Here is a 144,179-nt window from a genome sequence, read left to right on the forward strand (position 1 = left end):
TCCTGCCATTCCTTCTGGCCTGCCAAGTTTCAGTAGACAGATCCGTCACGAGTCTTATTGGTCTCCCTTTATATGTTAGAGCATGTTTATCCCTAGCTGCTTTCAGAATTCTCCCTTTATCCTTGTATTTTGCCAGTTTCACTATGATATGTAGTGCAGATCGATTCAAGTTACATCTGAAGGGAGTTCTCTGTGTCTCTTGGATTTCAGTGCCTTTTTCCTTTCCCAGTTCAGGGAAGTTCTCAGCTATGATGTCTTCAAGTAACATATGGGAATTTCTAGTTACCTCTGTATTAGTGATTTCTAGCACATTCTATTACCAAACCATGCTTTGTTTGATTTCCTTCCTCTCAAATCATTACATTCCTTTGAAATTTCCCTTATGGCCATAATAAATATGGTGAATGTTTATAACTGTACCCTCTGTGCCTAAAGTGAATGTGTCCTTTACAGTGTATGATATGGATATATATGGATATGGATATAGATATAGATATAGATATAGATATAGATATAGATATAGATATAGATATAGATAGAGAGAGATAGCTGTGGGACTCAGATGGTTTGCTATCAAGATCTCTGTTTTATGGATGTTCTATCTGCTTTGACTTACTGAGAGAGGGTTAAACTTTCCTGTCTCCTTGCATATTTGATTGTTCTTGCAGTTCTGTCCTCCTTTGCTTTCTCAGTTGTTCAGCTATGGCCCATGGGAGACGGGAGTTCAGAAAGGAAGGAGAGAGCACTCAGAAGAGATGACAGGGAACTGGGTTAGGAGGCCCAGAAATCAGAAGGCCAGCCAAGTTTCCAGAAAGGAACTGTAGTTGTGATGGCGCGTGGTGGTGCACCAGGTGGGAAGTGGCTTTTTAAAAATGAGGTCAAATGGGGTGTCTATATTTCTCTACCAGGGCTGAGGGCAGCTGGTTGGTCGAGAGAGAGTATAAAGGTTCTGGGTTGCTAAGGCAACACCCAGACAGGTGAGGGCTTGGAAGAAGGATCTTCCTCTGCTCCACCTGCTCCTGAGAGTCCACTTAACCTGCTGTTTGTGTCCTGCTCACCAAGTGATTTACTGACCTGCTAACCTACTAACCTGTCTGAACCCTCCTCCCTCCCCTCTTGTACTTGATCTGATCCTGGTACTGTCTCTGACCTCCTCTTCTCCTGACACTCCCCGTTCCTAAACCCACCCCATTTTTATACTCCTCCTGCATCCCCAATTACCACCCTTCCCCCTTTCCAACCCTTCTCCACTCCTCCCTTGCCCACCTACACCCCATCCCCCATGTCCACCTCCTGTCAAGAATCGGGGCTTCCTGAGTTACCATAATTTGATATTTGAGCCCTTTTGGTCATTGGGTGAATTGAGCCCCTCAACCTTCCATGCTGTTCACTGCTATTTCAAGCAGTAACACCACAGTACCTCTTTTAGGTAGGAGTGAGGCAGAATTTGTTTTCATGACCCTGGCTTAAGTTTTATATCATTCAGTGTTGCCAGAGAGAGCACTAGAGGTTTCTCACCATGTTGAACAGTTGTGTTCCTCTTAATTCAGAGAATTTTGAAAGTGAATCTGGTGACAGTATTACTCTTCCATAAAGAAAAGTCATTCATTGGAGCGGTTTGGTTTGAAAGATTTTACACCTTCTTCACTTTTTCATTGTCATCCAGTCACAGATCCATTGTCTTGAAACCAAGATAGTTGCTCTGAAATACTGACACCATCCTCAATTCTCTTCACCTTTATTTCTTTATGTGTCTGGCTTTTCTGGCCCAAACTGGATCGACTGTTTTTAATGATACAGGGACTGACTGTGGGGTATGTTCTATTGACAATGCTTCTTTGTGACACGTTGTCCAGTATTTGTTTGGAAAGCCTTGTACACGTTTTGTTTCTATCTTACTTGCAAATCAGGGAAAGGAAAAATCTACAAATAACTTGAAAGGTGCTATTTTCGTAAACATTTGAGAAGTTTCAGAAGTAAATTGCCTCTATTTCCTGCAGGATATCCATTGTACACTTTAGCTTTGAAGAAAAACAAATCTTTATGTCTTAGAATATTCGATTTACATGTTATCAACTGAGTGATCCTCTTCTTGGGAAGAAGTCACTAAAGAGAATGTTTTGCTCAGGTTCACCTCTCCCTTAATAAAGTTGATACCAACGGAGTGAAATCAAAGTTTGAAAAACAGACGCTCATTCAATTTCATGAAACTATGGGTGTAATGCCTGAGGCTGGGAGATTGGCAATTCCTGTTTCAAAAGATACAACAAAGACCCCTGTGTTTTTTCTATTAAAATTCAGGTCCTGCTTTACAAAGAAGGAAAGATAAATATGAGAATGTGTACATTCAGGGATCTACATCTAAGATCTGCAGATAATCCTCTTCCATTACAGGTAGACACACAAATGCAGCCACACAAATGTGTGCTCATCCAAGGCCACAGATGTATTGTAGAAGACAAATGCATAGAGGAGAACAGAAGATCCCTTTGCAATAACTCAAAATCACTTTGACATAGAGGGCAATCCGTTGGAAATTTGAAGAGGACACTGAACCATTAGAAACCAGCTGTGGTTATTATATATTTAGAGATGGTGTCTAATCTGCCCCTTGGTCTGAATGCTTTCCCTGCCCATCCTGTCCACTCCACTTTGTCCTTCCTAATGTCCCCTAATACACTTGTCACAGTTGTGTTTCTGTGTCAGCATCTGCTTCCAGGAAGTTCGACACTCATTCCCCATCAAGTGTATACTTTGGTGTTCCTGAATATGCAGTTAACCAACACATAGTATGTACAGGATTGGTGGAAGAAGACAGATCATTCTTTGGGGTTGTATTGCCTGGAAGGAACCTATAGTTCCATCTGAGGAGTTGGATACGTCCTTTAGGGAGCTCTGGTGGTGGTGGTGAATTCTGTACATAGCTACTCATGAGCACACGGCATGCATACTAGTAGATGGGGTTTGTGCTGATGAGCAGGGCAGGTATCTGTCTCCAGGAAAGGGTCTATTTTGATGGTGAGGAATGGATTCAGGAGACCAGTAAGGAGGCCCTGCATTAATTCAGCTCTTGTCCCCTTGTGCACCTTACCAGCTGCCCCCAGTAGCAGCAATCCAGGTGGCCTCCAAGGGGGCAAATGGCGCAACTTTTGTGGTGAGTCACATGATGTCCCACAAAGCTTCCCCTGTTGCATTATTGAGGGATGGGGAGGGCAGAGGTCCATGGTCTGAGATAGGTTCCTTCGACACCACCCAGGAGAGTGGTGTGTAAGCCTATGGCTCCTTCTACATCGTCAAATCCAATCCACTTTGCCCCAGGGACCCTGAACCCTGTGAGCCCTTCTCCTCCCAGCTTAGGGAAGCAGACGGCCATCCAGCAGGTTTTGGATCATGGCTGGGCCACCAAAGGTAAATGTCTGGCTGTCCACATGCTGCCAGCATTGCTATAGCAAATGTCAACGTGAGCAACTGCTGTACAGAGGATTCTCCTCCATTGTGATCGGAGCCTGGGACAAAACATGACAGGAGAAAGGGAGAGACAGGAGTGCCCTGTGCTCCTGGACAGGGCTGCATGCACATAGTAGATAGCCTGAAGCCTGGGGAGAGGTGGAGAAAGAGGCAGGCAGGGAGAGAGACACTGGATGAGTGATAGGGGATTTGGGCAAGTTCTAGACAGTGAAAGGAAGAAACAGAGAGAGAATTAGTTAGAAATAGAGACAAAGAGTAAGTAAAAGGAGGAAAGTAGAGACCTGGTCCAGGAATGTGGATGGGGTGAGATGGGCTAGGGGAGAGGGGATGTATGAAGTGGCTCTGAGTGCTGGGGCAGAAATGGCTGATATCATGGGCATCAGAGTTCCGTGACTCCAAGACTCTAACATCCCTGGGGCCAAGCTTTGCAGAAGCCATTGCATTTGAAAAGATGGGTATCCCTCATTTCTCCTGGAATTGTGACGCTCAGCCTCATGTTCTGTCATGGAGAGGGATGTCTTGAGGCAGAGTGTGCTGCTCTTTGGCAGGTAAACTCCAGAGCCTGCCCTGTGGGGAGGTGACCCGGAGCCATCTCCCTCACTGCCCCAGGCCCTGTTGGATTTCCCTCCTGGCCCCCACCAGCTGGTCTTCCTCATGTTCTGAACCGGGGCATCAGTCATTGTATTGCCCCCAGGTCCTGCAGTCTGGACCTGGCAGAATTGGACTGATAATATTGATAAAAGTTATTTGACAATAAGGTCCATATTCTCCCTCTGGAACTAGCAATGTGCTAGTTCTTGGAACCCACAAGATCATGGGTTGCTATCCTCCAGTCCTCTGCCAAACTGAGGATGCCAGATGGTAGGTGAACCCTTTAAAACCATCGTCTTCTCTTACATCAAATTCAAAGACATTTTCTTCTCCCAGCTTTCTTTTAATTCTGAAGAGATGGCAATTAGTAATTGAAGGCATAATGGTCCTATAGGAATTTGCCCTATATGACCAATGGACATTATTTCATCCATCTGTATCCATAAAGCACATTTCATTGGAAATATTAGCCAAGGATACATACAGTAAATTCATAACAGATGTGTAGATCCCTGTAAGTTGTATTCTGACCTTGTCACATATGTGTCATCAAAGATATTATTAGTGACTTTTTAGATAAGCTCTCAACATCAAGATGGTGATGTTAGACACTCTGGAATAAATGGAATTTCACAGATTCTAAATTAGGAATGCTTTTTTCATTTATAATGTTTCTTTCTTTGTTTTTTTGAGAGACCCTGAACAGGGAAGGTGGGGAGAGAGCAGGAGACACCAAATCTGAGGCAGGCTCCAGGTTCTGAGCTGTCAGGACAGAGCCTGGCACAGGGCTCAAACTCATGGACTGCAAGATCATGACCTGAGTGGAAGTTGGACGCTTAACTGACTAAGCCACCCAAGCGCCCCAGGAATGATAGTTTATTAAGAAGGAAGACATTAAAGATAGCATAAATGAATGTCGACTTTTAATTGAAGTATTGTTCACACATTTGTTGTATTAGTTTCAGGCATACATTGTAGTCATTCCATATGTCTATAAATTATGTTGTACTTAAGCACAAGTGTAGCAATCATGTGGAAGCATGCAACAGTATTATTACAGGATTGACTCTATTCCATTGGCTATCCCTTGTATCCCTAGGACTCATTCATTCCATAGCTGAAAGCAGTTATTTCTCTCTCAAAGGTGTCAATACTTTATTTAACCTAAACACTTCGGTGGTAAACACAATTACCTCTTGTTCAGCATGTGTAAATTGGCGGTCTATTTTCTTGTGAACATTGCTTAAAGAATTACAAATGATGTCATTACGTTAATAAATTCGGTTTCATTCTTCACTCACAAGAAGGGGGAAGGAAAAGATTTCTTTGTGTCCTAGGCCCTGTCACTAAGACACTTCCCAGTGTGGAGAACAGGCTTAGTTGCCCAGAGCACCTTTAGTCCCTCAGCTGAGCCACCAGGGCTTTCAACATTGCAGGAATTCCCATGGTGGCCAGCAGAGAGAGCTCGAGCACCACACACCCTGAGGGCGGTTTCTTCTGCCTGGGCAGTGATGGCCAGCAGAGGGCGCACCATCGGCTTTTCTGACCCAGGAAACCTCAGAGCAGGAAGGGCTTCTATTTATTCCAGAGAACTCAGGGCCTCTGCTGCTGCCTCAGGACAGAGAGCAGAGCTGCCTTTCCAGCGCGTTCTGCCGCCCACCCCAGGGGAGACCTGGGGAGCTTTGCAGCAACTTGGCATCTCCTGAGTCACCGGAGAGAAGCTGCCTTGTTGTACTGAGTGCTGAGGAGGGGGTGCTGGGTGGCTTCCCTGGGCAAGCTGGTTGCTGAGCAGCACAGGCCCTTGCATTTTCTGGGCTGTCCCCATGTTTCATTCCTCCCCTTCCCAGACAGCATTTAAACAAGACATATTTTACTAAAGGACTCAGGAATTGCGGGGTCCCACGACATCACCTCATAGATGCAGTCGATGGTTTGTTCCAGATTCAGGCTCGTTTCCGGGAAGAAACCCTGACAGAAATTCAGAAGAACGGGAGCTGCATTCAGTTAGGACGTGAATACATGAAATGCTCATCTCAAGACCTTCTAGAAGAATGATCTGGGAACCACTTTCCGAGTCCTGCTGGAACCAGAGACCGAGGTAAGGGCACAAACTGTCCCCCACATCATACATGCTTTTTAAAAAATTTCATGGTTATTTTTCCAACCTAGTGAAGTGATTGAAAATTACAGAAAACCTGGTAGGTACCTGTCATTAACCTTATGTTATCTTTCAATATAAATTCCAGTGAGTAAAAACACAGTGTAATATTAGTTTCAGGTGTACAATATAGAGCAACACTTCAACAGGTCACCCGGTGCTCATCCCAGGTGCATTCTTAATCCCCAGCAGCTGTTTCACCCATTCCCCATCTCGCTGTGGAAGACCTCAGTTTGTTTCCCAGTCAAGAGTCTGTTTGTCACTGTCTCCCCACCCCCCACCTTGTTTTGTTTCATTTCCACGTGTTAGTCAAATCATCTGGTATTTGTCTTTCTCTGACAGGCTTATTTCACCCAGCATAACATTCTCTCGCTCCATCCACCTCGTGGCAAATGACAAGATTTCCTGTTTTTACGGCTAAATAATATTACATTCCATACACTACATCTCAATTTATTCATCAGTTGATGGATGCTCGGGCAGTTTCCGTAATTTGGCTGTTGCAGAAAATGCTGCTGTAAACATCAGGGTGCATGTATCCCTTTGAAGAATTATTTTTGTATTCTTTGTGGAAATACCTCGTAGTGAAATTGCTGGATTGTAAGGTACTTGTATTTGCAGGGGGTTTTGGGGTTTTTTTCTTTTGGTGTTTTTTTTTTTTTTTTTTTTTTTTACGAATCTCCATGATGTTTCCCAGAGTGGCTGCAACAGTTTGCATTCCTACCCACAGTGCAAGAGGGTTTCTCTTTCCCCACATCCCTGGCAACACCTGCTGTTTCAACATTCATTGATTTTAGTCATTCTGACAGATGTGATGTGTTATCTCATTGTACTTTTGAATTGTATTTTCCTGAAGATCAGTGTTGTTGAGCATCTTTTCATGTCTCTCTTGGCCATGTATATGTCTTCCTTGGGAAATGTCCATTCGTGTCTTCTGCCCATTGTTAATCGGATTTCTCCTTTTTTGGATGCTGTATAACTTTATATGTTTTGGACACGAACCCTTTGTCAGATGTCGTTTGCAAATATCATTCTGTAAGTGTTTTAGTTTTGTTGATTATTTTCTTGGTGACAGAAGCTTTTTATTTTTAAGAAGTCCCCTTACTTTTGCTTGTGTTTCCCTTACCTCAGGAGATATATCTACAAAGATGTTTGTACAGCCAATGTCAAATAAGATACTGCCTATGTTAGTTATCCTCTGGGATTTTTATGGTTTCAGGTTTCACACATAGGTCTTTATCCATGTTGGATTTATTTTTGTGTATGTTGTAAGAAAGTGGTCCGTTGTTTTTGTTTTGTTTTGCAGGTTGCTGTCTAGTTTTTCCAAAACCATATGTTGAGGGGACTTTTTTAAGTTTGATTATTTATTTTTGAGAGAGAGAGAGCATGCAGAAGAGGGGCAGAGAGAAATAGAGAGAGAGAATCCCATGCACGCTCTGTACTGCCCTGATATCATAACCTGAGCTGAATTCACAATCACACGCTTTGTTGACTGAGTCACCCGTGTGTCCCAAGACTATCTTTTTTTCCACTGGATATTCTTTCCTGCTGTGTTGAGAATTAATGGACCATCTATGTGTGAGTTCATTTCTGCGTTTCCATTCTATTGATCTCTGCGTCTGTATTTTTGTTGTTGTTGTTTTGCCAGTACCATACTGTTCTGTTCAGTACAGCTTTGTAATATAACCTAAGGTCTGGAATTGTGATGTCTCCAGCTTTGCTTTTCTTCAATTTTGTTTTTGATGTTTGGGGTCTTTGTCATTCCATACAAATTTTGGGATTATTTCTTCTAGTTCTGTGACAAATGTTTTGTTTGTGGGATAGGGATTTCATTACATGTGTAGATTGTTTTGTGGAGTGTAGACCTTTTAACAGTATTTTGTTCTTCCTATCCATGAACATGAAATGTATTTCCTTTTCTTTGTGTCCTCTTCCATTTCTTTCATCAGTATTTCATAGCCTTTAGAGTAAAGGTCTTTCACCTCCTTGGTTAGGTTTATTCCAGGTATCTTGGGGTATTTGGTGCACCTGTCAATGGGATTGATCCCTTTTCTCTTTCTGTTAATTCATTATTCATCTATAGAAATGCAGATTTATGTAAATTGATTTCTGTATATTGTGATTTGTCGAATTCATGTATCAGTTCTAGCAATTTTTATGGGAGTCTTTCATGTTTCTTATAGAGAGCATCATGTCAGTTCCAAATAGTGAAAGTTCTACTTCTTCCTTGCTGATTTGGATGCCTCTTATTTCTTTTTGTTGTCTGATTGCTGTGGCTAGGACTTCTAGTACTATGTGGAATAACAGTGGTGAGAGGGATCATCCCTGTCTTGTCCCTGATCTTGGAGGAAAAACTTTCAATTTTTCCCCATTGGGGATGAGATTAGCTGTGGGTTTTTCCTAGATGACCTTTATTATGTGTACGTAGGTTGAGTCTCAATGTACTATGCTGAGGGGTTTTATCATGAATGGACGTGGAATTTTGTGAAATGGTTTTCCTGCATCTGTTGAAAGCATCAAATTTTTCTTATCCTTTCTTCCATTACTGTGGTGCATCATGTTGATTGATCTGTGAATATGGAACTACCCTTGCAGCCCAGGAATATATCTCACTTGATTATTGTAAATGATTCTATTAATGTATTGTTGACTTTAATTTGAAGGTATTTTAATGAGAATTTGTGCATACATACTCATCAGGCTATTGGTCTGACGTTTTATTGAAAAAATTTTAGCATATTTAAAATGTTTATTTATTTACGTGGAGCGATAGAATACATAAAAGTGAGGGAGGGGCAGAGAGACCGGGAGAGAGAAAATCCTGGCCATGCTCCACACTGTCAGCGCAGGGTCCAACATAGGATTCGAACCCACACACCGCATGATAATTACTTAATCCGAAATTAAGAGTTGGACAGTAAACCGACTGAGCCACGCAGGCACCACTGCAGTTTTTGGTTTTAGTGGATGCTTTCTCTCATTCTGGTATCAGGGTAATGATGGCCCCATAAGATCAATTTGTAAGTTTTCCTTCTTTTTTTATTTTTTTCATAATTTGAGAAAAATAGATATTACCTCTTCCTTAAATGTTTGGTAGAATTCATCAGTGAAGCCATCTGGCCCTGAACTCTTGTGTTGGAGGGAGAGGGCTTTTTGCTACTGTTTTGATTACTTTGTTTTAAGATTTTGTGTATCTTCCTGTTTCAATTTTGGTAGTTTGCGTGTTTCTAGAAATTTGTCCTTTTTTCTCAGAGTGTCCAATTTGTTGCATATGGTTTTTCATAATATTATCTTCTAACTGTATTTTTGTGGTGTTGACTGTAATTTCTCCTTTCTTATTTGTGATTTTATGTGAGTCGTTTATCTCTTCTTTGTGAAAAGTCTGCCTAGGTGGTTTTCATATTGATTGCTGTTTTCCAAAAACCAACCCCTGGTTTCATTTATTTGGTCTAGTGTCTTTTTGGTTTCTTTATTCCGTATTTCTGTATTAATCTCTATTATTTCCTTCCTTCGGCTGTTCTTTTTCTCATTCCTTTAGTTGTAAGTTAGAATTGTTTGAGATTTTTCTTGCTCTTTAAGTTAGGCTTGAATTGCTATATACTTCCATCGTAGACTACTTTTGCCACATTCCAAAGGGTTTTACCAGTGTATTTTCATTTTCATTTGTTTCAGTGTATTTTCTCAGTGATTTCCTGTTTAGCCCATTCATTTAGTAGTATGTTATTTAACCTCCCTTTATTTTTGGCCTCCCCCCCACATTCTTTTTGTGGTTGACTTCAAAAACAACAGGTTTTGAAGGTTTGCTAGCTTTGCAGTCAGAAATGATGCTTGGTGTGATCTCTGTCTTTGGGTACCTCTTGAAGCCTGATTTGTGACCTAGAATGTGATCAATTCTGGAGAATGCCCCATGTGCACTTGAAAAGAATGTGTACTCTGCCATTTTAGTATGGAGTGTTCTGAATATATCTGTTAAACCCATCTGGTCCAGTATGTCATTCAAAGCCATTGTTTCCTTGTTGATTTTCTGTTTACAGTTTCTGTCCATTGATGTGAGTGATGTGTTAAATTCCTCTACTATTGTTATATTATTATAAATCAGTTCCCTTATGGTTGTTGTTAAATGTTTTATATACTTGGTGATTGAATGTTGGGTGCATCAAAATATACAATCATTGGATCTTCTTGTTTGGTTGTCCCCTTTGGTATGAGATCGTGTCCGTCTTCATCTCTTGTTACAGCTTTATTTATTTTTTTAATTTAAGTCTTAGTTGACATACAGTGCATTCTTGGATTCGGGAGTAGATTCGGTGATTCATCCCTTACATACAACACCCAGTGCTCATCACAAATGCTCCCCTTAATACTCGTCCCCCATCTAGCCCAGCGCCAACCCATCTCCCTCCATCAACCTTCAGTTTTTTCCTCTAACATTAAGAGACTCATGTGGTTTGTTACCACTCTTCTCTTTTCCTGCCCCCTTCCCATGTTTTCATCTGTTTTGTTTCTTACATTCCACATGAATGAAATCATGTATTTGTCTTTCTCTGATTGACATATTTCACTTAACACATTCTAGCTCCATCCACATCGTTGCAAATGGCAGGATGTCATTCTTTTTGAAGCTGAGTTATATTTCATTGTATATACATATGTATGCATGTATGTATGAACATACACATATGTATATATGTACATATGCGTATACATACTTATACACACACAACACACACACACAACACACAACTTCTTTATACTTTCATCAGTTGTTGTATACTTGGGCTTTCTCCATACTTTGGCTACTGTTGATAATGCTGCTATAAATATTGAGTCATGCAATTTCACTAATAGGTATTTACCCAAATGGCACCAAAATAGAGTCTTGGTTTTTTTTTTTTTCAACGTTTATTTATTTTTGGGACAGAGAGAGACAGAGCATGAACGGGGGAGGGGCAGAGAGAGAGGGAGACAGAGAATCGGAAACAGGCTCCAGGCTCTGAGCCATCAGCCCAGAGCCCGACGCGGGGCTCGAACTCACGGACCGCGAGATCGTGACCTGGCTGAAGTCGGACGCTTAACCGACTGCGCCACCCAGGCGCCCCGAGTCTTGGTTTTAAAGTTTATTTTGCCTGCTATAAGTATTGCTGCTGGCTTTCTTTTGACATCATTGGCATGATAAATGTTTCTTCATTCCCTCACTTTAAATCTGCAGGTGACTTAAGTCCAAATAAGGGTTTGTAGGCAGCATCTAGATAGGTCTTGTTTGTTGTTTGTTTGTGTTCTTTTTTTTTTCTTTTGTCCATTCTGACACCCTATCCAATGTCTTTTGATTGGAGCATTTAGTTGATTTACATTCAGAGTAATTATTGATAGGTATGTATTTAGTGCCATTCTACTAATTGTTTTGCCATTGTTTCTTGATGTATTCTGTGATCCTTTCTTGTCTGTAACACTTTTGGTCTTATATTTCCACTCAAAGAGTCTGATTTAAAAAAATTTTTTTAATGTTTATTTCTGAGACAGAGACAGAACACGAGTCGGGGAGGGGTGGAGAGAAAGGGTGACTCAGAATCAGAAGCAGGCTCCAGGCTCTGAGGTGTCAGCACAGTGCCCGATGCGGCGTTCGAACTCATAAACCATGAGATCATGATCTGAGCCGAAGTCGGTCTCTCAACCAACTGAGCCACCCAGGTGCCCCAAAGAGTCCGATTTAAATATTCTTTGCTTTTCACTGGTAGTACATTTCTTTACTTATTTTTAATATTTCTTCTTTTTAAAATTTAAGCCCAAGTTAGTTACGTTATAGTGGAATACAGTCTCAGGAGTAGAATTTAGTGATCCATCAAGTACTAAATATACCCAGTACTCATCTCAAGTAACCCCCCTAAATGCCTATCACCCATTTAGCCCATACCCCTATTCAGTTACCCTCAAGGAACCCTGAGTTTCTTCTCTGTATTTAAGAGTCTCCACGTTGTTGCAAATAGCAAGATTTCATTGTTTTTGATCACCGAGTAATATTCCATTGTATGAATATACCACATCTTCTTTATCCATTCATCTGTCAATGGTCATTTGGGCTCTTTGCATAATTTAGCTATTGTTGATAATGCTACTATAAACATTGGAGTGCATGTGCCACTTCGAGTCAGCATTAGTGTATCCTTTGGATAAATACCTAGTAGTGCAATTGCTGGGTCCTAGTGTAGTTCTATTTTTAGTTTTTTGACGAATCTTCATACTACTTCCCAGAGTGGCTACACCACTTTGCATTCCCACCAGCATTGCAAAACCGTTCCCTTTCTCTGCACCCTTGCCAACATCTGTCGTTTCCTGAGATGTTAATTTTAGCCATTCTGATAGGTGTGAGGGGATATCTCACTATGGTTTTGATTTGTATTTCAGTGATGACAAGTGAGATTGAGCATCTTTTCATGTGTGACCATTCTGGATGTCGTTTGTGTTAATGTGTCTCTTCATGTCTTTTGCCCATTTCTTCAATGGGTTATTTGTTTTTTGGGTGTTGAGTGTGATAAGTTCCTTTTAGATTTTGGATACTAACACTTTATCTGATATGTCACCTGCAAATATCTTCTCCCATCTCATTCAGTTCTCTTTTAGTTTTCCTGATAGTGTCCTCTGCTGTGCAGAAGCTTTTTATCTTGATGTCCCAATAGTTCATTTTGGTTATTATTGCCCTTGCTTCAGAGACATGACAAGCAAGAAGTTGCTGTGGCCAGGATCAAGGAGGTAGATTGCCTCTTTTCTCCTCTAGGATTTTGATGGTCCCTTTCTTACATTTAGATCTTTCATCCATTTTGAGGGGTGTGTGAGTGAGTGTGTGTGTGTGTGTGTGTGTGTGTGTGTGTGTGTGTCTGGTTTATGAACATAGTCCAGGTTCATTCTTCTCACTGTCCAGTTTTCCCAGTACCATTTGCTGAAGAGACTATTTTTTTTTCCATTGGATATTCTTTCCTGCGTTATCAAAGATTACTCGGCCATATGTTTGAGAGTCCATGTCTGTGTTCCCTATTCCATTCCATTGTTGTCTGTGTCCGTTTTTGTGCCTGTACCATACTGTCTTGATGATTGTGGATTTCTAATACACCATAAAGTCCAGAATTGTAATGTCGCCACCTTTGTTTTCTTTTTCAACATGACTTTGGCTATTTAGGGTCTTTTCTGGCTCCTTACAAATTTTAGGGTTGTTTGTTCTAGCTCTGTGAAGAATGTTGTTGTTATTTTGATAGGGATTGCATTGAATGTGTCGATTGCTTTGGGTAGTACTGACATTTTAACATTATTTGTTCTTCTAATCCATGAGCATGGAAAGTTTTTGCCTTTCTTTGTGTTTCTTCAATTTCTCTCATAGACGTTGTATGGTTTGCTCCTTTATTTTTTTTTAATGTTTGTTTATTTTTGAGAGAAAGAGAGACCACATGAGCAGGCGAGGGGCAGAGAGACAGAGAGGGAGACACAGACTCTGAAGCAGGCTCCAGGCTCCGAGCTGTCAGCACAGAGCCTGTCGCAGGACTCGAACCCACAAATGCGGGATCATGACCTGACCTGAAGTCAGTGTTTAACCAACTGAGCCACCTAGGCGCCCCTCTACTGTTTTAAGTGTACTGATCTTTTACCTCTTTGGTTAGGTTTATCCCTGGGTATTTTATGGTTTTAAAGCAGTTTTAAATGAGACCAGTTCCTTGATTTCTCTTTCTGCTAATTCATTATTAGTGTATAGAAATGAAACCAACTTCTGTATATTGATTTTATATCCGGAGACTTTCCTGAATTCCTGTATCACTCCTAGCAGTTTTTCGGTGGAGTCTTTTGGATCTTCCATGGAATGTATCACGCCTGTGAAGAGGGAAGGTTTGACTCTTACTTGCCAATTTGGACACCTTGTATTTCTTTTTGTTGTCTGATTGCTGAGGCTAGGACTTCCAACAGTATGTTGAATAACAGTGGTGAGAGTGGACATCCCAGTCGTGTTCCTGACCTTAGGGGGAAGGCTCTCAGTTTTTCCTCGTTGAAGATGATATTAGCTGTGGGACTTTTGTATCTGGACATACTGATATTGAGGCAAGATCTTTCTATCCCTCCTTTCGTGAGTGCTTTCTTTTCATCAAGAAAGGATGCTGCATTTTGTCAAATGCTTTTACTGCATCTATTGAGAAGATCATGTGGTTGTTATCCTTTCTTTTATCAATGTGATGTATCACATCAGTTGATTTGCAGATATTGAATCGGTGGTGTATCCCAGGAATAAATCCAATTCATTGTGGTGAATAATTATCTGTATGTATTGTTGGATCCAGTTTGCTAATTTTTGTTGAGAATTTTTACATTCAGGTTCATCAGGGAAATTGGTCTATAGTTTTCCTTTTTGGTGGGGTCTTTGTCCAGTTTGGACTCAAGGCCGTGCTGGCCTCATAGAATGAGTTTGGAAGTGTTCTTTCCATTTCTCTGGCTATGACCTCATCTTGTTCTTTCATTTGGGATGCATTCCTCTTGTCTTGGAATTTTGGCTGAGTATTTGCTTCTCTGTGTTACAAAAGCTCATTGTGTTACCTGCCTGTGAGATGAATGGCTTTATGAAGAGGAGGTCATCTAGTGTCCAGGGCCTGGCACATCAGGGAGTGTCTGTGGTGTGTGTTGCATGCACTGTTTTGTGTTCTTGCTGCACTATTCTTCAGGCCAGTTCTATGGGCAATGTATGGTCCTTGGCCAGAATGTGCTGAGATTTATCTAGGTCTGCTCCGATCCGCTCGTTAAATGAGATTTGAAACGACTGCCACTCGAAGTGAAGCCCTGCGGAACTGTCTAGTCAAGAGAGGTGGTGTGGTCACAGGCTTCCACCAGTCTTCTGGGGAACCAGAAGGGGACACCTCCATTAGGACTGAAGCAAGCCTGATTGACCTAGAAGGCCAGTCTCACCAGAGCACAAGAATGTGGGATTGGTGTAAGCAGCTTAGGCAGCCAGTGTGGAGATGGAACTGTTTCCAGCAGATGGCTCTGTGTTTATGCTGTGGGGAAGAGGAGGAAAATGGCGCCACCCAGCTCCTCTGTCCTAGCTCCTTTGTCCCCTTGTTTTGAATACTGCCTCTCAGGGATGCTCTCCATGATCAGTGTATAATCTCCCCACTGTGTGCACCAGGCAATGTACAGACCACTGTTTCCATTCCATCTGCCTGTAAGTAGTTTGCTGCCTTCTCTCAAGGTGTAGGCCAGTGACCTCATGGCTGTATCCCAGCCAAGCCTGCTAAATTTTGAAACTCCACATTCTCGGGGTGTCTGGATGGCTTGGTTAAGTGTCTTACTCTTGGTCCTGGCTCAGATCATGACCTCGTTGTCGTGGAATTCTCTCTCTCCCTCTATTCCTGCCCCTCCCTTGCATGTGCTCTCTTTCTGTCTCTCTCTAAATAAATAAATTTAAAACAAATTTAGTGGCATGGAATACCTTATTTAGGCAGGATTTCCTCCCTGAGGGGAATGGCAGGGGTCTATCAGTTAAATTTCCAGCACTGACTAGGAAATTCTTTGCTGACTAGTTAAAGGTTACATTCCTGCAGGAATGAAATTAGGTTTAGTGACATGGGGCCTTAACATAAGTAACTCCATGGTGGGCCTGTGATTTTTCTTAATGTTCCAAAACCAAATTTTTACACATCCATTTTTTTATTAAAATATAGCCCTAAGGGGCACTCGGGTGGCTCAGTCGGTTGAGCGTCCGACTTCGGCTTAAGTCATGATCTCACGGTCCGTGAGTTCCAGCCCCGCTTCGGGCTCTGTGCTCATGGCTCAGATCCCGGAGCCTGTTTCAAATTCTGTGTCCCCCTTTCTCTCTGACCCTTCTCCGTTCATGCTCTGTCTCTCTGTCTCAAAAATAAATAAACGTTAAAAAATTTTTTTTAATATAGCCCTAAATAATATTTTAGCCATCTACTACCGGCCCGATGATCATATCTTGTAAAACTGTGACCATCTCCTAATCACAGATGAAAATCAACTCTGGGCTCTAAGCTCTTTGTGGCTCTAAGTTTCTTTGATCTATGTTACTAAGATCTTTGTGATCTAGGTTACTGCTGGTCTTTTGAAGTCTTTGACCCAGGGACCCCCAGCAGGTTGCTGAGCCATCACTTAGGCACAGAAGCATCCTTTCCAAGTCACCTCCCCCTAAAGTGTTCTTTCCATCTTGTACTTCTGGGTCTTACCCTTTTGTAGATCATATGCTGTGATGGACATCCCCTCATGCAAACCTGTCAAAGTGGACCAGAGAAAACTGCTTGCCTGTGACTGCCACTTCATGGTCACATCTTTTCCTCCTGAAATCCTTTGAACTCCGTGTCGTTCTTCCAGTCTCTGAATATCTCTTTGATTTGGAATAATTTTATTCTCTTATACTGCTGCTAAAAATATGCGTGAAAATATTAAAGCAAGGATTATTTACAATAATTGAGCCAGTCACAGTTATCCATCTGGCCGTGTGTACATTTTTTTTTTGACAAAGTTCAGGCATGATGTGAAGTACATCCTGTAAAATCTGAGTATCATTCCTTATCTAGGATAACCACCTTTATGGAAAGCCATTCAATGACATGCTCGTTCAAGATCAGAAAAACACTTAATTTACATACCACATAATACAGTGGTATATACATACATTATTATCTTAAAATATGTAAAGTAGATTTTTCTATGAATCGTATATCAGTATTCAGTTTTCTGTAACATTAATGCTATTATTTAAATTACACAATAGTAAGAACAACAAGAATAGGTACATGGCCATCACTAGTAACTAATACTAGAACTAGTCATATATTATGTGTTGAAAACACAAAACCATGATTACTAATAATCTGTTCATTCGTGATGGGTTTCTAGTTTCCAAGAAAATTGGGAAGATATTATTGAGTCTCCACATACATCAGACTGTCTGCTCACTATTGATGTCATATGAATTGGTACATGATCACAATCAGTATCCCGAAGAGATATGGTAGTATTAACTAAAGTTTATATTTGTATTCAGATTGGTTCGGTTTTAACCTCTTCTGTCCCAGACTCATCCCAGCTGGCACATTACAGTCATCCTGTCTCTTTAGGCTCCACTTGACCATGACGATGTTTAGATTTTTCCATATTTTTCATAATCTGCAAAGTTTTGAGGGTACATCTGTAGAATGTATTTTGTAGAATGATCCCTGGTTGGGATATGTCTACCGTTTGTTCAAATGCTTAGGCCAGAGTTACCGTGTTTTGTAGAAGATCCAGAGGCATAATGCCATCCATAATTATCACTTCACATAAAGGTTGTTTACTCTGAAGCCTGGGGTCTTTTGTGGTCCCATACAAATTTTAGGACTGTTCTAGTTCTGTGAAAAATGTTATTGGTATTTTGGTGGAAATTGCATTAATTGTGTCAATTGCTTTGGGAAGTATAGACATTTTCGCTATATTTGTACCTCTGATCCATGAGTATCCATTTCTTTGTGTCATCTTGAATTTCTTTCACCACTGTTTTATAGTTTTCAGAGTATAGGTTGCTCACCACTCTGGTTAGATTTATTCATAGATACCTTATTATTTGGTGTACAACTGTAAATGGGACTGTTTTCTTAATTTCTCTTTCTACTGCTTCATTATTGTTGTTTAGAAATGCAACAGATTTCTGTATAATGATTTTGTATCCTGTGACATTGCTGAATTCATTCATCAGTTCTAGCAATTATTGGGTGGACTCTTTAGGGTTTTTTATATATAGTGTCATGTACTCTGCAAAGTGTGAAAGTTTCACTTCTTCCAGATTTGGATTTGTTTTTATTTTATTTTATTTTATTTTATTTTGTTTTGTTTTGTTTCTTTCCTTTCGTTTCATTTCCTTTATCTGCTGGCTGTGGCTTGGACTTCCAGTACTATGTTTATTAAAAGTGGTAAGAGTAAACATCCTTCTCTTCTTTCTGACCTTACAGGAAAAGCTCTCAGATTTTCCCCATTAAGGTTGATTTTCACTGCAGGGTTTTCATAGATAACTGTTATTACATTGATGTATGTTCCCTGTAAACCTATATTAGGGGGTTATAATCATGAATGGATGTTGTAGTGTGTCAAATACTTTTTTCTGCATGTATTGAAATGACCGTATTGTTCTTTTCTTTAAACGTTTATTAATTTTGAGAGGGAGCGTGAGGAGGGGAGGGGCAGAAAGAGAGTGGGAGACACAGAATTCGATGGAGGCTCTTGGCTCTGAGCTTTCAGCACGAAGTCCAATGCGGGACTTGAACTCACAAATCATGAGGTCATGACCTGAGCTGATGTCAGACTGTTAAAAGATTGAGCCACCCAGGTGCCCAGATCGTATGGTTCTTATCCCTTCTCCTGTTGATGTATTGTATTGCATTGATGGTTTGCGAATATTGAACCACACTTGCACGTTGGGAATAAATCCCATTTAATTTTGCCCTTTACTGTTATATAGTGTCCTCTTCTGTCTCTTGTTATGTACTTTTTTTTAAGTGTATTTTTTCTGATACAAGTATTGCTACTCCAGCTTCTGTTTTTTCATCCATTCTTACACCCTACATCTCTAGATTGGAGCATTCATTCCATTTACCTTCAAAGAAATGATTGATATGTATGTATGTATTGCCATTTTATTACCTGTTTTCTTGTGGTTTCTAATGATTTTCTCCGATCCTTTCTTGTCTGTCTTTCATGTTTTGCTTATTTTCTTTGGTGATACATTTGATTTCTTTATCTTTATTCTTAGCATATTTATGACTGGTTTTAGTATATGGTTACTGTTAGGTGTTTATATAACCTCTTCTGCATTTAGCAGTTTGTATTAAGTTGATGGTCATTTACCTTTGAACCCATTATTTTCTCCTCCCCAGGCTTTTGGTAGATGTTATTAAATTTCAAATCCATTTCTCTGAGTTCCTTAACTGATTTTTTACAGAAATATTCATGTTTTACTTGATTTGTGTCTTTTACCTTTATACTGTCACTTTTGCTCTCTCCTTTCCACTCAAAGAGTCCCTCTTAATATTTCTTGCAGGATTGGTTTAGTGGTACAAACATCTTTAGTTTTTGTTTGGGAAAGTCTGTGTCTCCTTCCATTCTGAAGGATAGCCTTGCTGGATAGAATATTGTTGGCTGCTGATTTTTCCATTCAGCACTTTGAATATGTGATGTCACTAGCTTCTGGCTTGCCAAGTTTCTGTTCAGAAATCTGGTAGCTAGCCTTATGGGTCTTCCCTTCTAAGTGAAGGTCTCTTTTGTCTTGCTCCTCTTCAGAGTTTTTCTTTATTGTCATTGTAATTTTCAAGTTTGCTTACAATATGTCTGGGTGTTGGCCTGATTTTGTTGATTTTGATGGGAGTTCTCTAGTCTCTGGGATGTGGATGTTTGTTTCCCTCCCCCAATTAGGGAAGTTTTCAGCTATTATTTCCTCAAATAAATCTTCTGCTCCCTTTTCTCTTTCTTCTGGGACTCCTACAATATGAATATTATTACGTTTGCTGTAGTCACTGAGTTCCCTTAGTCTCATCTCATGTTGCAGAATTATTTTCTCTCTCTTTGGTTCAGTGTGATTAATTTCCATTACTCAGTCTTCGAGGTCACTGGTTTGTTCCTCTGCTTCTTCCATCCCTCTATTCGTTCCAGCAAGCATGTTTCTCCTTTATTGTGTCCTCAGTGTCTACTGTGTTATATCTTATCTCTATGTCAGGGGTCTCATTCTTCTACTCATTTTGCAACTCCAATGAGTATCCTTATGATCATTGCTTTAAATTCTGTATCAGGTATATTACTTATATCTCTTTGGCTTAGATCTCTGGCTGTGGCTTTGACTAGATCTTTCATTGTGGATAAACATCTCAGTGTGTCCAGTATGTCTTCCCTCTGGCTCTATTTCTCTGTGTTAAGAAAGTCAGCTGTGCCTTCTGATCTTGAAATTAATGACTGTATGAAGAAGAGGTCCTGGAGTCCTCAGTAGTGCACGTCTCCATTTATAGGACCTGGACCTTCAGGAGGATATCATATGGGTATTGTTCACGGCCTGCTGTTGTGTCTGGGTTTCTTTTCCTTTCAGTGCAGGTGGCTGCACTGATTGCATGCCTGTTGTGGACTGTGCTTGTTCTCAGTGGTATTAGTGGGACCCAGGCAGGCCAGCTGTGGGGTCGTATGCCCACTGGGTAACTTGGGAGCAGGGCAGGAGTGTTAGCAAAATTGCACAAGGCTACCAGTCCTATGCCAGATTTCCCAATATCCTTTGGTGGCTGGGGGCTGTGGACCAGCGGTGGAAGCTAGAGGCTTGAGGATATGCACAGAGCATGTCTGTGCCTGGGGACATGTGGCTGGGTGAGACAGATGAGGGTGCCTGGATGTGCACAGTTGGGTGAGGTGCAGATGTGCACAGTGTACTGTGGCAGCTATGCATGCTTGTCGGACAGGGTGCCATTGTGGTTTTAAGAATGTTTGCCCTGAGATCGGGAGGCTTGGTGTGGTGAGTCCCCCAGTGAACCCCTGGGACTGGCGCACTGCTAACAGGTTAGGTAGCAAGTGTCGGTGCAGCCTCACCCACTGGTGGGTGCTTCTATCCTTATTCTGGGAGGCTGGGGGAGAAGAATGGTGCCTGTGAGCTCCCTCATTGTTGAAGTCCTCCAACACACTCAGGAATCAGCATGAATACATCTGTCTCCTGTTGCCTCGGCATTGTGTAAAATGCCACGTTTACATTGCCTCTCTACACAGGCAGGGACCTGGCTAACACTCATCCTCCTGGATCACCCAGTGCTGGGTCAGCTGACCTCCAAAGCTCCAGGATCTAAACTCAAGGAAATACAGCCGCTCTGGGTTTTAATGCCAAATGTTAAGGAGATTAGTCTTCTCTGTGTGAGCTCCCTGGTGTGAGGGCTCACTTTCTCTGCCCTCTCTGCAGGCAGCCAGCCTCCACCTTTCTGACATTCCTAACCTTTCTGATGCAGCTTCTCTCTACTTCGGTGTGGAGTTTGTTCTGCCAGTCTTTGGATCGCTCTCTGGTTCATGGACTTGGATGTGGATGTTATGTAGTTGAACACATGGGACAGGGTGAGCTCAGGGTCCTCTTACTCTGCTATTATTAAGTTTTTAAATGTCTTATTATTTTGTATTTTTGAGACATGGGCAGGCAGACTCATATCACCCATGTGCTTCAGGATTTGAAAGGAACTTTCCAACATGTGCTTCTAGTATTTTATGTTTTGAAACTCTCTTTAATGAAGGATAATTTACATATAACAAATAGCCTCAAGTTAAAGGGTATAATTTGGTGAGACATGAGGGTACAGGACCATGGGTACAGGACCATGAAATCATATGGTTTCTCCCTAAACCTTCCATCACGATCCCTTGGTGTCTAACGTCATGTTGTTTTTGAAGTAAGGACTACTTTTTTTTTTTTCAGATATTGCCCAGGTGTCTGAAAGCCTGCATTGGGGTACCTCCTTTTCCAATAGTCCATATTCCCATAAGTATTGCAGTCGGTCTACTTTGGACTTTTGCTTCTATTGTATCTCTCTGTATGTTCACATACTTTTGTTGCACCACTTTAATGATGAGGCCTTCATCATCACTTTAATTTTCACTAAATGGTATGAGCTGCAGTTCCACTTATGACAAAGTTCAGGCTTTCTGTGTTAGGTATTCAAGAGCAAGCCAGATATCCTGAGCACTTGAGCTGAGAATGTCACTCTGTCTTTTTGCCAGCCCTCTTCCCATCCCTTGAAGACAAGAATCTCCTTTTGTTCACACAGAAATGTGGGTGAAGTCAGTAGAAAACACTGCCTTCTCTCCTCTTTCCTTTATCTCTCAAACTCCTCTTCACTATCTTCTGCCTTTCCCTTTCTCTGACTCAATCTCCCAGGCCCACTGCTCCACTCCAGCCATGATCAGGGTGTCCTCCAGCTGCTGGCCTCTGCCCTGTCCATCCCTCAGTGAGAAATCTGGAGTAGGATTATGGAGTTCACAGGACTGATCAAGAAATATGTGATCCTCAGAGCCCTCCGGCACAAGGTTGCTGTCTGTGGAGACATGGCATCCTGGGTGAGGATCTGACTCTATGTGTAGCCTCCTCACTCATCTCCCACAGTCACTGCTGGTTCCTGATCCTTACCCACCACTACAAATCAGCCATATTCTAGGGTCAGGAACCTGTCTATCTGACCCGAAGCACCAGGAGTCAGTGAGTATTTCTAAAATAAATGAGCACAATGACTCCATGCATCTAGATATAGGAAGTTACCATCACCCCAGAAAACTCTCTCGGGCTCCTCTGCACAAAGGGTGATCTTGCTACTATCCTCCATCACCTCAATTTCTGCTAGTTTGTTACCTGTGTGTATAGGAACCGCACTGTGTGCATTCGATGGGGAGTGAGAGTAGGTCCTCCTAGAAGCAAACACTGAAACAGAGACAGAACAGTGAAAGTACTATTAAGGGATACTAAGAAAAACAAAGTGGAGAGCACCGGGTGGGCAGAGAAAGCATGCAGGCAGATCTGACACATTTTTAAGATATATAATCACCATACTCTGTCACCTCACACAGTCCTCTTCAAATTTCAAAATAGTTGTCGTATAAGGCAGTGAGATTTATGAGATTTGGGGTTATTTCCCTATGGTCTTATGTTTTCCTACATGCATTCCCTCTTCGGTACTTAATCTGTGGCCTCAGATGAACACTTGAGAGTGTGGATGCATCTGCGAGTCTACATGTAATGGAATATGATTGTCTTCAGATCTCAGATGTAGAACTCTGATATACACATTCTCGTAATTATCGTTTTCTTTCTTTGCCTGGTAGGGCCTGAATTTTAATAGAAAAAGCATGTCTTTGTCTTATTGTTTAAAATGGTGATTCCCAATCCCTTGGCTGAGGTGTTAACAGTCTTAGTTTAATGAACTTCCGTGACCATCTGGTTTTTTTTCCTGAAGTATCAAAATGAACTTCTTATTTCACTTGTAGGCAGGTTCTACAGAATGGAGTCAAAGTAAAACAATAAAATGCATATTCAGTGCATGTGAAATAGGTACATATTCTACATACATTCATGCAAAAACTTTAGTTAAAAAATTAAAAGTCTGATCTAAAATGAAATCAGTCGGGGCGCCTGGGTGGCGCAGGCGGTTAAGCATCCGACTTCAGCCAGGTCACGATCTCGCGGTCTGTGAGTTCGAGCCCCGCGTCGGGCTCTGGGCTGATGGCTCAGAGCCTGGAGCCTGTTTCCGATTCTGTGTCTCCCTCTCTCTCTGCCCCTCCCCCGTTCATGCTCTGTCTCTCTCTGTCCCAAAAATAAATAAACGTTGAAAAAAAAATTTAAAAAAAAAAAAATAAAATAAAATGAAATCATTCTGTGATTGCCTAGTAGAAATGCTTAGCTCCTACTATGTAAATATCATGAATCTATATGAACTATTAAAATTTGACAGTCAGTAGACAACTGTGTCCTACATTTATGTTTATTAAAAACTGACATAAACAAACAAAGCCTGTACAAAAAATATTCCAAATCACGTATCACTTTGAAATAGTAATCTTGAGAGACATTATTGCCTAGGACCCCCTCTTCCTCTACCCCAACCACGTCCTCTTCCTCTTCCTCAGCCTCAGCCTCTTCCTGCAACAGCTTCCCTTTTCTTGGATTTCACCTTCGGTTCAACATCCACAAGTAGTGTATCCAGAGGTAAGCTGTCTGGCAGTATAAAATATCAAATGTTATTTCCTCGAATACTCAGTGTTTCCAGTTATACTGGTTCTCTATCCTTCAAAGTCATTTTCACTGCTTTAAGATGTGTATTCATGCTGACATCTACATCTGCGATTGTTCCATGGACCTGTGTTCCATTCTTTAATTCACTGGTTACGGTTTCATGACTCAATTTCATCAAAAATCTTATGAGCTTCATCCTAGTGGTGCCGGCACTCTTTCGCAACCACCCAAGTCCAAAAAGCCTAGGAGTATGACCGTGACCATCTGTTTTTGATGATCATTTGTGTGGAGATATCTTAATTGAAACTGTGAGAAGGATGAGTGGACATTTCACAGACATTTTGCAGATGCATTCTGTGTTCAATGTCTTCTTTTTATTATGCCCTTAGAAACAAATATTACCTCTGTTTCACAGATAACACAGCTCAGGCTCTGTGTAGGTCCCAGTGAGAATTGGTATTCTGGCTGAGACAGCAGGAACACAGGTAAATCCTCGGGATATTGTGAGAAAAGTTTAAGGAGATAGATGCAAAGCTGTAGTCAGGGTGATGCCAGGGGTCCAGCAGGGGTGGCATCTGGCCAGCCCTGAACTGTAGGTTGACCGAGGCTGAAGGCTAATGCAGGCTCTCAGCTGATCTAGATCCTGTCTTCACTTTTAGTCTCACTGAGGGATGTGAACTTAGGCAGACAAGGATTTCCTTAAGACCAAGCTAAATTTCCTATATGTCCAGGGCACTTTCTCACCCATAAATATCCAGAACCTTCAGACAACATGGGGAGACAACAACCTTTTTAGATGATCACCTAGGTGCACTTTGACAAAAATGACATTTCGGAGATGAACCCTGCACTGTGCACTGAGACTGATCCCACATAGCAGCTCCATGTGGAACTCATGCTCACTGCTCAGGCTGTGGTCAGGAATGGCCTGAAACTGCATCTCACTGACCCCAAGACCCTCCCCTTTTCACCTCCTCAAACTCTGCTTACTGTCCTCAATTTCCCTTCTATTCCTGTGTGATTCAAGTTTCCTCCATTCCTTCACTGGTGCTTCCAGGTGGTGAACACAAGGTCTGTGTTATATAATGCATGTGCCCCATTTCACACAGGACACCTGAGGCACCTACACTTAGGGGTGCATCTCATCCTTCACAGAACTCAAAACATGTGTAAAGTGTGCACAACTACTCACGATACATCTGCCTTTGTGTAAAAATCCTCTTTCTTTTTGACAAGAGAAACCTATAGCTGACCTCATTACATGGAAATGACACAGCACATTGTACATACATCCTGAGAAGCTTGAGATATGTTACACTGTCCTCAGGCAGGTTTGCAATTGAATTGCCAAGCCCTCACAACCATCTCTACGACATTCCCACCAAGTCTTTCCTGAAAAAAATGAATATGCTTTACAAGTCCCTCATCCACTTCAGGTCATCTTACCAAATGGAGGAGGTGGGGGGGGGGGGTCAAAGCCCATGACTGGTGATGAAGGATGGTCCATAGGGTAGGACATGCAAAGCGGTCGTGGGTAAGGACCAGGCTCTCTTGTATACATAATGGCCCACAGAACATAAATTAAAGGTATAACGTTTACGAGGCTGTGTCATCCCCCTCTTTCTGAATAGTAGGATTAGCATTCTCATTTTTTCAGTAGAGCATTTAGGTGCTGAGCCTTAGGAGAGAAGTTTGGAATTCAGTTTTGAGAGTAGACAGCCATCCAAGGAAGCCTTGTAATTGGCTCTTAGTTTTAGGTTGTGAGAGATTGTGGATGCCTTCAGTCTGCCTGGGTCCAGATGTGGGCCTTGTTCTGAGAACAGGTGAGCTAAATACCTAACCTGAGTTTGAGCAAACTGCAGTTTTTCTTTGGATACTTTATGGGCTTAAGTTGTAAAACAAAAAGTTTTCCCAGGGGGGTGCTGTCTTCGTGTGAAGAGGCATGAGCAGGGAAGCAGAGAAACAAATCATCTACACATTGTAACAAAGTAGAGCCTGCAGAACACTTTCCATCATCCAAATCAGCCTTTAAGGTTTGTGGGAAACATGAAGCACTCTGTGAAATCCAGGGAGGTTGCAGTCCAGATGTATTGTCATTCATTCCCTGCAAGTGAAGGCAAAAAGATACCGGCTATCCTTATAAACTGGAATGCTAAAAACTACACCACATAGGTCAAGTACATTGAAAACTTTGCTTTCAATGGGAGTCGATTGTAGGTAGAGTGTGAAGTTTGGGAAGAAGGGGATGTCGAGGGATTACAGTGCTATTTATTTCTCGGAGGTCTTGGACAAAATAATATCCTCAGCAGTTGGGTTTTCTCACAGGTATAATAGAGGTGTTATATATGGACTACTGCAGGGGATTATGAGGCCATGAGCCTTGTAACATTCTATTATGGTGTTGATGCATTGGAGGCCTTCTTAAATTATAGGATATTGATTAATTCTAGGGAGAAGTTTTGCAGGATCGATTTGAATCCTGACGGGGGGTACACGGTGGATTCTGTAAGATCAGTTGAAGATTTTGCCCATAATGAGGATGGGAGCTGATCCAATAGGAATAAATGATCAGTACCTCCAGACTCAGCTATAGTACAAGCACAGACACGGCACAGAAAAGGTGCCAAAGGATCCTGTTATCCCTTTTTGCTATTTTGGTTACTGTTGTCAAATTCTAGAATTATTTTTCCCTTTTGGGCAAAAGAAATTCCAGCATGGTATTTTTCTAAGAAATCTCAGTCCAGGTAATCAAAACGGGTCGAAGAACTAAGGAGAATAGGGTGTATATCTCTCAAAGGGCCTTGATCAAAGGGAATAGGTTCAGAGGTAGGAACGTGTTGAAATCTAATAGATCCCCCCTAATTGAGCTGTTTTTGTACCCCGAGGCTAAGGCTGCTTTATAGCACTCGGGTTAGTTGCAGCTTCAGTAAAGACAGAGATACATTCATTCCCAATCTGGAGAGTAGTTTTGCCAAAGAGATTAAGACGGAGGCTTGGGAAGGGCTCCGTGGTTCCTTGGAATCCCATCTTTGGGAATTGGGAGGACATTGAAAAGGTTGGAAAGAGGGCTGCAGGGCCTTGAAGCTCTTACATTTATAACCATCGTTTTTCAATGTCCTAGTTCTTGCGGTCACAGCAGGAACTAGACTTCTAGTTTCGGGGGGTCTTTATTTGCTGGAGTTGAGCATTGAAAATTTAATAGTCTTTCCACTAGATGACTCATCTTGGATCTGAGCAAAGTGATTTTCCAGGTTAATTAAACCTGGAGTGGACATAGTTTCCCATTCTATTCTTGGTCCTTTTAACTAAAAGGGAAACTTTTAGACTAGCACATTAATAAACATAGATCTAAAGGAGGAGCAGAGTTAATTAAATACAATTTAGAGTCAAAGGTGATAACTGTGAACAGATTCATGAGGCTTTTTTGGTAGAAGACTGAACTTTCAACCTTCAGGCTTAGGAAAAGCCGTTAAAATTGTTCAGTGGAGGGGCATCTGGGTGGCTCAGTCGGTTAAGCTCTTTATCTTGTTGAGGTCCCAATGGTTCATTTTTGCTTTTATTTCCCTTGCCTCCAGAGACATGTCAAGTTAGTAGTTGCTGTGGCCAAGGTCAAAGAGGTTTTTGCCAGCTTTCTCCTCTAGGATTGTGATGGCTTCCTGCGTTACGTTTAGGTCTTCCATCCGTTCTGAGTTTGCTTTTGTGTATGGTGTAAGGAAGTGGTCCAGTTTCATCTTTTGCATGTCGCTCTCCAGTTTTCCCAGCACCATTTGCTGGAGAGACTTTTTTCCATTGGATCTTCTTTCCTGCTTTGTCAAAGATTAGTTGGCCATACGTTTGTGTGTCCATTTCTGGGTTCTCTATTTGTTTCTGTTGATCTATGTATCTGCTTTTGTGCCAGTACCATACTGTGTTGATGATTACAGCTCTGTGATACATCCTTAGGTCCGGACTTGTGGTACCTCCATTCTCCTTTCTTTGTCAGGATTGCTTCGGCTATTTGGGGTCTTTTCTGGTTCCATATAAATTTTAGGGATTTTGTTGTAGCTCTATGAAGAATGCTGGAGTTATTTTGATAGGGATCACATTGAATATGTAGATTTCTTTGGGTAGTGTCAACACTTTAACAATATTTGTTCTTCCAATCCGTGAGCATGGAATATTTTTCCATTTTTTGGTGTCTTCTCCAATTTCTTTCATAAGCTTTCTATAGTTTTCAGTGTATGGATTTTTCACCCCTGTGGTTAGGTTTATCCCTAGATATTTTATGGTTTTTGATGCAATTGTAAACGGAATCAATTTCTTGATTCTCTTTCTGCTGCTTCTTTACTGGTGTATAGGAATCCAACCGATTTCTGTACATTGATTTTATATTCTGCGACTTTGCTGAATTCATGGATCAGTTCTAGCAGTGTTTTTGGTGGAATCTTTTGGATTTTCCACAAAGAGTATCTTATCAACTGCAAAGACTGAAATTTTGACTTCCTCCTTGCCAATTTGGCTGCCTTTTATTTCTGTGTTGTCTGATTGCTGAGGCTAGGATTTCCAACACTACGCTGAATAAGAGTGGTGAGCATGGACATCCTTGTCAGGTTCCTGACCTTAAGGGGAAAGGTCTCAGTTTTTCCGCATTGAGTGTGATATTAGAAGTGGGTCTTTTGTATCTAGCTTTCATGATCTTGAGGTATGATCCTTCTATGCCTCCTTTCTTGAGGGTTTTTATCAAGAGAGGATGCTGTATTTTGTCAGATTCATTCTCTGCATCTATTGAGAGGATCAAGTGGTTCTTTTTCTTTCTTTTATTAATGTTATGTATCATATAGGTTGATTTGCAGATATTGAACCAGCCTTGCATCCCAGGCATAAATCCCACTTTGTCGTTGTGAATAATTCTTTTAATGTATTGTTGGATATGCTTGGCTAGTATCTTGTTGAGAATTTTTGCATCCATGTTAATCAGGGAAATTGGTCTGTAGTTCTTTTAAGTGGGGTCTTTGTCTGGTTTTGGAATCAAGGTAATGCTGGCCTCAGAGAATGAGTTTGGTAGCTTGTCCTCCATTTCTATTTTTTGGGAAAGCTTCAAAAGATTAGGTGTTAACTCTTTTTTAAATGTTTGGTAGAGTTCCCCTGAAAAGCCATCCGGCGGCCCTGGACTCTTGGTTTGGGGAGATTTTTTTATTAATAATCCACTTTCTTTACTGGTGATGGGTCTATTCAAATGTTCTATTTCTTCCTGTTTCACTTTTGGTAGCTTATATGTTTCTGGGAATTTCTCCATTTCTTCTAGATTTCCCAATTAAATGGCATATAATTACTCATCATATTCTCTTAAGATTGTTTTTTTTTTATTATTTCTGCAGTGTTGTGATCTCTTCTCTTTCATTCTTAACTGTATTTGGGTCCTTTCCTTTTTTTGTTGTCATCAATCTGGCTAGGTTTTTATCAATTTTGTTGCTTCTTTCAAGGAACCAGCTCCTGGCTTTACTGATCGGTTCTGTTTTCTTGACTTTGGTATCATTGGTTTCTGCTTAAATCTTTATTTTTTCCCTTCTTCTACCTGTTTTGGGCTTTATTTTCTGTTCTTTCTCCAACTCTTTAATGTGTAAGGTTAGGTTGTGTATTTGAGGCCTTCCTTCTTTAGGAAGGCCTGGATTTCTATATACTTCCCTCTTATGACAGTCTTTGCTGCATCCCAGAGGTTTCAGGCTGTTGTATTATCATTTTCATTGGCTTCCGTGTACGTTTTAATTTCCTCCTTAATTTCTTGGTTAGCCCATTCACTCTTTAGTAGGATGTTCTTTACTCTCAAAGTTTTTGTGGGGTTTCCAACTTTTATCTTACGGTTGATTTTGAGATTCATAACATTGTGATCTGAAACTTTGCATGGTATGATCTTGATCCTTTTATACTTGTTGAGGGCTGATTTGTGACCCAGTAAAGTAATCCATTCTGGAGAATGTTCCATGTACGCTGAAGAAGAATGTGTATTCTTCTCCTTTAGGAAGAAATGTTCTGAATATGTCTGTTAAGTCCATCTGGTCCAGTGTGTCATTCAAAGCCATTGTTTCCTTGTTGATTTTCTACTTAGATGATCTGTCCATTGTTGTAACTGGGGAGTTGAAGTCCCCTACTATTATGGTATTATTATCAAAAACTGTCTTTGTGTTTGTGATTAATTGATTTATATATTTGGGTGCTCTCACGTTGGGGGTTTAAATGTTTACATTTGTTAGCTCTTCTTCGTGGGTAGTCCTCTTAATTATGATATAATGCCCTTCTTCATCTCTTTGCACAGTCTTTATTTTAAAATCTAGTTTGTCTGATATCAGTATCGCTACTCGCTGTTTCTTTTGGTGACCATCAGCATGATAGGTCCCTTTACTTTCTATCTGAAGGTGTTCTCAATCCCCTTACTTTCAATCTGAAGGTGTCTTTAGGTCTAAAATGGGTCTCTTGTAAACAGCCTATACAGAGATTTTATTTTCTTACCTGTTCTCTTACCCTACATCTTTTGATTGGAGCATTTAGTCCATTGACATTTAGAGTGAGTACTGAAAGATATAAATTTATTGCATTGGGTTGCCTGTAGAGTTGGAGTTTCTGGTGGTGGTCTCTGGTCCTTTCTAGTCTTTGTTGCTTTTGGTCTTTCTGTTTCATCTTTTCTCCCCTCAGAGAGCCCCCCTTAACATTTCTTGCAAGGCTGGTTTAGTGGTCACAAACTCCTTTAGTTTTTGTTTGTCTGGAAAACCCTTTATTTCTCCCTTATCTTGAATGACAGCCTTGCTGGAGAAAGAATTCTTGGCTGCATATTTTTCCGATTCAGCACGGTGAATATATTCTGCCACTCTTTTCTGGCCTGCCAAGTTTCTGTTTACAGGTCTGCTGTCAACCTGACCTGTCTTCCCTTGTAGATTAAGGACTTTTTTTCCCTTGCTGCTTTCATATTTCTTTCCTTTCCTGAATTTGACTATGATATGCCTTTTTGATGGTCGGTTTTTGTTGACTCTAATGGGAGTTCTCTATGCTCCTTGGATGGTGATGTCTGTGTCCGTCCCAGATTAGAAAAGTTTTCCCCTACAATTTGCTCCCATAAACCTTCTGCCCCTTTTTCTCTCTTTTCATCTTCTGGGACTCCTATGATTCAGATGTTATCCCTTTTTTTCTTTTTTAAGACTGATTTCTCTACTTCTTGCAGTATGCTCTTTTGCCTTTGTTTCCCTATTTTTTCATGCTTAATTATTATCCATAATTTTGTCTTCTGTAATGCTGATTCACTACTCCGCTTTGTCCACTTTTTCCACCATGGCATCCATTCAAGATTGCATCTCGGTTATAGTAGTTTTAATTTCATCCTAACTAGATTTTACTTCCTTTATCTCCACAGGAAGGGAAATGGATTCTATGCTTTTCTCAGCCTGTGCTAGTATTCTTATTATTGTGGTTCTAAATTCTAGTTCAGACATTCTTACCATATCTTTGTTGAATAAGCCCCTGGCTGCCATTTCTTCCTGTTATTTCTTTTAGTTTGAATTCCTTCACTTTGTCATTTTGGAGGAAGTAAAAACATTAATTAAATAAAAATTAAGTTAAAAAATTAAAAACACAAAAAAATCAAGTAAAGGTAGCTATATCCTACGTGTGTTTCAGTCTGGTGGTTGAAAGAAGTTTGATAGAATAGAGGAATAAAGGAAATAAGTGAAAAAATTTAAAAATTTAAAAAAGTAAGAAAAAGTTTAAAAATTTAAAACAAATATATACAACAGAATAGAATAAAATTAAATGAAAAAATTAAATAGATTAAAAATATTTACCAAAAATTTTTTTAAAACATGGTAAAACTAATTTTTTAAAAAAGGAAAATAAAAATATTTTTTTCCTTTCTGTATGCAAGAAAAAGAAAAGAAAGATGGAAAAGGGAAAAAAAATCGAACACATGAACCAGCAGACAGAATGAAATCTGTATCAAGTTACATCCAGTTTCCCCTAGAACTCAAACTATGAAGCACTCTATAATCCATACTCTAAGCAGGCAGAGAGGTTTGTGGTCATCTTCTAGGGCATGAGCTTAGAGGGCACAGCTGGGCAGGGCTTGATATAATGGCTCCATTTTCCACTAGGTGGTGCTGCTTTGCTTACTGGGCTGGATTGTTGTGGCATGTGAGCACGTGCATGCACATGCATGAGACAGGTGAAACTGGCATCACCCAGCTTCCTAGTTTCTGGCACAGGAACCCTATGCTCTCACCCACCCACAGTCAGGTACTCCTCCTTTGTCTCTGGCTTCCATCCACTCCCCGCTTCTACACTGTCCATGTCCAAGCGGTCAGCCTGCCAGGTGGCAACTTTCTCTGTCGAATTTTATCTCAGATGGGGTTGTTTCCAAACCCCTCACTTCTGAGAACTCTGCTGCTTGGACCCACTCCGACCATCTGGGGAAGGGTCTCACTGAGCAATGGCTGGATGCTAGCTTACCCCAGAAAATGTTCATGCGATCCTTGTAGTGGCAAAGGTTCAGAGATTATGGCAAATTACAACACGTAGCTGGCACCAGGTTTCACTCCACTCTGGCATCTTTGTTCCAATACCAGGAAATATGGCTGCTCTCCAGGGTCCGCTAGGACCTTTGCCTGTGGGGAGGCTGTATGCCCTCTACCAAATGCCCTCCAAGCAGGGGAACCACTTCTCCACATGTGGCCCACAGACCCCTCGGGCCTTGCTCTCTGCTATTGGGGATTCACCCATCCCACCAGAGCACCGCCAGGTATTGAGCTCTGGAATTTCCAACTCTGTGCTCCCCTGTTTATAGAGTCCTAATGGTACTGAAACCCTCTCCTTTCTCCCCATCAATGGGGAGCAGATTTCTGTTTGGGGAACAGATTTCTTGTTCTGTCCCTTATGGGTGTTTCCACTCTTTCTCTCCAGCACCTTTCAGGGGAGTGTTTTCCTGTTCTTTCCCAGGGCACCACACTCTCCCCCAGTTTCTCTGTCCTCTCTCCCTCAAAACAGCTCCTTACCATCCGCGGCTTCTCTCTCCCCCACATAACCTCTCTGCACCACGTACCTGCCAAGTCCTGTGGCTCAAATAATGCACATTGTTGTGTTAATCCTCAGATCAATTTCCTAAGTTTGCAAAAATGGTTTGGTGCTGATCTTGCTGCATTTCAAGGATGAGAGAAGCTGAGACCTTCCATGCTACTCTGCCATCTTGGCCCCACCCCGAGAAGTTTCTGTTTCTCTAAATCTAGTTCAGGATGTTACCAGTGGGAGAGTTTTATGCAATATTTGGCCTAGCCCTCAGCAACAAGCATGTGAGCCAACTGATAAAAATCTGAGAAACCAGGTTGGTAAGTTGGAATGAATATGTTAAATTGTTCAGCAAATGTATCATGGTCTTCAGTCACTTTAGGGTATGCTCTAACTCTGGCTTGAAATTCAGCTTTAGTCTTATGCACATAAAATACTTGGGGTCTGTTTATTTTGATGAATTCCCAATAGCTTATTTTTGCTTTTGATTCCTTTGCCTTACGAGATGTATCTAGAAAATTGTTGCTGTAACTGATGTCAGAGAAATGACTGCCTGTGTTTTCTTCTAGGATTTGTATGGATTTAGGTCTTTAATCAATCTTGAGTTTATTTTTGTGTATGGTGTTAGAAAGTAGTCCAGTTTAATTATTTCATATGTAGCTGTGTAGTTTCCCCAGCAGAAGTTATTAAAAAGGCTTTCTTTTCCCTATTGTATATCCTTGTCTCCTTAGTCAGATTGGCCATCTACCTGTGGGTTTATTTCTGGGTTCACTATTCTGTTCCATTGATCTATGTGTCTGTTTTTTATCTAGTACCATCCTGCTTTGATTACTACAGCTTTTTTTTTTTTCTTTTTCTTTTTTTTTTTTTAATTTTTTTTTTCCAACGTTTTTTATTTATTTTTGGGACAGAGAGAGACAGAGCATGAACAGGGGAGGGGCAGAGAGAGAGGGAGACACAGAATCGGAAACAGGCTCCAGGCTCCGAGCCATCAGCCCAGAGCCTGACGCGGGGCTCGAACTCACGGAGCGTGAGATCGTGACCTGGCTGAAGTCGGACGCTCAACCGACTGCGCCACCCAGGCGCCCCGATTACTACAGCTTTATAGTATATCTTCAAATCTGGATTGTGCTATCTCCAGCTTTCTTCTTCTTTCTCATTATTGCTTTGGCTACTTGGGGTTTTCTGTGGTTCCATACATATTTTAGGATTATTCTAGTTTTGCACAAAAATCCTTTTGCTATTTTGATAGGGGTTGCATTGAATCTGTACATTGCTTTGGGTAATATGGACGTCCCAACAATGCTCATTATTCCAATCCATGAGCAGGGAATATCATTCCATTTGTGTTATCTGTGATTTCATCAGTGTTTTATAGTTTTCAGAATGCATGTCTTTCACCTCTCATAAAGACCTTTTGCACTACAAAGGATACCATCATCAAAACAAAACACAACCTACTGAACGGGAGAAGGTATTTGCAAATGATATTGTGATAGGAGTTAATATCTAAAATATAAAAAGAACTCCTACAATTCAACACCAAAAAACAACCCAATTAAGAAATGGACAGAGGACCTGAAAAGACACTTTTCCAAAGAAGTCATACTGATGGTCAACAGACACATGAAAAGATCAGATGCTCAATATCATTCATCAACAGGGAAATGCAAATCAAAACTGCATGGATACCACCTCAAGCCTGTTAGAATGGCTAAAATCAATAACACAGAAAACAAGTGTTGGTGAGGATGTGGAGAAAGGAGAACCTCATGCACTGTTGTTGGGAATTTAAGTTGTTACAGCCGCTGGGGAAAACAGTATGGTATTTACAAGCAAAATTAATAACACAAATACCACATGACCCAATAGTACCCCTCTTGATCTTTACTCAAGGAAAAGTAAAACACTAACTAGAAAAGATACACACCGTTATGTTTATTGCAGCACTATTTACAATAGCCAAGATATGGAAGCAACCTCAGTGCCCATTAGTAGACAAAAGGATAAGGGAAAATGGCATACATACATGATGGAATAACATGCAGCTTTAAAAAGCATGAGATCATGCCATCTGAGACAACATCGAAGGACCCGTAGGGCATTATACGGAGTGAAATAAGTCATGCTTAGAAAGACAAATACCACATGATTCCACTCATATATAGAATCTAAAATAATGAATAAGAAAATAAGCAGAATCAGAACTATAAATACAAAGAATAAAATGGTTGCCAGATGGCTGGGGGGTCCAAAATGGAAGAAGGGGAGAAGGAGATACAGGCCTCCATTTGTGAATGGAGTAAGTCATGGGAATAAAAAGCAGAGCATAAGGAATACTTATTATGATATTAATATAATATGTAATATAATATATAATAATGTGATACTGTAATAGTGATGTAATGAGATAGGTGGTAGCTATGAGGTAGAGTCCCTCCCTAAGGAATGTGGTAGAGGACTTCTCAGAACAAAGGAAGGCAATATGGCCCCATGAACTCCCACACACATATGCATAGCTCTGACATAACTTTGTAACTTGGACTGGGTCCAATCAGACTATATGTGTCAGCACATATGGGAGACAAGTAGAAATTGCATAAAAGGCTACACCCCACTGTATTCGGGGTTCAGTTTTTCGAGTATGAACCCACTGAGTCTGGGCAAGCACGACGCAAAAAATTGCTTCCAGGACAAAGAAAGCCTCAGTGTCCTGTCTCTGTGCGAGAATCCTGCTATATTTCTTGGGGGCTTGCTTGCAGGACTCGGGGATGGTGTGTTTCCACCTCCTTTATCACTGGGGTATGAACCTTGAATCACCAGGAGAAGTGACCTCGCCTGGTGCCAGCAGACCACTTGATTCTTAGGAGACTAGCCCCTCCCGACCCACTGGGGCAAGGACCCCAGATGCACAACAGAACCTGGTGAGGCCCAGGAATCAGCTCAGGGAGTGCGAATGGTCAGACTGGTAAAAACCCAGGTTCGTTTGGTAGACCTGCCCCTAAGAGTCAAGGGGAGCCTGATCACATCCCAGAGATGCCTGAGTAGTTCCTTAACGAATAAGGAATGAAGCCACAACTCTAAGGCCCTGGGCACCGGGCAACAGGCTGGAGTCACTCTATGACTGTGTGTGAATGAGATGGACAGTGGAAAGTTTCCGACCTGATGAGGCAGCTAAAGCGAGTGCTGAATCCCAATCCGTGGTTCTCTGGTGACCAATATGGCTTAAGGCGGTGTCAGAATTCCTCGGGAGTCTTATCTGGGTCAGGACTTGATATTGGACCTGCCAATGCTAAGAGGTGCCTGAAATACCTTCTGGAGAATGGAGATTCCTGGTCTCCTGAGGCAGGCATTCAGTCAGTACTATCTTAAAGTTCAATCTATATTGTTAAAGGGAGGGTAAATGGTCAAAATTTCCTTATGTAAGCGTTGTAAGTTAGGTGCCAATCTTCTGGCCCATAAAGGGGCTGATAAAAGCAAGTTCTTGCAGACTTGCCCTCTGAGGGCTCTTCTCAGGAAAAGCCACCTGTGAGACCCTCATGCCCTCCTTATCCAGGATTGTCAGAGATGAAAAATCTTCCCCTCGAAAGGAAGACACATTCAATGTGTCTGTTGACTAAAATGCTTCATGGTGAATTTGATCCCATGAAGGTTCCATTTTCGTTGGAGTATCCTAAGCAAATAAAAAGACCTGAGAAAAGGTGCAGACAACCCTGATCAATATATAGAAGTGTTCCAAACCTATCCCAGGGTGTGGGGGAAGAAAAAGACACAGGCCATCCCTAGTAAAGAGGACTCTAACACTCTTTCACTGTTTTTCCTAATAGATTCCAGTTACTGTAACTGCATGTGGGGGCCTCTCGCTCATTCATTTCCTGGGTCAATGACTATGGTGATTAGAGCCAACTGTCTCTAGTTAGTCTACCTCAGATTGGAGGCTTTCAGGAATATTCCCAAGCCGCTGCCAAAACTCCTTTTAATCGGTGGAAGTTCTCGGTCTTCTCTAGCCCTACACGGACTGCCTAATTCCACTTGTTGGTGGAAAAAACCCTGACATCTGCTCATCTGTTCAAGTTGACAGACTTGAGGACCAGGAGACCTCTCTCTCTGCCCTCTAGGCTTTTATCTGCCTCAGGCTTTTAGGCAGAACCTTGCCTCTTCTGCCTTCCCCCCCTCCTCCTGTGTCTGCACCACCTTCGGTGAGGCCTGCATAACTGGCTCCTATACCATCCTCAGTGCCTCAGGCACCATTGGTTTCGCCTCCCACCTTCTAATGTCAGGGAGTGAAGAGCATTCCCTTAGGCCACCCAATTCAGATCTTCCCACCAGTGTCCCAGGTAAAAACTGACAATAGGGAACAATTGAGTGTCTTTTAAATGGATGCAAGAGAAACTTAATTAGGTATATAAGTGTAAGTTTGTTGGCTTAATTAAAAGTAGAGTTATGAGCATTAAATAGAAAACTTTAGGTTTAAAAAAGGTCAAATACGCTCATGTTATCTGTGTTGCAATTTGTTAGAAAAAAGGTAACTTAAAATGATGGTTAATTCTTTCTCAAAATTTTCATGGATAATTGTGAAGATAGCTTCCAAAGTATTTGGTAACCTGAAATGTATCAGTTTTGCTAGGATGAAAAATTGAAATTGAATTCATTGGACATCTAGGTCTTTTCCAAATGAGATAAAGTGCTAAAGTGTTGACAATAGTCTTTGGATTCCAAGGCCAGATAAATATATGGGCCAACCTTCGGGTAGGCCTCAGGAAGCCTCTCAGGCAGCCCCCTTCTGCAAGGACATCTGGGCTTTGGATATTACATGGTGATATTCCACATTCCAGGCTGAGTAATCTTGCTCCTCTTCTGGACACCAAGTGTAGGGTTAGCATTCGAGATAGGGTTAGGGTTCAGTTGAGGGATCTGGTTAGGGTTAGGTCCTAGGAGAGCCCAGGGGCTGAACCCACAGCAGTGCACTTGTCTCCCTGAAGGGCTGAGTGGAGGGCACAAGGGAGGGTGCCAGTCAAGATTAGTCTTTGGGTTCCAAGGCCACACAACTCTATGGGCCACTGGTCGGGTAGGCCTCAGTAATCCTCTCGGGCTGCTGCAGCTGGGCCTTGGTAATGACATGGTGATGTTCCAGGTTCTATGCTGAATGATCCAGCGTGGATTTATGACACCAGGCATGTGGTGTTGTCAGACTTTGGTATTGGGTCCCCATGGGGAGAGAACCTTAGCTAGGGTTAGGATTTGGTCCAGGGATGTTGCCAGGGCCAAAGTGACTCCAGTCTCGTGATCTCCCTCGAGGGATGAAGTGAGGGCCCATGCGATGGTGCGGGTCAAGTGTAGGGTTAGGATTGGAGATGGGGTTAGGTTTCGGTTGAGGGTTCTGTGTAGGGTTAGGGTGGGGTTACGATTAAGTCCCAAGAGGCTCCTGATCCTGAATCCTCAGCAGTGCAGTTTTCTCCCCAAAGGGCTGAGTGGAGGGTACAAGGGAGGGTGCCAGTGAAGATTAGCCTTTGGGTTTGAAGGCCACACAACTCTATGGGCCATGGTCGGGTCGGCCTCAGGAATCCTCTGGGGCATCTGCAGACGTGCATTGGAACGATATGGTGATGTTCCAAGTTTTATGCCGAGTGATCTTGCACCGCTTCTGGACCCCAGGAGTGTGGGGTTGTCAGACTTTGGTATTGGGTCTGCCTGGGGAGAGAGCCTTAGCTATGGTTAGGGTTCCATCCAGGGACATCGCCATGGCTGAAGCGACACCAGGCTCGTGATGTCCCTTCAGGGCTTAAGTGAGGTCCCATGTGACATTGTGGGTCAAGTGTAGGGTTAAGTTTTGAGATAGTGTTAGGGTTCGGTTGAGGGTTCTGATTAGGGTTAAGTTTAGTGTTAGGTCCTATGAGACTCCAGACGCTGAACCCACAGCAGTGCATTTGTCTCCCTGAAGGGCTGAGTGGAGAGTACATGGAGTGTGCCAGTCAGGATTAGTTTTTGGGTTCCACGAACCGACAACTATATGGGCCACTGGTTGGGTAGGCCTCAGGAATCCTCTCGGGCATCTGCAGCCGGGCCTTGGAAACGACATGGTGATGTTCAGGTTCATGCCGAGTAATCCTGCACTGGACCACAAGGGGTGTGGTGTTGTCAGACATTGGTAGTTGTTCCCCATGGGAAGAGAACCTTATCTAGCATTAGGGTTTGGTCCAGGGACCTCACCAAGGCCATTGCAACTTCAGTCTCGTGATATCCCTTGAGGCCTCAAGTGAGGGCCCATGTGATGGTGCGGGTCTAGTTTAGGATTAGGTTTTGAGATAGGGTTATGATTCGGTTGAGGATTCTGGTTAGGGTTATGGTTAGGGTTAGGGTTAAGGTTAAGGTTAGTATTAGGGTTAGGGTGAGGTCCCAGGAGGCTCCAGGCGCTAAACCCACAGCAGTGCAGTTGTCTTCCCGAAGGGCTGAGTGGAGGACAAATATGAGGGTATGGGTCAGGATTAGTCTTTGGTTTCCAGGCACACAAATCTATGGGCCAATTTTCGGGCAGGACTCAGGACCCTCTCAGGCAGCTGAAGCCAGGCCTTGGAAAGAACATGGTGAAGTTCCAGGCTCTATGCCGAGTGATCCTGCAGCTCTTTGTGACCCCAGGCATGTAGTGTTGTCAGACTTGGTATTGGTTCACCATGGGGAGAGAACCTTAGCTAGGTTTAGGTTTCGGTCCAGGGACGTCACCAAGGCCGAAGGGAACACAGTCTCGAGGTCTGAAGTGAGGGCCCATGTGACGGTGCAGGTCTAGTTTAGGGATGTTTTCGAGATAATGTTAGGGTTTTGTTGAGGGTTCTGGTTAGGGTTAGGGTTATGTTCCAGGAGGCTCCAGGCACTGAACGCACAGCAGTGTAGTTTTCTCCCAGAAGGGCTGAGTGGAGAAAATGATGTAGGGTGCCAGTCACTATTAGCCTTTGGTTTCCAAGGCAAGACATCTCTATGGGCAATTGTCGGGTAGGGTCAGGAATCCTCTCGGGCAGCTTCAGCTGGGCCTTGGAAAGGACATGGTGTTGTTCGAGGTTCTATGCCAACTGATCCTGCACCTTTTCATGATCCCAGGAGCGTGGTGTTGTCAGCCCTTGGTATTGGGTCCCCATGGGGAGACATCTTTACCTAGGATTAGGGTTCCTTACAGGTATGTCCCCAGGGCTGAAGCGACTCCAGTCTCGTGATCTCATTGTGGGCTGAAGTGAGGGCCCATGCAAAGGTGCGGGTCAAGTGTAGGGTTAGTTTTCGAGATGGGGTTAGGTTTCTGTTGAGGGTTCTCTTTAATGTTAGGGTAGGTTTACAGTTAAGACCCAGAAGGCTCTAGGTGCTGAAACCACAGGAGTGCAGTTGTCTCCCCGAAGGTTTGAGTTGAGGGCACAACAGAGTGTGCCCTTCAGGATTAGTCTTGGATCCCCAGACCAGACAACTCTATTGGCCAGTGGTTTTGTAGGTTTTAGGTATCCTCAAGGGCAGGTGCAGATGGTCCTTGGAAACACATGATTATGTTCCAGGTTCTATGCTGAGTGATCCTGCACCTCTTCTGGATCCCAGGCCCATGGTGTTGTCAGACTTTATTATTGGGACCCATGGGGAGAGAGCTTTACCTAGGGATAGGGTTCGGTCCAGGGATGTCGCCAGGGCTGAATTGACTCCTGTCTCGTGGTCTCCCTAGAGGTATGAAATGAGGGCCCATGCGATGGTGCGGGTCAAATGTAGGGTTATGGTTCCATATTGGGTTAAGTTTCGGTTGAGTGTTCTAGTTAGGATTAAGATTAAGGTTAGGGTTAGGTCCCAGGAGGCTCCAGGCATTTAACCCACAGCAGTGCAGTTGTCTCCCTGAAAGACTGAGTGGAGGGTACAAGGGAGGGTTCTTTTCAGGATTAATGTTTGTTTTCCAATGCCACACAACTCTATGGTCCACTAGTCCGGTAGGCCTCAGGAATTCTTTCAGGCAGCTGCAGACGCACCTTGGAAACATGGTGATGTTCCAGGTCTATGCTGAGTAATCCTGCACCGCTTCATGACCCCAGGCGTGTGGTGTTGTCAGACTTTGGGAATGGGTCCCCATGGGGAGAGTACCTTAAGTAGGGTTAGGGTTCGGTCCAGGGACATCGCCATGGCCCAAGAGACTCCAGTCTCATAATGTCCCTCGAAGGCTGAAGTGAGGGCCCATTTGATGGTGCAGGTCAAGTGGAGAGTTATAGTTCAACATGGGGTTTGGTTTCGGTTGAGGGTTCTGCTTAGGGGTAAGTTAGGGTTAAGGTTACGTCCCAGGAGACTCCATACGGTGAACCCATAGCAGTGCAGTTTTTTCCCCCAACTCGAGTGGAGGGCACAAGGGAGGCTGCCGGTCAGGATTATTCTTTGTGTTCCAAGGCCAGACAACTCTTTGGGTCACTGTTCAGGTAGGCCTGAGGAATCCTCTCAGGCAGCTGCAGCCGGGCCTTTAAAATGACATGGTGATGTTCCAGGTTTTATGCTGAGTGATCTTGCATCGCTTCTGGCCACCAGGCACGTAGTGTTGTCAGACATTGGTATTGGGTCCCAATGGGGAGAGAGACTTACCTAGGATTAGAGTTCAGTCCAGGGAAGTCCCCAGGGCCAAAGCGACTCCAGTTTCGTGATCTTCCTCGAGGGCTGTATTGAGTGCCCATATGAGGGTCCCGGTCAAGTATAGGGTTTGGGTTAGAGATAGGTTTAGATGTAGTGTTAGGGTTAGGGTTAGGTCCCAGCAGGTTCCAGGCACGGACCCTACAGCCAAGCAGTTGTATCCCCAAAGGGCTTAGTGGAGTACACAAGTGAGGGTCCACATCAGAATTAGGCTTTGGGTTCCAAAGCTAGAAAAATGTATGAGCCACCCTTCGGGTAAGCCTAAGGATTTGTCTCGTGCAGCTGCAGTCGTGCTTTGGAAATGACATGGTGATGTTCCACGTTCCATGCCGAGTATTTCTGCACCGATTCTCGAACCCGTGTGCGTGCTGGTGTCAGACTTTGGAATTGGGTCCTCCTGGGCAGAGAGTCTTAGCTACGTTTAGTGTTCGGTCCAGGGAAGTCGCCAGGGATGAAGTGACACCAGTGTTGTGAATTCCTTGGAGGGCTGAAGTGAGGGTACATGGGTTGCTGTGGGTCTGGTGTGGAATTAATGTGCTACATACGGTTCAGTGTAAGGTGAAGGTTATGGTTAGGGTTACATTTAGGGTTTGGATAGGTACCAGGAGACTCCAGGCACCTAACCCATAGCAGAGCATTTGTCTCCCTGAAGGGCTGAGTGCAGTGTAGAAGAAAGGGTGCCAGTCAGCATTAGTCTTTTTTGTCCAAGGCCAAACAAATGTATGGGCCACCCTTCAGGTAGGCCTCAGGAATCCTCTCGTGCACCTGCTGTCGTGCTTTTCAAATGACATGGTGAATATCCACATTCCATGCCGAATATTTCTGCACCAATTCTCGAACCCATGTGTGTGCTGTTGTCAGACTTTGGAATGGGGTCCCCATGGGGATAGACACTTAGATAGGGTTAGGGTTTGGTCCAGGGAAGTCCCAGGGCTGATGAGACCCCAGTTTCGTGATCTTCCTCGAGGTCTAAATTGAGGGCCCATGAGAGGATGCGGGACAAGTATAGGATTAGAGACAGGTTTAGGTGTTGCGTGAGGTTTATGGTTACATTTAAGTTTAGGGTTAGGGTTAGGTACCAGCAGGTTCCAGGCACTGACCTCACAGCAGACTTGTTGTCTCCCCAAAGGGCTTAGTGGAGTACACAAGGGAGGGTGATGGTCACGGTTAGTCTTTGGGTTCCAAGGCTAGACAAATGTATGGCCACCCTTCAGGTGGGCCTCAGGATTCGTCTCGTGCAGTTTCAGTCGCTCTTGGCAAATGCAATGGTGATGTTCCACATTTCATGCCGAGTATTTCTGCACCGATTCTCGAACTCGTGTGCGTGCTGTTGTCAGACTTTTGGAATTGGGTCCCCATGGGGAGAGAGCCTTAGCTATGGTTAGGCTTCGGGCCAGGGATGAAGCAACACCAGTGTTTTGAATTCCATGCAGGGCTGAAGTGAGGGTACATGGTGGCTGCGGGTCTAGTATAGAGTTAGTGTTCTAGTTAGGGTTAGATGTATGGTAAGTGTTATGGTTAGCATTACGGCTACGGTTAGGGTTAGGTCCCAGGTGTCTCCAGGCTCTGAACAACACCAGAGCAGTTGTCTACCCAAAGGGGTGAGTGGAGTTTACAAGGGAGGGTGCCGGTCAGGAATAGTCTTTGGGTTCCAAGGCCAGAACAATGGATGGGCCACCCTTCTTGTAGGACTCAGGAATCCTCTCATGCAGCTGCAGTCGTGCTTTTCAAATGACATGATGTTCCACATTCCATTCCAAGTATGCGCCGATTTTCAAACCCGTGTGCGTGCTGTTGTCAGACTTCGGAATTGGTCCCCAGGGGGAGAGAGCCTTAGCTAGGGTTAGGGTTCGGTCCACGAAGGTCACCAGGGATGAAGTGACTCCAGTTTTGTGATCTTCCTCGAGGCCTGAATTGAGCGCCCATAAGAGGGTGAGGGTAAAGTATAGGGTTAGGGTTGGAGACAGGTTTAGATGTAGCGTGAGGTTTATGGTTAGGTTTATGTTTAGGGTTAGGTTTAGGTTTAGGTCCCAGCAGGTTCCAGGCACTGACCTCACAGCAGAGTTGTTGTCTCCCCTAAGGGCTTAGTGGAATACACAAGGAAGGGTGCCAGTCAGGGTTAGTCTTTGGGTTCCATGGCTAGATGAAATTTGGGCCACCATTCATTTAGGCCTCAGTATTCATCTCGTGCAGCTGCAGTCGCGCTTTGCAAATGCCATGGTGATTTCCACATTCCATGCTGAGTATTTCTCCGCCGACTCTCAAACCCGTGTGCATGCTGTTGTCTGACTTTGGAATTTGTTCCACTTGGGGAGAGAGCCTTAGATAGGGTTAGGGTTCAGTCCAGGGAAGTCACCAAGTCTGAAGCGACTCGTTTCGTGATCTTACTCGAGGCCTGAATTGAAGACCCTCGCATGGGTCTTCATGCGACACATGTGTGTCAAGTGTAGGGTTAGGTTTAGAGATAGGGCTAGGTGTAGGTTGAGGGTTATGCTTAGGGTACCGTTAGGGTCAGGTTTGGGTCCCAGGAAGCTCCAGGCACTGAACACACACAGGGCACTTCTCTCCCTGAATGGCTCAGTGGAGTACACAACGGAGGGTGCCGGTCAGTATCAGTTTGTAGGATCCAAGGCCAGAGAGATGTATGGGCCATCCTTGGAAATGGCCTCAGGAATCCCGTTGTGCAGGTGCAATCGCGCTTTGCAAATGACATGGCGATGTTCCATGTTCCTTGCCAAGTATTTTTGCTCCAATTCTTGAACCCGTTTGTGTGCTGTTAGACTTTGGAATTGGGTCTCCATGGGGATAGACACTTAGCTAGGGTCAGGTTTCGGTCCAGGGCATTCGCCAAGGCTGAAGCAAAACCAGTGTTTTGAATTCCATGGAGGACTGAAGTGAGGGCCCATGGGCGGCTGTAGATCTTGTTTAGAGTTAGTGTGCTAGATAGGGTTAGGTGTAGGGTGAGGGTTATAGTTAGGTTTACAGTTAAAGTCAGGTTTAGGTCCCAGGGGGCTCTAGGCACTGAAACCACAACAGTGCTGTTGTCTCCACGAAGGGCTGAGGTGGTGTCCCCAACGGAGGGTGTCAGTCAGGGTAAGTCTTTGGGTTCCAAGGCCAGACACATGTACGGGCCAGACAAATGTATGGACCACCCTTAGGGTAGGGCTCAGCAGTCCTCTAATGCAGCTGCAGTCACGCTTTGCAAATGACATGGTGATGTTCAACATTCCATGCCAAGTTATTTCTTCATCGATTATCTAACCTGTGTGTGTGCTGTTGTCTGACATTGGAATTGGGTCCCCATGGGGAGAACGCCTTAGCTAGGGTTAGGGTTCGTTCCAGGGAAGTCGCCAGGGCCAAAGTGACACCAGTGTTGTGAATTAAATGGAGGGCTGAAGTGAGGGAACATGTGCAGTTGTGGGTCTGGTGTAGAGCAAGTGGGCTACATAGGTTTCAGTGTAGGGTGAGAGTTATGGTTAGGGTTACAATTGGGCTTAGGGTTAGGTCCCAGGAGGGTCCAGGTTCTGAACTCAAACCAGAGCAGTTGTCTCCCCAAAGGGCTTAGTGAAGTTTACAAGGGAGGGTGCCGGTCAGGATTAGTCTTTGGGTTCCAGGGCCAGAAAAATGTATGGGCCACATTTTTTTAGGACTCTCTCGTGCAGCAGCTCCTCTCGTGCAGCTGCAATCGCACTTTGCAAATGACATGGTGGTGTTCCATTTTCCATGCTGAGTATTTCTGCACCAATTCTCAAAACTATGTCCGTGCTGTTATCAGACTTTGGAATTGGGTCCCCCCGGGGAGAGAGCCTTAGCTAGGGTTAGGGTTTGGTCCCGGGATGTCGCCAGGGCTGAAGGGACTCCAGTTTTATGATCTTCCTGGAGGGCTGAATTCAGGGCCTATGTGAGGGTGCGGGTCAAGTATAGGGTTAGGGTTCATGATAGGGTTTGGTTTCGGTTGAGGGTTATGGTTAGGGTTAAGGTTCGGGTTAGGGTTAGGTCCCAGGAGGCTCCAGCCTCTGAACTCACACCAGAGCAGATATCTACCTGAAGGCCTGAGTGGAGTATACAAAGAAGGGTGCTGGTCAGAATTAGTCTTTCGGTTCCATGGCTAGACAAATGTATGGGCCACCCTTCAGGTGGGCCTCAGGATTCGTCTCGTGCAGCTGCAGTCGCGCTTTGGAAATGACATGGTTTTGTTCCACGTTCCATGCCGAGTATTTCTGCACCGATTCTCGAACCCGTGTGCATGTTGTTTTCAGACTTTGGAAATGGGTCCCCATGGGGAGAGAGTCTTAGCTACAGTTAGGCCTTGGTCCAGGGAAGTCGCCAGGGATGAAGTGACACCAGTGTTGTGAATTCCATGGTGAGCTGAAATAAGAGCACATGAGCAGCTGCGTATCTCGTGTAGAGTTAGTGTTCTGGTTAGGGTTAGGTGTAGGGTGAGGGTTAGGGTTAGGGTTACGTTTAGGGTTTGGGTTAGGTCCCAGGAGACTCCAGGCACTGAACCCAGAGCAGAGCAGTTGTCTCCCCATAGGGCTGAATGGACTATACTAGGTAGGTTGCCGGTCAGGATTAGTCTTTGTCTTCCTAGGCCAGACAAATATATGTGCCACACTTCAGGTCAGCTTCTGGAATCCTCTTGTGAAGCTGCAGTTGCACTTTGCAAATGACATGGTGAATTTCCACGTTCCATGCTGAGTATTTCTGCACCAATTCTAAAAACCATGTGCGTGCTCTTGTCAGACTTTGGAATTGGGTCCCCATGGGGACAGAGCCTCAGATAGGGTTTGTTTTCAGTCCAGGGATATCCCCAGGGCCAAAGGGACATCAGTGTTGTGAATTCCTTGGAGGGCTGAAGTGAGGGCATGTGCGCGGCTGTGGGTCTGGTGTAGCTTAGTGAGACTGATAGGGTTAGGTGTAGGGTGAGCACTATGTTCAGGATTAAGGTTAGGGTTAGGTTTACGTCCAAGAGACTCCAGGCATTGACCCCACAGCAAAGCAGATGTCTCCCTGAAGGGCTGACTGGAGTATACAAGGTAGGGTACCGGTCAGGATTAGTCTTTGGGTCCAAAGCCAGACACATGTATGTGCCACCCATCCCATAGGCCTCAGGAATCCTCTCGTGCAACTGCACTTATGCTTTGGAAATGACATGGTGATGTTCCACGTTCCATGCCGGGTATTTCTGCGATTCTCGAACCAGTGTGCCTGCTCTTGTCAAATTTGGAATTGGGTTCCCGTGCCAAGTAATTCTGCACCTATTTTCGAACCCTTGTGCATGCTGTTGTCAAACTTTGGGTTTGGTTCCCCACGGGGAGAGAGACTTAGATACAGTTTTGGATCATGGACATCACCAGGGCCTTAGTGGCACCAGTCTTGTGAATTCCATGGAGGGCTGAAGTGAGAGCACATGCGCAGCTGTGGGTCTGGTGTAGACTTAATGAGATAGGTAGGGTTCGGTGTAGGGTGATTTTACGGTTAGGGTTACTGTTAGGGTTAGGTCCCACGAGACTTCAAGCACTGACCCCAAACAGAGCAGGTGTTAACCTGAAGAGCTGAGTGTAGTACACATGGGAGGGTGCCCGTCAGTCTTAGTATTTGGGTTCCAAGGCCAACCAGATGTATGGGCCACCCTTTGGGTAGGCCTCAGGAATCCTCTCGTGCAGCTGCAGTCACGCTTTGGAAAAGACATGGTGATGTTCCAGGTTCTATGCCGAGTTTTCCTGCACTGCTTCTGGAGCCCAGGCGTGTGGTGTTGACAGACTTTGGTATTGGGTCCCCATGGGGTGAGAGCCTTAGCTAGGGTTAGGGTTCGCTCCAGGGATGTTGCCATGGCCAGAGACTCTAGTCTCATGATCTTGCTGGAGGGATGAATTGAGTGCCCATGCGAGGGTGCGGGTCAAGTGTAGTGTTCGGATTAGAGACAGGGTTAGGTGTAGGTTGAGGTTTACGGTTGGGTTACAGTTTGGGTTAGTGTCAGGTCCCAGGAGGCTCCAGGCACTGAACCCACAGTAGAGATATTGTCTCCCCGAAGGGCTGAGTGGAGGACACAAAGGAGGGTGCTGGTCAGGATTAGTCTTTGGGTTCCAAGGCCAGACAAATGTATGGGTTACTCTTCCGGTAGGCCTCAGGAATCCTCTCATGCAGCTGCATTCGCACTTTGGAAATGACATGGTGATGTTCCACATTCCATGCTGAGTATTGTTGCACCGACTTTCAAACCCATGTGGGTGCTGTTGTTAGATTTTGGAATTGGGTCCCCATGGGGAGAGAGCTTTAGCCAAGCTTAGGGTTCAGTCAAGCGACACCGACAGGGCCGAAGCAACTTCAGTCTCGTGATCTCCCTCGAGGGCTGAGTGAGGGCCCTTGCGAGGGTGGGGTTCAAGTATAGGGTTCAGTTAGAGATAGGGTTAGGTGTAGTTTACAGTTAGGGTTAGGGTTAAGGTTAGTGTTAGGTCCCAGGAGGTTCCAGGCACTGAACCCACAATAGTGCAGTTGCCTCCCTGAAGGGCTGAGTGGAGTACATAGGGAGGGTGCTGGTCAGTATCAGTTCTTAGGATCCAAGGCCAGAGAGATACATTGGCCACCCTTGGAATAGGCCTCAGGAATCCTGTTGTGCAGCTGCAAACTCACTTTGCAAATGACATGGTGATGTTCCACGTTTCATGCCAAGTATTCACCGATTCTTGAACCTGTGTGCATGCTGTTGTCAGACTTTGGAATTGGGTCCCCATGGGGATAGACACTCAGCTAGGGTCAGGGTTTGGTATAGGGAAGTCACCAAGGCCAAAGTGACACCAGTGTTGTGAATTCCATGTAGGGCTGAAGTGAGGGCACATGCGGGGCTGTGGATCTGGTTTAGTGTTAGTGTGCTAGATAGGGTTAGGTGTAGGGTGAGGCTTATGGTTAGGGTTATGGTGACGTTTAGGGTTAGGTCCCAGGAGGCTCTCCATCCACGTAGTTTCAAAGGACAAATTTTATTCTTTTTGATGGCTACATATATATATATATATGTGTGTGTGTATATATGTATATATTTATACACACATATACACATATACATATATACATTTACATATTTATACTATGTATATGTGTATGTATATATATGTGTGTGTGTATATATATATATGTATGTATGTATATTTGTAAATATATGTATGTATGTATGTATGTATACCACATCTTTATCCATTCGTCCATTGATGGAGATTAGGGCTTTTTCCATACTTTACCTATTGTTGATAGTACTCCTATAAACTTTGGGGTTCACGTGTCCATTTGAAATAGCATATCTGTATCCCTTGGATAAATACCTAGGAGTGCAACTTCTGGGTTGTAGGATAGTCCTCTTTTTCATTTTTTGAGGAACCTACATACTGTTTTCCAGAGTGGCTGCACCAGTTTGCATTCCCACCAGCAGTTCAAGAGTTCCTCTTTCTCCATTTCCTTGCCAACATCTGTTGTTGCCTGAGTTGTTAATGTTAGCCATTCTCACAGGGGTGAGGGGGTGTTTCATTGTGGTTTAGTTTGTATTTCCCTGATGATGAGTGATGTTGAGCATTTTTTCAAGTGTCGGTTGGCCATCTGGATGTCTTCCTTGGAGGAGTGTTTGCTTATGTCTTTGCCCATTTCTTCACTGGATAACCTTTTTTTGGGGTGTTGAGTTTGGTATGTTCTTTATAGATTTTGAATACTAATCCTTTATCTCATATGTCGTTTGCAAATATCTTCTCCCATTCTGTTGGTTGCCTTTTAGTTTTGTTGATGGTTTCCTTCTCTGTGCAGAAGCCTTTTTATTTTGATGAGGTCCTAATCATTCATTTTTGCTTTTGTTTCCCTTGCCTCTGGAGACGTGTTGTGTAAGAAGTTGTGGAAGCCAACATTAAGAGGCTTTACCTGCTCTCTCCTTGAGAATTTTGATGCCTTCCTATCTTACATTTAGGTCTTTCATCCGTTTTGAGTGTCTTTTTGTGTGAGAAAGTGGTCCAGGCTCATTCTTCTGCATATCACAGTCCAGTTTTCCCAGCACACTTGCTGAGGAGACTGTCTTTATTCCATTGATATTCTTTCTTTTTGTCAAAGATTAGTTGGCCATATATCTGTGGGTCCAATTCTGTGTTCCTATTCTGTTCCACTGATCTGAGTGTCTGTTCTTGTGCCAGTACCGTACTGTCTTGATGATTACAGCTTTGTAATACAGCTTGAAGTCCAGGATTGTGATACCTCCTACTTTGGTTTTCTTTTTCAAGATTGCTTTGGCTATTGAGGGTCTTCTCTGGTTCCATACAAATTGGAGCATTGTTTGTTGCAGCTCTGTGAAGAATGCTGGTGTTATTTTGAGAGGTATTGCATCGAATATGTAGATTGCTTGGTACTATGGACATTTTAACAATATTTGTTCTTGCTATCCAGGAGCATGGCATGTTTTTCGTTTTTGTGTGTTTGTCATCTTCAATTTCTTTCATAATCTTTCTATAGATTTCAGTATAGATTTTTCACCTCTTTGGTTAGATTTATTCCTAGGTGTTTTATGGGTTTTGGTGCAATTGTCGACGGGATTGATTCTGTGATTTCTCTTTCTGTTGCTTCATTGTGTACAAGAATGCAACTAATTTCTGTGCGTTGATTTTATATCCTGCCACTTTGCTGAATTCATGGATCATTTCTAGCAGTTGTTTGGTGGAATCCTTTTATCAAGAAAGGATGCTGTATTTTGTCAAATGCTTTCTCTGCATCTACTGAGTGCATCATGTGGTTCTTGTCCCTTCTTTTATTGATGTGATGAATCACATTGATTGTTTTGTTGATATGGATCCAGCCTTGCATTCCAGGCATATAAATCCCACTTGGTCGCGGTGAATAAAGTTTAAATGTATTGTTGGATCTGGTTGGCTAATATCTTATGGAAGATTTTTGCGTCCATGTTCATCATGAAAATTGGTCTGTACTCTCCTTTTTAGTGGGGTCTTTGTCTGGTTTTGGACTCCAGGTAATGCTGATTCATAGGAAGAGTTTGGAAAGTTTTCCTTCCATTTCTGTTTTTGGGACAGCTTCAAGAGAATAGGTATTAACTCTTCCTTAAATGTTTGATAGAATTCCCCTGGAGAGACATCTGGCCCCGGGCTCCTGTTTTTCTGGGAGATTTTTGATTACTAATTCTTTACTGGTTATGGGTCTGTTCAAATTTTCTTTCTTCTTCTTTCAGTTTTCGTAGTTTATATATTTCTAGGAATTTGTCCATTTCTTCCACATTGCCCATTTTATTGGTATATAATTGCTGATAATAATCTCATTATTGTTTGTATTTCTGCTGTGTTGGTTGTGATCTCTCCACTTTCATTCTTGATTTTATTTATTTGGGTCCTTCCCTTTTTCTTTTGGATCCAACTGGCTGGTGGTTTATCAATTTTATTAATTATTTCAAAGAACCAGCTTCTGGTTACATTGATCTCTTCTGTTTGTGTGTTGGGGGGGGTTATTGTTTGTTTTTGTTTTCAGCTTCGATAGCATTGATTTTTGCTGTAATCTTTATCATTGCTTGTCTTCTGCTGGATTTGGTTTTTATTGATCTTTTTTCCATCTCTTTAATGTATAAGGTTAGGTTGTGTATCTGAGACCTTTCTTCCCTCTTTAGGAAGGCCTGGATTGCTATAAACTTCCTCTTATGACTACATTTACTGCATCCCAGAGGTTTTGGGCTGTGATGTTATCAGTTTCACTGGCTTCCATGTACTTTTTAATTTTCTCTTTAACTTCTTCTTTCACCCATTAATTTTTTTTAATGATAGTTTTTATTATTTACAATTTACATCCAAATTAGTTACCATATAGTGCAATAGTTATTTCTTGAGTAGATTCCTTAGTGCCCCTTACCCATTTAGCCCATCCCCCCCCAAACCCTCTAGTAACCCTCTGTTTGTTCTCCATATTTATGTGTACACTTCTGTTTTGTACCCCTCCCTGTTTTTATATTATTTTTGTTTCCCTTCCATTATGTTCATCTGTTTTGTCTCTTAAAGTCCTCCTATGAGTGAAGTCATATGATTTTTGTCTTTCTCTGACTACTAATTTCACTTAGCATAATTCCCTCCATTTCAATCCATGTAGTTGCAAATGGCAAGATTTCATTCTTTTTGATTGCTGAGTAATACTCCATTATACACACACACCACATCTTCTTGATCCATTCATCCATCAGTGGACATTTGGGCTTCTTCCATATTGAGTTTTACTGTAATTTGGCTTTGGAGGCTTTTTGTTCATTGGGTGAAGTGAGCACAGCATATTTGCTTGCCCTTTACCACAGTAGAGAGGGGGCCTCTGGAAGCCAAACCTCTTTCTGACCAATGAGATTCCAACTGGCTATTGTTGATAGTGATGCTATAATCATGGGGGTGCATGTGTCCCTTCTAAACAGCACACCTGTATCCCTCGGATAAATACCTAGTATTGCAATTGCTGTGTCATAGGGTAGTTCTCTTTTTAGCTTTTTGAGGAGCCTCCATCCTGTTTTCCAGAGTGGCTGCACCAGCTTGCATTCCACCATTCAATTTTTAGTGGGATGTTCTTTAGTCTACAAGTATTGGTTATCTTTCCCAATTTTTTCTTGTGGTTGATTTTGAGTTTCATAGCATTGGGGCCTGAAAATATGTATGGTATGATCTCTATCTTTTTGTACTTGTTGAGTACAAGGAAACATAAAATTATTTATGTTTATTTTAGACAGAGCGTGAGTGGAGGAGGGGCAGAGAGGGAGACACAGAATCCGACGCAGGCCTCAGGCTCTGAGCTGTCAGCACAGAGTCTGACACAGGGCTCAAACTCACAAACCATGAATTGACCACCTGAGCTGAAGTTGGATGCTCAACTGACTGAGCCCCCAAGCACCCACTTTAATGAAATTTTAAATGATACCCTTCAAAGTGCACTTGCTACCTTGCAAACTCAGAGAAAGAAATGTGAAGAATCAGGAAGTGGTAAGGGTTGGCTGCTGAGTTTTACCGTAATTTGGCTTTGGAGGCTTTTTGTTCATTGGGTGAAGTGAGCACAGCATATTTGCTTGCCCTTTACCACAGTAGAGAGTGGGCCTCTGGGAGCCAAACCTCTTTCTGACCAATGAGTTGGAATTTTACTGGGACTGCCAAAATGAGTTTTGTTATTTCAGGGACTACGAGTTATCTTTTATTTTCACAACTATGTAATTAAGGGTGATAGCCAAAGTGTATAATCCTTTCCCTTTAAAAAATATGTTTAAATTATTCTTCATGATTTTTTTTTTTAATTTTAGTGAGTGGGGCATGCAAGCAGGGGAGAGGGGCAGAGGAAAAGAGAGAGAATCTTAAGCAGGATTCACGCTCAGTGTGGAGCCCAATAAAGGTCTGGATCACATGATCCTACAATCATGACCTGACCCAAAATCGAGTCTGATGCTCAAATGACTGAGCCACCCAGGTGCTCCATAGTCTCTTTCTCTCTGAAGGCTGAATAGTGACTTTTCAATGTGAATGGGTGGATAAACACACACACATACATATGTATACCACTAAGAAAGCCATTTATGAGTTCTTAGACATGAACTATTTTCCACCATCTTTGTCTTCAGTTATATTCATGCCTCAAGGTCTTTGTTCATTGCAATGCACGATCTTGCTGTGTGAGGTACAAATTGTTGTGTGATCAGTTTTCCGTGAAAGTCTTTCCTCATATCTGCCTTAACCACAAGATGCAAATGTTGAATTCGAGGATGTAGAGCTAAGACCCTTGAGGTCCAGTAACTGTCAACTAGAAGTTATATTTTCTGTTGGGGAGAAATCCCCATATGATGGCAATGACTTTGCATTGGTAAGGGAAAGAATACTTTCATGCCTTCATGGTTCTTGCCCTTTTTCTGTCTCACCAAAATCAAGACTCAGGTCATCTGCACATTTATCAAGAAAACACCTTTTTCTTTTTCCAGAAAATAAAAGGGCCCTGAAAGACAAGTGTAATGCATTGAGGTCTGTGAAAGCCACAAAGGAAGCAAAAGTCAAACAGCTGAAGGAGAAAGCACATTACCTGGAAGAATTCTATGAACAAAGAAAAGTGCCTACAAAAAAGTAAGATGGGGGCGCCTGGGTGGCTCAGTCGGTTGAACGTCCGACTTCGGCTCAGGTCATGATCTCACGGTCCAATAACTGCTAGAACTGATAAATGAATTCAGCAATGTCACAGGATACAAAATCGTTGTACAGAAATCTGTTGCATTTCTAAACAACAATGAAGCAGTAGAAAGAGAAATGAAGAAAACAGTCCCATTTACAGTTGTACATCAAATAATAAGGTATCTATGAATAAATCTAACCAAAGTGGTGAGCGACCTATACTCTGAAAACTGTAAAACAGTGATGAAAGAAATGAAGGATATTCCATACTCATGGATCAGAAGTACAAATTTCATGAAAATGTCTACACTTCCCAAAGCAACTGACACAATTAATGCAATGGCCATCAAAACAGCAACAACATTTTTCATGAAACTAGAACAGTCCTAAAATTTGTACGGAACCATAAAGACCACAGGCTTCAGAGTAAACAACCTTTATGTGAAGTGATAATTATGGATGGCATTATGCCTCTGGATCTTCTCCAAAACACGGTAACTCTGGCCTAAGCATTTGAACAAACGGTAGACATATCCCACCCAGGGATCATTCTACAAAATACATTCTACAGATGTACCCTCAAAACTTTGCAGATTATGAAAAATATGGAAAAATCTAAACATCGTCATAGTCAAGTGGAGCCTAAGGAGACAGGATGACTGTAATGTGCCAGCTGGGATGAGTCTGGGACAGAAGAGGTTAAAACCGAACCAATCTGAATACAAATATAAACTTTAGTTAATACTACCATATCTCTTCGGGATATTGATTGTGATCATGTATCAACTCATAAGACATCAATAGTCAGAAAACAGTCTGATGTATGTGGAGACTCAATAATGTCTTCCCAATTTTTCTGGTAACTAGGAACCCATCACGAATGAACAGATTATTAGTAATCATGGTTTTATGTTTTCAACACATAATATATGACTAGTTCTAGTATTAGTTACTAGTGATGGCCATGTACCTATTCTTGTTCTTACTATTGTGTAATTTAAATATCATTCATGGTACAGAAAACTGAATGCATGATATACACTTCATAGAAACATATACTTGACATATTTTAAGATAACGTATGTATATACCACTGTATTACGTGGTATGTAAATTGTTTTTTCTGATCTTGAACAAGCATGTCATTAAAAGGCTTTCCATAAAGGTGGTTATCCTAGATAATGAATGATACTCAGATTTTACAGGATGTACTTCACATCATGCCTGAACATTGTCAAAAAAAAAAAATGTACAGACAGATGGATCATTGTGACTAGCTCACTTGCAAAGAATCCTTGCTTTAATATTTTCATGCATATTTTTAGCAGGAATACAAGAGAATGAAATATTTCCAAATCAAAGAGATATCCAAAGACTGGAAGAATGATACGGAGTTCAAGGGGTTTCAGAAGGAAAAGATGTGACCATGAAGTGGCAGTCACAGGCAAGCAGCTTTCTCTGGTCCACTTTGACAGGTTTTCAGGAGGGGATGTCCATCACAGCATGTGATCTACAAAAGGGTAAGACCCAGAAGTACCAGAGGGAAAGACAACGCTTTAGGAAGAGGTGACTTGGAAAGGGTGCTTCTGTGCATAAATGATGGCTCAGCAACCTGCCTGGGGGTCCCTGGGTCAAAGATTTCAGAAGGCCAGCAATAACACAGACTCACAAAGATCTTAGAGCCACAGAGTTGACCTTCATCTATGATTAGGAGATGGTCACAGTTTTACAGGATATGGTCATCAGGCCGGCAGTAGATGGCTAAAATATTATTTAGGGCTATATTTTAATAAAAAAAAATGGATGTGTAAACATTTGGGTTTGGAATGTTAAGAAAAATCACAGGCCCATCATGGAGTTACTTATGCTAAGGCCCCATGTCACTAAACCTAATTTCATTCCTGTAGGAATGTAACCTTTAACCAGTCAGCAAAGAATTTCCTAGTCAGTGCTGGAAATGTAACTGATAGACGCCTGCCATTCCCCTCAGGGAGGAAATCTTGCCTAAATAAGATATTCCATGCCACTAAATTTGTTTTAAGTTTATTTTGCGAGAGACAGCACATGCAAGGGAGGGGCAGGAATAGAGTCAGAGAGAGAATTCCACGACAACGAGGTCATGATCTGAGCCAGGATCAAGACTCGGACACTTAACCAAGCCATCCAGACACCCCAAGAATGTGGCGTTTCAAAATTTAGCAGGCTTGGCTGGGATATAGCCCTAGGAGCACTGGCCTACTCCTTGAGAGAAGGCAGCAAATTACTTGCAGGCAGATGGCATGGAAACAGTGATCTGTACATTGCCTGGTGCACACAGTGGGGAGATTATACACTGATCATGGAGAGCATCCCTGAGAGGCAGTATTCAAAACAAGGGGACAAAGGAGCTAGGACAGAGGAGCTGGGTGGCGCCATTTTCCTCCTCTTCCCCACAGCATAAACACAGAGCCATCTGCTGGAAACAGTTCCATCTCCACACTGGCTGCCTAAGCTGCTTACACCAATCCCACATTCTTGTGCTCTGGTGAGACTGGCCTTCTAGGTCAATCAGGCTTGCTTCAGTCCTAATGGAGGTGTCCCCTTCTGGTTCCCCAGAAGACTGGTGGAAGCCTGTGACCACACCACCTCTCTTGACTAGACAGTTCCGCAGGGCTTCACTTCGAGTGGCAGTCGTTTCAAATCTCATTTAACGAGCGGATCGGAGCAGACCTAGATAAATCTCAGCACATTCTGGCCAAGGACCATACATTGCCCATAGAACTGGCCTGAAGAATAGTGCAGCAAGAACACAAAACAGTGCATGCAACACACACCACAGACACTCCCTGATGTGCCAGGCCCTGGACACTAGATGACCTCCTCTTCATAAAGCCATTCATCTCACAGGCAGGTAACATAATGAGCTTTTGTAACACAGAGAAGCAAATACTCAGCCAAAATTCCAAGACAAGAGGAATGCATCCCAAATGAAAGAACAAGATGAGGTCATAGCCAGAGAAATGGAAGGAACACTTCCAAACTCATTCTATGAGGCCAGCACGGCCTTGAGTCCAAACTGGGAAAGACCCCACCAAAAAGGAAAACTATAGACCAATTTCCCTGATGAACCTGAATGTAAAAATTCTCAACAAAAATTAGCAAACTGGATCCAACAATACATACAAATAATTATTCACCACAATGAATTGGATTTATTCCTGGGATGCACAACCGATTCAATATCTGCAAATCAACTGATGTGATACATCACATTGATAAAAGAAAGGATAACAACCACATGATCCTCTCAATAGATGCAGAAAAAGCATTTGACAAAATGCAGCATCCTTTCTTGATGAAAAAAAAGCACTCATGAAAGGAGGGATAGAAAGATCTTACATCAATATCAGTATGTCCAGATACGAAAGTCCCACAGCTAATATCATCTTCAATGAGGAAAAACTGAGAGCTTTCCCCCTAAGGTCAGGAACACGACTGGAATGTCCACTCTCACCACTGTTATTCAACATACTGTTGGAAGTCCTAGCCTCAGCAATCAGACAACAAAAAGAAATACAAGGTATCCAAACTGGCAAGTAGGAGTCAAACCTTCCCTCTTCACAGGCGTGATACATTCCATGGAAATCCAAAGACTCCATGGAAAAACTCTTAGGACTGATACAGGAATTCAGGAAAGTCTCAGGATATAAAATCAATATACAGAAGTTGATTGTATTTCTATACACCAATAATCAGCAGAGAGAAATCTAGGATTGATATACTTTACAACTGCACTGAAAAACATAAAATACCCAGGGATAAACCTAACCAAAGAGGTAAAAGATCAGTACACTTAAAACAATAGAGGGGCGCCTGGGTTGCTCAGTCAGTTAAGCGCTGACTTCAGCTCAGGTCATGATCCCTCACTTGTGGGTTCGAGTTCCGCAATGGGCTCTGTGCTGACAGCTCGGAGCCTGGAGCCTGCTTCCGAGTCTGTGTCTCTCTGTCTCTCTGCCCCTCCCCTGCTCATGTGCTCTCTGTCTCTCTGTCGCTCTGTCTCAAAAATAAATATTAAAAAAATAAAGGAACAAACCATAGAACATCTACGAAAGAAACTGAAGAAATACAAAGAAATGGAAAAACATTCCATGCGCATGGATTAGAAGAACAAATATTGTTAAAATATCAATACTATCCAAAGCAATCGACACATTCAATGCAATCCTTATCAAAACAACAACAGCATTATTCACAGAGCTAGAACAAACAACCCTAAAATTTGTAGGGAGCCAGAAAAGACTCCAAATAGCCAAAGTCGTGTTGAAAAAGAAAACAAAGGTGGCGACATTACAATTCTGGACTTTATGGTGTATTAGAAAGCCACAATCATCAAGACAGTATGGTACAGGCACAAAAACGGACACAGACATCAATGGAACAGAATAGGGAACCCAGAAATGGGCCCTCAAACATATGGCCGAGTAATCTTTGATAACGCAGGAAAGAATATCCAATGGAAAAAAAATAGTCTCTTCAGCAAATGGTACTGGGAAAACTGGACAGTGAGAAGAATGAACCTGGACTATGTTTTTAAACCACCCACCCACCCACACACACACACACACCTCAAAATGGATGAAAGATCTAAATGTAAGAAAGGGACCATCAAAATCCTAGAGGAGAAAAGAGGCAATCTACCTCCTTGATCCTGGCCACAGCAACTTCTTGTTTGTCATGTCTCTGAAGCAAGGGCAATAAAAACCAAAATGAACTATTGAGACATCAAGATAAAAAGCTTCTGCACAGCAGAGGACACTATCAGCAAAACTAAAAGACAACTGAATGAAATGGGAGAAGATATTTGCAGGTGACATATCAGATAAAGGGTCAGTATCCAAAATCTATAAAAAATTATCACACTCAACACCCAAAAAACAAATAATCCAGTGAAGAAATGGGCAAAAGACATGAAGAGACACTTTAACAAAGATGACATCCAGAATGGTCACACATGAAAAGATGCTCAATCTCACTCATCATCACTGAAATACACATCAAAACTACAATGAGATACCCCCTCACACCTATCAGAATGGCTAAAATTAACATCTCAGGAAAGGACAGATGTTGGCAAGGATGCAGGGAAAGGGAATGTTTTTGAAATGCTGGTGGGAATGCAAAGTGGTGTAGCCACTCTGGGAAATAGTATGGAGATTCATCAAAAAACTAAAAATAGAACTACACTAGGACCCAGCAATTGCACTACTAGGTATTTATCCAAAGGATACACTAATGCTGACTCGAAGTGGCACATGCACTCCAATGTTTATAGCAGCAGCATCAACAATAGCTAAATTATGCAAAGATCCCAAATGTCCATTGACAGATGAATGGATAAAGATGTGGTATATTCATACAATGGAATATTACTCGGCGATCAAAAACAATGAAATCTTGCTATTTGCAAACAACGTGAATGGAACCTTACTTTATTATGCTAAGCAAAATATGTCAGAGAAAGACACATATCATATGATTTCTCTCTTCTGTGGAATTTAATACAACTGATGAACGTAGTGAAAGGAAAGCAAAAATAAGATAGAGAGAGGGATTCAAAAGATCTAAGAGACTCTTAAATACAGAGAAGAAACTCAGGGTTTCAGGAGGGTTACTGAATAGGGGTATGGGCTAAATGGGTGATGGGCATTACGGGCAGCACTTGGGATGAGTATTGGGTATATTTTGTACTTGACGGATCACTAAATTCTACTGCTGAAACTGTATTCGACTATAAGGTAACTAACTTGAGCTTAAATTTAAAAAAGAAGAAATATTAAAAAGAAGGAAATAAATGTACTACCAGTCAAAAAAAAGGAATATTTAAATAGGGCTCTTTGAGTGGAAATGAAAGACTAAAAGTGTTACAGACAAGGATCAGAGAAAACATCAAGAAACAATGGCAAAACAACTAGTAGAATGGGACTAAATATATACCTATAAATAATCACTCTGAATGTTCTAGGACTAAATGCTCCAATAAAAAGACATTGGATAGGGCGTCAAAATGGACAAAACAAACAAACAAAAACAACACCTATCTAGATGCTGCCTACAAAGCCTTATTTGGACTTAAGTCACCTGCAGATTTAAAGAGAGGGAATGAAGAAACATTTATTATGCCAATAATGTCAAAAGAAAACCAGTAGCAATACTTGTATCAGGAAAAATAAACTTTAAAACCAGGCTCTATTTTGGTACCCTTTGGGTAAAAATACCTAATAGTGACATTGCATGCACCCAGTATTTATACCAGCATTAACAGTAGCCAAACTATGGAAAAGCCCAAGTATCCATCAATAGATGAAGGTATAAAGTTGTGGTGTGTGTGTGTGTGTGTGTATACACATATGTATATGCATATCTATGTTCATATATACATATATACGTATATACAATGAAATATAACTCAGCTTCAAGAAGAATGAAATCTTGGGGCGCCTGGGTGGCGCAGTCGGTTAAGCGTCCGACTTCAGCCAGGTCACGATCTTGCGGTCCGTGAGTTCGAGCCCCGCGTCGGGCTCTGGGCTGATGGCTCAGAGCCTGGAGCCTGTTTCCGATTCTGTGTCTCCCTCTCTCTCTGCCCCTCCCCCGTTCGTGCTCTGTCTCTCTCTGTCCCAAAAATAAACGTTGAAAAAAAAATTTAAAAAAAAAAGAAGAATGAAATCTTGCCATTGGCAACGATGTGGATGGAGCTAGAATGTATTATGCTAAGTGAAATATGTCAATCAGAGAAAGACAAATATATGATTTCACTCATGTGGAATTGAAGAAACAAAACACATGAAAACATCGGAAGGGGGCAGGAAAAGAGAAGAGTGGTAACAAACCACATGAGTCTCTTAATGTTAGAGGAAAAAACTGAAGGTTGATGGAGGGAGATGGGTCAGCGCTGGGCTAGATGGGGGACGAGTATTAAGGGGAGCATTTGTGATGAGCACTGGGTGTTGTATGTAAGGGATGAATCACTGAATTCTACTCTTGAATCCGAGAATGCACTGTATGTCAACTAAGACTTAAATAAAAATAAATAAATAAATAAAGCTATAATAAGAGATGAAGATGGACACTATCTCATACTAAAGGGGACGGCCAAACAAGAATATCCAATCATTGTAAATTTTGATGCACCCAACATGCGATCACCAAGTACATAATACATTTAACAACAACCATAAAGGAACTCATTTATAATAATATAACGATAATAGAGGACTTTAACACATCACTCACATCAATGGACAGAAACTGTAAACAGAAAATCAACAAGGAAACAATGGCTTTGAATGATACACTGGACCAGCCAGGTTTAACAGATATATTCAGAACACTCCATACTACAATGGCAGAGTACACATTCTTTTCGAGCGCACATGGGGCATTCTCCAGAATAGATCACATTCTAGGTCACAAATCAGGCCTCAAGAGGTACCCAAAGACAGAGATCAGACCAAGCATCTTTTCTGACCACAAAGCTAGGAAACTTGAAGTCCACCACAAAGAAGCGGGGGGGGGGGGGGGGGGGGGAAGGGGAGAAAGACCACAAATAAAGGGAGGTTAAATAACATGCTACTAAATGAATGAGCCAAACAGGAAATCACTGAGAAAATACACTGAAACAAATGAAAATGAAAATACACTGGTAAAAACCTTTGGCATGTGGCAAAAGCAGTCTACAATGGTAGTATACAGCAATACAAGCCTACCTTAAAGAGCAAGAAAAATCTCAAACAATCCTAACTTACAATTAAAGGAATGAGAAGAAGAATGGCCGAAGGAAGGAAATAATAGAGATTAAGGCAGAAATAAGGAATATAGAAACCAAAAAGACACTAAACCAAATCAATGAAACCAGGGGCTGGTTCTTAGCAAGCAGTAATCAACTTGAAAACCTCCTAGGCAGACTTTTCACAAAGAAGAGAGAAAGGACTCAAATAAAATCACAAATAAGAAAGGAGAAATAAGAGTCAACACCACAAAAATATAATTAGAAGATAATACTATGAAAAACTATATGCAACAAATTGGACACTCTGAGAAAAAAGGACAAATTCCTAGAAACATACAAACTACCAAAACTGAAACAGGAAGATACATAAAATCTGAAAACAGAAAGAAATCAAATCAGTAATTTAAAAAATCTCCCCCCAAACACAAGAGTTCAGGGCTAGATGGCTTCACTCATGAATTCTACCATCCATTTAAAGAAGAGGTAATATGTATTCTCCTCGAATTATTACAAAAAATAAAAAAGAAGGAAAACGTACAAATTCATCTTATGAGGCCATCATTACCCTGATACCAAAACCAGATAAAGCCTCCACTAAAACTTAAAGCTGCAGCGGCACCTGTGTGGCTCAGTTGGTTTACTGTCCAACTCTTAATTTCGGAATAGGACATTATCTTGCGGTGTGTAGGTTCCAGTCCCACATTGGACCTGCCATGACAGTGTGGGGCATGGCCAGGATTCTCTCTCTCCCTGTCTCTCTGCCCCTACCTCACTTTTATGTACTCTAAGTAAAGAAATAAACATTTTAAAAATGTTAAAAAATTTTTTAATAAAACTGCAGACCAATAGCCTGATGAGTATGTACGCACAAATTCTCATTAAAATACCTTCAAATCAAAGTCAACAATACATTAGTAGCATCATTTACCATAATCAAGAGGGATATATTCCTGGGCTGCAAGGGTGGTTCCACATTCACAAATCAACATGATGCACCACAGTAGTAGAAGAAAGGATATGAACAATATGATGCTTTCAACAGATGCAGGAAAACCATTTGACAAAATGTCACATCCATTCATGATAAAAACCCTCAGCAAAGTACATTGATACTCAACCTACCTGCAAATAATAAAGGTCATCTAGGAAAAACCCACAACTAATCTCATCCTCAATGGGGAAAAATTGAAAGTTTTTCCTCCAAGGTCAGGGACAAGACAGGGATGACCCCTCTCACCACTGTTATTCCACATAGTACGGCAAACCCTCGCCACAGCCATCAGACAACGAAAAGAAATAAGAGGCATCCAAATCGGCAAGGAAGAAGTAGCACTTTCACTATTTGGAACTGACATGATGTGCTCTATAAAAAAACATGAAAGACTCCCTTAACAATTGCTAGAATTGATATATGAATTTGACAAGTCACAGTATTCAGAAATCAACGTACATAAATATATTGCATTTCTATACACGAATCATGAATTAACACAGAGAGAAAGGGATAAATCCCATTGACAGGTTCACAAATACCACAAGATACCAGGAATATACCTAACCAAAGAGGTGAAAGACCTGTACTCTAAAGGCTATGAAACACTGATGAAAGAAATGGAAGAGGACACAAAGAAAAGGAAATACATTTCATGTTCATGGATGGGAAGAACAAAACACTGTTAAAATGTCTACACTCCTCAAAACAATCTGCACATGTAATGAAATACCTATCACACTCACAAAAACATTTGTCAAAGAACTAGAACAAATAATCCCAAAATTTGTATGGAACGACAAAGACCCCAAACAGCCAAAACAAACTTGAAGAAGAAAACTAAAGCTGCAGACATCACACTTCCAGACTTTAGGTTCCATTACAAAGCTGTACTGAACATAACAATATGGTACCGGCAAACAAAAACAACAAAAATACAGACGCAGAGATCAATAGAATGGAAACCCAGAAATGAATTCACACCTATATGGTCAATTAATTCTCAACACAGCAGGAAAGTATATCCAATGGAAAAAAAAAGATAGTCTTGGGACACATGGGTGGCTCCAAAGCATGTGATTGTGGATTCAGCTCAGATAATGATCTCAGGGCAGTGCAGAGCATGCGTGGGATTCTCTCTTTCCATTTCTCTCTGCCCCTCTTGTGCATGCTCTCTCTCTCAAAAATAAATACATAAACTTTAAAAAAGTCTCCTCAACATATGGTTTTGTAAAAACTAGACAGCAACCTGGAAAACAAAACAAAAACAACAACGGACCACTTCCTTACAACATACACAAAAATAAATCCAACACGGATAAATACCTATGTGTGAAACCTGAAACCATAAAAATCCCAGAGGATACCTAACACAGGCAGTATCTTATTTGACTTTGTCTGCAAACGTCTTTGTAGATATATCTCCTGAGGTAAGGGAAACACAAGCAAAAATAATGGGACTTCATAAAAATAAAAAGCTTCTGTCACCAAGGAAATAGTCAACAAAACTAAAACACCTACAAGAATAATATTTGTAAACGACATCTGATAAAGGGTTAGTGTCCAAAATATATAAAGTTATACAGCACCCAAGAAATGAAAAATCCAATTAAAAATGGGCAGACGACATGAATGGACATTTTCCCAAGGAAGATATACGCATAGCCAAGAGACATGTAAAGATGCTCAACATTACTCATCTTCAGGGAAACACAATTCAAAACTACAATGAGATAACACATGACATCTGTCAGCATGACTAAAATCAATGAATGATGAAACAGGTGTTGCAAGGATAAGGGGAAAGAGAAACCCTCTTGCACTGTGGGCAGGAATGCAAACAGGTGGAGCCACTCTGGAAAACATCATGGAGATTCATTTAAAAAAAAATGGAAATAGAACTGCCTTACGATCCAGCAATTTCACTACGAAGTACTTCCACAAAGAATACAAAAATAATTCTTCAAAGGGATACATGCACCCTGATGTTTACAGCAGCATTTTCCACAACAGCCAAATTACGGAAACTGCCCGAGCATCCATCAACTGATGAATAAACTGAGATGTAGTGTATGGAATGTAATATTATTTAGCCGTAAAAACAGGAAATCTTGTCATTGACCACGAGGTGGATGGAGCGAGAGAACGTTATACTGGGTGAAATAAACCTGTCAGAAAAAGACAAATACCAGATGATGTCACTAACACGTGGAAATGAAACAAAACAAGATGGGGCGGGGGGGGGGAGGGGAGACAGTGACAAACAGACTCTTAACTGGGAAACAAACTGAGGGCTTCCACAGCGAGATGGGGAATGGGTGAAACAGCTGCTGGGGATTAAGAATGCACCTGGGATGACCACTGGGCGATGTGTTGAAGTGGTCCTCTATATTGTACACCTGAAACTAATATTACACTGTGTTTTTACTCACTGGAATTTATATTAAAAGATAACATAAGGTTAATGACAGGTACCTACCAGGTTTTCTGTAATTTTCAATCACTTCACTAGGTTGGAAAAATAACCATGAAATTTTTTAAAAAGCATGTATGATGTGGGGGACAGTTTGTGCCCTTACCTCGGTCTCTGGTTCCAGCAGGACTCGGAAAGTGAGTCCCAGCTCATTCTTCTAGAAGGTCCTGAGATAAGCATTTCATGTATTCACGTCCTAACTGAATGCAGCTCCCGTTCCTCTGAATGTCTGTCAGGGTTTCTTCCCGGAAACAAGCCTGAATCTGGAACAAACCATCGACTGCATCGATGAGGTGATGTCGTGGGACCCCACAATCCATGAGTCCTTTAGTAAAATATGTCTTGTTCAAATACTGTCTGGGAAGGGGAGGAATGAAACATGGGGACGGCCCAGAAAATGCAAGGGCCTGTGCTGCTCAGCAACCAGCTTGCCCAGGGAAGCCACCCAGCACCCCCTCCTCAGCACTCAGTACAACAAGGCAGCTTCTCTCCGGTGATTCAGGAGATGCCAAGTTGCTGCTAAGCTCCCGAGGTCTCCCCTGGGGCGGGTGGAAGAACGGGCTGGAAAGGCAGCTCTGCTCTCTGTCCTGAGGCAGCAGCAGAGGCCCTGTGTCCTCTGGGAGCAACAGCAACCCTTCCTGCTCTGAGGTTTCCTGGGTCGGAAAAGCCGATGATGCGCCCTCTGCTGACCATCACTGCCCAGGCAGAGGAAACCGCCCTTCGGGTGTGTGGTGCTCGAGCTCTCTCTGCTGGCCACCAGGGGAATTCCTGCAATGTTGAAAGCCCTGGTCGCTCAGCTGAGGGATCGAAGGTGCTCTGAGCAACCCAGCCTGTTCTCCACAATGGGAAGGGTCTTAGTGACAGGGCCCGGAACACAAAAAATCTTTTCCTTCTCCTTTCTTGTGAGTGAAGAATGAAACCGAATTTATTAATGTAATGACATCCTTTGTAATGCTTTATGTAACGTTCCCAGAAAAATAGACCAGCAATTTACACATGCTGAACAAGAGGTCATCGTGTTTACCACCATAGTGTTTAGGTTAGATAAAGAATTAACACCTTTGAGAGAGAGATACCAGCTTCCAGCTATGGAATGAATGAGTCCTAGGGATACAAGGGACAGCCAATGGAAGAGAGTCCATCCTGTAATATTACTGTTGCATGCTTCTACATGATAGCTACACTTGTGCTGAAGTACAACATAATTTATAGACATATGGAATGACTACAATGTATGCCTGAAACTAATACAACAAATGTGTGAACAATAAACTATCATTCCTGGGGCGCTTGGGTGGCTTAGTCAGTTAAGCGTCTGACTTCCACTCAGGTCATGATCTTGCAGTCCATGAGTTTGAGCCCTGCTTCAGGCTCTGTACTGACAGCTCAGAGCCTGGAGCCTGCCTCAGATTTGGTGTCTTCTGCTCTCTCCACCCCTTCCCCACTCAGGCTCTCTCCAAAAAAGAAAAACAGAAACATTATATATTAAAAAATCATTCCTAATTTAGAATCTGTGAAATTCCACTTATACCAGATTCTCTAACATCACCACCTTGATGTTGAAAGCTTATCTGAAAAGTCACTAATGATATCTTTGATGACACATACATGACAAGGTCAGAATGCAACCTACAGGGAGCTGCACATCTGTTATGAATTTACTGTATGTATCCTTGGCTAATATTTCCAATGAAATGTGCTTTAGGGATACAGATGTATGAAATAATGTCCATCAGTCATATAGGTCAAATTCCTATAGGACCATTATGCCTTTAATTACTAATTGCCATCTCTTCAGAATTAAAGCTGGGACAAGAAAATGTCTTTGAATTTGATGTAAGAGAAGACTACGGTGTTTTAAAGTGTTCACCTACCATCTGGCATCCTCAGTTTGGCAGTGGACAGGAGGATAGAAACCCACGTTCTTGATGCACACCGCTAGTTCCAGAGGGAGAATATGGACCTTCTTGTCAAATACTTTTTATCAATATCAGCAGTTCAACTCTGCCAGGTCCAGACTGCAGGACCTGGGGGCAACACAATGCCTGATGCCTCAGTTCAGAACATGAGGAAGACCAGCTGGTAGGGAGCGGCAGGGAAATCCAACAGGGCCTGGGGCAGTGAGGGAGATGGGTCCGGGTCCCCTCCCCACAGGGCGGGCTCTGGAGTTTACCTGCCAAAGAGCAGCACACTCTGCCTCAAGACATCCCTCTCCATGACAGAACATGAGGATGAGCCTCACAATTCCAGGAGAAATGAGGGATACCCATCTTTTCAAATGCAATGACCTCTGCAAAGCTTGGCCCCAGGGATGTTGGAGTCTTGCACTCACAGAACTCTGATGCCCGTGATAGCAGCCATTTCTGCCCCCGCACTCAGAGACACTTCAGACATCCCCTCTCCGCTGGCCCATCTCACCCCATCCACATTCCTGGACCAGGTCTCCACTTTCCTCCTTTTACTTCCTCTTTGTCTCTGTTTCTCTCTAACCACATCTCTCTCTGTTTCTTCCTTTCACTCTCCAGGACTTGCCCGGTTCCCCTATCACTTATTCAGTGTCTCTCTCCCTGCCTGTCTCTTTCTCCACCTCTCCCCAGGCTTCAGGATATCTGCTCTGTGCATGCAGCCCTGTCCAGGAGCACAGGGCACTCCTGTCTCTCCCTCTCTCATGTCTTGTTTTGTCCCAGGCCCCGATCACAATAGAGGAGAATCCCCTGTACAGCAGTTGCTCACGTTGACATTTGCTATAGCAATGCTGGCAGCATGGGGACAGCCAGACATTTACCCTTGGTGGCCCAGCCATGACCCAAAAGCTGTTGGAGAGCTGGCTGCTTCCCTAAGCTGGGAGGAAAAAGGGGCTCACAGGTTCAGAGTCCCTGGGGCAAAGTGGATTGGATTGGCCGATGTAGAAGGAGCCATAGGCTTACACACAACTCTCCTGGGTGGTGTCGAAGGAACCTATCTCAGACCATGGACCTCTGCCCTCCCCATCCCTCAATAAGGCAACAGGGGAAGCTTTGTGGGACATCACGTGACTCACCACAAAAGCTGCGCCATTTGCCCCCTTGGAGGCCACCTGGATTGGTGCTATTGGGGGCAGCTGGTAAGGTGCACAAGGGGACAAGAGCTGAATTAATGCAGGGCCTCCTTACTGGTCTCCTGAATCCATTCCTCACCATCAAAATAGACCCTTTCCTGGAGACAGATACCTGCCCTGCTCATCAGCACAAACCCCATCAACTAGCATGCATGCCGTGTGCTCATGAGTATCTATCTACAGAACTAACCACCACCACCAGAGCTCCCTAAAGGATGCATCTAACTCCTCAGATGGAACTATAGGTCCCTTCCAGGCAATACAACCCCAAAGAATGATTTGTCTTCTTCCACCAATACTGTACATACGATGTGTTGGTTAACTGTGTATATAGGAACCTCAAAGTGTACACTTGATGGGGAATGAGTGTCGATTTTCCTGGAAGCAGACGCTGACACAGAAACACAACTGTGACAAGTGTATTAGGGGACATTAGAAAGGACAAAGTGGAAGGGACGGGATGGGCAGGGAAAGCATTCAGACCAAGGGGCAGATTACACACCATCTCTAAATATATAATAACCACAGCTGGTTTGTAATGGTTCAGTGTGCTATTCAAATTTCAGGGGCGCCTGGGTGGCTCAGTCAGTTACGTGTCCAACTTCGGCTCAGGTCATGATCTCGCAGTCCGTGAGTTTGAGCCCCGCGTCGGGCTCTGTCCTGACAGCTCAGAGCCTGGAGCCTGTTTCAGATTCTGTGACTCCCTCTCTCTCTGACCCTCCCCCCATTTGTGCTATGTCTCTCTCTGTCTCAAAAATAAATAAACGTTAAAAAAAAAAACAAAAAAAAATTCAAACTGATTGCCCTCTATGTCAAAATGATTTTGAGTTATTGCAAAGGGATCTTCTCTTCTCCTCTATACATTTTTCTTCTACAATACATCTTGGCCTTGAATGAGCACATATTTGTGTGGCTGCATTTGTGTGTCTACCTCAGATCTTAGATGTAGATCCCTGAATGTACACATTCTCATACTTATCTTTTCCTTCTTTGTAAAGTAGGACCTGAATTTTAATAGAAAAAACACAGGGGTCTTTGCTGTATCTTTTGAAACAGGAATTGCCAATCTCCCAGCCTTAGGCATTATACCCTTAGTTTCATGAAAGTGAATGAACATCTGATGATCTTCTGTGTGCAGATACATTCATTTCCACCCTGAGAAGGGTGAATGCCCACTCATCCCATACATTTTACAAATTCCTTATGTGCTTAACCACCTCTTCATCGCACTGACCTCAGAGACCAACACTGTTCCTGCTTCTCAGATTACAAAGCTGAGGCTCTGAGATGGCCCCACTGAGAGGTGGCATTAGGGCTGAGACAGCAGGATCCCAGGCAATGCCTCAGGAAATTGTGAGGGAAGTTTCAGAGATGCAAAACTTCATGGAGGGTGGTGACAGTAGGTTCAGGGGTGCGGTGACAAGAGTCCAGCAGGGGAGTTTCCTGATCAACCCTGAATTCCCCGCTAAGAGTCTGACTCAGGCTGAAGGCCAAGGAAGCCACACAGCTGATCAACCTTTCGTCCCATTTAGTCTCACAGAGGCACACAAACTTAGGCAGACAAGCATCCCATAAGAACCAAGTTAAAATACAATTCTCCAGGGCATTCTTTCACACGGATCCAGAACCTTCAGAAAACCAAGGGAAACAACAGTCTTTATTTAGATAATGAACTAGGTGCACGTTGGCCACAATGACATTTCAGAGATGATACCTGCATGAACTGTCCTTGAACCCATGCAGCAGCTCTGTGTGGATGTCACTCTGCGCTCACTCTCCCTGCCCAGGTTGTGGGCCCTGCCAGAAATGGCCTCCAACTCCATGTCACTGAGTCCAACACCCTCCCCTCTGCACCATCTCAGCTCTCCCTTCTCATGCACAACCTCCAATTCATTCCCATGAGATTCATGTCTCCGTCTCTTGTACTTGAGGACCCATTACTGGAGCTTCCACTATTGTAGATCAGAAGTTCCATGTCATTTAATGCATGTGACTCTCTCCCCATTAGGACACTTGAAGCCCCTGATGGTAAGGGTTTGCCTCATCTCTCACAGAGCCAGGGACATGGACTGTGTACAAGGCACATATACAGAACTGATATGCCTGCTTTTCTATTAAAAGACTCTTTCCTTCTCCACAAGAGACATATATAGCCCAGCTCAGCAATGGAAAATGACACAGCCCAACATATGTATGTCCTGAGAAATTTGAGGAATTTTAACAGTGTCCTCATCCAGCAGCACCCTTGCATTACAAAGCCTGTGAGGCCATCTCTACATCTTCTCAAAGACTCAACAACACAGAAGCTGAACATGTCAACTCATACTGTTCAGATCATCTCACAAATAGTCGAGGTGGAAGTGGTGAGTCCTGTCCATGAGAACACCAAAGAGCTGGAGGTGGCTCATAGAGCCATTGAACAGTGATAAAGGGGATCTGTGGGGAAGGGCCTGCAGAATGGACCTGGGAAAGGAGGAGGTCCTCTTGAATCCATAGGGACCTACAGAACAGAAATGACAGGTATGTTGGTATGACAGACAGAAGCAGAACGCCCACAGGAGCTGAAACACAATGAAGCAGGTGTCAGCACCTGGCCCCTTGTTCATTCACGGGTTCTAGCAGAATGGAGCATCAGTGCCAGAAAACTCTACCCTCCCACGAGGTCCCACCTACAACCTGAAGGTACCAGATAGCACAAGGAAAAACTACTGTCGCCACACGTCACTGCCCATGTCTACAAATGCAGAAAGCCAAGGAGTCCTATTCTAGAAGATTGATGGCAGTAATGCCGGTCTAATAAAGGAGCGTATTCCAGGAGGCAGGCATCTGTGTCCAGGACCCCTCTGGTGTCCTCTTCCACCAGATATGCAGACTTTTTATTTTCACACTGAGAACAGACAGAACATGAAGGAATGAAAGAAAAGCCCAGCACCACACAGAGATTCAGGGCCACCCCAGGGTCAAAGCTCAACCTGCGATCCCATGCCTGTCCTCACTCTGCTTCCCTCCCTGACAAAGACATCTTCTGTGCAAGGCCACAGAGACCTCTGAGGAGATGGGGATTCCTGGAGTCCTGCAGGGGGCCTGAAAATGTGTTTTCTGAGAGAAACACATTACCTGTGCACATTCATTGGTCTCCAGTATGTTTATCTTAATTCACAGGTAATTCAGCTTTTAAATACAATATGAATTGCAGAGCTATTTTGTCCCATTGTAAAAGGGAGGTAGAAATTCTACATAAAAGAATGAACAGAAACATGTCTCAACTTCAGGTGTAAAACTCCCATAAGGTAACATGAGACAAAGTACCAATTACAACTGCTCCCGGGACACAAGAGAACCTGCTCATATAAACACAACTGAAGAACTCTGTGAGACACTGGCCCTGCAGGTAATCACTGATTCTCTCCCTTCGTGACTGCAGTTCCATATACATTTTTGATTACACATGCCGCTTCTAAAAATTCAGAGTATTTCCACGAAGGGGACAACTGGAGAAATTCTCTATTGTATATTTACCAACACAGAAGGACCAGTAATGAATTCTGAAATTTTTCTAAAAACCCTCAGCACTGCACAAAGCACACAATATAATGTTGGAAAGAGTTTTTATCTATTCCAGTCACGAGGCTCATAGCAGACATTCTGAACAAATTCATCGCCTACACTAAAATAGGAAAAAATGAAAATAATAAGGATAATCCCATGTAAAGAAGGTGTGGAAGGAGTCAGATGCTCCAGAAGACTTGAGGGTGCAATGAAGTGTCACCCTCCTCAAGTTATTTCCAAAAACACAAAGTGAGAGCCACGTGGTCCTCAGCCTCCATGCACTTGTGGCTTCCAGAGGCTCTAGCTAACATGATGATCTTAAACTGGAGAAGCCTGGAGGCTTGTGAGGATGTAAATCAAGCAGTAAAGACACTAGAGGACATAGAAAACCAGACAAGGCCAGATAAAAATTTCCAGAAATCATTGCAACTGAAATGGGCAACAGAATTTACCTTGTCTTTCTCTGCATCCTTGGTAGAGACACAACTGATATTCCCCATGGGAGCTGCACCACGTCCTAGGTCTCATAAAGGATGGAGGTAGATGGAGGTTGATTCTGACCTGCATAGACTGTGTGGAAGAAAAAGAAACCATCCGCCACATGTTTCATTATATTCAACTCATTCACACTCTCGGGTCCCTTACCAGGGGCAGAGGGTTTTTCATGTGCCTCGGGTGACCCTTGAGGACAAGAGGGAGATCTGATCCCGTCTCTTGAGGAAGGTTTACAGGACCCTGGTTCGGGTGTTTTTATAACTAATCAAGCAGCTGTGAACAGCTCAGGTCTCAACTCACTAGAAACTAAGTTAGTGGTGTGGCTCATCCCTCAGAGAGCCCAGCACATGGTCTCTGTACAAGTGACATCCTAGGGAGTGCTGTGTCTGTCGCATGTATAAGGCCTCTTTCCTTCTCTATCAGAGACACGTGTTGCCCAGCTATGTGGAAATGACTGCCCATTTCATGCATGTCCTGAGAAACCTGAATCACGTTACAACATCCTCACTCAGGCTGGCCTGTAAGCCCTGTGGTGCCGTCACTGCATCTTCTCCAAACACATAACAAGTAAAAGACAAAACGTGTTTTATAAGTCAACTCATACTGGTCATATCATCTTTCCAGATGGTGGAGGTGGAAGGTGAGGTCCCAGAGGACCCCAATTTGGAAAAGGTGGAGGTGGCCTAAAGCCCACAGATAGTGATAAAGGGCAGCCCATGGAGTAGGACATGGAGGGAAGTTCTGGGAAAGGAGGAAATGTTCTGGAAACCACGTGGACCTGCAGGACAGAAATTAAACTTTGGAGATGTGTTAGGGTAAAAGGTGAAAAATCCAACACCAATACTAACATACCTGAACCCCAATGAAGCTGGAATGGTACCTGTCTCCTTCCCCTCCATCTGGCTTCAACAGGGCATCATTGGTGCCACTAAACTCCACCCTTCCCAATGGGTCCCACCTAGAGCTTTTAGGAGTTGGAGGAGACAAAGCAGTGCATTGCTGGCAGCATGCATGGTACTAGCTGTGTCTGCAAACGTAGGGAAGGAAGTGGCTAGTCTTAAAGGATCAGAGGGATAACTCCAGACTACTAAAGAAAGTCTGTTCTACACAGTCTTCTATTTCCAGGACTACTCTCCACCCAGCCCTTCACCACCTCAACAGCTCCATGTTGGCATAGTAAGAGCTGAAATGATGAGGAAGAATTTTGTTTCTGTATCATTCATTTACATCCTTAATCCATTTCTAATTAATTCTTGGAGTGGTATAACATAAGGTGCTAAGCTTTACACATTACACATGTGAATATCCTTTTTTCTCAGCACCAGTTATTCAAGAGACTACTCTTCTCCGGGGCACCTGGGTGGCTCAGTCGGTTAAGCGTCTGACTTCGGCTCAGGTCATGATCTCGCGGTCCGTGAGTTTGAGCCCCTCATCAGGCTCTGTGCTGACGGCTCAGAGCCTGGAGCCTGTTTCAGATTCTGTGTCTCCCTCTTTCTCTACCCACCCCTGTTCATGCTGTCTCTCTCTCTGTCTCAAAAATAAATAAACGTTAAAAAAATTTTTTAAAAAGAGACTACCCTTCTCCACTGTGTATTCTTGACTCCCTTGTCAAATACTAGTTGACTGTGCATGCAAGGGTTTAGTTTGGGCTCTCAATTTCCATTCCCTTGTCTTGTGTGTGTGTGCTTATGCCAGTGATATATCTGATTTCTTTGTGTTAGAATGCAGCTTGAAATCAAGAAGTGTGATGCCTCCTGTTTTGTTCTTTCTTGCATTGGCTACTTGGGGTCTTTTTGTGGTTCCAAATACATTTTAGGATATGATTTTCTAATTGCATACAAATTGCATCGGAGTCTTGATAGAGATTGCACTGAATCTCCAGATGGCTTTGGGTAGTATGGACATTGTATCTATATTAATTCCTGCAAAAGATGGACGTGGGATGGCTTTTCACTGACTTGTGTGTTCTCCTGTTTCTTTCATCCAAATTGAATTTCTTCCATTTCTGTACACAGGTGTTATAGTTTTCTGTAGAGAGATCTTTCACTTCCTTGGCTAAATTTATTCCTATAAATTTTATTGTTTTTGATGCTATTGTAAATGGGATTGTTTTCTTTACTTCTTAGATAATTTGGTTAGTGTATAGGAATGTTATAGAATTTGATATGGTGACTTTCTAGTTTGGAACTTTACTGCATTTCTTGATTAGATATTAACAGGTTCTTTTACATTAAACTTTTTATTTCATTCCTTTACCTTATTTTAAAAAATCATGTTATTTGGGAATAGCTGACACACTATGTTACATGTCATCTATATTCATCACGGGAATACTGGACTATAGTTTTCTGTTCAGGTAGTATCCTTTTCTGGCTCCTACCAGGGTAATTCCAGTATCATGAAATGAGTTTGGTGGTGTTCATTCCTTTTGAATCAGTGAGACAACTGCTGTTAGTTTCTTCTACAAACGTTTATTCACATTCACCAGTGAATCCACTTGGTCCTGGGCTTTTCTTCCCTGAGAGAATTTCGATTACTGATTCAATATACTTGCATTGGTTATCTTCTTGTATTGATGCAGTCTTCCTTTAATGGGTCTGTGCAAACCTTCTATTTCTTCCTGATACAGTCTTGGTAGGTTGTGTGTTTCTAAGAATCTATCCATTTCTTCTAGGTAGGCGGTTTGCTGGCATCTAATTTGGCCGTAGTCGCCTCTTTGTCTCCTTTATGTTTCTTTGGTATCAGGTGTAATGTCTACTCTTTTATTTATAATTCTTTTGAATAAGGTCCTCTGTCTTAGCATAGTCTATGTATAGTATTGACAATTTTGTTTCACTCTTCAGAAAACCCACTTTTGATCTTCTTCAGATTTTCTATTGATTTCATGATCTCAGTTTCATTGGTTTCTACTCTCATATGGATTACTTTGTCCCTTTTGAGAACATTGGACGTAGACTGTAGTTTTTTTCTAGTTCTTTGAAGTTAAAGGTAGGTTATTCATTTGAGTCCCAAATCTATCCTCCACACATGCAAATCTAGTGATTCATCAGAGAACCTTCAACAGGTCTTTCCTGTCCTATTTCTCATTCTCAGAACTCCAAGAAATAGAACCAAAAAATTTATTTGAAGACACAATAGATGAAAATTTCCCTAATGCGGGAAGGAAACAGATCCAGAAGCAGGAGGCACAAAGAACCCCCAATATATTCAACAGAAGCAGATCCACACCAAATCATATAGTAATTAAAATGCAGAATGTCATGATAAAGCAAAATTTTAACAGCAGGAAAACAAAGGATGGCAGTTACCTGCAAGGGAAACCCCATAAGGCTATCACTGGATGTTTTTCAGAAGAAACTTTGAAACCGTTAAGTGAGCAGCACGGTATGGTAAAGGTCCCAAATGGAAAACATCTGCAGCCAAAGATAGTCTATCCAGCACAATATCACTCAGATGGAAGGAGAGATCAAGATGTTCCCAAATAAATACTAAGCGAGTTCATAACCAACAAACCACCCCTGCAAGAAATGTTAAAGGGGACTCTTTAAGTGGAAAAGAAATACCTAAAGTGACAGTATTAAAATGCGAAACGCACAAGCAATAAAAATGAGTATATCTATAAAACATCAGCCAAGGTATTCGCGATATGAAAGGTTTTGAAATATGACACTACATATCTACAACACGGGGAGGAGAGGAGTAAAGAACTGGTTCAAACTTAAACAACTATCAACTTAGTATAGACTTCTATATGAAGAAGTGGTTAGGTACAAACCTAATAATAACCACAAATCAAACACCACTAATACATATGCAGTGTATAAAGACAAGCAATTTCAACTGTGCTACTAAAGAAACCCAGCAAACCATAAAAAAGAGAAAAAGAAGAAAGGATCAGAAAGATTCAGAAACAACCAACATCAAGTAATAAAAGACAAGTACATGTCTATCAATTACTTTGAGTGGAAACAGAATAAATGCTCAAAAAAAAGGCACTGGGTGACAAATAGGGGCACCTGGATGGCTCAATAGCTTGAGATTTCTAATCTTTTTGTTTTTAAAATTTTTTTAACGTTTATTTATTTTTGAGACAGAGAGAGACAGAGCATGAATGGGGGGAGGGTCAGAGAGAGTGGGAGACACAGAATCGGAAGCAGGCTCCAGGCTCCGAGCTGTCAGCACAGAGCCCGATGCAGGGCTTGAACTCGTGAACCACGAGATCATGACCTGAGCCGAAGTCGGACACTTAACCGACTGAGCCACCCAGGCACCCCGAGATTTCTACTCTTGATTTCGGCTCAGGCTATGATGCCAGGATCATGGGATTGAGCCCCAAGTGGACTCTGCACGGAGCATGGAACCTGCTTAAGATACATCCTCATTCTCATTCTCTCTCTTTCTATCTTCCCCCATTCCCCTACCCTGCCCTCCCATGGCTGTGCTCTCTCTCTCCTCATAATAAAAGGCACTGGGTGATAGAATGAATAAGATATAGGACTCATCAATCTTCTACCTCAAAGAGACTAATTATAGAAGTCTCAAAAAAAAAAAAAAACAGCAGTAGCCATACCTATATCAGACAAAATAGATTTAAAAATAAAACTGCAACAAGAGACAAAGAAGGACACTATAATACTAAGAGGTACAATCCAACAAAAAGATCCAATTGTGAACATAAATGCGCTCAACTTGAGAGCATCCAATACACAAAAAAGTAAAAACTTAAAGACTTGATAGTCATACAATCATACTAGTGCACTTTAACACACGAATGACATCAATATAGATATCATTCCATCAGAAAATATACATTTGTATATTTTCCACCAACAGCACACACATGGTTTAGAGAATCGGTGAAGAAATACTCGGCACAGAACGTGGAATATCAACACGTCATTTCCAAAGCGCGACTGCAGCTGCACGAGAGGATTCCTGAAGCCTACCCAAAGGGTGGCCCATACACGTGTCTGGGCTTGGAACCCAGAGATTAATCCTGACCAGCACCCTCCCTTGTGTACTCCACTCAGCCCTTCGGGGAGAAAATGGCTCTGCTGTGGGGTAATTGCCTGGAGCCTCCTGGGACCTAACCATAACCCTAACCAGAACACTCACCCTACACCTAACACTATCTATCACACTAACTCTATACCAGACCCACATCTGAGCATGTGCACTTACTTCAGCCCTCCATCGATTTCACAACACTGATGACAATACAAACCTGGAGATGTCCCTGGACCGAACCCTAATCCTAGCTAAGGATCTCTCCTCATGGGGACCCAATTCCAAACTCTGACAAGAGCACACACACATGTTTGAGAATCAGTGCAGAATAACTCGGCATGGAACTTGGAAAATCACCATGTCATTTCCAAAGCACAACTGCAGCTACAAGAGAGGATTTCTGAGGACTAACCGAAGAGCATACCAAAAAGTTGTCTGGCCTTGGAACCCAAAGACTAATCCTGATTGGAACCCTTCCTAGTGCACTCAACGCAGCCCTTCGTGGAGACAACGGCATTGTTGTGGGTTCAGTGCCTGGAGCCTCCTGGGACCTACACCTAAACCTAACCATAACCCTAACCATAACCCTGAACATATACCTAATCCTGTCTCTAAACCTAACCCTACAATTGACCCGCACTCTCCCATGGGCCCTCAATTCATCCCCTGAGGGAGATCACGAATCTGGAGTCACTTTGGCCCTACTGACTTCCTGGAACCGAACCCTAACCCTAGCTAAGGCTATCTCCCCATGGGGACCCAATTCCAAAGACTGACAACAGCACTCACAAGGGGAAGAGAATCGGTGAGGAAATACTCGGCATGGAACATGGAACATCTCCATGCCATTTCCAAAGCATGACTGCAGTTGCACGAGAGGATTCCTGAGGCCTACCCAAAGGGTGGCCCATGCATTTGTCTGGTCTTAGAACCCAAAGACTAATCCTGACCAGCACCCTCCCTAGTGTACTCCACTCAGCTCTTCGGGGAGACAACTGCTCTGCTGTGGGTTCAGTGCCTGGAGGTCCTGGGACCTAGCCCTAACCCTAACCATAACCCTAAGCACGACCCTCAACCTACACATAACCCTATCTATCACACTAACCCAGACCCACAGCCGCACATGTGCCCTCACGTCAGCCTTCCATGGATTTCACAACACTGGTGTCGCTTCGGCCCTGGCGATATGCCTGGACCGAACTGTAACTCTAGTGAAGACTCTCTACCCATGGGAACCCAATTTAAAAGTCTGACAACAGCACGCACATGGGTTCGAGAATCGGTGCAGAATTACTCGGCAAGGAACCGGGAACATCACCATGTAATTTCGAAAGCGCGACCTCAGCTACAAAGCGGATTTCTGAGGCCTACCCGAACACTGTCTCATTGTGGGGGGCCGGGCCCCGGCGCCAGGCTGAGACCGGGTCGAGCAACGTTCCCTGTTGACTCACGCCAACCCGGTGGTTCCCCCTCCCATTCCCCCACTTTCAAGGGCATACGAAAGCCTTGTCAAGGCTGAGAGAGTTAATTCCTGAAGCCTGTGGTCTGCAGGTGTTGGCAGTAATGCTACCTCCCTTTTTCTACCCCGAGTCAGATAGACACAAACATGGGAACTGTGTTTTGCTAGCAATCTATCAACAAGGTCTTGTGACCCGTTCACAAGGTTCACAAGGTACACAGAACTAAATGTTTTGGCTGGCAGTGATCATGTGAAACCTGTTTATTCTTAGAATGACCTGATCCATAAGAGTCTTATATTATAAAAGATTGTGTAGAGCAACAATAAAGCCGTCACTTGGGCCATCAGCCCAGGGGACCCTCCTGTTCCCAAACTTTCTCTTCTCTCTTTTTTCTTGCATTCCCCTACCCTCAGGACCCTGACCTCGGTGTTTGTCGCGCCGGTCGCGACATCTCACACACTTCTCTGGCTTGGACACAAAGAGTAATCCTACCTGGCACCCTCTCTAGTGTACTCGACACAGCCATTTGTGGAGACAACTGCACTCTTGTGTGTTCAGTACCTGGAGGTTCCTGGGACCTAACCCAGACACTAACCATAACCCTCAACCTAGACCTAACCCTACCTCTCACCCTAACCCTACACTTGATCCACACGCTTGCCTGGACCCTCAAATTCAGCGCTCCCAGGAGATCACGAGACTGCAGGCACTTCAGCCCTGGCGACATCACTGGACCGAACTCTAACCCTGTTAAGGCTCTCTCCCCATGGGGACCCAATTCCAAAGTCTGACAACAGCATGCAAATTGGTTCCTGAATCGGTGCAGAAATACTCGGAATGGAACCTGGAACATGACCATGTCATTTCCAAAATGCGACTGCAGCTACAAGAGAGGATTTCTCAGGCCTACCTGAAGAGCGACCCATTAAGTGTCTGTCTTGGAACCCAAAGACTAATCCAAACTGGCACCCTCCCTAGTGCACTCGATGAAGCCACTCTGAAGACAACTGCACTGTTGTGGGTTCAGTCCCTAGAGCCTCCTGGGACCTAACCCTAACCTTAACCATAAACATAATCATAACCCTCACCCTACACCTAACCCTATCTATCACACTATAACTAAACCAGACCCACAACCGCTCATGGGCCCTCACATCAGCCCTCCATGGAATTCACACCACTGATGTTGCTTCAGCACTGGCTACGTCCATGGACCGAACTCTAACCCTAGCTAAGGCTCTCTCCCCATGAGGACCCAATTCCAAAGTCTGACAACCACACGATCACCGGTTCGAGACTCGGTGCAGAAATACTTGGCAAGGAACGTGGAACATCACCAAGTCATTTGCAAAGCGTGATTGCAGCTGCATAAGTGGATTCCTGAGGCCTACCCAAAGGGTGGCCCATATATTTGTCTGGCCTTGGAACTGAGACTAACCCTGACCGGCACCCTCCTTCTGTAGTCAACTTAGCCCTTCAGGTAGACAACTGCTCTGCTGTGAGTCCGTGCCTGGAGCCTTGTGGGACCTACCAATAACCCTAACCGTAACCCTAACCATAAACCTCATCCTACACTTAACCCTATCTCTAATCTCAACCATACACTTGAACCGTGCCCTCGCATGGGCCCTCAATTCAGCCCTCAAGGGACATCATGAAACTGGGGTCGCTTTAGCCCTGGCGACATCCCAGGACCAAACCCTAACCCTAGTATAGGCTCTCTCCCCCATGAGGACCCAATTCCAAAGTCTGACAACAACACGCACATGGGTTCGAGAATCAGTGCAGGAATACTTGGCATGGAACATGGAACATCATCATGTAAGTTGCGAAGCGTGACTGCAGCGGCACGAGAGGATTCCTGAAGCCTACCTGAAGGGTGGCCCATACATTTGTCTGGCCTAGGAACCCAAAGACTACTCCTGACAGGCACCCTCCCTTGTGTCCTCCACTCAGCACTTCATGGAGACAACTGCTTGGCTGTGGGTTCAGTGCCTGGAGCCTAGTGGGACCTAACCCTAACCCTAACCTTAACCCTAAACCTTATCCCTCAACCTACACCTAACCCTATCTCTAACCCTTAACCTACACATGATCCACACAATGGCATGGCCCCTCGATTGAGCCCATGAGGGAAATCACGAAACTTGAGTCGCTTTGGCCCAGGGACTTCCCAGGGCTGAACCCTAACCCTAGCTAAGGCTCTCTCCCCATGTGGACCCAATTCAAAAGTCTGACAACAGCACGCACACGGGTTCGTGAATCAGTGCAGAAATACACAGCAGGAACGTGGAACATCCCCATGTCATTTCCAAAGCGCGACTGCAGCTGCACGAGAGGATTCCTGAGGCCTAAATGAAGGGTGGCCCATACATTTGTGTGGCCTTGGAACCCAAAGACTAATCCTGACCGGCACCCTCCCTTTTGTCCTCCACTGAGGCCTTCGGGGAGAAAACTTCTCTGCTGTGGTTTCAGTGCCTGGTGACTCCTGGTACCTAAATCTGACCCTAAACATAACCCTAAACATAACCATCAGCCTACACCTAACCCTATCTGTCTCACGAAATCAACACCAGACCCACAGCCACAAATGAGCCCCACTTCAGCCCTCCATGGAATTCACAACAGTGGTGTCGCTTCAGCCCTGGCGACATCCCGGGAATGAACCCTAAACCTAGCTAAGGCTATCTCCCCATGGGGACCCAATTCCAAAGCCTGACAACAGCACATACATGGGTTCGAAAATCAGTGCAGAAATACGTGGCATGGAACGTGGAACACCACCATGTCTCTTACAAAGCGCAACTGCAGCTGCACGAGAGGATTGCTGAGGCCTCACCGCAGGGTGGCCCACACTTTTGTCTGGCCTAGGAACCCAAAGACTACTTCTGACTGGCACCCTCCCTAGTGTCCTCCAATAAACAGTTCGGGGATACAACTGTTCTGCTGTGGGGTCAGTGCCTGGAGCCTCCTGGAACCTAACGCTGGACATAACCCTAACCCTAACCATAACCCTAACCATAACCCTCACCCTACACCTAACCCTATCTCTAACCCTAACCCTACACTTGATCCATACCCTCGCATGGGCCCTCAACCAGAACTTGAGAAGATCAAGATACTGCAGTCGCTCGGCCCTGACGACTTCCTTGGACCAAATCCTAACCCTAGCTATGATTCCTTCCCCATGGGGACCCAGTTCAAACATCTGACAACAGCACGCACAAGGGTTCAAGAATCGATACAGATATATTCGGCATGGAACTTGGAAAATCACCACGTCATTTCCAAAGCACGACTAGAGCTGCACCAGAGTAATCCTGAGGCCTACCCGACCAGTGGCCCATAGAGTTGTCTTACCTTGGAACTCAAAGATTAATCCTGATCGGCACCCTCCCTTGTGCCCTCAACTCAGCCCTTCGAAAAGCCCTCTGCACTGCTGCGGGTTCATCGCCTGGAGACTCTTGGGACCTAACCCTAACCCTACTGGGAACTAACACTAACCCTAGCCCTAACAGTAACCACAACCCTCAACCAAAACCTAACCCTATCTCGAACCCTAACCCTACACTTGACCTGCACCGTAGCATGGACACTCACTTCAGACCTCAAGGGAGATCATGAGACTGGAGTCGATTCAGCCCTGGTAACATCCCTGGAACAAAAACTAGCCCTATTTAAGGCTCTCTCCCCATGGGGACCCAATACCAAAGTCTGACAATACCTTGCGCCTGTGGTCCAGAAGTGGTACAGGGTCACTCGGCATGGAACCTGGAACATCACTATGTCGTTTCCCAGGCCATCCTGCAGCTGCCAGAGGGGATTTCTGGGAGCTACCAGACCAGTGTCCAAAATATTTGACTTCACTTGCAATCAAAGGACTATTCCTGACCTAAAACATCCCATGTAACCTCCACTCAGCCCTTTAGGGAGACAACTGAACTGCTATGGATTCAGGGCCTGGAAACTCAGGGGAGGTATCCCTAAACTTAACCTCTAATGTAATCTTAAACATAAAATCTAAACCATAAATGCTAACACTAAGCCCTAATCCCTAAACCGAACCATCACCCTGCCTCAACACTAACCCTAACATTAACCACTAATCTTAAACCCTAAGAATGACCCCTGACCCTAACCCAAGACCCCTGATTCAGAAAATCACCTAAACCCTGAAATTACCCCTACCCCTAACCATAACCCTAACCCTAAATCCAAACCCGAACCCTAACCACGAACCCTCTAACCCTAACTTTCTAACCCTAACACCTATCACTAACCCTAACCCTCCAACCCTAAGACTCTAACAATAACCCTAACCCAACCCTAAACACTAACCTAAACGTAACCCTAAACCCTAACCCTAACCCTAACCCTAAACCATAAACCCTAACCCTAAACTCTTACCCTAACCCGAATCCTAAACTGGGACCCGAAACCTAAACCCTAACTCTAAACCCTAACCTTAACCCTAAACCTAACACTAAACCCTAACCCTAAACGCTAAACCCGAACCCGATCCCAATCCGAACCCGAACCCTGAACCCAAACCCGAAATCCGAACCCCGAACACTGAACCTGAACCCAAACCCCAAACCTTAACACCCTAACACCCTAACCCTGAACCCCAAACCCCGAGCCCTAACCGCTCACCCTAACCCCTAACCCCTAATCCCTAAACCCTAAAACCCTAACTCTAATTGAAAAAAATCAAAGGTAGAAGCGCATACTTCCCCATTTCAGATCTTCAAAACAAAGCAACAATAAATAAACAGTGTGATACTGTCATAAAGATATACATACAGATCAGTGGGATTTAAACGAAAACCCAGAAATATACCCTTTCATCAATCATCAACCGAATTTTGACAAGGGTGGACAACATGATGTTGGGGGAAACGATGGTCTTTGCAACAAAGGGTGCTAGACAACTGGCTATCCATGCGCAGAGGAATGAAATTGGACCCTTACCCTCACACCACATAAAAACATTGACTCAAAGTGGACCAAAAGCTTGAATGTAAGAGGTAAACTTACATAAACTCTGGGAGAAATAAATGGAGATACATGTTCATGACCATTGACTTTAACAATGCTCTTAGAGCTGACACCAAAGCACAATCAAGGAATGAGAAATAGATGAATTTAATTTCCCCCAAATTAAAAACCTCTGGACAGCAAAATGTGCTACCCCAAAAGTGAAAAGACAATGTCTAGAATGGAAGAAAATACGTGCACATTATTTGTCTGGTAAGAGTCTGTTTTATAGGATACGTAAATAGTTTGTACAACTCATCATCATCAACCACAACAACAAAACACCCAATTTTTAAAATGGACAAAGCACTTGGATACACCTTTCCCCAGGGAGATCATAGGACTAGTGATTAGACATGGAAAGATGTTAAACATCATTAATCCTTATGGAAATGAAGATTTAAACCAGTTCCTCTTTTACACACACTAAAATTGCTATAATCAGGAAAACTACAAAGTAACAAATGTTGGCAAAGATGCTGACAAACCGGAACCCTTAAACCGAACTTGTGGAAACGTAACAGGGTGGAGCCTAGGTGTAAAATAGTTTGGCATTTCCTCAAAAAGATGAAGACGTAGAATTACCACGTGACTCAACAACTCTACTCCTAGATGTGTATCCGGATGAATTGAAAACAGTAGTTGGAAAAAAGAGCACGTGCACAAACACACACAGCAGCACTGCTCACAGTTGCCGAATGGTAGAAAGTATGCAAATGACCCTTGGGGGCGACGGGATAGACAAACTGGGGCAGACCCACGAACCCCAATATTATTCTGTCCTAGAAAGGAATGAAGCAACATGGCGCGGCAGCAGAGAACAGCACGTGGCTCCTCAGGAAACTAACACAGACTCCACCTCTGCACACACGCCGGGAAACTGAAAGCGAAGCCCTGAGCCACATTCCTGTTCCGTGTTCATTGCAGCCTCTTTGTGAAGAGGAAGCAACCGAGCGACCGCGGCCGGACGAATAAATAAACACGATGCGGTCTCTACGCGAGGGAATGGGCTCGGCCTCCCCAAGGGCGGGAATTCCGACACCTGCCACGACACGGACTGAACCTTGCAGTCGTCGTGCCGAGGGAAACACGCCAGTCACGGGGGGGAAATGCTCTCTTCTTCCCAAATCAACCCATTTTTGCTGGTGGGAACCAGCGGCGTTGTATTTAAGGGAAACGGAACTAATAAGTAAGCGCACCCGCAGGACACGAGATCAACACACAAACACCACGTGCACATCGACACACTCCCGACGACCCGTGGGAAAGAGAAGCGAAGAGAGGGTCCCATTTACAACCGCATCACAAGGAACGACGTGCGGCGGGGGCGGGGCCTCCTGGACGTAGAGGCACCGACACTGCGACCACGGACATGTCCGTCCTGCCTGGAGCGATCTGCAGACCCGGCGCCATGGCACCGAACTCCCCACGACGCCGCCGCCGCCGCCGCAGGACCGCGAACCGCGCGTGAGGACGCGGCGGGAACCGAGTCGGCGCGGAGCAGGAACACGCACGCGCGGCCCCGCGGCCCCGGAGCCCGGAGCTGGAAGACCCGACGGCCGCGCGCACAGCCCCGCGGGGGACAGAGTGTCACCGCGCACCAAGCCATGCCGGGTCCCCTGAACACCGCCCCCCTCCGCATCCCCGCTGGGAAGCTCCTCCTCCCCCGGCCTCGCTTTCTCCTCACCGGCTCCTCCCTCCCGCGGTGGGTCCTGAGGAGACCGGTTCTTGTCCCTGTGGACGCGGCTCCACCTCCTCCTGAATCCCCCACAGCGGGTCCTGGGGAAGCGGAGCTCCAGTCAAGAAGGAGTAGCGCTGAATGCGCGTGCGCGCGCCGGCGTCAGGCAGCGGCGCTCGGGCGCCCCCTGCAGGCGGTGGAGGTAGTGCGGGACACCCTGGGCTCACAGGTCGGTGGAGGCAGCGCCCCCTCCTGGCCGCCCGCTGAATCCATGACATTTTGGAAATGGAAACTTTAGCGGAGCCCACTATCCCCCCAACTTCGCCAAAAATACTGAAGGAACAATTCATTGGAAACCATATGCAATGAAATGTACACACAAACTTTACAACCTACACCAAAATTCACTGGAAACTGTAGAAAAATTTAAAACGCAAACACAAGGGGCAACTCTTCCTGCCCACGGGTCCTGTCCTCGTGCTTTCATAAAATCACCGTTTTGCACCAAAGATGTTCTCAAGAATTCTTTCTGAGCATGGGCTCCGGATCCCTCGAACCCCACTATCACCCCAAAAACCTCATCGTTTATATGTCACCCATCATGTGGAGCGATGAGTCTTTTCATCTGGACTCTGAGCTCCTGCAAACTCGATGAGTACTCTTTACTTCCTTTACCCTCATTTCAGGGTCTTTTGAGAAGTATGGTCTTATTGGAACACTCTCCTGTCAATCACTCAGGCTGTGATCCTCTCGCCTGTGGCTACTCTACTCTATGGGGGAGGAGAAAGCCTTTCTGATGGCTGGAAGTTAGTACCCTGGCCAGAATGGTAACATCTTTAAGGAACTAAGATTGACTATGAAGCATGATGCCAATAAAGCACCTTGGAAATGTTAGCCTGATACCTTGCTTATAGAGTTCCCAGCCCCCTTACCAGGTGAATAAAGAATGTCACTTCCTGGCAGGTGCAGGAACCTCAGGATACTTTTGGGACCTCATGAAGAGGAATCTGCCCAAATCTACAAATATTGCAGGCAAGTCTGACAGCAAGTACTTGGCTTGGCTTCTGGCCTAGAGAGGCTACTATAATTTCAATCTAGAGGTTCCTTATGAAACGTTCCAGAAAAGCAAACTTTAAAAGATCTAATGGTAATCTCTGGTCTTGCTGAGCTTATGTAAATAATTAGGCCAAGTTTGTTAAAAATGGACTTGTTTTACAAACAAGTTAGTTTTGATTTGGCTACCTCTGGAAATGAGGGTTTTTAGAGATAAAATCTATGTTTCAATAATGCACCTTTGTGGATGTTAAATTCTAGTTCTGATAGTCTATAAATGTTGTTTGCCAAAGCTGGATAACTTGAGATAAACTTGAAAATATTTGTCACAATAGTAGAGGTATGGACAAACTTCTTGCTTGTTATTCTGTGCATATAGTAACAGAACCCCATGGACATATGATTGTTTAAACAACTAAAAATGGGATGGACTCCTCCAATAATTGTATATGGAGAGTCTTTCCTCACTGTAGACCTATCAAAAGATAGACTATAGTGCTTGATTTAATTATTCATTTGAGGCCAGGTTAATTGATACATCTCTAAATGAATATATAAGTCATAGCCTTCCTGAACCTGATCTGACAGTTATCAGAAACCCACCCTATATAAACCCAGGAGACAAGATTACTTAAAGGATTGGAAATCTAATACAGCAAGGGCTTTAACTCCAAAATGGAAGGTCCCTTTACTGGGTTGTATTATGCACTCCCACTACAGTAAAGTTAGAAGGCCATTGGTCATGGACTCACCTATCAAGAATTAAACCTGGACCTTCCTCAAAGGAATCTAGTAAGCAAGCTGACACACGTTATAATTCCTGTGAACCAGTGGAAGACCTCGAATCTCTCTTCAAATGACGGTAATGCCCTGAAGGAAAATTACCCAAGATTTGTTTATTTTTAGGTTTCTCTGTCTTATAATATGAACCTTATTTTGTTGTCCTTTCCTCCCTGATGCCAAGACTCCTTCACAGCCATAACTTCTAGAAGACAGATGATCCTTTCTATTTAAGGAGGTTCATATATGTTGTCTACCTTGGATTGGCTGCCTCTGCCTGTGGTAACTCCTATAAGTAAATACCTTCCCCAACTGGCCAATGTTGACCCATAGGTAGGGACGTCTCTAGGCCCCTACTCAGCAGGAAGGACTTACAGAAGATGAGACCTTCCACCCTCAGCAACCTCAAAGATTTTAAGGGTCAAAATTGCTCAGGTGGGAATGATGTGGGAAACAAAGGCAGAAGGAAATGGCAGATAAAATTCAGTTTCCTTGTAACCTGCAGCCCATGGGCAAATACTTGAGGCAGGCAGAGTAAAATGTTTCTCCCAGGAACTCCCTACCGTCTTAATGCTAATGCTTTGCAAGGTGGGGGGGGGGGGGGAACAACCTTAGCTTGACAACAGCTAGGCCTCCAGTATCCTGTGAATCTTCTTTAGCATATGAAAAATCTCACTGGAAACTTCCCCTGGACTTTACCTCCCCCTCCCGCGACTCCAGAGTATACAACCAGTCTCTCTTCATGGTCCTGGGGCAGCTCTTCCTGCCCGTAGGTCCTGTCCCCTTGCTTCAAGAAAATCACCTTTTTTGCCCCAAAGATGTCTTCAGGAATTCTTTCTTGGTCATCGGCTCTGGACCCCATACACCCCACCATCACCCCAAAACCTCATCACCCACACTTCTTTGGATGGGTGACGGGGCTGCCAAGGAACCATTAATGGCTTTACCTAGGGTTTCCCCAAATGCCATTACCTCCATGCTGACCCCCTGCACAGCAGGGACCTTAGCCAGGAGGGTGTGTTGTGTTGCCACTGTTATGCCCAGAATTCGTGATCCCCAAATACCGCCAGGAAGCCGAGTCCGATGCAAAAGCAAAAGAGCCTTTATTCGAGCTAGCTCGAGCTCAATCCCCTACCTGCACCGACGCAGCGGTGAGATACCGGGAAAGAGAGCAAGTTTCAAAGGCACAAAGGTTTTATTGGGGTCTAGGGGCAGTTGGTGAGGTAATGGTTGTGGCCTCAGCCGATTGGCTGGGGCAGGGTTGGAGTCCTGTTACGCAGGTCGCTGGGCGTTACTCAAGGGGAGGAGGCGTGGTCAAGGGGAAGGACACGGAACAAGATGGAGTCGGCGGGCATAGGCCCGCCCTTTCAGCCACCATCTGGAGTCTCCTTCCTTAGGACCTGTGTTAATGTCCCAGGACACATGGTATATCACCTGTGATAAGTGCACTGCATGGCAGACAGGGCCACTCGAAGGCCAAAAGCTTCAGAGGCATAAACCTCTGAAACATCAACCTCTGGCTCCCAATCATTGCTGATCTGAGAGGTTTCAGTCTGATTTCTCATAACTAGCACTTATCTAAGTGTCATACCTTATAACTAATGCAAATTACTGCATTGCAGGCAACCCCATTCCCATTCAGAAGCTGAAAGCTTCTTACCAGGACCAGTTTATCTGCCGGTGGGCAAAGGGTTTGGCAGAAACATTTCAGAAATAAAAGCAAAGTGCTGCTTTCCACACTGCCATCCTGAAGGAAGCTCGGTGGAAGCCTAGATGCACACCACATATATTGCACATCACTATGGAATGAGAACCAGGAGCCTCAGGCTCAGCCTAGGGGTCTCTACAGACAGGCAAGACAGCTAACAGTTGTTTCTATCTTGCAGTCCAGCTTTCCAAGGATGGGCAGAGGGTAACCACAACACGCATGAAAATGTGTCACACTGTGGCTGAGCCCTGCTTAGCTGGGAGTGCCCACGGTCACCTGCTGACCTGGCAAGGCCAATCTTCCCTTCACCCACCAGCATTCCTTGAGGTCAGCCTCATGCCAGACCCTGGGGATACTACTGGGGGGGTCAGGCAGGATCCCTGCCCCCAGACCATGCAACTGAGTGAAGCTGGGTATTTAGAGAGTCGCTTATACTCTGGGATGATAAATGTCATGGGCGTAGACTGAAGCACTGGGGGTGGGGGGCTCATGGCAGGCGGGGGCACCCAACTGCCTTAGGGCCATGGGATCTAATGGTGCTGAACCATACAGACAGGCCCAGGAGAAGTGGGATCAGTCCCTGAGGCCTTCTCTGCCCACTTTCCAACCAAGGCCAAGAATCAATACAGGTATCCCACGGAGCCCAGTTCCAGGGCAGCTGCTTTGATGTTAGCTCTGCAAATTATATCTGCCCAAGCCAACACTAAGCACCATGTTTACAGGACGTCTTTGCACCACGTCTTTGCAGCGGTGAGCAGATCGGCACATGGGCCAGCCTTTCTGTAGATGGCCCAGCTTATGTACAGACAGGCCAACTTATCCACAACGAGGCCACTTTATCTACATATGGAACAGTCTGCAAATAGAACAGCTGTCTGCATGTGGAACACTACCTAGATACACAGGCAGTTTTGGGAGATGGTGTTAGCAACAGGGACTCTAGTCCCTGCCCAGGAGGATCCTACAATATGCCTCCCTTTCCCCAAGCCTCCTGCAGCCTGTCCTTTGGGCTGTTACCTTCAGAGTGTTCTCCCTGGCCACCCCATCACTTGCTATACTGACCCAATGCTTGGACACCTGTAAGAAATCTCCTATTTGTTCCAGGCGGATGGTGTGATATGGGCTTGTGTTTAAAGATGTGCAGGGATTTGTTTTAATCAGGTATTGTAAAATGACAGACATGGAGGGAATTCCTTGAAAGAAGAGTTCATCATTTACAATTCTCACACAAAAAAAGGGGGGCATGCCCCTTCGCCACACAGGGTCACACAAGGAAGCATGGGTTGGTCAAGAGTCAGAAAGAGTGGTGGGTGGAGTACAGCCTGGAGCCTTTCTGTGGTTTTCAGGGGAAGGAATGGGTGAGGCGGGGCAGTTTAGGGTTGGGTAGTTTGAAGAATCTTGGTGGGCTCTGGGCTGTAGGGTGGCTGGTTCTTAGCCAGTACCTGGCCCTGCGTGCTTTAGGGCAGGGAAATATTGGATAAAATGCAAAAAACAAAACACAAGATTAAAACAGCTTGAAGGAAGCTGGGGGTCTTGGGGGAGCAGTCCAGCCCTCACACTGGCCCTTGCCTTCTGCTTCAGTTGTGAGCATGCAGCCTGCACCCAGGGACATGTCTCTAGATCCCCACAAGCAGAAGCCAGGCAGTGAGTGTCATGTCTCCCGCACCTCAGAAAACGCCATTTGCCACGTTATCTCAGAGAAGTGGAGCTCATCTTGGTGGGTGGGGACGGCTCTGTTCCTGGGATCCTTGATGCTAGGGGCACTCAGGCGGGGCGGCCATACCCCAGCCATCTTTCACCTTCTTATTTTCTGACCTCCTTCTCTCATTATTTACATGAGAGCATTATGCAAATGTCACGCAAGAATGGAGGTCAACAAATAGTCTGTTCTCATCTACACAGGTGCAGAATCTAATTTATGGGGTCAGAATCAATCTAGGTTCCTTGTTCTGGCAATGCGAAATGTTTTTGGAGTCCCAAAGGAGCAGAGCAACTCCGAGATGTCCATGGCAGTTTCCTTGCTCAGAGTAAATGTCTGACCAAACCACCCAGGGTGCTGCCACAGGCTGGCCCACACAGGCACCAGAGGGCAAGGTAGGCAGGTAGATGGATGCCCTCTATGTCCACTGACCACGAGGAGGGCAATGTCACAAGTGAAGTTACTTTTTAAGGAGGTTGTTGGTTTTGTTTTCCTTCGAATTATTTTTCTGGGAGACTTTAAATAATCCCAGCCCTTGGAATGACACCATTTCTGTTAAGTAACCCTTAGCAGTGCTCTTTGTCTAGCTGGATCATAATACATTCCATAGTCATCTGAAGTCTGACACTATCGTTCCTGCTTAACCAGCGGGTAAACCAAGTCACAAGCTTCTCCCACCTCCCAGAAAATGCAAGGCCAAGTCCCGTGGCAGGGTCCAAGGGGTCCTAGTCTTGTTGGGTGATCAAGCAGCCAAGATGGAGAGAAATGAAGGACGAAAGGGAGATAGCAGAGGGCAGAGACAGACCAGGGTGGCCTCCTTGGGTCCAGATGCTGGTGGCCAGTTCCCCTTTCTGACCGTCAACTTCCCTCCTCTACTTCCCACTGCCCTCTCCGGGGTGGGTTTATCTGGGACCTGCCGATAAGCTCAGGGTCACCTAGGCCATGACCACATTCACCACTGGAGTAAAAATCCTCAATTAGCTTTGGGACGACGCCCTATTCTGCGGGTTTCCAAGCCTCATGTGTGGCTTTCCTTCTCCCTGGGGTGGGAAGTCTCACCCCCATGGTTGGTGCCAACGTGCTTCCTTGGCCCTGCCTGGGGCAGGTGGAAGCCTTCTCCTTGGCGAACCCCGGAACATGTCCACAGACAGTGCCTGCCCTCACCTGAGATCAGCCCCGTGCAGCCCCACTGCCCACCACACACTCCTCGGGGCATAGCAGGGGTGCTCTGCTGCCATTTCAGAACTTTGGGGAGCTTGTCTTTCTTCCAAGATCGTTGCTCTTGCAGGACGAGCTTCCATATACTTTTCTGCCACTTTTTGTAACCTTAATTATGGAATGGGGCTTTTTAAATGAAAAAGCCTTGATGACGGGATGTAATTCTCACAGCGGTTTATGCACGAAGAGAGCCCGGCAATTAAAAGCTTTTCTGACTCAGAGGAATGCTGTCTCTGTGTCTCTGGTAAGTGGAGGGTCTGTGTCTCTTCTTGGTGATGGAAGGGGCATCTCCACAGATAGATGAGACCCCTTTGTACAAGGATTGGCCCCACAGAGGCTGCAGGGCCTGGGTCTGGTCAGCCCCAGGTGATCCTACACAGAGGCACACAGGCTTTGTAGACCTTCGACCCCGGGGAGCAGACTGGAGGGGTGCTGCAGCCAAGACCAAAGGGCCTAAAATCCCCACCCAGGATTCTCACTGCGGTCCCTGCAACAGGGCTCTGCTTACACGGGCCCAGGACCAGACCCACCCCCGACGCCACCCCTCCTGGAGCACAGCCTGGAGCCTGGGGGCCCCAGAATGCCCTCTCCCTGAGCCCTCTGTCCTCCGGTTTGAACTCCGTCTCACTGAGCTCCAGCTCCTGGACATTCCTCTCCGGACCCCCTCTGAGCTCCCACTTCTTTGAGGAAAGGGTGGAGGGACTCTTCCCCTGTCTCCAGGTCTACCTCCCACTGAGCCTTGGAGGGTGTCTCTGGAGGGGCTTGTGAGAAGAATGGAACCCCAGGCCTCCTACCAGCAGGTGCATGCACCTTCCTCCCCTGCAGGCCAGGTGTTCTCTGAAGGCAGGGACCCTCCCAGCTCCTCCCTGGGTCCCAGGGCTCCGGGCAGATAGATGCTCTTCAAAGGAACAAATAAAGAGGTGATGCTGCTGCAAAACCCACACCGGACAGGATGCCACCCTTGTCACACAGAACACTCATCACCCAACAGGGCTAATATCGTGCCCCCGAGGCCATTTGAGGGCGGGGGTGGGGGAAGGGCAGAATGATGGATTTAGGGACACCCTGCTGTCTCAGATGTGCATTAGCGAAGAAAGGACTTCAGAACATTCTCGTCCTAGATACATGGAACACAGCAAGTTGGAGCTGCCAGGCCGTGCCCACCCGCAGTCAGTCGGGGAAAAGAGAAGGGCCCGTCCTTGACAATGACAGTGATGTATGTGCACTGGCTATTTCTGGAAGGTCAGCAAAAACAATTCCATTCTTTATGTAGTGGAGAGGACTCTGCTGCTTTGCACAAAGCAACAATAGGTGTTCTGAGGCCGGGACACCAGGAGGTAGTCTCCAGGCTAAGACAGAGGCCAAGCTGACCATGAGGGTGAGCGTCTGATGCTCCTTGAAGAAAACTGTGTCTGTTCCAAGGGCGAAAAGCCCCCCAACGGGAGGGGAACCCCTACATGTACAGTGACCGTGTGGCCTAGATCAGGACCCTGAGGGAGCCCGTGTGTATGTTCTCTGCAAACTCTTGGTGGCGCTGGTGACCTCACGCCCTCTCTGCTTCCTGCTCTGGAAACAGTTTCTACCACTGGGTCAGGCATTCACCGAAGAGACACAGGTACCCTGGAACATAGGGTAGGCCTCTAAGAAGGGGTTGGTAGATGGTAAGTGCTAACCCAACGGGCAGTGGCTTCCTGGAACCCACTGTGCCTCGTGACCCCCTCCCTGCCACATCCCACTGGCTGGGTCCAGCTGTGCCCATCAGAGCCTCTGGGCCACAATTCTCGCCTGGAGGTGGAGCAGAATGTCGGTCACACCTTTGGCAGGACCTGTCCCAGGCACTCTCTGGGCCCTGGAGAAGCATCCATGCCCACATGTACACAGAGGCAGGTCAGACGATGCAGACCCTGGGGCTGGGGTGGGTCCTCAGGGAAGACGCCCAAGCTGAGCTGGGGAGCCCAGGGTCAGCTACACAGGCACTCCTCATTCTTCCCATTTCCTAGACCACTTTTTGGTGGACGTGGGGGGCTGGGGTGGGGTATGAGGGTGCTCTCCTGTTCCCTTGCTGACGCGCATACAGACATCCACACATACGTGATCCATACACCCCGGCATCCTTGTTCTTGGCGTGGCCAAAATGGCAGATGAGAGCCAAGGGTGTTGGGAAGCCAGATGTGGCGAAGGGCAACATCGGAGGGCATCCCAGACTCTGCCCATCCGTCCAGGCTCCGGTCCCCCATGGCTCAAGACATCCCTCATCTGACCAGTGTGTTTGTCCATGCTCTCAAACATTATAATCTTGGCAGTTCTCTGCCCCCGAGAACCATCTTGAGACAAAGCTAAGGCGAAGGCAGAGAAAGGACAGTCTGCAGAGGCCTCACCCAGCTGCTTCTCCCAGAGCACCTGCAGAGCCGCGGACCAGCCAACCCCAACACTTCAAGCCAACCATTCGGATTTGAATGGGACTTCTAGGCAAGAGGGGCTTTGTAGACATCTTCCTTTTTAAATCCTGCCCCTCCCCCCTTCCCTGGAGGGCAGCTGAAGGGCTGAGGTGGGGTTTTCTCTCTTTCTTCAAAGCGGCTGGAGAGAGCTTCTTATGAGTTCCTGTCGAAGAAGCAACAGACTTGCTGGCAATAACTTGTTTCTTTCAGAGCCTCCAGAAAGGTACCTGTCCCGTTCAAAGTGACCACAGCAGTTTTCGGGATCCAGCCCAAATACATAAACCAGCAAGTGTCCACTAGAGGGCACAGTTACTTTTCCTTTACCTCCGGGAGGCAGGAAGCATCTGGCTGGTTAGTTCTATCAGATACAGCAAGGGGCTGTGAAGGGGCAGGCAGGTCCCGGGATCCTGATGAGGACTGGAGGAGAAAGGACTTGTGTATTTGCACGTGACAAAGCCAGAGAGAAGAGAAGCCCCTGTCTTTCTTACCCCTCTCTTTCCCCATCCAACCCATACCCTCGTGCCCGAGGCCTGGTTGGATCCTCTCGCCAGGGGCAGTGAGTGGTGGGCAGGAAGGCCAGTGCAGGTTATCACCTGAAACATGCAAATTCCCGGGATTCCAGTAATAAGGTTCCTGACCAGCAGGGCTAAGGGGCCTCGAGTTTAGATCCCTGACATTGAAAAGAAGGTATGTGAGTCAGTGCGTGTATGTGTGCCCCACGCATTTATGTGAGTGCCCAGCCAGCCAGCCCCCAGCTTCCAGTCATCCTCCAAGTAGCCTTCTGGAAATGAAAGCTGAGGTCTCTAGACGGGCAGGTCTGGGGCCGCAGGGCCCCCTAGGGCTCTGAACCAGGCATACAGGTGCTAACACCCATCAGAGGGAAGTGGCTCACGGGGGCCATCTGTTCCCAGTTTTCTTTGGGAAAAGGAACAGTGAGAAAATAAGGGGCCTGTCACTCCATGCTCCCCTTCTCCCCAAGTGTCTGCTCTCCTGACCCACGAAATGGGGCTCTGGCTGCTGAAAAGCCTCTCAGTTGGTGTCCCACCCTTGAGGGGTTCAGGTAATCTCACCCCTGCTCAGTGAAGCCATCCACTGGCACCGCTAAGCCTGACTTCCAGATGCCTGCGTACTTTTCCTTCTCAAGCATCTTCTTCCATAAAAAAACGTTAGAAATTTAATATTTTCATCCTGAAAGATGGTGGGCCTTAGGCGCTGGACCCGCTGCCCAACGCGGAGGCAGCCCTGCTCTGAGTGCATCGTGGAGGCTTGTCTCCACATTACTGTACCTGTTTGTACGGGCTTCCTATCATTAGCATCACAAATTGCAGCACACTTAGTGGCTCACAGAGTTAATTATCTTACACTTGTGGACAGCAGGAAGCCACCAAGTGTCCACCGGTCTGAAATTAAGGCGTTGGGCAGGCCTGCATTCCCTCTGGAGGCTCTATGAGACACTCCGCTGTCCTGCCTTTTCCAACCCGGAATACCCAGGATATTACCCCTAGTTCAAGGTCAGCTAATTAACAGGCTTAACTCCACCTGCCACCTTAACTCCCCTTTGCCATGTAAGATAACACACTCACTGGCTTTGAGGATCGGGACACGGACATCTCAAGGGGCATCATTCTTCCTACCTGACTGGTCAAAGCTCAACAAGGTCTGTTACACACACATAGGCTGAGTTCCCATTATGTGTCGGATGCTTTGTCTCTGGGAACACATCAGGGAGCTAAGCCAGGCGCACCCTTACTCTCAGGAATGTGTTTTGGGATGATCCCCAAGTAAAGGTACAGTGACATCTGGGGGAAGGGAGAAGAGCCAAGGGTCAAGACTCCTGCGGGAGTCAGGCAGGGTCTGGGCTGTGGGGCAGTGGCTCCCTGGAGAAGTGACATTCAAGCCACCCTCTGGAGGAGCCTGAGGTGGGTAGCAGGGCTCAAGGACAGGCCCAGGAAACAGCCATGCTGAGTCCTGTCTCTGCTAGACCTCCAGCCCCAGCACCTGCCCTCGAGCCTTTCTGTTCTGTGCCCTGTCTGACTCTGTCCCACGTCTGCTGACACGAAACTGGCATTCTGTGTCCACCCCTCCACCTTCCCCACCGTGAGGGCACCCCAAGTTCTCCATGAGCCGCGGCTGAAGCACTGCGGCCGCTGCCTCTGTCCTCCCTGCCTGCCTGATTTCCTCTGGGCTGGCTCACTCCAGCTCGGCCTGGTCTAGGCCACAGCCAGCCCACTGCTGCACTGTGCGCCTGTCCCAGCTCTGGTCTTGACAGGCACTTCTCCTGGTTCTTGAGTTGAATTTTCATGGACTCTGCATTTAATTTCATGTCTGCCAATGAATCATTTTGAGAACTATATTAATTTCTGAGTACAGTTTTGTGCAAAGCCATTGCAAACCTCAAAATCTGGTTTCTAATTTTCATTTTAAAATACTCTGTCACTGGAGAATGGTCTCTTCCTCTCTGAGTCAATCATCACTTAGGGCATTCAATTAAATTTCTTGTGACCAAGGGGCACCTGGGTGGCTCAGTTGGTTAAGCGGCTGAATTCAGCTCAGGTCACGGTCTCGCGGTTCGTGGGTTTGAGCCCCACGTCGGGCTCTGTGCCGACACCTCAGGGCCTGGAGCCTGCTTCAGATGCCGCGTGTCCTTCTCTCTCCCTCCCCCACTAGTGCTCTGCCTCTCTTTTCAAGAATAAGTGAACGATAAAAAAATTTTTTTAAACGTTTACTGGTCACCAAGATGTATTTGGTTTTACTTTGGTTGAACAGATACTTGACTCTGTCTCTTTTGCCGTTTGGCTTGAGAGTGTTATCCATGTGACCTCTGTTTTGGAACTTCTTCAGATTGCGGGGGTGGGAGTGGCACAAGGGCCACTCCCCCAGATATCCTACTGAAGCTGCACTCAGCCGGAAGGTGAACCGTCCACCCCGCACAGAGGATCTTTTTGTCCCCACCCTGAGAGGAGCTCCCCGGGCAGCCACTCCAGACTGGGGTGTCATTTGAGGGCAGCGGAGGTGGGAGTGTGGAGGTGGCCTCCACGGCGCCCCCTCAGGGAGAAGAATGGCAGCCACTCCAGGCTGGTGCCCGTTGATGCCACAGGAAGTCCCTGGCAGGAAGAGGGTGCTCCCTGGGAGCCGGCAGCAGAGGGTCTGCTCTGCAGGAAGAGGCTTCACTGGGGCAGTGGCAGGAGCAGAATGCCTGGGTGACCTCAGAGGACCTGTGCTGAGCACCTTACCCCTTTCAGGCAGACCCGATGCACCCCTGACCTGCTCGCGGTTTTACTGCCATCGACGTCACACCAGCTGACTTGTCATCATGTGGTTATACATTATCAGCTCTCAAATGGACAGCTAACGTCACTTTTAAGCTACTGTAAACTAATTATTGAGGTAATGAGCTGTTTGCACTTTTTTCTACATTCTTCAGTCTTACCATTGACTAGAGATTCTTCCTGAATGAACTGTTCTGTTGACTCAGAATAACAACTTTTGATTATCAATGGAAAACATAGCACCACGGCCCCATCACTCCCCTGGCATATATCCTGATATAATTACGGCACCATTTCTGAATAAATCATTATTCATTGTTCACATGGCTATGACTGTGCAAATATTATTGCACCTGGATATCCTCTAATTATATTCTTTTTTAAATAGATATTTTGGTTTTCCCACCTTTAATAATTTCTTTGCTTTTCACTGGCTTAAATCTCTCACTAACTCGCCTCAGATGTCTTCAGTAGACCAGCACTGCCCCTCCCTGCAAGCACAGACCACTCTCCTTTCCTGCTCCGGAGCCACCCTCCCGGAATTAGAATAGTCCCCCTCTAGGCTGCAATCCGGGTGTATCAGCCTAGCAGTGTTCTTTGGGCTTAGCTGCACTAAATCTGGGTCTCGTTTCTTCCTATTTTTCCCTACTTCTTCTTCTTCTGTTTCGTGGACGACACTCTCAAATAGTTTCTGGCAAAAGGGTTCAATTGTGGACACTCAGCCTGCAACGGCTCAGCCGCCCCCTCTGCACCCGCTGTACAGGCTGACACAGACAATACAGGGGGCAAGTACGCTACCTCTCCATCTCCAAGGGTAAATCCATGTGGCATTTCACAAAAATGAATAATGGAAGGGGGGAACTTGCCAGAAAAAAAGAACATGGAGCAAAGAAAGGAAATGCAGCAGTGCAGAAAGAAAGTTCAGGTGGAGTGGAAAGGGGTCACGGAGCAAAGCTGGCCGTGGGGCTGTGGGTGTTTTCCTGCCGGAAGGACTAGCACCCAAAGGATCTGGGTAAAGGCAACTCACCCGTGTAAATGACAAAAGTGGTTTGGGCGCAACGATGCCAACGTTGCAGGGGATGTGATGCCAGCAAAAGCCTTCACTTGAGAGGAAGTGTCAGAGGAAAAGGATTCAGCGACACCTGTCAGAGATGGCAAGGGAGGCCCTATTCAGGACCACTGATGGACTTAGCGGGACCACTGCAGTGGCAGTTTACAGGGGGAGAGATGGGGCTCCGCTCCAGATACATCCAGGGAGCAGGCAGGGCCAGTGGGTGGAGAGTTACCAGTAGGAAACAGCAGCTGGGGTGGTTCTGACTAAATGGACCAAGCAGGATTCTTGCTGAGGACAGGACAAGGTGCTTAGACATCACCTGGGTAGGGGGCTGAATGAGGACGGTGACCAGATATCCAAGGTGACCACCTATCAAGGATGAGAGGTTCTGGTTAAACTAACTTTAGCAGAGTTCTTGCTAAAACTGCCCTTTGCAAGGAAAGGCACTGATGGACCCAGAAGATTCAGGAGCCTAACTAAAGAGTCTAGTGAAGCAAAGAATCTTTGTCAGGACTCTTAGAGATATTTCACAACATGGAAAGCAAAGGATAAAATGTTGGAAGTGGATACAAACTTTGAGAAGAATATGACAGTCCTCCACGGTGTAGAAAAGATGCCTACCGCGTATATTAAATTCTATGAGAAGCTGGGGCGCCTGGGTGGCGCAGTCGGTTAAGCGTCCGACTTCAGCCAGGTCACGATCTCGCGGTCCGTGAGTTCGAGCCCCGCGTCGGGCTCTGGGCTGATGGCTCAGAGCCTGGAGCCTGTTTCCGATTCTGTGTCTCCCTCTCTCTCTGCCCCTCCCCCGTTCATGCTCTGTCTCTCTCTGTCCCAAAAATAAATAAAAAACGTTGAAAAAATTTTTTTTTTTAATTCTATGAGAAGCCAAGCACTGTTCCAACTACTAATTAAGCTTTGAAAAATGAAATAAAATAATGTAACGCTCAATGTTTCTAATTTAAAACTACAATATGCTCAATAAATATTACCTTTACTATTCTTTTCATTTTTAATACATTTATAACTGAGAGTAAGAGTTCTTAATGTTTTGACAAAAAAATGTTTAATGGCCACAAACAATCATAATTTCTCCCAGTGATTATCAAGATCGCTTTGCTGGCCTCAGGTTGCACAGTCATTTTTTTCATACCCCACACTACAGCAGAAAGGTAAGACAACTCCGTGTGTGTATTTAAAAGATAACAATTTTGGGGCGCCTGGGTGGCGCAGTCGGTTAAGCGTCCGACTTCAGCCAGGTCACGATCTCGCGGTCCGTGAGTTCGAGCCCCGCGTCAGGCTCTGGGCTGATGGCTCAGAGCCTGGAGCCTGTTTCCGATTCTGTGTCTCCCTCTCTCTCTGCCCCTCCCCCGTTCATGCTCTGTCTCTCTCTGTCCCAAAAATAAATAAATAAAAAAAACGTTGAAAAAAAAAATTAAAAAAAAAAAATAAAAAAAAATAAAAGATAACAATTTTGAGGAAAGGGCCATATCGTGATACTCACACAGACACACAAAAAAGGAGCATGCAATAAAGATTTCATGCTTATGATCAATGAAGGGAACAAGCAGACTGCAATTGCTTCAAATCAGCATGGTGGAATTAAGAGTTTTCTACCATCTCCCCCCAAAGAACATCAACTTAGAGAATCACCCTGGGACAAATGAGCCTTATGGAAGTCCAGGCTTCTCGTGGAGAAGTTCCGGACACTATCGGAGCAAAACTATTAAAAAATAGCTATAGTTACAATAACTCATTAATGTATACACTCTGTTGCAAGAGGTAAAGTATGACATCAAAAGCATGAACTCTGTGTGGAGGGGACTGAAAGGACAGAGCTTTTTTTATATAAAATCAAAGCTATCACTATAAAATAGACGACTACATCGATAAGATGTTTTACATAAGTTCCACGGTAGCCACAAAGCAAACAGCTACAGAACACGCGTAAGTGATAAAGAGAAGGAAGTCAAAGCAACCCACTATGGGAAAATCATCCACTGACAAAAGAATACAGCAGCAGAAGAACAAAGGAACAAGGACAGTACAAAACAACCACAAAAAAAATTTAATAAGATGGTATTAACAAGTCCTTGCCTATAAATGATTACTGTAAAAAAATTTTTTTGTTTACCTATCCTGAGAGAAGCATAGCATGAGTGGGGGAAGGGCAGAGGGAGAGGGAGACAGAGAATCCCAAGCAGACTCACTGCCAGCACAGAGCCCGACGCGGGGCTTGAACTCACAAAACCAAATCAGACTTTAAGTCAAAACCCTTAACGAGAAGCAAAGAAGTTTACGGTATAATGATAAAAAGGTCAATTCTTTAAAAGGATAAAATAATTTAAGTATGTATGCACTCAACATAATTCATATACCAAAATGGCATATTTCGGGGTGGTGTGTTCTGCCCCCCTTCAAGTGAGAACAAATGCATCACATCACAAAGTATTTGATATTTTATTCTGTCATGACAATAGAAGAGCAGAACATCCCAGCTCAAGGAGAAGGAGTGAATTTGCCCCCTTTCCACCTTTTTGTTCTATTCACACCATCAGTGGCTTCCCTGAGGCCAATCCACACCTGGGAGGATGATCTTCTTCCCCCAACCTAATGCTTCAAATGCTAATCACTTCCAGAAACACCCCCCATGACACACCAAGAGATAATTTTTTGCCAGCAATCTGGGCATCCTTGGCCCACATAAAATTATCCATTACACCCTCCCTGGCTCTGCACCACCAGAACCTAACACACTGCCTGGGCATATGAGATGCTCAGCAAGTATTTCCGAATGATTTCTGAATGGCTGACATGTGTGAGCCGCTTCCGAGGCTTACGTCACAATGCCTTCTGCTGTGCTCCCATTAGAGCCACCATTTGGAAGGCAGGTGGCAATAAACGTTTGGACTTGACCACCAGATGGGTCACATGCCCACAATAAAATATCCTGTCAGAAGAGACTTCTGGCCCATCCTTATGAGGAGCGGGTGGGACCCGTGCCTCATTTCCAGGTAGACTCATCTCCCCACACAAGCACATGCTCCTGCCTCTCTAGAGCCACAGACCTGGCTGCATCCCGTGCCCTGAGAGGACCTGTGCACTCACTCCCAGAAGGACACCTGGCAGATGGGATGCCCCCATGTTGACATTTCTATCACTGGGAAGTTTCTCAGGGCAGCTCCTAGCCAGGGCTCCAAGCAGGTTCAGAAACTTAGCATAGATAAGATTTCCCTGGGAGATTATCTTGCACGTGTAAGCAGCCACTGGCCACACCACCACCAGCCAACAACCTTTCTATCACCTTATAATCCACCAGTTTGGAAAAGCCCAGTGTCCAGAACCCATGAAATCCAGCAGAACTGGCACACAGTGGTGACTCCATCGAAAGCCTGTGGCTTCTCACATGCAAAGATGCTCAGGCTACAGTCAGTGGACAACAGGAGAGACCTCACTCCCACTAACCCTTCACTGCAGCCCTGCAAGGGACTCACTCCCACCGACCCTGCACCGCAGCTCTGCAAAGAACACAGCACAGGTTAAGTAATTCCACCTAAAAGCCATCCCATGAGGAGGGCATTCTTCTGCCTTTGTGTGGATGAGAAGAGCCAGGTTCAGAGGAGGTGGCAAAATGCCCAGCCAGCTGTCCACGGCTGGGACCTAGAGTTCTGCCCACGCTCTGCTGAAATGTGTCCTGTCTTTGCCAGTGTTTGCACCTGTTCCCCTCCTTGTGTTTGTTTCCTGGTCAGACTTGACCGGTCAGGAGGTCTATTAATCAGCATAGTTTTCATCATTCCTAACGTCAGCTCATGTCACTTGGCTAGCACAAGGGAGAGAAATGTGGGGTCTTTTATCCAGAAGAGTCCCACAGTTCTGAGGGTGAAAACAGCCGTGCTCGGCTGGTGTTTGCTGTGTACTTCGGCTCCCTGTTTACTTTCCTCAGCCTGTAACGTGCATATAATATTTGTACATTGTGTTCTTATGCATCTTACCACAGGGGAAACAGAGAGAAATTTATAACTTCCAAAATTCTTTAATTTTATGAGCATTTGCCTCCCAGTCTGGCAGAGAATGAACAAGAGGACCTTCACCTTGGCCTGAGATGAACTAGGTCTGAGGCTTCCCGATGTCCCCTATCCGGCCCCTGGAAGGCTGTGCCCCAGGCCATCTCTACATCAAAGCCTGATGGTCCTCGTCTACACTGCAGGCTTCCTCAAGCAGAGCTGTAAACTGGTTTACTCAATGGAATGGAATGGTTCTCTGGTGGGTCTTTCCCGTAGTTCAGCAGAACAACCACAACGGCAGAGTCGAGGAGTGAGGGGGAGGCAGAGGAGGGGCACGTGAAATGCATTCAGAGGCACATCTTGCCCGGCCCAGCTGGGTCTCCCCTGTGCAGCTCTGTGTGTCTGCAAATGACGCACGACCCTTTTCTGTCCACAGCACCGGCAGTCCTCTGCCCTTGTCAGTCCAGCCATCTGCTTTCCAGCCACAGGCAGGCTTCAGGCCCACAGGGGATGGAGAGATGAGGCTGGGAGCTGAGATCAACACGTGTCTGTTCAGTGCACCCCCGCCAGCTCTCTGGTCCGTCTTTGCCTCGGGGAAATGTTTCCTTGTCAGCTAGGACTGAGCTATGAAGCAGGAGACTGCCTGGACTTGGGGGCATCGGAGCAACACAGGGACCATTGCTGGATGCTTGTTGCGCCCCCGCCTGGAGCTGGGAGAGTCTGGGACACTGGGCTTCCTCCTCTCACTGCACGTGGCCCAAAAGAGACACCAGACAGAAGCTTGTGTGGCCCACGAATGTCCCTGCCTCTCCCATTTGTAGGCATCCACGAGGCAATCAACCCAGCCACCAGGAAGTCATTCAGAACTCACGGAGGCCTCTGGAAAGGTCCGCCGTCAGACAAGGGCAGGAATTTGCTCTCCCGAGCAGCTAGTGCTGTTAAAACAGACTTTTCTTCTACAGCAAACATTATAACTGTTGGGGAAAGCCTGAATAACTGCCCCCCAAAATGGAGACAAAGGGAAGGATTTCTTTTTCTGCTTTTACCTCTTCTATTCTTTATTTTATTTTTTTTTAATTTTTTTTTCAACGTTTATTTATTTTTGGGGGACAGAGAGAGACAGAGCATGAACGGAGGAGGGGCAGAGAGAGAGGGAGACACAGAATCGGAAACAGGCTCCAGGCTCTGAGCTGTCAGCCCAGAGCCCGACGCGGGGCTCGAACTCACGGACCGCGAGATCGTGACCTGGCTGAAGTCGGACGCTTAACCGACTGAGCCACCCAGGCGCCCCTTACCTCTTCTATTCTAGTCGACTGGGAGTTCTGGCCAGTGCAAAGAGACGCGGAAAAGAAATAAAAGTATAAGGAAGGAAGTCCTGAAACTAGCCTTATTTGCAAGTGATGTGATTAACCAAAGACAAAACCCTAAGGAATATACCCCCCCCCAAAAAAAAAACCTTGAATTTTGCAACATTACAGTATACCAAGCCAAAATATAAAAATCAATTGCATTTCTAGACACAAATGCCAAAGAGTTGAAAGTAAAATGTAAAATGCCATTTACAGTAACGTCAAAAACATCAAATACTTACAGATACATTTAACAAAGTCTGCGCAAAACCTCTACACTAAAAACTATAAAACATTCACGAGAGAAATCAAGAGAGAAATATTTCATGTTTTTGATTAAAGGGTTTATGTTATTAGCATACCGCTTCTCCCAAATTGACTTATTTATTCCATAAAATCCCAATAGAAAACTTTTTTTCCAAATTGGCAAGATAATTTTACAATTCATAAGGAAGGCAAAGGTATAGGAATCACCAAAGCAATCTTTTTGAAATAACAAAGTCAGGAGACTTACCAAGATTGACCGTAACTGCAGGATTTGTGACAGACCTGCATCAGCACAATAACAGATGACAGAGCAGTGCAGAGGACAGAGGTCGGCTGACAGATGCCACCAAATGATTCTCGACAAGGTAGCCCAGCCAATTCAGCAGGGAAAATGGTGCCGGGAAAACTGGACCCACACGAAAAGGTAATGAAGAGGGCCTTGACCCTCCTCCTTCTCCCCTCTTGTCAACTCAAGAGTGAGGCAAAGACTCCATAACGAAGACACAAAACGCGCAAACCATAAAACAGAAGTTCGGTAAATTATAGTACAGCGCAGAAAAGGGTGAAAAGAGTGACTTTGCAGAGAAACCTGACGAACACTACCTCCACCCAGGTGATCAAGGTCACCATTAAGAGTGATGAGCATTGGGGCGCCTGGGTGGCTCAGTCGGTTAAGCGTCCGACTTCAGCTCAGGTCACGATCTCGCGGTCCGTGAGTTCGAGCCCCGCGTCGGGCTCTGGGCTGCTGGCTCGGAGCCTGGAGCCTGCTTCCAGTTCTGTGTCTCCCTCTCTCTCTGCCCCTCCCCCGTTCATGCTCTGTCTTTTTATGTCTCAAAAATAAATAAAAAACGTTAAAAAAAAATTAAAAAAAAGAGTGATGAGTATAAAAGGCACCCTTGATGTGATGTGATGAGAATGGTGTTTTACCGTGTGAGCGTCCCAAGAGCCCCTAACCCCAGTCTGATCATGAGAAAGACATCATACGAACCTGTTGAGAGATATCTCCAAAATACATGAGTACTACTCTTCAAAACTGTCAACATCATAAAAAGAAGAGAAAGTCTGAGAAACTGTCTCAGCCACGAGGAGCCTAATGAGACATGAGGACTAAATGCCATGGGGTATCTTGGCTGGAATCCTACAACAGAAAAATGCCACTTGGTAAGAGCTAAGGGTATCTGAATAAACTATGGAACTTAGTTAATAATTATATATTAATATTTGTTCATTCATTCTGACAAGTGTACCGTACTATTAAGGTGTTAATAATAGGGAAACTGCATGTGAAGTCCATGGAAACCTTCTCTGCCCATAATTCTATAAACCTGAAACTATTCTAATATTTAGAAATTAATTTTTTAAAAAACCAAGGACGTGAGGGGAGATTGATAAATTGAACTTTATCAAAGTTAAAATTTACTCATCAAAAATCACCCTCAAGAATACTTCCTAACTCATTCTATAAAACTAACATCGCCCTCATAACCAAAACCAGACAAAACATGACAAGGAAAAACAAAACCAAACAAAACTACAGACTAATATCTCTCATGGACAGAGGCACAAAAATCCTCAACAAAGGATTAGCAAATCAAGTGAAAAAAAAGTATGAAAAGAATTATATGTGACTACCAAGTGGAATTTATCTCAGGTATCGCAAGGCTGCAATTGACGTAACCCATCACATCAACAGATTAAAGAAGAAAAATCATATGGTAAAAATCATTAGATGCAGAAAAATCCAACACCCATTCATGATAAAAACTCTCAGTAACCTAGGAATAGTGAGAAAATCCCTCAACTTGATAGAGGCTATATGTATATGAACCCTACAGCTTACATAGTTACTGGCAAGAAACTACAATCTTTCCCACTAGAATCAGGAACAAGGCAAGGATGTCCTTTCTTACTACTGCTTTTTAACTTCATACTGGAAGTCCTTGCTAATGAAATACAGCGAGAAAAGGAAGCAAAAGACATACAAATTGGGAAGGAAGACCTATAAACTTGGTCTTTGTTCACAGGTGACATGACAGTCCATGTAGAAAATCTAAAAGTGTAGACAAAATAATCCTGAAATTAATAAGTGATTATAGCAAGGCTGCAGGATATAAAGTTAATATATAAAGTCAACCACTTTCCTATACGCCAGCAATGAATAAACAGTTTTTAAAATTAAAAACAATACCATTTACATTAGCACTCAAAAAAAAAAAAGAAATATTTAGGCATAAGTCTAACAAAATTTGTGCAATATATGTATGTGGAAAGCTACAGCACTCTGACAAAGGAAATGATTTAAACACAAACTAGGGGCGCCTGGGTGGCTCAGTTGGTTAAGTGTCCGACTTCAACTCAGGTCATGATCTCGCGGTCTGTGAGTTTGAGCCCCGCGTCGGGCTCTGGGCCGATGGCTCACAGCCTGGAGCCTGCTTCGGATTCTGTGTCTCCCTCTCTTTCTCTGACCCTCCCCCGTTCATGCTCTGTCTCTCTCTGTCTCAAAAATAAATAAACGTTAAAAAAAATTAAAAATAAATAAAAATAAAAAAATAAACACAAACTAAATAAGGGTTCCTCCATGTTCACATTTAGAAAGACTCATTATTGTCAAAATGCCAATTCTTCCCAACTTAATCTATATATTCAGTGCAATCCCCAAACAAAACTCCAGCAAGTTATTTTATGGATACTGACAATGTGATTCTGAAGTTTACATGGAAAGGCAAAAGATGCAGAATAGCCAACACGATACTAAAAAACAAGAACACATTTGGAGCACTGACAGCACCTGACTGTAAGACTTACTCCAAAGGTACGGTGTGGTATTGGTGACAGAACAGGCGAACAGGTAATGGGAACAGAGTAGAGAGTCCTGAAATGGAACCCCATAAATATAGTCAATTAATCTTTGGTAAAGGAGCAAAGACAGTACAAAGGCATATCTGTACAGCTGTGTTCCTTCCAGCATTATCTACAATAGCCAAGACATAGAAACAAGATAAACAATGGATAAAGACAATGTGAGATGCACACACACACACACACACACACACACACACACACACAGAGGGAATATTATTCAATTATACAAAAGAAGGAAATTCTGCAATTTGAGGCCATACGGATGAATCTGGAAAACATTAGGCTAAGTGGAATACGTCAGATAGATAAAGACAAATACTATATAACATCATTTATATGTGGGGTCTGAAAAAAGTCAAATTGACAGAAGCAGAGTTTACAACAGTGGTGAGTAGGGGCGAGGTCGGTGGTTGGAGGAAGTGGACAGATGCTGCATAAAGACACAAAGCTGCACCTACGTAACACGAATAAGCATAGAGGTCTGATGCACAGCAGAATGGATACAGTTAATAACACCATGCCTCAGGCTGGAAATTTTCTAAAAGAGTAAATTTCAGGTGTTCTACACGCACGTGTGCACGCACACACACACACACACACACACAAGTAACTATGTGAGGAAATGATATGTTAATTCGACTGTAGCAATCACTTCACTATATACGTATATCAAATCATTGCATTGTACACCTTGAATACATACAAATTTTATTAAAAACAGTTTTTAAACCCCAGCTTTCCAGGCTAAGTACCCAGAGGAGTAAAAGCAGGAGCAGGAGCTCAGCTAAGACCTAGAGATCCCTCCTAAATACGGACAGTCTAAAACTACTTTCCATTAAATATTTCTATGACAATATTTTTTACGAAGAATCAAAGATTCTTGTTCCGTCTTGCTGTTCAGAAGTGTTGGCCGAGGTGGCTAACATGAGATTCAGCAAGGAAAACGCCAGAAGCCATCTGTGAGGGGTAATATCTCATTCTGCTTTTGCATAAGTGATGCTGTGTTCCCCTTCATCTCCCTGCTGCCTGCCATCAATGCTGCTGACAGGTCCCCCTCGGTGACTAGCTAAATCAACCCAGCGAGAGCTCTATCACAGCTTGTCATGTTTAGTAGGGTGAAACTTCAAAGTCCCAGCATCCTAGTCACAGAATGCAAAGTTAGCTCTTTCTCAAGTTTTAGAGTGAAGTGGGCGGGCCACTTTATTTTTTTTTTCATAGAAAAATGTTACTCTTTGTTATTTCACACGTAGATTTATCAAATGTAACACTAAGATTAAATGAGTCATGAGATCTAGCAACATTATTATATAGGCATCAGTTGGCCCACATCTTAAACTAAGTTTCAAGGCCACCTGAGATATGTTGAAAGATGAAGAATTTCTCCCAGCATTAGTGACCACTACCCTGTAGGCCATGTTAGGAGCTCGAGAAGTCAGTAGAAAGAAAATTAGCTATCTTTGAATATATTTTCATACAGCTTTGACAAAGGTGACAAGTTCAGGGATGACGAGCGTGGGTGGAGTGACCCTGGGAAGTGGGGAAAGTTTCAAGGACTCGTTTCAGTCTCCCTGTCAGGAAGGAGCAAGGACACAATCTTGCTTCCACTCGTGGTTGCTTGGGGTTAGGGAGGATTGCAGCCGTGATGGGGAGGGTTAAGGAGGGTTGTGACTGGTCATCGGCTAAAAACCACTCAAGAGAAGGCCCTTCTTAAGAGTGAGGGCCCATCTCTTTTGGGAACGTGGGGGAGAGGGCTCTGCTCCAGGCTCTGGGACCTTTGGCTTGGGCTCCAGCCTGTGTCCAAGGAAGAGTACCTGTAGGGTGGGTTCACGTCAGAACATGGGTGTGGTACACTCAGATATCACCTCACGCCAGTCAGAGTGGCCAAAATGAACAAATCAGGAGACTATAGATGCTGGAGAGGATGTGGAGAAACGGGAACCCTCTTGCACTGTTGGTGGGAATGCAAATTGGTGCAGCCGCTCTGGAAAGCAGTGTGGAGGTTCCTCAGAAAATTAAAAATAGACCTACCCTATGACCCAGCAATAGCACTGCTAGGAATTTATCCAAGGGACACAGGAGTACTGATGCATAGGGGCACTTGTACCCCAATGTTCATAGCAGCACTCTCAACAATAGCCAAATTATGGAAAGAGCCTAAATGTCCATCAACTGATGAATGGATAAAGAAATTGTGGTTTATATACACAATGGAGTACTACGTGGCAATGAGAAAAAATGAAATATGGCCTTTTGTAGCAACGTGGATGGAACTGGAGAGTGTGATCCTAAGTGAAATAAGCCATACAGAGAAAGACAGATACCATATGGTTTCACTCTTATGTGGATCCTGAGAAACTTAAGAGAAACCCATGGGGGAGGGGAACAAAAAAAAAAAAAAAAAAAAAAGAGGTTAGAGTGGGAGAGAGCCAAAGCATAAGAGACTGTTGAGAACTGAGAACAAACTAAGGGTTGATGGGGGGTGGGAGGGAGGAGAGGGTGGGTGATGGGTACTGAGGAGGGCACCTTTTGGGATGAGCACTGGGTGTTGTATGGAAACCAATTTGACAATAAATTTCATATATAAATAAAAAAAAAAAAAAAAAAAAAAAAAAAAAAGAACATGGGTGTGGTAGGCTGAATCAGGGCCCCTGGAGGTGCCCACATCTCTAACCACAAGAACTTGTGACAAGGTGAACTTACAGCAAGAGGTATCTGTAGCTATGATAAACATGAGCATCTGAATTATCCGGGAGCGTCCTCATAAGGGGAGGCAAGAATATCAGGACAGAGGAGCAGGTGATGTGACAGCAGAAGCAGAGGCAGAACATGGGTTTGATTATGGAGGAAGGGACAGGACGGCCTCTCCTGGAGCCCCAGGGGGGACCAGCCTGCTGGCACCTTGACGTTAGCCCTGTGAAGCTCACGTGGACTTTGGGTCCTGGAACTTCAAGGAAACAATTCTGTGCTTCTTTGAGCCGCCGTCTTTTTGTACCTGTGCCACTGCAATAGGGAACGAACACAGTGGCCAGGAGAGAGGGTCTGGGTTCGGCCACTCCTCACCCAACCGCTCAGGAGGCAGGAACTAGTGATAAATTTGTCTCTGGAGGGCACCATGGGACCCACGGTGGCCAGAACTTCCCTCTCGGGGCTCTGTGTGAGGACCACGGCAGATGCAGGTGCCGGTTATAGCCACACTCCTCGAGAGCAAATGTATGACAGCTACTAAACAGAAACGATGGCAGAAACACCCCTCCCAGGAATTTTAATAATCTAGAAGTTGTAACCTTAGGTGTCTAAGTATCAATTGCTCCGAGAGGGATTGTTTGGGAGCAGGGATTTAATTTGCTTTTCACGTTTATTTATTCATTTTTGAGAGAGAGAGAGAGAGAGAGAGAGAGTGCACCAGTGGGGCAGGGGCAGAGAGAGGGAGAAAGAATCCCAAGCAGGAGCCCGATGCAGGGCTCAAACCCACGAACGGTGACACCATGACCTGAGCCAAAACCAAGAGTCAGATGCTTAACCAACTGAGCCACCCAGGTGGCCAGAGCAGGGATTAAATTTAAATTTATCAGTTACCTCTTTCTATCTATTACAGCCCCCTGTCTGTGGGTCCCTGACTTCTACAGATGACTTGAGCAACACCCCAGGTTCGTGCAGGGGTGCTGCTAGGGCTGATGACACACCCCTGTAGCTTGATTCCAGCTAGACCTGCTGCTCAGGGAAGGGGCTTTGAGCACATGCAGACTCCCTCTGTCCTCTACACACAACGAGGTCCCCTGCACATTGACACGGTTTGACCCTGTGACTTTGAGAGGCTATTTTCGCCCAGCAAAGGACATGTGTGGATAAGCCATTTTTAAGCACTAAGTTCTGAGTGCAGCTGTGCAGTTGTAGCTGAACTCTGTAATTTGTGGACACAAATGCCCATTAGAATAGAACTGCTTTCGGGTTACCTTTAAAGGGTACACTCACTGGTTTGCTTAAAATCGGAGTCCAAGTAAAAGCTAACTAGGTCCCCACTGAGACTCTGAAGGGTATGTGTTCTGGAGCAGAGAGCTGACGCTGAGCTGTGAGGACGGGTGGCTGGTGCGGGGGGGGGGGGGGGGGGTGCTGTGCCTGAACAAGAACGTAGTCAAGATCTTCAAATAATAAGGATTTCTTCATTCACGGAGTTCACTCAGTGTACCCAGCACAGATGAACCAAGTACCCACCACATACCCTGCATTATGGCAAAACATAATCAGTGATGGCCTTCCTGCAGCTCATGTTCTGATGGGGAAACTTAAATTAGCCCTGTAAGGTAAGGTAACAAATGCAAGGCAGGTTGTAAAGCTGCTGGGGTGAGTGCAGGAGGGGCTCTAGCTCTTGAGTGGGCGTGGCTGAGGTCAGGCTATGTGAGGAGGGGTCACTTGGTTGATGGGAAGGAACCAGCCAAGTGCAGACCTGGGGAAAGAGCACCCACTAGAGGCACAGCACATGCAAAGGTCCTGAGGTGGGAATTGTATGGTGAACCTGAAGAGCAGCAAGGAGAGCTGTGTGGCTGCAGAAGGAGACCAGGTGGGGCAGGGGAGGGATGGAGTGCAACCCCCAGGTCGGGGGGGATCATGTCAGACACTGTAAGCCTGATGTCAGCACCTGATGTCAGCATCTCCACAGCGTTGACGACAATTTTGCAGCAATGAAAACAGAGCAGTTGCTTTCCAGTGTGGATGGGGAGCTCACCATGACCTGGGACTGTCCTGAGTACTTAACAAAGACCTTCTCATATGACTTCCCCGTAAGGAGGCACAACAGCGACCCTGTTTTACAGAGGAGGGAAGTGGGGATGACGAAGGTCAAATGATTTTCCCATTGACCCTCGGTTAACAAGTGGTGGCGTCAGGATCTGAACCCACATTTGCTGTTACCCCTGCCCCACACCACCTACATCTCGGCTCGAACACCACTAGTGATGAGGAGCCCTTTCCCTTGCCCCCTGCAGCCCTGATGGGGTCACGGCATCTGCTTTAGAGGAGAGCCCCCCTCCCTCAGCTCTGCTGTGGTGCAGACACCAGGTGAGCTGACAGACAGGTGGGTGTGGCTGTGCAGCTCTCTGGGCAGCACAATTCCCAGGGAGGTGGGACCTCCGCCTTGCCCAGTTCTGGGGGGACCCTCCATGGTGGGTACCATGTGATGCTGCCCTCTGTGCTTGGCGATGCGGTGGCCCGTGCCCAGCACAGCCAGGAGCAGGAGGGGAGGCAGAGCTGAGAGCTGCTTCCCCTCGGGGCTGTCGGGCTCAGTGGACTTTGCCGTGGGCACCCTCCAGCCTCTCAGCGTGGCCCAGAACTAGTGGTCTGTGATGGGCAGTGTTGGGTCCCTGGCCCCCCAGGTGACACCTCAGACGCTGATGGTCCAGGGTGAGTGCACTGTGCACCCAGAGGTTGAGGGACAGCTGTGAGTGGAAGGGATTCTGAAGAGCCATCTGCCCTGTAAGAGAGGACATAAGACAGCCCCACTCCTATCTGCCCTCCTTGGCCCCCACTGGGAGGCTGGTGTGACAGACAGCATGCCCAGAGACCTGCACACCCCAGGCCACGCAAGGCAGAGCTGGGCAGCTGACTGCACTGTGATTCTCAGCTCCCACGTCTGGCCACACTTCCCATGACTACACACGCCGGCGGCAATCAGACACACAGCCACTGGCACCTACAGTTCCAAATCGCCAAGGGCTAATCTGAAGCTAAGTATGACCAGAAACAGCAGAAAAGGACTGATTTGCGGATTCACAGACACTAGGGCATCAAACGGCTTCCAGCGGGAATGCTAATGTTGACAACACCATTCATCCATCAGAAGTGTGGACGGAGACACTGCCGGGTTTGTTCTGGGCTCTGGGGCACAGCCAGCGGCCAGTGAGGCATCCCTGGACACCCCACCCTGATGGAGATCACCAGGCCCAGAAGAGTGAGATCGCACACCCGCGCTCACAGCTCGCGCTCATTCACGGCTTAGGTACGGGCAAACGTGCACACACAGCTAGCACAGACCCAGGGGCCATGTCACCAGGAGCCTGTTGGGGACAGAGGGCTTCTAAGCCAATGAGACAGCCCAGTAGAGACCAACTCCCCGAGATGTCATGTCTGAGCTGCTGGCACTGGAATGGAAGGTCACTCTTGAGGACTGGAGGGGACCTTCTGAGAGCCCTGGGTGGCTCCTGGGAGCACACTCGTCTCCCAGGAGTGCGCTGTCCGGACTGGGTGCAAACCCACAGCCCCGGGGACAGGTGTGGCATTCCCCCTGCTCCACCCCGGTGGCCACCCCGCTTCCATAGGTGGGGTTGCCTTTGGTGCCCTCCACCCGAGGCTGCCCCATCCCAGCGAGGCTCGTCCTGGGTGGCCCGCTCTTTCCTCTGCATCCTGGGGAAACCGCAGGTCTCATCTCATCGTCTCATCTCTGAGCTGCTCCGAGGCTTGCAGAGAGCCTGATCAGTGGCTTAGATGGCAGGGAGAATGTGGAGGCTCCAAAAGACGGATCCCTCATCTGGCATCATACGAGGGCAAAGAAAAAAAGCGAAAACACCAATATGTTCATCCATTCCAGAAGCAGAGGGCCATGACCGCAATCCAACTGCGTTCAAGAACGCAAATGGGTGACATTTATTTCGCACCATTTCTTGAGTACTCACAATGAACTAATTGCTTTGTAACTTTCTACCAATGACTGCAACATAATCTGTCCTTCTTGCCAGCCTCATCAAGCAGGTGCTGTTGTACTTCAAGCAGACGAAGAGTCTGGAGTGCTGAGAGCTGAAGTGACTTACCGAGGCCTGACCTACCTCTGACGTGGGGTCCAGGGATGGGTGTTGGCCCTCCGGACTTGCAGGGCCCACTGAGAGACAAGCCTTGGGTTTGACTCACGTCGTGATGTGAGGATGAGCCAGAAGCGTCAGGCCCTCCAGGACGCACACAGCTAAGCCCAGTAATCACTTGACATGATGAAGATATTAGAGTTTGTATCCAAGTGATAGAGGCTGGGTCCCTGCCCGCCCCAAGGGGCTTAAAATCTAGAAGAATTACAGAAGTAATCTAAAGTGTCGTCAGAAAGAATGCTAAGAGAAGAAAAGGGAGAATCTGAGGCTGCACGGGATGCTCCCTGAACTGTGCCAGACGGGGTGGCTGGAACCTGGGGCTCTCCCGGTAGAACGGAACCTCCCCCATCCATGCACCCTGGGAACGGGCTCGAAGGAGGAGGCCAGGGCCAAGGGGAGCCGAGGCGCCTCCTTAATCAGTGAAGAAGACACCTTCACAAAGGTGCATGGCAGGTTTGCGGCTGATGGAGGCGGAGGCCGGGCTGGAGCCCACCCCACCTCTGTCGGAGCTCCTGACCACCTGAGGCCTTGTCCTCCCTTCTGATAAAGGACTGGTAAATATCCTCCTGGGGAGAGAGTCCATGCTACACTTTCTCAGGATGGATGGAGCACACAGTGAACGCACATGCTCACAAGGTGAGTGGGAGGAGTCCCTTCTCCCAAGAAGATGAGAGACCGGTTTCAGGCGGGTCTTCCTGGAGAGTCTGCCCTGCTGGGACTAGAGTCAACAAGGATGAAGCAGGAAGACGCGAAGATCGGGCGAGCAGGACAGGCGGAGTCTGAGGCCCACGTGGAGAGGCCTTGCTGGCACCCTCGATGCAGGGATGTCAGCCCAACGGTTCACACGCGACTGTCCCTTCTCTGGTGCCATGGGGCTCGTGGCCCAATCCCCCCTGTGCCACACCTTTTGTCTCATTCCCTCAGCTTCCACACTCCAAGCAGCTGCCCAGCAGGCCTTGCAATCTGCCCCTTGGCTGAGCATTTGCACAGACAAACCTCCAAAAACTACACGTGCCCTGGGGCCACCCCAGGGGCTCTCATGGACCGTGCCCCGTGCGTGTGCCCATAGCGGCCCTCCCACCTAAAAGCCACAGGATCCCCTGGCAACTCCATACCAAGAGACTGCAGGGAAGTGTCAGGTCCTGTGTCCCTTTCCACCTTGTTTCCTACCTATCTGGGACTAACCACATGGGAACCAAAGATGTGTGAGGACAAAGATGTCCACGGAGATGAGATGAGGGGATTCGGGAAGCCTGGGCAAGAAAGGGCATCACAGCTGAAGAGACAAACACCGGCTTCTGTGAACACGGTGAGCGGCACGTTGCCTGCCTTTGCTGTTGGGGCAAAGCAGGACCTGGCAGGAAGTGAGCAGGCGAAAGGTATCCATGGGAACCCTGAAGAGCCCGACTTCCCCCTGACCAGACAGTCTCCCAATCAGACGCATTGCTGACCACGGCGTGGTCTCCTTCTCCCATGCTTCATGACTCTGTCTCGCTTTCCCCAGTGGTAACTGATCTTTGTGATTTGGCCTGGATCAATAAAGGCCACGGAGCAGATTCATACGTTCAATTTTCGCAAAAGGGCAGAAACAAGCAGGGATCTGTGCAGAGCTTTATTTGGACCCTGCTAAAGGAAGCAAACCCATCAGAGGAAATACTTGCACTCCAAAATAGATCAGCAATTTCCTTTTCCCTGTGGGATTTACGTTAGCAAGTTTGCAAACGGAAAACGCATTCGCAGAGTCTTCACAGCACTCAGCTGGGAAGTGGGATGTTAATCCTGTCGCTATTTTAAAACCTGTCTCAGGGTTGGGAGTACCTGCCTGAAATCGTCTTGGACTTAATTCTGCATGACGATGCAGCAAAGCGTGTCAGGAAGAGAAAAGGAGAAAATGCTCGCAAAGGAGAAGCAGTCCTAAGAGGGAACCAGAGTCAGGCTGGGCTCAGAGAAGCATGAACCACGGGGCTGGAGGCTGCAGCCAGAGGGGGGTGGATGTGGGTGTGGCTGTGGCTATGCTATCCAGAGAGACCACAGGGAAGCTGAAGCATGACAGGAAGCACAGGGCTGTGATTACAGCCCCTGGGGCCCAGCGTAGACGAGGCCTTGTGGAGGCTGCTCCTTTTGCCGGGGTGACATCTGCCCTGGGCATGATCGCTGGGTGGCTTGGCACATGGCCAGGCACTGCCCCACCCATCCTTTGCCTTCTCCCCATGATGTCCGGGACGGATGAGGAACCAAGGAAGTGAGGGCATACGGTCAGCCTAGAATAAAACCCAAGACCAATGCACACTCACACACATGTGTGCACACTCACACACACTCACACGCGCCCACATGCAGAAACACGCCACATTCACATCACATTCAGGCCCACATGCTCCATCCCACGCTTCTGGATCTGCCCGCCTGTGCACTGGGCACAGCCCGGGCCCGGCTCACAGGCCCGAATAGAACCCGCCACAGGTGAGGGTTGGGTTGGCAGTCCGGGCCACCTGGGTGTCCTGGCACTGCTTAGGCACCTGCCTCCTTCCCCGCAGGAGCTCATTACCTTCTTTTTCCACCAGCATTCTCTGCCCCTCGTCATCCAGGCCTGTGGCTGGACACTGCCCTGGGGCGAATGGGCCGTGTGGATGAGACTGAGGGGAGGGCAGCACGCACCCCCTCTGCTCCACGAGGGAGACTAGTCCAGCCGAACCCCTCGAAGGCGCCCTGCCTCATGTAGCCCATTTCAAATTCTGGCTGCTGTGACCGCCAAGAAACCGGTTTTCTAAAGAGCTGAGCTAGTTACTTTTTACGCTTATGTAGAAGTTCTATATCGCAGAGCAAATCAGAGTTGGCTTTCAGTGGCATCTCCTCCCTGCAGAGAGATGCCCGGTCCACCAGCACCTGTCACCATTTCTTCTGACAGGGAGCACTGCTGAACGGCGCTGGATGGCCGGGTGAGCATATGGCAGCTGCTTCCAGCGTGGTGCTTGAACAGCCACGTTTCTGCTGACGGCATGAATCAGAAAGTGGGGGAGATGTTCATTTCCACTCCTATACTCCATTGGGTTTGGTTGTGGGGGGAAGTGTCTCTGTTCCTTGCTTCCCCTACATGTGTACTTGCACTCGGTCAGTCACCCCACAGTGGCTCAGTAAGTGGCTCTCTCGTGTGCAAATGCCATGCCGGGCCCCGGAGACTCGTGGGAATCACGGCGCCCGTGTGGGCAGACACATGGCTCCATTCAGACAGAGCAGGATCCAGCCCAGAGCAAGGCCACATGCTCCTGGGAGGCTGCAGAAGCCTGTCGAGTGGTCAAGACCAGAGGCTGGGGGTCCCAGCTCCACCACTCCCCCACCGCGGGGTCCCCAGCTGCACCACTCTGTTCAGGTGGCACTGCTGATACCAACCCGCTAGGACTTCATGAAAACCGCTGCTTGTCTGGAGTCTAATGCTCAGCGAGCAGCGACATCACCGGCCCTCAGAGGCGCCGAGAGGGAGAGCGGCCAGCGGAGATGGTGCCCCAAAGACTCGGGCTCCAGTGGCAAGTGGCTGAGCCACGAGGGGCTTCCTGTCCGAGCTGCCCCCACAGGTTCCTGAGGCCATGTGGTCGTCTCCTTCAACCACACATGCTGGGGAAACAGGGTCAAGAGGGTCGTCTGCAGGGGCGAAGCCTAACCCGGACAAAGGCGCTCTCACGGCCACACGACAATGAGGGAAGAGCCTGAGTTAGGCAGTGGAGCCTCCTCTCTTATTCCAGTGCCGTTAGAAGAGCCTTGTGTCTACCCTCTGACCCGGGGGACCTCTGCATGAAGGCCCCCGGGCTCACCACGGGCAGGCCGGGTGTGAGCACCAGCTCCTGCACCCCAGTGACCTGCCACCCACCAGTGGTGCCAGCCCAGAGGGCCCCAATAGACCCCACAGTGCAGCAAGACTGGTGGTCACCTGGAAGCCTCCCTCTCAAGCCTTCCCCACCCCTACCCAGAGCCAGGTGAGCCAGATCTGGGCCTCCAGCAGGGACGGAGGGGGAATCAGAGGACGGGGTCTGTTAGGGACCCTGGGAAGCGTAGTGAAAACCACCTGTTCCAAGTTTGGTTTCCAGGAGACGTGCGCTGGCTCACGCGTTCCTCAATTCCCCATTTGTTCATTCAGCGTATTTGTCTACACCAGACTCGAAGATCATGCGGTGTTCGTGGTCAAGCCCCCAACTCTCCCAGAGTCCTGCTGCCGCCCTAGGCTGCGGACTCCCCTTGAGGCCCTAGAAGGCCTCAGTAGATCCCGGACCGCCCAGCACTGCACTCAAAGTGGGAACCCGGCCGTCACCAGACATCCCTGCTCAGGGGGACCTGGCCCCACCCACAAGAGGATCACACGTCCACCGTCCCACAGCCTGTGAAAGGTCAAGACTGCTGACAGGCAGCGTGGGAAGCAATGGGTGCCTCCCAACAGGCCCCTGTGGGTGACCATTAGAAGCGAAGCGGCCCCCAGGGGGTTTGGTGGTCTTCCCAGCTGGCAAGTAGAGCCCCACTCATCCTTGTCGGCCCACAGAGCAAAGGCCTTCACTGGGGAGAGAGCAAGCCCGAGTTTTGAACATACCTGAATGGGTTCTCCTGCAGTGTAACCAGTCTCCCAGCTCTGGTCCTGGAGCAGCCCTCTGGAGAGGCCCATGCAAAGTTCTCAGCTGGCTGCGTTCAGCACCCCGAGGAACAGAGGCAGAAGGGCCTGGCTCTCACTTAGCATGTTTTCTCCCAAATCCTTCTCGCTGATTTTATCCAACTTAAGGCCTGAACTTTTACATCAAATTCCAAGAAGCTACTCCTCTGTCCTTGCTTTCTGCTTATGTATTTGTTTCCGGAGGCACCCAGGCCTACTGCTTGTGAAGAAGGAAGGGCAAAGGGGTGAGCAGCGCCTGGTGGGAGAGGAGGGGGAAACTCACATTAAATCTCAAAGCCCTGCACACTTGCCTGGAGCTTACACTGTATCTGACCCACGATCAATTGTCAGGCTGCTGCTCTCTGCCCTTCTGATTGGTGCATACTTGGTTCTCACATTTCCCAGGATGGGATTCAGGTGTCTCTGCCTCGTCCCCAATGAGGGAAGCTGGTAGGTCTGTCCTGGGATAGGATTCAGGTGTCTCTGCCTCGACCCCGATGAGGGAAGCTGGTAACTCTGTCCCAGGGTGGGGTTCAGGTGGCTGCACCTCGTCCCTGATGAGGGAAGCTGGTGGCTCTGTCCTGGGATAGGATTCAGGTGTCTCTGCCTCGTCCCCGATGAGGGAAGCTGGTAGCTCTCAGCATCTGAAGCCCAGGCGGGGTGGGCTGTGGGTCTGAGCGGGGGCCCTCCCTCGCCTGGTGCTGGATGCGTAGCAGGACAGGGCAGGAGGGGCAGGGCTATGTCCCCGCTGCCCTGGACTGAGACAGCTGCTCCCTGGTCCACAGGCTGTGCCCTCAGCCCGAGGCTCGCAGCTCAGGCTCGCGCCCTAGCCTCCGGGGTCGTCCCGGGTGAGGGAGGGTGGTCTGCTTCCTGCTGGCCGCAGCCGCCCTCAGACTGGAGACCTGGCAAGTCAGCACATCAGCTGCTTCTCGTCATCGTGTGCCCTGAGACGCTGCCCTGCCGGCACAGAGCTGTGGACACCAGGGAAAGCGTCCGGACCTTCGATGGGCCCAGGTCCTGTCTGCCGCTCCCTTCACGCAAGTAAGGCAGGATGCCACGGAGAAGGCAGCGGGGCCACACCAAAGCCACCACCCTGTTAACAGACCCTCGGGGCCACAGGGCGGCAGAGAGGTGACCTGATGAGAGACCGGTCCAGTCCCTGGGCGCCGCTGGCTCCACTGGGCTCTCATCAGCCTGGACTGAGGAATCACTCTTCTTGCAAAAGCCTTGGGGGATGGGCAGCACTTGATGTCTTAGGAGATGAAAGAGGCAAATGCTGCCAATTACGTATTTTCCCCCAAACACACGAAGAAGACCTGTCAGCACACAGGGCGGGCTGCAGAGTTCGTGCACCACCCCTGCCCCCCGCCACCAAGGAGGTGCTTCTGTTTTGCTGTTTCGACAGAGGGTGGCCGAGCACCAGCCCTGCGGACTTGCACTCTGGAGGGTCTGTCGGGACCGGGGGCAGACCCCACCAGCCCTGCACGACCTGTGGGAGCAGAGGGCAGGGGTGCGGAGTCTGTTCTCCAGTGATTCCCTCGGAGCCCTCTGTCCCCTTGAGAACTTTCCGTCGGGCTGAAGCAGAATCTCCACATCCCTGGGGGTTCTGACCCAGGCCCTATGTCCGGGCCCACAGCAGACTCTGCTGCCTCCCAAAGGCCCTGTGCTGCTGCTCAAAGTCCCCCCGAGGTCACCTTCTTGTAGACTAGCCCTTTGAGGCTCCCCTCTCCATTGCTGATGAAAACCTGGCCACCAACGATTTCAGCAGGAGCCCCGAATGGCTTTTTTGGAGCAGAGGTTTGAGTAGGGCCTGGAGAGGGGGCAGGAGTCCCCGAGGAGAGGGGCAGCTGGACACGTGAGCTCTGGGGCTGCACAAGGAACCGCTCCCTCCTTCTGCCCCGGAGCCCACAGGGCCCAGTTCTCACCTTGTTCTGGGGATCCCACCCAGCAGAGGGTGCCATTGGCCAGGAGCGAGCAGTGACTGCTGCTGTCTCTGCCTGAGGGCCTGTGTCTGGGTGTATCTGTGTGTGTCTGTGGGTGTCTAGGTCCCTGTCCTGTGTGTCTGTGCCTGTATGTCTGTGTGGGTCTGCATGCATCTCTGTGTGTGTGTCTGTGGGTATCTCGGTCTCTGTCCTGTGTGTCTGTCTGTGTCTGTGTCTACTTGCTCACGGGACAGTCAGAAGCCACAGCCCACGCCTTTCTCTGTCTGGCCTACTTTTGGGGCCACAGGGAGGTCAGTGTCTTGGAAAATGAGCCCCATAGGACCTCTGACTCAGAGCCACTTCCTCCTGCCCCCACCCGCCCCCAAGGCTGGGAACACAGGCACCCACAATGCAGACCCACAGCCTGACTCACCCACCTGCTTCTGTCTAGCTGGCTTGGGTCCCGGGAAGGGCAGTCGAGGACATGGGGGGAAGCCGTGAGGAGGCGGATCCCAGGGTCCCTCTGCGCCCAGGGACTTGCAACACCCTCTCTGCCCAACGCCCTGATTGCTGAGAGGAGAGGGGTAAACCGTGGCTCCCCGGGCTGACGCAAGTGCGGCTATCACTTTGTGTCCGCTCCTTCTGGTGTGAGCATCTCATCTTGAACTTCCCCCTCACTTTCTTTAAGGTGATTTTCATTGACTGGGTTTTTAATGTATTCCAAAGTATTAGTCTCTTATTTTGTAGTTAGAGCTCTTCACAGTGTATTTAAGAAATGCTTACTCCAACGTCGCGAATAACTCACTGACACATTCCAGGCAAAGTTTTTGAGAGCACCCCTGAATTTATGCCATGGGTCCAGGTGTGGCTGGTTCTGTGTATGTTGGGAAGCAAGGGTCCTATTTCTTGTCCCACACCCAGCGATTCCTCTCTTCTTTCAGGAGGGAAAACCCCACAGGAGAAAAGGGCAGTCAGATCCAAAAACATCCTTGGAGAAGGACAAAAGGGCTCCCAGGCCAAATGTCCACCCTGGGCAGGGCCCCACGTCTGGGTAGACGTGAAATTCTCCAGAATGAATTCCGTGTGGGATTGGATTGATTTCAATCCACTGTTATCCGAAGGATAAACATGAGAAACTCTCTTCCGGGGGGTGAGTGTGCAGTTTTCACAATCCGCTAAATGCCATGGATGCCAGACTTTGGTGGTTTTTCTGTTTCCTTCCACTGTAAAGGTCAGAGTAGGGGACTGTGGGCCCCAAGCTGAAGAGAGGCGTGTGTTTCTGTATATGCATGGGTGTTTGTGTGTGTGTGTGTGTGTGTGTGTGTGTGTGTACATGACGCTGTGTTTGTGCATATGTGTCTCCCTGTGACGGAGCTGATGGCAGAAGGGTTTCCGCTCCAGACCCCGTTAGGCCCCTTATCCATGAGTGTAGAGGCACCGGCCCCCACATCTGTGTGTCCGGGGGAGGGGGTGCGGTGGGGAGTCAGAGGGCGACCCGGGGGCTCACATGGAGCATCTGCTCCCAGAGCCACGCGGTTTTCCTTTTGGAGGCAAACCCCACCTCCCCGGCCAGGAATCCGGCTCTGGGAGCTTCACCCTGGGCCCAGCACCTTCTCTCTTAGAAGCAGGAGTGAGTCCCAGGCCCGGGGAAGGAGCAGCCTGTCTCATGCAGGTGTCATGTCCACCCCACATATCTTTTCCCCAGCTCCTCGGCAGGTCCGGGTGTCCACGCGACTGCTCCCTCCCTCCCTGGCACCCTCTCCCCTCCAGGACAGCCTCACGGGCCAGTCTACCCACTCAGGGCCTCCTCCACGGTCACTCAGGCAGGAAGATCCAGGGTGCTCTCCCTTCCTTTCCCCCTTGCTCGGGCCCTGCCTTCTATGTCCCAGAAGGGCTCCTGCAGGTTAGCTTCAGGCTGACGTCTGGCTCTGCCATTCCCAGCAGTCATCCTCCTCTCTCAGGTGGGACGCATAACACCTGCCACAGAGGGTAGCCTTGGGGGCAGGTCTCCCGGGCGGGGGGACATGCAGGCACACATCCCCAGGTCCTGGGCAAAACCCCTAAGTAAATGCAGAGGAAAGGAGGGATGTCTGAGTTAACGGTTGTGGGCCCACAGCGTAATCCTGGTCCCTAGTTAACTGAAACCCCCTCCCACAGAAAGCTGCTCTCCACACAGAGGCTGGAAATGCTTCCTGATGAACTATTTACTGCAAACACCTTTCACTTCCAACCTCGGTCTTGGAATCAAACCTGGCATTTGAAACAATAACACAGAGAAGGGAGCTCTGTTAGCCAGCAGGACATTAAGAAAATCAAATTAAGTCACGCATTTTAACTCCCTTGCCTGCCTGGGCTCATCGCTGGAGAAAGGGAGAGAGAGCGTGCAGCTTTCTGTAGTTTGCACAGTCCAGAGTTTTACTTATAAAACCCGAGAGAGCTGTGACCAAAATGGGCAGACCAAGCAATTCATTACAGATGAGGATCTTCAATGCTCATCTTGGGCCAGTACAGACAGAAGGTGCTGGGCTAAAGAGTTTAGTCTGTACAAAAAGGAAATTCATTTCATTCAGGAGTTTCTCACTGATAAACCCCCGGGCAGGGGACGCCTCTGGCCACCTGGCAGGACAGCCCATATGTGGTCCCAGGAGAAGGCAACCGACTGGACACCCCAATTAATTAATCTTTGGAATCTGAAGACACCAAGGCTTCAAGTCACAAGACAAGTTGAGTGTTTGCCTGTGTGGACTTGGGCACGAGAATAAGCAGATTTGTGGATAATCCGGGAAATCTGAAGACAAATGATGTCGTAGCTTTGTGGCTCTTTGGACTCAACTGGCCTGGGAGACAGGTCGTGTTCTCACCTCTTCACAGTGGACCGGATGGTGTACGTCACAGCCCAGCCTGGGCATCTCTTCTTGAAATGAGCATATTTTGTGTGGGGTCTCTCCATCGATTTTCCGCACGAACATATCCTGAACACATCTTTCTTTTCTAAAATCTGTTGAAATCTCTAGTTTGCCCATAACTTCTGTCTCTACTGGAACCCTGGTTTTTTTGATGCCATGGACATTTCTTTATATGCATCAATAATTACACTTTGAGTGTAGATATGCTGGAGGCAAACATGTTGAGCAGTCCACCATCATGAACTGCAACAGTGATGCCCAACCAGTCGTCATGGACACACGTTTGCTTCAAAACCTAATGAGCACAAGCAATGATTCAGGCCAGTTCTCTGGGTTCTAAGACCAGGATGTGGATGCCAAAACATGGTCAGTTCCTCTGAGTATTTTAGTGTTGATGTTCATAACTTTACATTCTAGGGTTTCTGTACTGAGCATAGACTGTGTTTAAAGTCAAAAGAATGTCACACAAGTAACAAAAAAGAAAGAAGAGAAAAGAAAAGAAAACAAAAGGAGAGAGAGAGGGAGAGGGAGAGAGAGAGAGAGGGAGGGAGGCAACCAAGCCCCTCATTACCTCGTACCCATTAGGGTGGCCACTATCAGAAAAACAAAAAGCACAGGAAACAACCAGTGCTGGCAACCGCATGGAGAAATGGGGACCCTTGTGCACTGTTGGTGGAAGTTGTAAAATGGCACAGCTGCCATGGAAAACGGTAGGGTTGTTTTTGTTTTTGTTTTTGTTTTTCCAAAAAGCTAACAATAGATCATCATGTGATCCAGCAGTCCCACTTCTGGTCTATCCCCAAAAGCACTGGCAATAGGGTCTTGAAGAGATATTTGTAGGGGCGCCTGGGCGGCTCAGTTGATTAAGCGTCCGACTTCTGCTCAGGTCACGATCTCGCCGTTTGTGATGTCCGAGTTCAAGCCCCACGTCGGGCTCTGTGCTGACAGCTCAGAGCCTGGAGCCTGTTTTGGATTCTGTGTCTCTCTCTCTCTCTGTCCCTCCCCTGCCCATGCTCTGTCTCTCTGTTAAAAATAAACTCTAAAAAGTAAAAAAAAGAAGAAGAGATATTTGTACAGCCATGTTCACAGCAACACTATTCACACAGCTGCTAACTGGAAGCAACTCAAGACATCCGGCGACGGATGAGCGGATAAGCAACACAGGCACACGATGGGATGTTACTGAGGCTTTAGAAAGGAGGACATCTTGGGATGTGCTACCACAGGGGTGAAACTTGAGGACATGGTGCTGAGTGAAAGAAGCCACACAGAGAAGGACACACACTAGGACCTGCTCGCATGAGGTCCCAGAGTCATCAGACTCACAGACACAGAAGGACACACACTAGGATCCACTCACACGAGGTCCCAGCGTCGTTAGATTCACAGACACTGAGTAGACAGTGGAGCCGGGGCTGGGGGAGCAGGTGGGGGTCTGTGTGTAACACGGCCAGTGTCTCAGTGTGGGGAGATGGAACATTCTGGAGATGGACCGTGGGGATGCCTATACAATAGTGCGAACAGGCTGACTATCCTTGAACGATTGGTTTAAAAAGGCTAATATAGAAAATTTTATGTTGTGTGTTTTTACCACCGAACAGTGAGTCCCCTCGAGCTGCCGTCACAGATCACTCAGCCTGAGTGGCTTAGGAAGAGCAGACGACTATCCACCAGTCTGCGGGCAGAAGGTCCAAGATCAAGGAACCAGCGGATCTGGTGTCTCGTGAGGTTCACAGATGGCGTCTCCTCGTGTGTGTGCAGGCTCGGTGGAAGGGGTGAGGGGCCTGCTTTACAAGGGCGCTAAGCTCCAACCCATGACCTAATCACCCCAAAGGCCTCAGCATCTAACAGCATTACACGGAGGATTCAGTCTTGGTGTATGCATTTAGAGGGACACAAACATTTGGTCCGTAGCAGACCTCTTTTCTCTCCTAAATATGCTGGGTAGGGAATCTGTCCACAGAGTCGATTCCTGTGGGCCGGGCCAGGCTCAGTAGGTGCCCCTGCCTTCTCTGCCAGTCCTGCCAGGAAGCCAGGAAGGTGGATGATGTTGCTTGAGGCTCCATGGTGGTGACATCGCCTCCCTTTCCAGGAAGAGAGCTCCTCCCTGGGGCGTGGGGAAGGGGGACGGCCACCTGCCTGAGGCCTCAACGCTGCCAGGAAATCAGGGTGGTGGCTCTGGCTCAGTGTAGGATCTTCAGGCATTAGTGAGTAAGAGGGGCTCCTTAGCTTGTCCCCACCCCCACCTCCCACACCCCTATCACGTCCTCCTGGCAAAGTAGCCGGCTGCTCTGACGCTCTCTGCTTTCAGAGCACCCAGGCCTCTGCGGGAAGTTGCTTCCCGTGACCTCCCAAATTCAAGCTCAAGTAACCAATGGCATGCACAGCCTCCCCAGACTGACATTTGGGGGCACACAATTGTCCCTCCACACATCTCAATAAAGCAGCTTAAGAAATAAAGACACTGCATGCATAATGACTGCTTTCCAAAGAGTACAGTGTAAGAGGAGGGGAATCAGTACCTTCACGGTGGAGAAATCTGACAGACACAACCTCAGTCAAGTGACCCAGGTCACATCCCGAGTGACGACTTGTTTTGACAGCATGGACCCCGACAGGGTGTGCTGAGGGTGCTGCTTCCCTTCTGTGGTCTGTGTCCCAAATGCCACCCCAGTGTAGTCCTGAAAAGAGCACAGAAAAATCCTTACTGAGGGACCTTCCTCCTTAAAACTGCCAAAATCACCACAAAATGGGAGAAGTCTGAGAATCTGTCACAGCCTAGAGACTTCTAAGGAGATGTGGTAACTAACTGGAAAGTGGTATTTTGGATGAGATTCTGGGTACAGATCGAGTACGCTAAGGAAAAAGGCAGGGAAACCTGACACAATGTGTTACTTTAGTTAATAACAGTATACCAATATTAGTTAATTAATTGTGACAAATGGGCCATACTAAAATAAGACATTAATAATAGAGGAGCCTGGAGGTGAAGTATATGAGAAATTATTGTCAGGATTTTCTCTAAATCTAAAAATAGTCAAAAATTAAAATTGTATTAAAAACAATTTTTTAAATAAAGGCAGGGCTCTCTGATATCAATATGTGCCATGAAAATGCATTCATTGGGGCGCCTGGGTGGCTCAGTCGGTTAAGCATCCGACTTCGGCTCAGGTCACGATCTCACGGTCCGTGAGTTTGAGCCCCGCGTCGGGCTCTGGGCTGCTGGCTCGGAGCCTGGAGCCTGCTTCCGATTCTGTGTCTCCCTCTCTCTCTGCCCCTCCCCCGTTCATGCTCTGTCTCTCTCTCTGTCTCAAAAATAAAATAAACGTTAAAAAAATTTTTTTAGAAAATGCATTCATTAATAACCAGGAAAAACACCCTCAATGCACCAGCATGCACACACACACACGCACTTAACATATGCACAGGGAGCACCAGCATGCACACACACACTGAACATATGCACAGGGTGAGAGCCGAGGAGCTGACTCTGGCATCGTAAGGAACAGAATCCAAAAGGCAATCACATTGCCACATGTTATGCTAATATAATTATTGGAATTCCCAGTCAAAAACAGTTAATTGAATAATTAAGATAGATTGACCTAAAAGTTGATTTAAAATTAACCTGATATGTGCATATTATCTAAATAATGACTCTCTCCTACGATCTAGCCTCTCATTAAAACAAAATCCCTTTGGGATAAATTATACACTTCGTACATGATTGGGAAGAACAAGCCACACTCAGCCCCCCACTGATGAATGTGAGGGAACCAAGTGAAAGTGAACAAGCCTGGCCTTCCCGGTCTGGTGCCGCCTCTTGCTGTAACCAACTAGCCTCCCTCCCCCCTGTCCTCAGGAAATGCTGGGGGCCCTATAAAATGGCACCAGCGAAGGACCTCAAACCACTAAGTGTGCTGCTGAAGCTCTTCCTAGAGGGCAGTTGGGCAGGGGAGGACCCATGGGGCTGGGGTCTTGCAGGTGCACTGATGCCAGGGAAGACAAGTGCACACCTCCAACACATAGGCACCTCTTGCATGATGTGGATGCGTCCAGTTCGATTTTCCAGAAGCGAGGACAGCAGGGTCAAGGAAGAGGAGGGGCTTGTTGGAAACCCATCACGGAGCCTGTGGCCAGGGTGGGAGCAGAAGCTATGCTCAGGGTCGTGTTCGCCACTGCACAGCTCCTCCTCTTTCCCTCATGATTTCCTACAGGAGCCCATGGTGAGGTGTGCCAATCTATGGGGTCCTGCTGGAGCACTCCAGGCTCCCAAGGCTATGCCTGGGGTTTGGCCCACGGTAGGTGAGCTGTGTTTGCTCTCCCTGTATCTCCAGACAGCTGCCTGCCGGGAGCCCGTGCTCCTGGTGGAAGACCTCACGGGGCACGGGGCCGGGTCCTCATTCATCGTGAGCTGGAAGTTACCTTGATAACATCGTTTAAAATGGGTCTCCCTCTTGACATTGTTAGGAGACAAAGAATTTCCCTCCTTAACATCATTCAGATTCTTAGCAGAGCGAGGAAACACGGGACACTACAAAACGATCTATTACTGAAAGGGTTTTTAACATTCTACTGAGGAAAACCACTCACCGCCATGCGTCCATCCTCCTGGCCATCAGCATAAGGCAGGGATTGGCTGCATTCTTTCTGTATCTGTCTGATTTCTCCAGAACCTTCTCTTCAAAGAGAAATCTCTGTACCTCCGAGACAGGCCAGAAGAAAAGAGGGGGAGGGAGGTGGGAAGTGGTGATAAGGAAAAGCCGGCCTTCACTTTCAGTCGCAGGCTGAGCATCTGAGCTCATCTCCAAATCTCCAGAGAAAGCAAACACCACCAGGAGTCAGAGTGGTTGGACCTGACACACAGCGTAGGGCAGACAGAGCCAAGAGCCAAACCGCCACGGCCACTTGCAGAGAAAGAAACCAGAGCGGGGGTGGGGGGGGGGGTGGGGGGGGTGGCACCATTGAACACAGCTTGAAAAGGGTCACTAATGGAAATAAGAAGACACACTTCGCAGAAAAGTGAAGACAGTTTCGTGGTTCTCAGAGATTTGCAAATACTGTGTGTTCTTCAGGAAGCACACCGAGGCAACCGGCCTTTGAGGGTGATAATGGAAATGACTCTGAGCTCAATCACTGTTTCTGAATTACAACAGTCCAGCACTTACTCCTTAACCACACTGAAGATGACCAGGGCCCACTCGCCAGATTCCGAGGGGAGCAGGAAGGGTGACGGGGCGGCCCCCGGACCACAGACGGCTCGGCAGATGCGCGCTTCACAAATATTTTCTGCCATTCTGGGCTGTGGATTGTGAATTATCCTTTTCCTTTCTTAATTTTCTCCTTTATGCACTGAAGTTTCTCACTTTAAGGGAGAAAAATTATCTGTTTTTCTTATGTTCCTGGAGCTTTGATATCATACCTAAGAAACCACTGCCAAATCCAGGGAAACAAAAGCAAAATGAACTATAGGGACCTCATCAAGATAAAAAGCTTCTGCACAGCGAACGAATCAATCAGCAAAACTAAAAGGCAACTGACGGAATGGGAGAAGATATTTGCAAATGACATATCAGATAAAGGATCAGTATCCAAAATCTTATCAAACTCAACACCCAAAACACAAATAATCCGGTGAAGAAATGGGCAGAAGACATGAAGAGACACTTTTCCAAAGAAGACATCCAGGTGGCCAACCGACACATGAAAAAATGCTCAACATCACTCATCATCAGGGAAACACAAATCAAAACCACACTGAGATACCACCTCACACCTGTCAGAGTGGCTCACGTTAACAACTCAGCAAACAACAGATGCTGGCAAGGATGCAGAGAAAGAGGATCTCTTTTGCACTGCTGGTGGGAATGCAAACTGGTGCAGCCGCTCTGGAAAACAGTGCAGAGGTTCCTCCAAAAAATAAAAACAGAACTACCCTACGACCCAGCAGTTGCACTACTAGGAATTTATTCAAAGGATACAGGAGTGCTGATTCGAAGGGGGACGTGCACCCCAATGTTTATAGCAGCACTATCAACAATAGCCAAATTATGGAAAAAGCCCAAATGTCCATTGACTGATGGATGGATAAAGAAAATGTGGTTCATATATACAATGGAGTAGTACTCGGTGATCAAAAAGAATGAAATCTTGCCATGTGCACCAACATGGATGGAATTAGAGTATATTATGCTGAGTGAAGTAAGTCAGTCAGAGAAAGACAAATATCATATGGTTTCACTCATATGTGGAATTTAAGAAACAAAACAGATGAACCTAGAGGAAGGGAAGCAAAAACAATATAAAACCAGAGAGGGAGACTCTTAAATACAGAGAACAAACTGAGGGTTTCTGGCAGGGTGTTGGGTGCGGGGATGGGCTAAAGGGGGGAGGGGCACTACAGAGGGCACTTGTTGGAAGAGCACTGGGTGTTGTGTGTAAGATTCTATTCCTGAAATTATTATTACACTATATGTTAACTAACTTGGATTTAAATGTTTAAAAATTAAAAACTTGAATAAAAACTCAATGAAATGGAAAAAAAAACAAAAAGAAGTCACTGCCAAATCCAAGGTCACGGAGGGTTATGCCTATGTTTTTTTCTACAAATTTTATAATTTTGCTCTTACACATAGGCCTTTGATATATTTTGAGTTCATGTTTTTTATGGGGTGAGATAAGGGTTCAACTTCATTCTCTTGTATGTGGGTATCCAGTTGTCCCCTCACCTGTAGTAAGTGTTTGCAAGTTTTTTTAAGATTTTTTCCTGGGGCGCCTGGGTGGCTCAGTCGGTTGTGTCTGACTCTTGATTTCGGCTCAGGTCATGATTTCATGGTTCCTGAGTTCAAGCCCTGCATCAGTCTCTGTGCTGACAGCATGGAGCCTGCTTGGGATTCTCTCTTTCCCTCTCTCTTTGCCCCGCTCCCAAGCTCGCTGGCTCTCTCTCTCTCTCTCTCTCTCTCTCTCAAAATGAATAAAGAAACTTAAAAAAAATTTTTTTTCTTTATGTATGATTCTGGATACAGATGTATTTATGATACGTGCACAAAGAGGTGTAAAGAGGCAATTTACTTCTCCCTTCCCAATTTTTATGATTTTGATTTTATTTCAAACTATCTGTGTCTTTGTATTTAAAGTGCAGTTTTCGTAGACAGCATATACTTGGCTCTTATTTTTCTATCCATCCTGACAATCGCTGCCTTCTAACCTTAACCTTGACCCACAAACGCCTACAATAAATATGAACCAAGATGGCAGTGCAGAAGTTACCAGCACAGGTTGTTCAGGCAGTAAAGTGGGAGGCTTCCCACTACCTGATTTCACATGTACTAGAAAGCTATAGGAATCAAACCACCATAGTACTGGCATAAGACAGACATTTGGAGCAATGGACCAGAATAGAGGGCTCAGAAATAACTCCCCACATTTATGGTAAATTGACCTTTGACAAAGGTGCCGGGAACACACAACGGGGAAACTCTCTTCAACAAATAGTGTTTGGAAAACTGGTTTTCCACACACAGAAGGATGAAATTGGATCCTTAATTCACTCCCCATGTAAAAATCAACTCAAAATGGATTAAAAACCTAAATCTAAGACCTGGAACCATAAAATCATTATGAGAAAATATAGAGGAAAAGCTTCTTGAGATTGGCCTGTACAGTGCTTCTTGGCTATGACCCCAAAATTACAGGCGCCAAAAGCAAAAATAGACAAATAGAATTCAGTCAAACTGAAAACCTACCTCACAGCACAGGAAACCATCGACAAGTGCAGAGACAGCCTACAGATGGGGAGAGAATATTTGCCAATTGTACATCTGGTAAGAGGCTAATATTGAAAATATAAGGAACTCATACAACTCAATAGCAAGAAATAAACAACTCGATTACAAATAAACAAAGGATGCAAAGAGACATTTCTCAAAAGAAGACATGCAGATGGTCAACAGATATATGAAAAGATGCTCAATATCACTAATCCTCTGGGAAATGCAAACCAAACCATAATGTCACCTCGCATACGTTAGAATGGTTATTATTGAAAAAACAACAACACTCAAGATAGCAGGTATCAGCGAGGATGTAGAGAAGGGAACCCTCATGCACTGTTGGCAGGAATGCAAACTGGTACAGCCACTCCAAAAAACAGTATGGAGGTTCCTCAAGAAATTAACAACAACAGGCCCAAACACCTTTGGGGTGATTAGATCATAGGGTTGGAGTCCTCACGAATGGATCGGTGCCTTTTCAGAAGAGGCTCCAGAGAGATCTCTGGTCCTGTCCACCATGGGACGACACAGAGAAGGTGCTGGCCATGAACTAAGAAGGGGCCTTCATCAGAACATGACCATGTTGGCATCTTGATCTTGGCCTTCCAGCCTCCAGAACTGTGGGAAACAAATTGCTGCTCTTTCGAAGTCACCCAGTCTGTGGCATTTTGTTATAGCAGCCCAAATGCACTAAGACAAATTCCCCACTCATTTTATTTTTTCCATCAGTTTTTGTGGTCTTCAGCATATAGATCCTGTGTATATATGATTTATTCCTAAGTATGTTATGATTTAGAAATTTAGAGTTTAGAAATGTCAATTTCTAATCATTTATTGGTAGTGTATAGAAAAACAAATGATTTCTATACATTGACTTTGTATCCTATGACCTTGTTACACTCATTTATGAGTTCTAGTAGCCTTTTTAGTTGTTTGTATTTTTTAGTACTTTATACTAGATATCATGCCGTTGACGGAAAAAGTTTTATTTCTTCCTTTTCAATCTGTTCCCCTTTTATTTATTTGTCTTGCTATTTCACACTTGCTAAGAACTGCAGCATGACGTTGGAAGGAGAAATGAGAATGAATATCTTCGCCTTGGTCCTGATTCTCAAAGAAGGCATTTAATCTTTTGCTATTGATGTTAACTGTCAGTTTTTTGTAGATGCCTATATCATTTTAAAGAAATTCTATGTCTACTTCTCTGGACTTTGTTTTAATTATGAATAGATGTAGAATTTTTTTGAATGTGTTTTCTATGTGCCATGTTCTTTTTTTTTTTTTTTAACCTGCCAATATAATGGAAGTGGATTGCATTATTTCACTTTTTGTCCCACTGGCTTCTATTTTTAGTCATTTCTCCAGAGTTCACAATATCCATCTTTAACTTTTCAGATGCCGCTGACAATTAACATTTTACCGTTTCCAGTGAGATGTAGACATATTGCGGCCATCTTGGCCACACCTCCCCCCCTTCATGCTGCAGCGTGCAATAATACATCTACACACCTTCTAAAGCTCAGAAGAAATATTACAGTTTTATCTGAAGACTTAATTTTTCTAGAGCATTTTGGGGTTTACAGCAAAATTCAGAGTAAGGTACTGAGATTTCTCATATGCCCCCTGCCCCCCCACACACACAGCCTCCTCTGTTATGAGCATCCCCCGCCAGAAAGGTACCTGTCCTCACATATCACACTCACCCACAGTTCACGGTTTACTCTCGGTGCTGTACGTTCTCTGAGTTTGGACAAACGTACAACACACAGGCATCCATGGTTATAGCACCACACAGAGCAGTTTCCGTGCCCCGGAGATCCCGAGCTTCACCTGTTCCTCCCTCCACACCCGCAATGATATCACAGGTTTTACTTTAGAGAAGTTAGGAGGAAGAAGCAAAATAAAATGAGTAGCCTTTTACATTTACCTACATGTTTATCATTTCTGAGGCTATTTATTCTATTCTGAGGATCTAAGTTTCCTTTTTCTGGTATAATTTCCTTTATCCTAAAGAACTTCCTTTAACTGTGAGGGTTTTTTTGGTGATAGTTTCTCTAAGTTTTTTAAAATCTTAAAAAGTTCTATTTCAACAGTCACTCTTTAAGGATATTTTTACTTGATATAAGGGAGATACAGAGGAATATAAAGGATATGGGGAAACATCGAGGACACAAAGGGTATAAGGGGACATAAGGGACATAGGAGATATGGGGAACATAGCAGATATAGGGGCACACAGTAGATACAGGGTGACATAGGAGAAATAGGGGCACGTAGTAGATATAGGATGACATAGGAGATACAGGGGACATAGGAGTATAGGGTGACAGGGGACAGAGGGGGACACAGGGGACATAGGGGGATATAGGGGACATAGGGCACATAGTAGATATGGGGGACATAGGAGAAATAGGGGTACATAGTAGATATAGGGGGACATAGAGGAAATGGGGGACATAGGGGTATAGGGTGACAGGGGACATAGGGGAACATAGGGGCATGTAGGGGGATATAGGGAGACATATGGGATATAGGGGATATAAGAGATATAGGGAGACATAGAAATAGGGGGACATAGGGGTATAGGGTGACAGGGGATATAGGGGGACATAGGGGACATAGGGGCATGTAGGAGATATGGGGAACATAGGGGGATGTAAAGGACATGGGAGATATAAGGGGACATAGGGGACATAGGGGAATGTAGGAGATATAGAGGGACATATGGGATACAGGGGACACAGGGGACATAGGAGATATAGGGGGACATATGGGACATACCGGGAAAATAGAAGATACAGGGTTCTAGATTGAAAGGTCTTTTGTTTGTTTTCTGCACCCCAACTCTCATTTGTCATTCTCTTCTGATCCCCATAGAGTCTAATAAGAGGTTGGCTGTTGATCAGAGCATTATTTCCCTCTATGTAAAGTGCCATTTTCCCCCTTTTGCTTTCAATATTTGTTTTTGGGCTCTGCTGACCATCTGTTTGATCCTGCTGTGTCTGTGGCAGTGTCCTTATTCTGCTTGGCACGATCTGTCTTCCCACACGTGGATGGGTCCAGCCACGATTCCTTCAAATATTTTGGTCTATCGTCCTCCCTCTTCTCTCCTCCTTTGAAGCCACTGCATGCACCTTAGAGTCTGATCTTATTAAGGGTGCCTGCGACTCTGTTATCTTCCTACCCTTTTCGCTGCTCTTTTTCACATTAGACCATTTCTGCTGCTCTATTCATTATTTACTCTGTCACCTCTGTGTAGCTGTCAAGTCCATGTCATGAATTTGCTATTTCTGATATCGTACTGTTGAATTCTAAGTTTTTTCAATTGTTCAGATTTTTCTGCCAACATTTCTGACTTTTTCACTTTTTACAGGCATAGTTATTTGTCTTCATTGAAGATATTTATGACAACGGCTTTAAAATCTTTCATACTTCTCCTGTCAGCCAAGACAAAGTTAACAAGGAACAAATTCACCCTTCTTACTATAAAACTAAGAATTGTGGTGGAGGGAGAGATATATTGAATAGTTGTTTTTAGAAAGTGGGCCTCAGGCAGCACCAGACGAAACCACTGGTACGTGCAGCTGACAAGGTGAGCCCTGTATTGGGACTGCTGTCTGCAGAGAGAGAGTTCAGGCTTCAGCACAGGGTGGAGAAGCCGGTGATCTCCCTGTGTGAAGGGATGGCCCTGGGAGTCCGGGAAGGGTAGGTGACTCATGCTTACCTGGAGGACCACGAGAGAAGAAAGAACTGTGGCAGGAGGGTGAGATCTTTGCACATTCTCAATGGGTCCCCTTGAGTCTTCAGCTGAATACTGAACTGTGTGCAAATGTAAGGGAACTACCCAACGGTACAGAATAAAATACCAAACGAGAATGAGAGGGAATAACCCGTGAAGCTCACGCAGAACCAAGAATGGCTTTGTGTTCCAACCAGGTAACATGTGGCTCAGGAAAGCCTCATAACACAGAGGAGACCGTGTGGAGTATTCAGAATGGCGTCACCCCAGGAGAGGAGCATGATCAGCCCGAGACTGAGGTCACTCTGATCCCATCTCACAGTGCTTAAAATCAAACATAAATGTACAAGTTGTTTCAAAGTCACACAACTCTATCCCAGGAATAAAGCTCAAGAATGGTTTCAGGAATACAAAACCGTCCAGGAGCCAACAAAGAAAAATATGCAATGTCTATCAGCCAAAGGGAAATCACCTGGTACAGAAAACAGCAGGAAAACACATCACGTGATGAGAAAAGTCATTGGTTGAAACCGACACACAAATGGCAGATGAAGTAACTCATGGACAAAGACGGAATGTCATTACTGTCACCGTATCCTGTGCTCCAGAAGCTATGAGAACATGGATGATGCTCAGCAGAGACAGGGAAGAAATGAAAAAGACCTAAATCAGACTTTCAGGGACAAATCCTACAGGGTCTGTGATGAAAATTCACCAGATGAGATTAAGAGCAGATCAGGCACTGAGAAAGAGAAATTTAATGGACTTGAATACATGTAATAGAAACCATCCAAAATGAAATATGGAGAGAAAACAGACCAGAGAAAATGAGCAGAAAGTTAACTGGGGGATGACTTCAAATGGCCTAAAATACATGTCATCAGAGTCCCACAAAGAGAAAGAAAAGAAGACAACAGGACAAAATATTTGAAGAAATAATGACTGAAAATCTCCCATATTTGATTTTTAAAAAACTGTAAACCTGCATGTCCAAGATGCTTAATGAACCCTGAGTCTAAGAGGTCTGAAGGAGGCACATCATAATTAAATTGCTTATAGAGGATTATAACAAGATAATCTTAAGATCAGATAAAGACACATGCTACCCACACGAGAAGGAGGGAAAGGTGAGGCAGATTCCTTATTGGAAATGGGGCAACAGGGGGAGGGGACCAAGGCCCGCAAAGCACTGAGAGAAAAGTGTTGATTCATGATTCTATGCCCAGCAACAAATAGTGTGAAGAAGCTAAAACAACTTTCTCAGACCTACAGAAGCTACAATAATTCATCATCACCAGCATATGAACACTAAGAGATGTTAAAGAAAGTCCTTCAGGGGCACCTGGGTGGCTCAGTCAGTTAAGCATCCAACTTCGGCTCAGGTCACAATCTCACGATTTGTGAGTTTGAGACCCGCATTGGGCTTTGTGCTGACAGCTCGGAGCCTGGAGCCTGCTTCGGATTCTATGTCTCCCTCTCTCTCTTCCCCTCCCTGGCTTGCGCACTGATCTGTCTCTGTCTCTCTCAAAAATATATAAAACATAAAAAAAAAAAAAAAGAAAGTCCTTCAGGCAGAAAGAAGATGATGCTGCACAGAGACCTGATGTGAAGAAAGAGGTGCATTCTTGGGGGGCGTCTAACACACGAAGGACAAAATGCACGGGGACAGCACCACTGAGGCCACAGGCAAGGGAGGGAGCTGTGCCGCTGTGAGGTTACCAAACTATTATCAAGGGGGAGTGATATTACGTGAAAATGGGCAGTGATAAGTTAAAGCTGTGCATTACAAACCCTAAAGCACGCGTGTGAGCGCCACACACACACACACACACACACACACTATTACAGGGAACCAGCAAAGATATGATTAAATGGAATCATAAAAAATGCTCAAGTTATTCAAAATAAGGCAGATTAAGAGGACAAGGGACATGAAAACCAGATGGACAATAACACATTTAAGGCCGACAATAACAGATTTAAGGCCGACTCTACTCAACAGTAGCATTAGATGAAAATGCTCTACAAACCCCAATCGAAAGGCGTAATTCGTGAGACTGAGTAAGAAAGCAAGACTCAGCTATGTTCTGCCTGCCCCATGTCCACTTTAAATACAAAGACACAAATAAGGGGCTCCTGGTGGCTCAGTCGGTTAAGAGTCTGACTCTTGATTTCAGCTCAGGTCATGATCCCAGGGTTGTGGGATCGAGCCCCGTGTTGGACTCCACACTCGGTGTGGAGCCTCCTGGGGAATCTCTCTCTCTCCCTCTCTCTCTCTCTCTGCCCCTCCCTCAAATAAATAAATAAATTTTAAAAAAATTAAAAGAGATTGGAGAACCCTACCACTAACGCTAGCTGAAAGAGCTGTAGTAGCTGTGTTATTATGAGATGAAATAGATTTCTGACCCAGGGACAAAGAAGGTCCCGGTGCAAGTCGTACAGTGTCACTTGCCAAGGGGACGTAACACCAATGTCTCTGCAGCTAGCCGCCGAGAGTCGTGGTGCATGAAGTACAAGCCCCACCTGCTGTCCTGACCCTGGGGCTCCCTGGGCTCTCTCTTCGTTCACGTTCCTTTCTCTGAGGAATATGTCCCACTGACTTAGTCTTTTGCATGTCGGGTGGCGATTTTGAATCACGTCCACATTGTGAATGTGGTCTGGAGGCGGCTCTGGATTCTGTTATTTTTTGCCAGTGCTGTGTCTCATTTGGTTCAGCGGGTGGTGATGTCAGCTGTGCTAACTCAGGTCCCTGGGGCCGCAGCTCCAGCCTCCGTTCAGGTCTTGTCCTTGCCCGGCTGCTTCCGGAATGCTGTGTGCACGCGATCCGGTCAGGCAGGGGTGCAGATTCCCTGGACATTTCTTCCCCAAACCGCAGCAGCCAAGCTCCGTCAGCCGTATTGATCTCATTCTCCAGGCCACAAAGAGCGGCTTTCCCCCTCAGACTGGCTCCCGCACGGCCCAACTGCACGTGGCCCCTGCACGTGGCCCAGCTGGAGGTGGACAGGAGCATTCTCTTCTGCGCTGTTTGCTCCTCAGTACCCTCACGAGGCTCCTGTTTGCACTCTGTACAGATTTTCTAGTTGTTTTCTGTGAAGGAGTGAGCGTGGTGTGATCTTACAAAAACCATCACAGGAAGCAGAAGCAGCAGTTACCCGTCCAATTTTAGAACTGCCTCCGGCATGAACCTCACATCCTCTGGGTCACGCTTGGGGAAAGTGTACATTTCATCTGCTTCAAAGTCACATGGCTTCGTGGCACTGATGAGAAATACACTGCTGTCTGGTAGGGGACACTGCAGCCTCGTGAACAGCCATAGTCCGCTGGTCCAGGACTGGCGCTGGGGTGGGCACCGCGGGGAGAAGGCAGCGACAGAGGGCACCTGGCAGGCCTCTTCCATTTCAGATTCCGGGTCTCGGCACAACTTCCAGCTCTGGCCAAGGGGCCGTGCCCCTCTTCCCTTCAACATCAGCCCCTTCCACCCCGACCCGAAGTCTCCGCAGGACCTGCCTGACTTAGTGTCCCCTCCACCTCGTGGTCGCTCCTTGGCCCAGCCCCGTGCTCAGCTCCTTGCTACCTCTATTCCCCTCCACACCCGGAGGCTTCTCTAGACAGCACCCCACCCCTCCCCCACTCAGTGCCCCTCACAGGGCTCTCCCTGCTCCCTCCGGCCCCAGGTGCAGCCCCTCTGGGCCCAGCCCCCACCCTGCCTCATCCACCAGGACTACCTCAACGTTCCTTCTTCCCCCAAGAAGCCTGTCCTGACTTCCCAGCATGAGTTAGGGGCCTTCCACTCTCCTTACACTGCCCTTGTCTTCTTCAGCGCTGAAAGTCCGAGACCCAGGTGAGGCAAGCTTCCCTGTCCCAGCCAGACCCGTCACTGGGGAGGGGCACGGAGAGCCACACAGCAGCTCTGCCACGGTCAGGGAGAGTGAGAGGGGCCCCGTGCTCTGCTTGCCTCGTGCAGCCCTCCACTCGGCCCAGCCTGGCCATCTCTAAAGGAGGCCCCACAGACCCCATGGGGTTGTCCAGTGGTCCCACTGAGCTGCCTGGGTGACAGAGTGGGAGGAAGTGAGGAGGGGACCTGGGCCGAGAGCCAAGAGCCTCAGAGTGTGCTGGCCGTGCCACAGCCGAGGGGCTTCGGGGCCTCAGGACCCACACTCAGAGGGGTGCTGCCACCCTGTCACTGATGGGACACCCTGGCTGGGGTGGCTCAACAGCTTGGCCAGTCACATGGCTCCAGAGTGGGGAGCAGCCAGCCCAGGGGCATGGAGACGCTCCTGGAATGCTGCAAGCTAGGCCTCGGTCCGACCTCCCCACCCTTCCCTCAGGAGCAGCTGTGGGGCCCAAGAGCTCTCTCTCATTCCAAACACTCGACTTTGCTCCTGTTTGAAGCTGACGGACCACAGCTCAATGCCCCAGGAAACGCTAGGCTTTGTGAGGGTGAGCGGGCCCACCCACCTTGCAGAATAAGTGTGGCACGTAGGTATTCTGTAGACACCTTCGTTTTACCCAGCCCGTCTGCTGGCTATGAGTCTCAGGGAGGGAGCAGCACCTCGGCACACCTGACACCCTCCACATAGTCACAGCCCTTGTCCCTAGTCTCCAGCCCTGCCTGCTGTTGCCAGTACACTCCCCGCCTGCCCCATCCCCCTCCCTCCTACCCCTGCCCCCAGAACCCTGACCCCTGCTCCTCTAGGCCAGTCCACAGAGTCACCAGGTCTCTTACCACAGTTCCTGGGCTGTGGCCTTGACTCAGCCTAGCTCTGCTTCTTGACTCATTGCCCTGTGACCTGCTGGAAAAACAACAGTATCAGCCGTGGATTAGTCCCCATTCCCCGGGCTTCTTTCTGATACTCTCTGGAAGTCATGTGAAGAGCCCGGAATGTGTGTGTCCATCTTTTCTTTAACTATTTTCTGAGCAGGGCTGATTTTCAAATCATAAGTCACACCTCTTTTGGTCAAATGCAGTGATTTCTCCCAGGCTGCAAAATAAATATATTTATTAAAAGTAATTCTGCTGTGGGGCTGGCTCAGTCGGTTGAGTGTCCGACTTTGGCTCAGGTCATGATCTCACAGTTTGTGGGTTTGAGCCCCTCATCAGGCTCTGGGCAGACAGCGCTTGAGAGCTGACCTGCTTCAGATTCTGTGTCTCCCTCTCTGTCTGTCCCTTTCCTGCTCACGCTCTCTCTCTCTCTCTCACGCTCAAAAATAAATAAACACTTAAAAACATTTTTTAAATAATTCTGCTACAATGAAAACAGGGCTGGAGCAGATCTGGCCACAGTTAGTGTCAGTCCCCTACCCCTACATGCCAGGCCTGGATTACAGCCAGAGAAAAAAAGAAAGACAAGAATTGATAGGGAGAATGGGATGGCCAGGTCGGTCCATGCAGATGGCCACTGGGCAGAGGAGGGAGGAGGAAGGACAAAGACCTCAGTGCGGGGCCCTCGGGTTGGGGAGGGGGGGTGGCAGCCAATCCCCGCGGAGGCCGGCCCGCCTCAGGGCTGTGCCTCAGGGCTGTGCCCAGATACAGGGGCACCAGCAGCTGTTCTGCTGCACTGACTCCACTGGCAGGAAAACAGACTGGGAAATGGACCTCAGTCAGTGTCGTCCGGGGACCCCTACTCAAGGCCAGACCTGCAGGCTGTGCCCGCTGCACCCGCTCAGGTGCCCCCGGCCGCAGGGCATCGCCACAGCCCTATTACCATAGCGATAATGCAGAGGTGTGATAAAAGCCACCTGTCATTCATAAAACGTGGCATCGCCTTTTTGCAAAGCCATAAGCCATCCTGGGGCTCGGCCAAGAAACGGCCTGTAAAATCCTGAGTAATGACCTCAAAGCATACTTTCCAATATAAGGAATATTCTAGGCAGCTGTTTGCAGAATATTTATGTGCAATAACTTTACACCCCCCCCTGACTTTTAACATGTTCATAGTCTGACTCCCTCCCCCAGCAGCTCCCCCCCCCCCCCCCCACCAACCTTAGTAGCAGTAAAGCATCCAGAATGTGCTTGACAGTCCTGGGAGCACAGGGCCCTGTCCCCTGGGTGACAAGTGGCAGTGCTGTGCTCAGGTGCAGTGCCCTTTGCCATCGGATGCCTCGGCACGGCAGGGGCCTAGCAGAATGCCAGCTGTCTTCGGGATCTCCAAGTTACCAGGGAGGAGGAGCTCAGCCCTGTCCTGAATCTGTTCCTACGGTAACGCTGGGAACAGCAGGTTTTGTCTGGGTTGGACGAGGGTGGGCATCCTCCCTGGCGAGGGCTGGGAGGGTTGGGGGGGACCCCCTCGGACCACGTGCCCCAGACAGAGCCTGAGGTGTGCAGAGGCCAGGGAGCCTCAGGAGGAGGGCCCACCTGGGGCTTGCACCTGAAGGTCAAGGGATGATGAAGCTGGTGAGTACAGAGCTTGAACTCCATCCCAGATGGACTCATTCCCAGATCAGCTGTCTTCCCAGAGGAGCCAAGCCTTGCCCGAATGCACTGGGAGAACCAGGGGGGTGGGCCCATGCCTGCCTCGGGCACCGCTCTGTAGCCAGAAGGCAGCTAAGCCTCCTGGTGCCCCGAAGTGCTTTCTCTGCCCACCCTATGTGAGGGTTCCTTCTGCCTGCGGGCAAGGGGATGCTGCCAGGCCAGCAAAAATGTCTGCATGCTTCACTCTCTTGACCCACAGCTCCTGGATGAAGGAGCAGGGCCAGCAGCAGCCCCAAATCCAGACTCAGCTGCCCAGGCCCCACAGTCTGTCCAGGGTGTGTCTCTGGGAAGGAGGGAGCAGTGGTGCCCAGGGCCTTACAGCCTCGGCTCCCAGGGGCAGAGAAACTGCAGGGTGGTGAGCACAGGCCAAGATGTCTGCCAGCATAAAGACACTGCGGCTGAAATGGGCATCCATAGAACCGATCGGTCAAATCTGCAACAGCAAAACCCCCATCAGCTCCTGTCACATGGGCTCAGCGACTTCAGTAATGTCGGGTGCAGGGCTTCACTGCGGGCCCCCAGCAGTGAGGTGGTGGCCACTACCAAGGGACTATGCTCTCCTTGTTGGCAGGCTGTTGACTGGACAAGTGTGGAAATAATCGCCCTTCACTTGCCTAAGGTCTCAATCCTTGAGGGCCTGATTTCGATTCACAAGGGCCTCAGTAACTATTTTAACTGGGGGTAGGGTCCCTGGGTCCCATGCCACGTCAAGCATCCACAGCCACCATGGGAGGTTTTAAGGCAAACTGTGCTATGACCTTGGAGAACGTAGGGCAGGTGCCACTGCAATAGTTAAGATGAGGCCTGTCTATGCGATTCCTATTTTATGTTCGTGTTTTACCCAGGTCTGGACCACTTTAACGAGGCCCCGGTCCCACATTCCTGCCCCTAAGCAGGCATTCTGTACCAGGAGCTGGGCAGGGCTGGCAAGCACAGCAGAGCCGTAGCTGAGCTGGGTACCAGCAAGGGCAGGTCAGGGTCCATGGCACCAGGAGCCAAACCACATGTGGCTCTCCACTACACCTGGCCAACTGTGGCCGTATAGTCATTGTGGACTGCTAGCTAAAGCATACGGGCACCTGTGCTGGTGAAAATGTTCCAGAATTTACCGTGGCCAGTGGTTGCACGCATTTATGAACACACTAAGACCACAGGAGTATACCCTCTAAATGGGTGACTTGGGTGCTAGGTGAATCGCAGCTCAGTGAAGCTGTCTGAGTGAACAAAAGGAAGAAGGAATGAACAAGGAAACTGGAAAAAGGAGCAAATTAGTGAGCACTACCTGGCGTTGGATGCTGGGGACTGCGGCCAGCACCAGGGCCACCTCTGTGAGGCTGAGCAGCCTGCCTCACTCGGCGAGCTGCGTCTGCCCTTCTGTGACACGGTGCTCTTGCCGCCCGCAGGCCTGGGGCCGCTCGGGCGAGGAGATGTTTTGGAAGCAAACGCGATAACACAATTTCAGTCTGTAACAGACTGACACGTGTTGTCTGGGTGTTTATATATTAGTAAAAGATTTCCTGAACCAATGGGCGTTTCAGCAACGGTCAGAGGCTCCTTCTCAGCTACTGGGAGGGGGTCTGACAGGAAATGGGAACTGTGCTCCTGGGTGAAGGTCACGGCCTCAGCCTAGATCTGTGGGCCTACCACCCTCTCGGCAGTGGAGGGTTCACTTGGAGGCCCCTCTCTCTCTCCAAGTGGAAAATGAGATCAGCCTGACGGATGGGCCACTTCTAGACAATCCAAAGGAAGTGGGAGTCTGTGGACTCCATGAGTCATGGGTGACTGAGCCAGGCTGCTCAGGGCCATGGGGCCCTAAGGTCAAGGTCATGGTGAAGATGCCCACGGACAGGGGCTCGGGCTCTGATGCTAGTTGCTGGCCAGATGCAAATGGACACAGTGTGGAAAATGCTACTGTGTCCATACACAAGAATGGGACGTTCCAGGCCCTCAGGGGGAGCCGTGGCAAGAGCCGTGGATCCCGCAGGCATCCCTCTCTCCCTGGACAAAATGAGGAAAACCAAAGGAGTAGATAATACTGACAAGAGACTTCTGCAGGGCCAGCAGTGAAGGAAATATTCCTGTGCAATCAGGGCGCAGGGGGAAACCAGGCTTATTTCCAGGCCTGATGCTTGGCATTTGTGCAAAACTGGGTTTTGTATTAGTGCCCGCACGCTGGAGCCTGGAGCCCCCTGACGTTTGCTACCCCACCGCTCCAACATGTGCTGGAGCCCCTGCCCACGTGGACGGTTGTCTGGGGTGGCCTTGCTCTCAAGGGGTCCCTGGGACAGTGTGCGCTGGTGCGTCCCACCTCGGAGGGGCAATTGGGGTGCCACCTCATTGTGTCAGAATAACAGCAGTATCTATGTGGCCTCCTTTGCTTTGCAATTGTGAAAACGAGTCCCAGAGCAAGAAAGGGGCTATCCAAGGTCACAGAGGGGCCTCGCTCAGGTCAGTACTGCCGGCCCCACTGTCAATGTGTTTTCACTTTTTTTTCTCTCTAAATACACATTTTTGGGCACCCGAGTGGCTCAGTGAGTTAAGCCTCCGACTTCGGCTCAGGTCATCATCTCACAGTATGTGAGTTCGAGCCCTGCGTCGAGCTCTGTGCTGACAGCTCAGAGCCTGGAGCCTGCTTCAGGTTCTGTGTCTCCCTCTCTCTCTGCCCCTCCCCTACTCATGCTCTGTCCCTCTCTCTCTTTCTCTCTCTCTCTCTCTCTGTCTCAAAATTTTTTTTAACGTTTATCTATTTTTGAGACAGAGAGAGACAGAGCGTGAACAGGGGAGGGGCAGAGAGAGAGGGAGACACAGAATCCGAAGCAGGCTCCAGGCTCTGAGCTGTCAGCACAGAGCCCGACACGGGGCTCGAACCCACGGAC

General features: G+C 46.1%; 3 long non-coding RNA genes and 1 pseudogene across 4 annotated transcripts; 1 reads left to right on the top strand and 3 right to left on the bottom strand.

Annotated features, from left to right (window-relative positions):
• The first annotated feature begins 5,444 nt into the window (after positions 1–5,444).
• On the top strand, positions 5,445–53,885 carry LOC147572827 (uncharacterized). Its single transcript, XR_015245553.1, has 2 exons — positions 5,445–6,157; positions 53,578–53,885. It is a non-coding gene; the product is annotated as an uncharacterized LOC147572827 (long non-coding RNA).
• LOC147572828 (small nuclear ribonucleoprotein Sm D1 pseudogene) lies at positions 23,702–24,852 on the bottom strand (annotated as a pseudogene).
• LOC147572829 (uncharacterized) lies at positions 25,006–73,064 on the bottom strand. 2 transcript variants are annotated; one of them, XR_015245552.1, is made up of 3 exons: positions 72,089–73,064; positions 65,097–65,253; positions 25,006–26,070 (listed from the first exon to the last, which is right to left on the bottom strand). It is a non-coding gene; the product is annotated as an uncharacterized LOC147572829 (long non-coding RNA). The 2 variants fall into 2 exon arrangements; XR_015245551.1 differs by lacking the exon at positions 25,006–26,070 and adding an exon at positions 55,050–55,271.
• A 52,588-nt stretch (positions 73,065–125,652) lies between these two features.
• On the bottom strand, positions 125,653–139,600 carry LOC147572830 (uncharacterized). The gene is made up of 3 exons (XR_015245399.1): positions 139,558–139,600; positions 127,914–128,017; positions 125,653–126,001 (listed from the first exon to the last, which is right to left on the bottom strand). It is a non-coding gene; the product is annotated as an uncharacterized LOC147572830 (long non-coding RNA).
• Positions 139,601–144,179: the final 4,579 nt, after the last annotated feature.

The sequence above is a fragment of the Puma concolor genome, chromosome E3 (genome assembly GCF_028749965.1).
Source record: "Puma concolor isolate L17-30 chromosome E3, mPumCon1.1.hap2, whole genome shotgun sequence".
In the NCBI taxonomy this organism is placed as follows: Eukaryota; Metazoa; Chordata; class Mammalia; order Carnivora; family Felidae; genus Puma; species Puma concolor.